The 144,179-nt window shown below is 34.7% G+C and overlaps 3 protein-coding genes across 4 annotated transcripts; 1 reads left to right on the forward strand and 2 right to left on the reverse strand.

The window, feature by feature from the left end:
• Positions 1 to 14,213: 14,213 nt before the first annotated feature.
• LOC123548775 (metabotropic glutamate receptor 3-like) lies at positions 14,214 to 81,052 on the reverse strand. 2 transcript variants are annotated; one of them, XM_045336310.2, is made up of 3 exons: positions 80,937 to 81,052; positions 17,174 to 19,309; positions 14,214 to 15,492 (listed from the first exon to the last, which is right to left on the reverse strand). In XM_045336310.2, exons 2-3 carry the CDS (start codon positions 19,301 to 19,303, stop codon positions 14,785 to 14,787), a joined length of 2,838 nt encoding a protein of 945 aa, XP_045192245.2. In that variant the 5' UTR covers positions 19,304 to 19,309; positions 80,937 to 81,052; the 3' UTR covers positions 14,214 to 14,784. The 2 variants fall into 2 exon arrangements, with proteins under 2 accessions (XP_045192245.2, XP_045192244.2); XM_045336309.2 differs by lacking the exon at positions 80,937 to 81,052 and adding an exon at positions 38,719 to 38,974.
• On the reverse strand, positions 63,573 to 67,904 carry LOC128558054 (uncharacterized). The gene is made up of 3 exons (XM_053546838.1): positions 66,073 to 67,904; positions 64,838 to 64,953; positions 63,573 to 63,814 (listed from the first exon to the last, which is right to left on the reverse strand). The coding sequence occupies exons 1-3, from the start codon at positions 67,902 to 67,904 to the stop codon at positions 63,573 to 63,575; spliced, it is 2,190 nt and encodes a 729-aa protein (XP_053402813.1).
• Positions 81,053 to 87,451: 6,399 nt separating the features above from the next.
• LOC123548776 (ganglioside-induced differentiation-associated protein 1-like) lies at positions 87,452 to 105,725 on the forward strand. The gene is made up of 5 exons (XM_045336311.2): positions 87,452 to 87,581; positions 96,978 to 97,170; positions 98,832 to 99,008; positions 99,865 to 100,071; positions 104,962 to 105,725. Exons 1-5 carry the CDS (start codon positions 87,513 to 87,515, stop codon positions 105,309 to 105,311), a joined length of 996 nt encoding a protein of 331 aa, XP_045192246.2. The 5' UTR covers positions 87,452 to 87,512; the 3' UTR covers positions 105,312 to 105,725.
• Positions 105,726 to 144,179: the final 38,454 nt, after the last annotated feature.

Consider the following 144,179-nt stretch of genomic DNA (forward strand, 5'->3'; position numbering starts at 1 on the left):
TCCTGTGCGATATGTGTTGAAATTTATTTCGGTATTTGAACCAATTAAAATGATAAAATATGTTTTTTTCTAGAAACGGGACAGGAATGTGTTTGCTGCAAAACAGATAGTAAGAGATAGCCTAATGCAAAAAATAAATAATCATTCGGTCATTTCTGTCACAGCATTTAGCTTTTGTTGAGAATATAATTTTGTGTGTAAACCTTGTTATATCCATTCAAGTCCCAAATTGGCTTTCGCGTTTACCAAAGGCATAACAAAGTTAATGTTAGCGAAATTACACGTGATTCAGATTTGACCACATGTTTTTTTTCAGTTCTTAGAGTATCAAAGCACAGGTCGGGACATAGTTAGATGGAAGTGTTTCCTGTTCAGCCTAAGTCCTTGCCATTTCTTCTTTATCTAGATCTCAAAGTATAACATTTCCTGTGTCAAGACTAAATCTTGTACGAAATACTGTTTCCAGAGTCAGGACTAAATCTTGTACGAAATACTGTTTCCAGAGTCAAGACTAAATCTTGTACGAAATACTGTTTCCGGAGTCAAGACTAAATCTTGTACGAAATATTGTTTCCGGAGTCAGGATTAAATCTTGTACGAAATACTGTTTCCAGAGTCAAGACTAAATCTTGTACGAAATATTGTTTCCAGAGTCAGGATTAAATCTTGTACGAAATACTGTTTCCAGAGTCAAGACTAAATCTTGTACGAAATCAGGACTAAATCAAGACTAAATCTTGTACGAAATCAGGACTAAATCTTGTACGAAATACTGTTTCCAGAGTCAGGACTAAATTTTGTACGAAATACTGTTTCCAGAGTCAAGACTAAATCTTGTACGAAATACTGTTTCCAGAGTCAGGATTAAATCTTGTACGAAATACTGTTTCCAGAGTCAGGACTACCAGTAAATCTTGTACGAAATACTGTTTCCAGAGTCAAGACTAAATTGTGTACGAAGTACTGTTTCCAGAGTCAAAATCTTGTACGAAATACTGTTTCCAGAGTCGGGACAAAATCTTTTACGAAATACTGTTTCCAGAGTCGGGACAAAATCTTGTACGAAATACTGTTTCAAGAGTCAGGACAAAATCTTGTACGAAATACTGATTCATTTTGGTTGTCTTCACTGAACTTAAACTGACTCTGACTGCCATTAAATAATGCAATTCTTTAGTTCTTTTTATAACTTTTCGATGGACATTCTGCAGCAGGTGTCACAAAATCAATTATACAAAATGCTATAATGAATCAAAACTGTCAATGTGATATTGTATAATTTAAATCGTCATTAATTTGCATTCCATATAATTTATGTTATTCTGTAATCAAAGGGGTCTTGCTAATTTCCTCCGAATAACCGAATCAATACAGTGCGAATGAGTATGGTAGGTAAAATCATGTAGTACGTTAGGGTGCATGGATATAGTGCCAGGCAGATAATAAAAGTGACCACCCATGTTAATCTTTGTACAAATCTATCAACTTTTAGATTGGAATATAGATACGACATGCTCACTTTTGACTAAGGTAACACAACAACTCGCGTATTTGTACATGAATTTAACCGTAACAGGACACCAAAACATCATGGAAATCTTTCTCAGTTGAATGATTTGCTATTTTGATGGTGTCATCAATACATATATTGGGATATATATATATATATACCATTTTTTCACTGGAATCTGTTTATTCTCTATCATAGTTGTACTGTGAGTAAAATTTGATACGGGTCTTCAATCGAAAAGTACAGACAAGCTTGTCATTGCTTTAACTATGAAACGGTCTGGTGGAACCACCCGTAGAGAATGCTGAAACCCATTGTTTGTCGCCGGAGGCTGTATGACTTATCTGTATCTGTGGAAATTGGAAGCATGAAACATGACCAAGCAACATAGGTGGGCCGCTAGTCTAGTGGTAAAACGCTTGACTGTCAATCCAGAGGTCCGGGTTTCGAATCTCGGTCCAGGCATGGGAAATTTCTGAGATGCTCTTGAGTGTCTCCCACCTAACTTAGAGGCCTGCACTGGTTCTTCACAGGAAAGACGGCTTCGCGTGTATCAGTGCTATACACCGGGTACGTTAAAGAACCAGACTGTCTATTCCTAAAGAGCTAGGCTAAGTTAGCCGGAGAAGTCTGTATTTAAAAAGGATTTCTCTCTATCTGTTCTGGGGGCTTTATCTCACTCTGTTCTCTGGTCAGATCGCTCTGTGTCTGTACTAGTAGAAGATGAATTTCGCGCCCTGTATGGCTGCGTTTGCTATATTTAAAACGCCTTTGAACGTGTTTATCATGAAAAGGGCGCTTTATAAATCTGGTATAATAATAATAATAATAATGATAACATAATAGCAGACTCGGTTTAACTGAGTCTGTTAATGAGAGGTAATGAAATGTACAGCACCCTTTACGTTCCCTAGCACCCATAAGCGGACTTCTATTATAATAAAAATGAATTTACTCCATGATCCCAAATGACCAGCAATTATACCGACACTGAGTCCGAGTACAGGGAGACTTTTTACAGCCGACACTGGGTGCTTAAAAACTGCCGTTTTGATAGTTAAAAATAGTCTATAAAAAGATCAATTGGAAGCTTAGAACACAACTGAGCAAGAACGTGTTCTCTTTTTTGAAATTTCGACCTAAAGGCGCGTACCATATTGATATTTTTTCAAGAGAAAATACTTTTTTTGATACTGTCACTTTGCAATCTGATAACTTACAACATAACATAAGCACAACCTCCTAGTCCTGAAGGTACATTATATGACTACAGCTCCTGAGATCGGCGTTCGAACTTTTCTGATTTTATCTGTGTTTGTACATCTCAGTATGTCCTATACAATGATAGCAATACAGACTGCATTGTTCAAAGAATCATTATGGCCAAAAATGTATATCCAAATATAACTGCCAAGAAAAATTGTTTTCACATGTTTTGTCGCCGGGTCAGCAAATTCGCTAAAGTTAAACTTTCTTAGACTATACAATTATTTTAAGACCAAAACAAGAACACACCATCCTTTGTAACAAAGTTGATTTTTAATAGGAATTCCATTATTTACTGAAATAAAGGTTTAGATTTTACCATATAAATGTCTGTTTTGAACTAATAATGACTCTTAGAATAAGACTTCAAGGATTTTTTTATGATTTCCTCTATTAACGTTTGACGTAGATGTTTAATGATAATTTCTATCACTAGTTATTTTCAGACAGCTCTGTCAGAAACATACAAATGTTCAAAGTCGTTACATTTGCTATTGCTTATCTGTCCTAATGTCGCTCTGTTTTCCATTGAAACGACATATAAATACAAAACAGTGGTAAATTAACTCTGACACTTCCATAGTTTCTGCACTTTTACAACATTGTCTAGCTGGTGTCACACTTTCTGAATTGCGCAATTTGACCATGACCTACACAAAATGTATGAAATGTTACATGCCTTTTGACAAACTGCATTTTGTTCTGGAAATATTTTGAAATGTTACAAAATATATGCATACAATGAATATTTACTTCGCCCAAAATTTGCATTAAATATTCGCAACAAAAGCTTATAAACAAAAGATTATTACACTTGCTACTGATTTTTAAATTCATCGCAGCTATTTCAAAAACCCATGGCGACATAATTTTTGGCATACGTGAAGGTAATGAAAATTCTTATAATTTGACAATGTCAGTTATCAAGACAATTAAAAATCCTTACTGAAAATTCTATTAACATGCATTTAAAAGCTACCAAATATTTACATGCGGGTACTGCACATGATACCTTTGATATTATTTACACTAAGAATACTCTGATACATGTTTTGCCGAAGGATCATTTAGGCTGATGATTCTCTTTTAAAATGTCTTTACAATGTCCAACTGTTCAAAAATGCTTTAAGAACGTTCAAACAAATGGTTTAACTATTACTGATTATCTAAATAGGAATTCCTCACTTAAACAGAGATGGCAGTATTTTTTTTTTCGTTAGCATAATTGTTGTGACCTTACTATGACTCTTTCACTACGACATCTCAAAGGATTTATTACAATTTCCTCAAGGCAGTTCATTCAGAAATATATAAATATTGAAAGTGATACACTTGATTATTGTATTTCGTTATTGCGTTTTATGTGGTTTTATACAAAAGCTGAATGTTGTTTTCATGGGTTTACAATGAATTTGAACGTTTCCTTTTGCGTGGATTTATGTGTCTTCCGTAGTTCACTCTGCCCATCATCACCGTGAGCTCGAAAACTCGTTTAGAGTGTAGAGTTATTTCATGTACGGAAACCATCCAAGTGGTTTACTTAAGGTTGTTGACTCTCTCTAGGTACCCGCACGTGCCTGAACGTAAACCTGAAGGGGAAGTAGAAACTCACCATACGTTATTATGTTTTAAAACTAAAAACAAACCGTCACCTCAATTTATGTACAGTAACAATGGTTTCCCATGAACATGAATTTGAAAATTATTTTGCTATATACAACCAGTAAACGTTATTTAGAAATACACATATTAACTTCACTAGCCAGAATGCAAAGTATAATGAAGTACGTATAAAATTGCAAGAAATGCTCGCGAAACGTGCGAAACTCTGCAACATTATGAAGTAAAATGAAATTATCAGTGTCAACTCAACTAATCAAGTCTAATGGACATCTACTGTATATCAGCGATTTCAACTGACTTTCTGTTTTAAATAAATATGGACCAGTGGTATAATTTTTATACTCTGAAACTACTTCTCCGTACGTTCTCATTGAAAATATCTAGTGTCAATTCTTGAACGGCATATTACGCGAGTTAGCAAGGCAAAACAATTTACGTTTAGAAACATTTTATTTACTTGTTTTTTTTACTGACTGAACATGAACATGTATATAAACTGAGTTTTGCATATTGAAAAGTTTTTATGCGTAAGCAAAACCGTTAATACAGAAAAACAATTTCAGTCTAATTAACTTTGGAAAACAAAATAAATAAATAATTTATAAATAAATAAATAAATAAATAAATAAGTAAATAAATAAGAAGTAATGAAAATAAATAGATAAAGATAAAATGAAACGTGTCCAACGGAATTTAATTATTAAAAATATGGACAATTATATAAGAGCGGCTGTAACCTCACATTATATTTAGTATGTTTATGATTCCAAAAACATTTTCGTGTAAGGGTAATTGAATAAATGTGAATACGAAGTTAACAAGGACAATATGTATAGTAGGCAATGCATATCAGTAGATTGTCGAGTTATTTTTAATATACTGCAAAACAGAAAAAAAGATATTAAGATTCAATAATACAAAGTACAAACTTTGTGTTTGCGGTTTATTTCTACCATTGCTATCGATTTCTTCAATCTCATACTTTCTCAATTAACATACCAGGTTGCAAACAAACACTTCTTTAATGTAACCTCTAAATTTAAATATAACAACTTTCAAGTTCCACGGAAAATATACCTTCATTAACTTACGAGAGTTTCAGAATATCGTCAGCGCAAACAGAATCCGCTGGTATACAATGACGTACATATTTACATGCAGTTATACGCATTCTGGAGAATTTTATGATATAAGTTCACTATGATTTAAGTTTGAACAAATAATGACCTGATAAGAAATAGAAAAAGTGGAAAAACCACAGGTTGCCCAGCACGACATAAACGAAATTGTTGCAAGCTCAGTTTGATTAATGGTAGTAAAAATGCAAGCTATCGTCCGCACTTTTTAGTCTCGGGTTGAGCCGACCTCAACATTTACACACGTTACTAGTACCAGAAAAAAATTAGAGACATCCGCAGATATATTCATACGGCGGTGTACATGGAACCTTCACTGATACACAAAATGGAATTCCATGAAAAGTGGCGAATGGTCCACAGTTAAAATAATGGTTTTGCCCTAAATGAGAAAACAATGAGCATAACTAATAAACAAACTTAAGTTTAGAGAGTTCAGTTTTCGCTACAATATCATGAAACAAGTATTTCATTTATAGTAACATTCAATGTAAACTTATAATGAGACTGGCCGCGAGAGGTCTTTACGTGGGAGAAAAAAACGTTTGAAAAAAAAAATTCTTTGAGACATATATATGAAATTAGAACTGTCAGAAGCAATTACTTAGACTTCCACACGATGACAATGAATCAGTGATAAACGTATTTCCAGAAATGAAAACGAAGTTAAAATGGAAAGCGATCTTACATGATGGTGTATAGCCTCCACTCACCCATTTTCAAACAATGAATATTGCGTTAATTCTTACAATCGTTAGAACAATTACATGTAATCTGATAAAAGCCCATTCCTTATATTTTTTTTTCAATTATACCTGCCCATGTAGCAAAGACATGGTACATGATTTGTATTGATTATGTCTCAAGATAAACCAGTTTCCGTCATCAAAGTTTCTAGAGTATTACGATGACGATAAAATCCATTATTTAAGTTTCTCAGAATGGTAATTAAGGCACGTTATTTACGCGACAATTATCTGTCACAAGCCTTAAAAACCAAAGACATTAATTGTTGGACTTACATATCTAAATTTATACATTTAAATTGTGTCAGAAGTTTAGGCGAATTCGACTTCAGGGTGATGCGGGGTAGGAAAAACATAAGGTATACATTATTTTAAAGAAATCAGAGTTTCATTTTCTCTATAACTTAATATGTTTTTTTACTGATTGTCGAACTCAACAATACGTTAACGATTTTGCATTTACAGAAAACCGCGTTGTGAGAATATCTGATGTTACAGAAACTATCAAGTTGGAAAAAGTTTCAAAGTTTTCAAAGTTTTCATTTTCATTACACCAGAAGGTCATAGACCCATGTGGTACATGGTACGCTATAGTGAACATTTAATTCATAACACAATAAACAAATGATTCGTATAACAATTCCAACATCTTCACCAGTTCATATATATTTATGCTTCAATCTGACAAGTCAAAGAGATTCATCAAAGATTTAAATGTTTCCGTATTAACGTATAAAGGTTATCTAATAGTAACTATACTAGATTGTGATATATATAACGGTAAAATGATCTTGATTGAAAACAAAAAGAAAACGAAATATGAAGATCATTTTCCTTTCAATACACTACATAATTTATAATATGAATGAATACATGACTAAAGCTATATCTGTATTCCACGGATGACCGTTCTTGTAAGCAAGAAAGCGAAAGGGCCTTACAAGAATCGGCTTGTGGAATCTTCGCCGAAATTGGCAAAACCATTGTAATAACACATTTGTAAAAAATTTGATTCAAATAATGATATTAATACAATGTAGTAATAATAGCGACAACTATAAGTGACAAGCACTTGCATCATTCCTACATTTCAGAAATAAAAATGGACACTTACATTTTGCTTTAACTTGTCAATTTTATAACTACACAATAACTGTACCAAAACGTTTGATGACCTTTTCTATATGGATATTTATCGGCTATTCAAAAGATTTGATCTTGTTGTAAATGCTTTTTCGATATAATTAGATAAATTCTTTACAATGCGTTGATTTTCTGAATTTACAAGTTCAATAAATTTATACATGCAGACTCTCAAGTATGGTGTATCATCGTCCTTAAACATACAATGTTAATGTATACGATGATTTTCTCCTTAACAAGTACAAACTTACTTCTTTCATTATAGGACTTACAGGCGATTCACACATTTCGATACAAGTCGATTGAATGATAAACTTAAACGCGATAACAAACAACAATTTCTTCATTATATAGCTAATTATGGCTGAAACCAAATTACATATTTGTCTATAGAATACTAATTCCTAATAAATAGATATTTAAGGCTGGGAAGCTGTATTTCGGCTTTTAAAGCGCCGCGTATTGGCTATTATGCGCTGGAAGGCCGTATAGGGCTCTGCTGGAATTGTGTAATCTTTCATTCCAATTTTGTACGAGTTTCGATTTAGTAAATCATATACAGTTGACACGCACATGCAACCACCTGTACAGTATTAAGTGACTGGTCTATTAAACGACTACTTAAAAGTCTGCTCGAACGTTTTCACTATATAAATACTTTCCACTGAACAAATTTTTATAACGCGACAAGCGACCACAGGAAACCATTACCAGCAAGTAAAATTCTCTTTTAAACCGTTTTACTTGCGGAGATGGGTTTGCACATGTATACAAATACCTTTTATAACAGTTGAGCAAACAAACAAATTCAAAAGTTAGTGGACGCAGAGAAGTCATTCACCATATTAAAACAACATTTGAACAAAGTTTATAGTTGTGTGCACATTGTTTATCAGTTGTTCAGCTTATTACTTGTTATTTTTGGTGGTCCCTTTATGTGGTCTCAATACAATATCTACTGTTTAACATTCACACGTGCAGAGGAAATGAAATCAGGAAACCGAGGTTGCGGCAAGAAAAGAACTGAGAGAAAACAGGAAAATATCGGTAAAACCAATGGATGCTCCCCGAAAAATGATAATTGCATGTTGAAAGAACAGAAGTGGAATACAATGTCTGGGCTCATGTAATTAACTAATTAAGAAAAAATGTATTCCAGCCAGTGGTTGCTGAGAAATAACTCGGAATAGGATGGCGCTACAGTTTACTAAATTAAATGTAAATGTTGAATAATTAAATGGCAATAATTCAGTTAAAAAATCCGACCGGAACATTAAGATAATATGCACATCTTCTCTTGGGAGTTAAGTTTCCTATGAAGTTTCTATAAGTTCCAGCCAGTGATTGCTCAGGAATATTTCGAACAAGAAATCTACAGTATATATACTACTGATGAATAATCAAAGGACAATTACTCAGTGAAAATACATCCGACTTAAACACGAAGACAAAATGCACATCTCCTCTTCGAATTCAAGCTTCCGATGAAGTTTTAGTGGTTGCTGAGGAATATTCCGGACTGTTGAATAATCAAAGGGCAATAACTTGGTGAAAAATCATCCGACCGAAACACGAAGACAATATGCGCATTTCTTTTTAGTTATGAAGCTTCATATGAAGTGTCGCTAAATTCCAACCAGTTCCTAAAACAATAAAATAAAATAAAATAGAAGCGACGACTATTAAGATTCCCCTGCGGGGCAGCATAATTACATGTATAATCTAAAACGCTAGAAAATTATAAAATTTTAGAAAACTTAAGAATGCAGAAAAATAAATCTGTTCAGTCCTTTCAAGCCGCGTAGCTGGAACATTTTCAATGAACGAAGCGTTCCCACTCCCTTGAAAGTTTTTAAAACAAGGACGTCAAATGGTGCATTTTGACGCTTACTGAAATAAAGATACTGAAAGAAAATCTCGTTCTTTCTGGAAGAAATTGTATACAAAATCTGTTACTAAATCTACGCGTATGCGAATATTCAAATAAACATGTAACAAATTTGCATGTAGTTCTAAGTCATGTTTTACTAGATGTAAACTTTAGTTGTTATAACTAACGATTTCCTGTCCTTTCTCCTTGCAAACACATTGATTACTTGATCTGTGTGAATAGGCATATCTATATATATATTCATGATAGTAAGACCTGTTAACTGATTGGTGGACATTGTAGCCCGGTGGTATTTTTGACTCAGTGCATGGTGCTGAAGGAATTCTCGTGGAGAGTGTCGACAGTGACATGCATAAAAATACAAGAAAGCAAATATACAATGTCATGTTGAAAATTTGTCACTGCTAATATTTCTGATGCTCCATTTGGGCTTCCATCGCCTGGCCTCAAGAACAAATCTATCCTCTGTAACAGGTATGTCTGTGTGGTATATATTGTGCATCTCAACCCTCGTACTTTCACATTTCTTGGTAAAATATATTATATAGCTAAACCATCTCGAGCTCCCAGAAGACGTGTTTTATCACCGAATGTAGGCGATCTAAGAATGGGAAATAGAGGTTGACATGATAGTAGTTAAATGAGTTCTAAACAGGAGCATTTGGTCTGTTCTGCTGTTGGTGCGGGTTCAGTAGATTTGCCGGTTGAACATCAACCTTAGAGGCCAAGTAAAGAGATTTCGCGCATAGTGCCTCCCAGACAGCTTCATTTCCGCATCCAACTGATCGATCTCGGCCTTTTATATGATTAATGAAGCAAATAGATCATAGACTTTCCTCTGCAGAAAAGATGATTGCTGGGACACAGCACCGCACGTGGTGTTCAGTTGCTACTAATGCTACTATTAAGTCAAATATTGTAATGAAGTTCAAATAGTTGCTATGAATAATGGCTATATTTTGTTTACGACGCAGTACAACATTTCAGCAATACATTATTTTGAGCTTTTCTTTTAACAGATTTGAGTAGGCGGTTAAAATAGAACACGCAATGCCCTTCATATTTACCAGCAATGAGTCGTTGTGTTGCTGTGAGGTTTCGTGTTTCAGTTTACCTAAATTGCTCCACTCATGGATTTGTCTAGAAGGCATTGTCACGGCAGTTTTCCTTAAGCACAGAATATGATCCAAGTACGAAATTCATTGTACAAACTTATAGTTATTCTTAAATCTACTAAAAGTCACATGTTTGAAAACGTGTATTGATGGACCGAATCTCATTTTGACGTCGGGAATCTTTGCTTCTCTGCTGTATCCAGGGACTACACATTATTAGTGAAGTCTTGGGTATATCACACGTATTTGTCAAAAAATTCGAGAATCTATAGGTTTTTCGGACATTTTTGAAAATTACAGACGATGTGTTTACATTGGCGTTTTTAAACCAAAGGGAAGTCACCAGGCAGATCATTAGTAACTTCGAAATGTATAATTACAGCACCAAAGTACAGACAAAATATCTACTTCAACATAAAGTATGATTACGTACAAAACCATCTATGTTGTTTAATGTTAGCTTTTTACTGTGATCCAATAGTTTTAAATCAGTTAAAAAACTTTATGTCAAAATCTGCCTTATTATGACAATGCATTTGCACACATGAGCAATATTGTACAGCAGTATTTACAGGAGCAAGAGGTCAAAAGTTTCCGAACCCTCCATATTCGCCCGACCTATTCCTCTGTGATTTTCGCTTTCCTTTGCTGAGCACCGATACAATTCCAGAAACGCCCTCGGAAACGCAGTGTTTTAGTGTCCGCATGGTATACTCGTGGATAGCCCAGATTCTGTTGAGAGTTATATTTCTGAGGGTCTGATGTAAGTAGTATGCTTTAATACAGGTTATTCTATATTTCACATTAACATTGTTCTGAATTCTTCTAGTAAATAAACAGAATTTTCGAGGTGTTCCTGTGCAAAGAACTCTTTGAATCAATAAAGGAATTAAAGCTATTTATAATATGATTCATTTAGGCCAATGATACTATAATACTGAGGAGAGTGTCTGTGAATATTTAATGAGTATGTATTTGTATGATTAATAATGAACTGTTATTTTACTTCTTGAATATCATTTACTGATAGTTACACTGTAATTTTAAAATTGCCTGTAGTTAGAAAAAATATCGATGTTTAATGACATGCTAGGAAAACTTCATTTGTACATTGTTTGCTTTCCATTGTAGACACTAATGCATTGTCTTCAGTCAATTTCCTTCGGAGCGAGCATATAATATCTGAAGAAAGCTTTTACAGTAATTGTACGAGTACAGTATTAATGGCACGCACCTGTATGTTTACCAACCAAACATTTCTGAGTTTTAACAGTCTTCCTATTCACAATTTTACTTGGCTGGAAGTATTCTTGTTCTTGGAACAATTACTCAGATGGAACAATTTACATAGGAAATGATGATACTTTTAACATATATTTACATTTTGTATAAATGCAAAATTCTCATAAGTGATTACTTTTGATCATTTTGTATAAATAAATAAATAGAAAACGTTCTATTTTTATTTTTTCTAGTACCTCATCATTCTCTAGATGATTTCATAATATGTAGTTATTAGCCAAGTGTTTCCCATTTCCCGCACAATTACAAAGAAAACTAAATTTCTCGTCAGTTCAAAAAGATTCGTTTGTTCGTCAACATGCAGAAGATGTCTCTCGAGGTTAAGGCATTGTTTATCTTCACAAAATGTTTCGTTCCCATTTAGTACATTTAACGGCATTCGAGGTATTACCGTAATCAAATTGATTTTACATCTATCAATATTCCTAGAATGGGGTACACGGTAATTTAACAGACAGCATCATCATTATTTAGAAATATATAACGTGATACGTTTTAGTGGAATTCAAGGAATTAATGATCTGTTTAATTGATGGTTTTGCTGTCATAAAAGTCCTGCATTATTCACGAAGACATAAAAAACGAGCATGAGAGTGTTGGAAAGATGCTGTGAAATAAAGTAAATACTAGAAGACGTGACTACAAGGTATCGCTAATGATCGTTTGTAAAACATGGACAGCTTTCCTATCACTCCGAGCTATGGTTGTATTGTTAACTTGACGTGTTAAGCCCGAAAGTATTTACTATGGTAGTGTGCGGATATTTTCTGGGAGAAAATTCAAATTTCCGTTTCAAGCTCTCCCCCCCCCACCAGTTGGTGTTTTGACACTAACAGTTCAAAGGCTTTACTTTATATGTTCGTTTTGTCCTCTTGTGTTTGCACTCTCTCTCTCTCTCTCTCTATGTATTCATCTTTCATCTACGTACGTTTTGTATGTGAGGTGGTCGTGTGCTCGTCCACGTGCTGTGTGTTGCAGGTCGGGGAGGCTGCGTTAGTGGATCGTGTCTTTCTCTTCTGGATGATATTCATCCTTTTTCCAAATGTCATTGGTTCCTTACGAAACTTTCGATTATCTAAGTTAACATAACGGTAGCAAACATACTTAACAGTTACTAATAAATAAAATGATGATGAATAGAGAAACACCCTTTAAGACCAAACTAAACAGATTAAACCACTAATATCAAATAACCCAGACATATTCGGTTAAAACTTTCCTAGCCGGGAGTCTTCCACCTGTTCATTCAGACAAACACGGTGTGAAGTCTCCATCTATTCATTCAGACACACTCGGCGCCGAGTCTCCATCGGTTCATTCGGACACAAGACACACTGGATGTAGAGTCTCCCACCTGTTCTTTCAGACACACTCGGTGTGGAGTCTCCCATCTGTTCATTCAGACACACTCTTGTGTCGATTCTCCCATCTGACAGAATCTAGCACTTCAATATACTCTGTTTCAAGAACATTTTTATTACCAACTTTTGAGTACAACTGACGGTTATAATGTAGTAGGAAAATTTCTAAGCACCGATGTTTTTTTCTGTACTGTTGGTTGATTCCGTTAATTTCCAGAAGACCCATTGATTCTACTCAGGACATAACTTCAGGCACAATCGGGAAATCAAGCACAACTTTCAATCTTCCTATTGCTAGCTAGATATTTCTGAACAAAACGTTTGTTTATTGCAACAAAATAGTTTATAATGAAAATGTCCAATGTATGAAAAACTTATTACCCATCAATTCCACACGCTACTTCAAGTTTTTAAACTCTTAAGATTTTCGTCTTGAATAAGATGGCTCATGAGATCGAGATATCAAAATACTGTGGTACTTTAAATTGTACAGTTCAGTGTATCTAACTACAATCATGGTAGTCAAAAACATTTTAAATCTATTGATATGTTTTAGAATGCATTGATTGTTGGTTTAAGTCAGAGCATAACATAACATTTATATAACGTCGTTATTATTTGGAAAAATATAACATTAATGGTCTGCGCCCTCGTGATATAATTCCCTTGAATTTAAACTCCAAACAATGATTTTATTCAATGACAAATCACTGTTTCAGATATATTATTTCTTAAATAACATTTTTTGTTTCTTGTCGAGGGTTTAACGTCATACCGGCACAATTATTGGCCACATGACGATATTTCCATATTTTTATCGTGAAGACTACAAATTTCCCTTCACATGGGCTGGCACCTTTGTAGACCCATCCACCTGCCATAATTCTCCTGGATGGCTTCCTTACTTGAACGAATTTTACACCCCATAGGAGAAAAGAGATTCGAAGTCGGCGGGTTTGACCAGCTGCTAAGCAGTTCTCTATTTTCTAATGTTATTGCTTAAAGACATTTGTAAAAAATCTTCTTTATCCATACAAGTAAGAACTTTGTAAGTAATTTCCTTATTTGTGTCAGGTTTTGATATAGGTCAAAATGTTTTATGTAACTTTAAAACCATATCTAAGGCAGTTCTTATGTTTATTTAAATAAAAGACATTTTATTACATGGAAATAAATAATACTCTGACATACAAAAATATATAGATTTATCTATGTTCATAAGGCCTAAATAAATCTTTGTTTCCGGTAACATGATCAAAAAATTAGGATAAGTAGGTCGGAAATGTTTTTTTTTTTATTTTTTTTTTTATTAAGGGAGACTTTTCGGAAATTATTTTAGTGTCAAAAAATGAATACAAATCAGGCAATTATGCCTTTAGAGGATCACTAAGTTGATTTTTAACATCACTGACCATGTTTAAAGCATAAAAAGTGTTGCAATTTTTTGTTAAAAAGTTAAAAAAATGTTCTCCAAGGCCATAAAAACATTTAGGCTCGGGCCAAAAATTTAGGGTAGGTTTGGATACCGGAAACGAACATTTTTTACGCCTAACTTCAATACTATTTCGTTTGGTCTTTTTTTATCAAAATACACTTTTCGTGTTTATATACTGAGAACATTCTTGTGGAGAAATATTAATGTAAACTACATTTGATTTGACAAGGATATTACAAAGACAAAGAATCGTCAATCACTCATCCAGATGAAACGAAGGCTTTTCAATTTCTGACTCCAAAACATGCATGTCTACAAGTGTTTGGCATGTTCGGATAACATCCGTTTGAGAAATCTCTTCAAGTTCTAACCCGTCTATAACAGTCATATTGTTAGCTGATGTATCACGTGACATTAACTCAGAACTACTTCTCAATCCATTTGAAATGCGTTTTTCAATGCCGGATAACGACTCCCGCGCGGTTATTTCCATATCGGGAGAATATTTCCGCTTTACAACATGTTTCACAATTCTAAAATCTTTATAATGATGTTTAGCAGTTGAACAATTCTTGAGGCTTTTGTATAACGAATGTATTCTTGGAATAAAGAGACACGTGATTGTTACAGAGGAATTTAATAATAATGACACTGCAAGAATTGTTGTTTTAGCTGCTGCAGTGGTCGTTGTGAAATATGTTGGAACAAATGTGATCCATATTAGAAGGGTGGTATCAACGCAGAATGCAATATAACGAGATTCTTTATAATTATCTGGTAGTTTCCTGGTCTTAAATGCGTAAAACGTGCAGATAAGGACTAAAATAAGATTGAACGATAGCGATGAAAGTAGTCCGGCATGGGGGAGATTACAAAATAGTTCCACAAATTTCTCTGTTCGTCGTGGCATGTGTAAAGACACTTCTGGCGGCTGTAGACTTGTTGACATAATAACTATTGCAACCTGAAATGTAACGAGACTACAATGTATAACTGCATATGCATTGGTAGTACTTTGTAATTATATAGCTGATTTATATTTTTAAGTTTGATACTTTTATTTTTACATGTTTTCAATGTCTGATACTTGAGGAACTTCATGAAACTGCTGAAAATATGTTAAGTACGAAAGTTGGAATTCATAAGATTCGCGAGACTTCATGATAAAAGTTTCGTACATGCATGTACAAAAGGTGATGACATATTTTATTTCAATTCCGTTGTTGTTGCTGAAGTCAGGTTGTAAGATGTTGTATTATGACCTAATGGGAAATTATACATACATTTAGGCGCATGATAGTTCCATCAATGATACATATTTTACGTTTTATTATCAATGTGCTATTATAATTATGAAAAATAATCTTGACAGAACATGTCTTTTTAAAGGCTATCTGATAGTAATAAGTCTCAAGTTCCGAATGACAGAAATTAAACTGCCATATCAATAAAAAATAACTAGGACGAAAATCTGCTTTATGGAAATTAAGAACAACATGTCGGGACGTCCTAATCAATTTAACCCGTTATCACATATTATCGCTAAAATAACAGGAAATAATAACATTAATAAAATACTTGAATATGGACATTCTCAAAAATAGTTTAAATGATACATGTATATTGCTTTAAAATTTATATGCGAAAAATAATTAATTGTGTCCTAAACAGTTTTGGTTTCGTAACTTTATGTACCCAAACTAGATTTATTCATGTACACCGACGAGATATGAAAACGCAACAAACATAATGCCTGGATATATATTTTCACTACAAGAAGTATCACCTTGAAATGTTCAACACATACACATCTAGATATTCTATACCCATTGTGTTTACTTTTAATCAGCACAGCAGACCGTAAAATTAACACAATAGGTATAGAGTATCGAGATGTGTTCGTGTTGAACATTTCAAGATGATGCTTTTTGTAGTAAAAATATATTCAGGCATATACTTGTTGCGTTTTCATATCTCGTAAGTGTAGATGACAATTCAACGGCTATGGGCTTAATGTCAGGACAAGCGATCTTTAGACCTTCCAACCTGTGGTTACACAAATATATAAATCGGCAAATGCGCGCTAGCATGTCTTGAAAATATTCGCGGATAATTGCTTGTAAATTGAATTTAAAAACACAAATTGACGATAAATAGTTCCATTTCGTGACACGACGTTGTTAAGCCCACGTTTTCAAAACAAATATTTGCTTGCAATTTGTAATTTGTATCATTTTTGAACTGTTTATTTCAAAAAGCTTGTTAAAATTGCCCTGCTTTCAGGATAATTTGCAATTTTGTGATATTTGATAAATGTTTATTTCTGTATTCATACAATTTATTTCTTTTTATATAGTATGGTTTCTGGGAACGTTACAGGAACGTGCTTGCAATAACTCATTAGTTAGAGATAAACTAATAGAATGAACAACTATTTACATGTTCATTTATTTCGAAGAATTATTAGTGATTTAGATTATAAAATATTCAATTATCTTCTCAAAGATTTTATTATTATATGGATCTGTTTATTGCAGTGAAAATGGTGTTTGTATTTGCACGAGAAGATTTACATATCTAATATTTAAACATGTAAATATTTAGTGTTTCTTTTATTTGGAAAGACATAACAAAGGGTGTGTTACCTGAGTAAAAATGAGGGCAAATGAGAAGACGACTTGAGAACTTGTGCTGATAAAACACGGTTTCCTTGTAGTCCTCCTTCCGGCATTGAATATTCGGTAGATTCGGTTGGTTTTCACAAGTAAAGGTGAATATATCAAGGTATAGGTAAGACTGAAGCCAACATAATTTATGTAGCATTTCCATTCGTTTGGACGAGAGAGAAAACTTGCAGCAAGTCCGTATGTGAGAAGCGTCCCCAGTAAGATGATGCCACTTAGTTCTATGCTAAAACATTTGATCACGTGTTCATCCCTGTATTTGACAAGAATGACAATGATCCAAAAACACGACAGAGCACCAGCAATTGCAAAAGCACAAAGACTAATAGATACAGCGTTCTGCAAGCCGAAATAAACCGGTTGGATTGCTAAGCATTTTGTTCTTGTCAGACTATCAGGCCAATAAAATTCCTGACATATTTCGCACCTGGTGGCGTTTGCGACAACAATTTCATTAAGTTTACACGTGACACAAACGTGGCAACATGTCTGTTTCATAAAGTAATAAATTGTTCCAATAGTGTCCGAGCACGGCTTGGGACACGATGAAGATGGAAAGGTTTCACGTGTCCAGAGTAAGTCTCTGTCATTCATTTTCAATACTTCCCCATCCATATCCCAGATTCCAACTGATCTTATTTCCGGAGGTCGGTCTAAATCCTTTGCGAAACACTGATGTACTTCGTACTGTGTCAGAATGTCACCATCTTCATTAAACTTAAGTTCTCCTTGTATCCCGTTAAAATTTATATTTTTCAATTCTTTAAATATACCTTTTGTTGACACACATTCTGCAACGTGTTCTCGCCCTATCTTGGTCGGGTTACAATCAGTTTTCACAACACTGTCTATCGCATAGGCTAATGCATATACACTGTCAATGAGAAACGCATCTACAAAGGTTGACCTTATTGACCTTACTCTCTTATCGTTATACTTATAAAAGAATTTTGGTTTACGAACTAAGAATGTAGAGTTCAAATTATCATTTGTCGGCTTTCCATAGAATTTTTGCAAATCTGCTATCCAAGGGTTCTTGCTTATTCCCGCTGAGTCCTCGGTCTGTAGTTGAGTAAGGTGGTCTGTAAAGCGTTGAGTGCTAACATTTAAGGCGTGAGGATGCATTGATATGGAACTAGGCATGTTATCACAAAGGGTAGGGTGTTCTTCTAAGATCAAACTCAAACTGTCTGTGCCAACCCATATAAACCGGTTAACAAGTCTAGCAGCTTTTACAGACTTACTTATAGCTATTGCATGCTCTATCTCAACATAGGCAACAACTACACGTGTATCCTTATAGGAGTCTAACCGTTTCAGAATATCAAGGAAATCTTTTTCAGTTGACCCATCAGCTATTTCAATCACGTCCTCAATACATACACCATTTTTCATGGCTTGGAATGTGTTCTGTAGTTCTTTGACACCGTTTCCGCCATAGTTTCCCGCTGAATAAACAATGGATACGTGACTCCAACCAAAGTGTCGTAGTAAGCTTGCTATCGCTTTAACCTGGTAACGATCTGGTGGAACCATCCTAAAGAAATATGGAAACCTACTTTTGTCGCTAAGTACATCACTAGTGGCTGTGTGGCTGATCTGAGGCAGTTGGAACAGATTGAGAACATTTGCAATTATTATACTTAATTTACTTGTATACGTTCCGATTACTCCAATTACATCATAAAATGTCCTTTCAAAATCGGTATGCCCTACCACAGAGCTATCTGTATTAGATCGAATGTCACTCGGCATGAACTGAATGGCTCTAGCAAGGGCTATGGATGGTGACTGACAGTCATCTAGAACAACAAATCCAAGAGTTAGATTTGATAAAATATTAATATCGTTGTTTATTTCCCTAACTGCGTAACTTAGGGCTTCCACATTCTGCACGTTGCGTATGTCTTCAATGTTGTCCGTACAATTAAACAAAGAATTGGAAGAATGGATGGAGAGTATAACCCCGATATTTATATCTCCTTCCTCAATCCAGCGATAATCCTTTTTATACACATCTTCAGGAAATGTAACCACTAGGACAGCTGTTAAACAATACGTTGCCAAGTTGACAAAGCACTTGTGTGTCATTTCTACCTGCAATAATAAACAAGACACTGTTATAAACAAATAACATATCTTGGGTGATCGCATAACAAAGAAAAAAAGTAGAATACAATTAAAAATGACATTATACTTGTTTTATTTACTTAATAAAAACAAACAGAAGTCATTTATTTCGACGTAATCTGCCACAAATCGTTCATGAAACGAACATCACAAATTAATTATCTATGGTGATGCAATACCAATTAAGATCTTGATAAAGTAATTAATCAAATTAAAAGGTGCTATTTTATTCCAGGATTTTTACCTAACTGGTAATACATCACGTTGCAAAGATAATATTGCTTTATTTTTCTTGGTATTATTTTAATTGATATAGGTTTCTATAGCCTAAATGTGTAGCTCAACTGTTATATTTACAGCAAGTAATACCATTTTGATACTGAACTATCTGAACGCAAACAAGATGTTATTTGCCCAACCAAATACCTGAGCTGGTAAGATTTCACAGTATGACTTGTGAGGTCGCGCTGTCGAAACTTGTCACATCTCTCTTTGATTTTTAAATTTGGTATGAACTTCTTCTTATTAATAGTAGCATGCAGAATGACAGTAACAGTCGACCGCATTGTCCTTTAATAGAATTTTTTCGGCCAAAGGTATGTTTAATTTTTACTTTCCCTTTGATTTCTGGACAAAAACATGATAAAAGATTTACCACATTGACCTCTGACCTATTTTCCCCCAAAAAGTATTAAGAGAAACAATCATTTCATCCATCAAAGATGGTTATTGGATAGGAGTTCACTATTTTACATTTTGCCAATCAAATGTCAGCTTTGACCTTTTCATGACTCTTAGAATAAAACTCCAGGGAATTTTACGATTTCCTCCAATTAGCATTTGTCTTGTATATCAAGAATATACAAAATGCCATCACAAGCCATTTTCATTTACTTACAAATAGTGTAGGCAATGCAACATGAATTTTGACAATCTGTATATATTTTGACATACAATGTAATCATGTATTTCATAAATTTTAAAGATCCGCTTTAGATATTTGCAGCTGGAAATGTTTACAACAGCTGAAAAATAAAGATATTTGTCTGTCTGTCCGTCCGTCCGTCTGTTTTTTACGACGCATTCTTATCACTGATAATGCAGCTGGAATACAAAATACTGGCCTATTGAGAAATGTTCATTTTCAATTTAAAAAAAATAAAAATAAATACAAGAAGCTTGTGAAAAAAATGTATTCTTTATCTGTTCCTTATATTTGATCATATTTATATTAAAATACATGAGTCGGATACATGAGCCGCTGTTTATAACGTTTTCAGTTATTTTCTCTGCGGCTGCTCCAGCGGAGATTAACAAATATCAAACAGGCATTTTGTGTTTCTGGACTAAAGGCGACAGACACAAATTTAACCTTTGTTATTTTAAGTCTCTTGGCAAATATGTTTTTTTTCAATTAATTTAGTTTTTACGAGTTGTTCTTCATTGCTGTTATTACTCGTAGAGTAATTAGACTAGCTATTGAAGCTGAAGACGAACAATAACATTCTTAAGAAATAGTGTTGTTTTTTTTAAAAAAAAAATAGATTGATAAAACTATATTTACTTTAGTAATTAGTTTCAATTATTTCATAGTAAAAGAATATATATTCTCTAAATTTCAAATAATTTTCCTGTATGACTATTAGCTAATAATAATATACTGAAAAATGTCAAGATTTCATTGTTCTAAAACATGTTTCACATTTCTCTCACAACTGCAATTACAGATATTTAATTACCTGTCAATGCCATACGGATGCTCCGGATTAGATTCCCCTTATTACAAGATCTAGTATCCAGATTAAGACATTGTTCAGTATAATTAAAACTTTTAAAAAGATATTCGACTTTGGTGGTGGTTTTATACATTGAAATTGTTGGATTGCAGTATAGATAAAGAAGTATAATACAGTTATTCTTTCTTTCTCGCAATGTTCTCTTTAACCAGGTGAGGTTCAATAAAATCCCTTTTTGATTCAAGGTCATGCCAATCACTTGCATTTATTAGTCTGATCAATCCGCAAGTACATTACTGGGCTGAATCTTATAATGTATATGTTGAGGCTCAAGCTGGCTTTAGATCAAACATGAGTACTATAGATAATGTGTTTGTATTGAATGGTTTAATTTCCAATTTTTTAAATCAAGGGAAGCAATTTTTCTGTCTATTTGTTGATTATAGTAAAGCATTTGATTATGTTGTTAGAGAAATCTCTGGTACAAACTTATTAGATTAGGATTACGTGGAAACATTTTAAATATAATTCAATCGATGTATGATTGTGTGAAATCAAAGGTAAAATATTGAACAACTTGAGCGAAGAGTTTACATGTTCACTCGGTGTCAGACAGGGGGAGTGCTTATCTCCCTTTTTTTTTCTATGCTGCTGAATGATCTGGAAGAAACATTTATACATAGTGGTATTGAGGGTCTTGATATTCATATGTTTAAACTTTTTCTGCTTTTGTACGCTGATGACATTGCCATTTTCGCCAATTCTGCTGAAGAATTGCAACAATGTATACATTTGTTAAATGATTATTGTAATACTTAGAAATTAAAAGTAAATGTATCCAAAACTAAAGTGATGATATTCAAAAGGGGTGGTAGATTGGCCAGGGATCTGGCGTTTTATTATAACGGAAACTTAATTGAAATTGTTAAGAAATTTACATATCTAGGTATTGTTTTTACATGTGGAGGCTCTTTTAGCACTGCGCAAACAACGTTAGCAGGACAAGCGCAGAAAGCAATTTTTAGTTAAGAGAAATACCTATATAAATTTACGTATATTAAACCTAGACATAAGATGGATTTATTTGATACTTTAATTGCCCCAGTACTGAATTATGGAAGTGAAGTTATGGGTTTTAGTTCTAATCAATCCATGGAACGTGTACATATGCAATATTGTAAAAAAGTCTTAGGTGTTAAAGAAACAACACAGAATGATTTTATATATGGAGAACTAGGTAGAATATCCTTATGTAGACACTTATTTAATGTTATTAAATACTGGATAAAAATCTTAGGTAGTAAAGAGAACAAGTATATAAGTAGAATTTATCAGGTATTGAAAAATGATTTTGAAACTAACCCAGGAAGACAGAACTGGTGTTCTCAATTAAAAGGACTTTTATGTTCTCTTGGCTTTTACGAAGTTTGGCTGCAACAAAGCGTAGGTAATGCTGATATGTTTTTAGAAATAGTTAAGCAAAGACTAAAAGATAATTTTGTACAAAATTGGCATGAAAGGTTACAAGAATCGACTCGAGCATTATTTTATAGAACTATTGCAAATTTTAAATTTCAAGATTATTTAGATTATTTCACGGTTAATAAACTTTGTCAATCTTTTGTAAGATTAAGAGTGTCATCTCATAGGTTACAAATAGAAGCAGGTCGATGGGCAAGACCAGTAAGAATCCCAGTGATTGATAGAAAATGTGTAATATGTAATAAGCTAGAAGATGAATATCATTTCATACTTGAATGTTCAATGTACTCTGATTTAAGAAAACTTTACATACATAAAAGGTATTGGAAACATCCAAATATGTTCAAATTTATTGAGTTGTTAACGCTAGAGAATACCATATATATAAGAAAACTAGGAATTTATGTATATAAAGCATTTCAAAGAAGAAACGACAGGTTATATGGTACACGTGAATAAATGTTTTTAGACATGAATAAGATTTCACTACAATCACGTTTTTGTATAAAAGAAAATAACCATCTTTAAGTCAATCATTCTGAGGCTACTTCCTTATTTTTACTTTATGTGTTTTGAAGAAATTTATCCATGGTATCTGTCTTGCATGTATGTTTTTGTAAGATTGATAAATTTGTGGATATAGTATATTGATGTTAAAATAAGTAGCCTTTTTTACTTTTCGTTTCGGTAAGATCGGTCGCTTAGCCGCAGTTAGTATTTTTGTGTGTGCATATGTATATTAATGTGTTTATCGTTTGACAATATAAATGTTATGCAACTGCATAACTGTCAATTCTCACTAAGAAATGCAGAATTTACAGATTGTGTAATTCCTGAAATTTTATCAGAATGAATGTGTCTACTATATCATTATTTTATATACAAGTGTAGTTGATACATTAAATGAAATATTGTATTAACATAATCTAAATCATTTATGTTAAATGAAAAGGTTGCAAAAAATATTTGTCAGACCTTCTCCACATTGAAGTGTATGTAATTATATATATTTATTTTATGTTTTTCGGTGGTTTATCAAAATATAACGGTGGCTGCGCCACTCGTGAAAATATCACTTTTGGTGCCCACTCGGTGAAATTATAACGTGATATTACACCGAAACCAACAATTATCCTCTATGTTTTCACTGTTCGTCATATCTGTATGTATGCTTGTTATGCCATGATGGGCTAATAGCCTTATGGAATAAATAAAATAAAACTGAAACTGAAACATGTTTCACAAATCATTACACAGCTCACTATGACCGTAACTACACTATATATAAATAGTTACACAATTTTTGAATATCTAATCAGTTATAAATTAGGAAAAACTTCAATATTACACGTACAAATATCTCCTGTCTTGCATCTCCGATATACGTCATCAGATACAGCTGTAATATTATGTTTAAATGTAATGGAACATTTTGTGAAACAGTTTAGTAATTTCAACCATGTATTCATCTATATAAAATCATACATTTTACACCGACTTTAAAGAATTATTATGAATTTAGATTTATTCGGTCATCATTCAGTAAACATTACAAAATAAAGGGCTAATTATGGAAGTAAATCTCAAAATAACAACAATTAACAGACTACACTATATCTTGGCATGAAGTTTTTAAAATGTACTAGTTGAATTAGCAGTTTGACAATTTCAATGTGCATTTCTTATACGTAGCCGCAATACCTTTTTAATTTGTTTCGTTTAGTTAAAAACCCGAAAGCTCTGGCGAATCTTAAAAGCATGCTTTTAACATAAAAAATGTTTGCTTATTTTGATAAAATTTAGCATATATCAGATTGATATCTTAACTTAAAGTTTGATTTAGCAATTTAGTAATTATACATTTACATCGACCAAAAACATAATTTCGGTAGCGTTATTTAGCTTTTATTACTTCAAAACGAAGCACTGGTTTCTGTTAGTTTGAACTTGTAAGACAATTTATGACAAATCATTCTACATCTGTAAAGATTTACAGCTTCATAGCCATAGATTCTGGAGCTGTACTTCTTAAGTAAATAGATCCAACACCATGATACTTTTTTCTGTAAAACTTTTGTTCTTGTTTTTTTTCATAGACAACAGTCTCAGACCCTCTGTTATTTGAATGAGAAAATTTCTAAGGTTATTCATTTTTCCATGTTTATGCCCCAATTCCTCCCAGAGCTAAGAGGAAATTTGCTGAGAAAGTAAAAGCAAAACAAGTAGAAATTTAGAAAAAATATTTTAGGTAAAACAATATGATATTCGTTAGCCAAACTACGGATTTACTGGTATGTAATCATTGCCTTTATCGAAACCCCTGACTAGTGGTTGAAGGTGGTGTAACGCTTCCACAGAAGATCTTTAAAAACGCTTATACTTGTGACAATTAAAAGCCGATAAAGATTTTGATAAATACAACATGTATATGCTAAATTTAAGAAAGCATTCTGAAGATATTGTTGGTTGCGAGTTTTTGAACGGCATCAACATATGATGTCTGATTTTTGTAAATTTAGTCTATGAATTGTATATGCCATAACTTATAATTGTCACACATAAAGTTTCACAAACGATACCAGAATTTTGCGTGCGATTTAATTTTTCAATAGGTTCCGTTTCGCGGCTACATTCTTCTTCATTTTTAACAGAAACTTACAAAAAAACACTTTTGTACTTTTTGAAGCTTACAGTAAATTTTAACAAACTGAATTATCGCATGATGTTATAAGAAAAAGTACCTTCGTAACGAGACATGTCATAACATCATCAAAATAAACAGAATGGTTACTTCCAGGTTAAACAGAAATTCCCGATGGTTCATACTGACGTACATATTTGCATTTAATGTCACGCATTCTGAATAATATGAAGCTGCTGTCAGCAGTTTTACATTCCATAAAATCAGAAACACGCACTTTCGAGCGTAGGTATACAAAAATGTCTGAGGTTTCAATTAACACAAGTCACAAATTTACTTATAGGTCAACTTGTTTTTGCAAGGTGTATCAAGAAATGATTATTTCACATACTTATATTAAATTATATTACGGTAGAACAGAAAACTGTTGACGGTGACTGATCATATATTTGATTGGAATGAAAACAGAGAAACCGACAAAGTTTCACAAGCAAAGGCCAAATTTGTTTCGAATTCTAGGACATCTCTTATAATTTTTTAAAATGCTATTTCGCAATAGGTTTTCAATTGTTTTCTTTAATTAAGGAAGTATCTAGTTAATACTTCATGTTGCAGAAGCGTTAATTAATCAAGCTTCTTTGTTATACTGTTAAGAACTTGAGCTAGAACTGTATAAGTCAACACAATCCTGCCCATCTCATTCTAAAACAACTAGATAACTTCTCCCATATTATTTTCTCTTTTCATAAACGACCTTGAAATTGCGTTACAGGCTAATGTATTTTCAGGTATAAATCTAGACCAGATATCCATATATCTCATACTGTTTGCTGACGATTGTATTTTATTAAGTGATACGCCCGAGGGTCTTCAGTCCCATTTGGATTTATTGTCAGAATATTGTATAAAATGGAAATTGACTGTAAACATTGTTAAGACAAAAATTGTTGTATTTAGAAAAGGCGGAAGATTAGCGCAAAATGAACACTGGACGTACTCGGCTGTAGAAATTGATGTGGTTGAACAATTCAACTACTTAGGATTTGTTGTTAGCAGTGGCGGATCTTTCAGGCGTGGCATTGACACCTTAGCCGGAAAAGCTTTAAAAGCCATGAACTCTATCTACACATTGACCAAAGGCATGGATATACCAATTAATATTCACTTAAATTTATTTGATTCATACGTTTCTTCAATACTATGTTATTCATCAGAAATATGGGGCTTTGCAACTGCCGATAAAATTGAAAGAGTCCATAGGAATTTTATAAAACGGATATTAAATGTGAAAATGTCTACCAGTAATCTAGCGATCTATGGTGAGACAGGTAGAACACCCCTTTATATAAACTGGAAAATCAGAATAATAAAATACTGGTTTAAACTTGTTAATAATAAGTCCAATTGTATTTTACAAAATGTGTATAGTAATATGCTTGTGTGCTGTGAGAATGGGGATAATAACTGGCTTTGTAAAGTCAAAAATATGTTAAACCTTTCAGGATTTGGTGAAATATGGTTATTTCCATCCTCGGTAGATGTTAAACATTTTATACCTGTGTTTAAAAGTAGGCTGATAGACACTTATATTTCTGAATGGCGGATTAGTGTTAACAATAGTCCTAGCTTGATGTTATTTAAAGAGCTGAAAGAAACTTATGAAATGTCTCAATATTTGTTAACAGTTGAAAACAAGAAACATCGGCACATTTTATCAAAGCTGAGAACGTCATCTCATTGGCTTAATATTGAATATGGTCGACATAGAGGCATAGAAAGACAAAATAGAATATGTGAACTTTGTAATAAAAGAGTAGTCGAAGACGAGTATCACTTTGTGTTGGAATGTGACGCATTTAAAGAGTTACGCATTATTCATATACCAAGATATTATCGAGTTAGACCAAGTATGGCTTAATTAGTAGACATGTTGAAAACTAATAGTAAACCATTGCTGCATAAGATTTCTGTATATTTGATCAAAGCTTTCAAGCAAAGACAAAATATATTGAATGCGACATGATTGTGTAAAATGTGTATAAAAATAATTAACTTGTGTACTAACTTTATGCAAGTAATCCTTTTAAATTTGTACTTTTTAAACATTCTCGTCAATTTAATTGTCATTATATGACTGTCATATTACTATTGTTGCCATTATTGTCATGATCATGCTATTATTTATATTTATATTGGTTTATGTCGATGTGCTGTATATGCATAAGACTTAATAAAATTTCTGTTCTGTGCTGTTCTGTTCTATTCTAAAACAACGCTGTTGGCTATCGACAAAATTCTCCACACAAATAGATAATATCAAAGCTTTAACTTCGACTTTGCAAAATAAAAGCAGACTCGGTTTGATTAAATCGGTTCATTAGAGGTGACTAAATCTGCCGCACATCTCACAAAATCTCTGACCCATCCCTTTCAAACACACACACACACATACAAAGATACAAGAGCACCGCAAAGCGGAATAATGCACGCCTTTGGTTCTAAATCAGAGGGAGAGGGAGGGAGAGAAAATGTAAAGATTTGTTTAAGTGGGGCTTTTATGCTAGGGTGGGTGGGTGTTGGGGATTGTACTGCGGCGGCGATGTATACTAAAGCACTAAAGACTACTTGGTTTTGGTGTTTTCTTGCGGGGTAAGGGTTGAAAGATATGGGTGGAGTAATGTGAATTGTTGCATTTCTCAAATCATCCCCATGGCCAAGTGGTTAAGGTCGCTGATATCAAATCACTTGCCCCTAAACTGCACCCGGAGTGTAGAATTCTCCATTTGAGGAGATCATCCAGTCAGCGGTTCTACTTTATAATATAATGATATACGCTATATGACATATAAATGTGTCGGTGCGACGATAAACCCAACAATGGTTACTGAGTTACGAAAAATGTGGGAGGAATTTGACCTTAGAGCTTCATTTGTGACTTTGACCTTTGACATATCGACCACCTTTGCATATCATTTCATAGTCACCTATTTATATGCCAAGTTTAACGTCAAAACCTTAAATAGTTATTGAAGTATGCTCCAAACACAAAATATGACGGATAGATGGTCTGCCGGACACATGCACATAATACGTCAGGTTTTCCAAAAAATGGCATACGAAAAGAACCCCATAATATTATAACACTGAAATCATACTAACAAATGCAAACGTGCGACGAACATGTTTTTGCGCATAAGAACATTTAGAATTGTATGACTTCAAGTCCTTTTTCGGCGAATGCCGTAGTAAGAATGAATTCGTGACCTGGACCGACCCATGTCACGTGACTTAAGTACTTGATAACGCATGATATATAATTTATCAAAATGAAAGATTTATGCAACACTCTGCCTGACTGGAAGAAAGTGTCAAATTTATTCACTCTGCTGACTGTGCAATACTGAGTGAAATATTAGAAAAAGCATTTATCTTTAATGACGCTGTTTACAATTTTAAAGCTACGTTTCGCTCAGTACATTTAGCAAGAATATTTATTTATTTTAAAATAAGTATGATGAGTAACTTTAATAAATATAATAAAAACCTGTTCAAATCATGACCAACATTTATCAATTTACAGGTTGTGATTAGCCGAACGATTAAGTGTTCTAGGTAGAGAATTGTCTTCCAGACCACTGCTGCCAATATTCGTCGTAGAATATACGAAACAAAATTGCACACCTATGAGATCTTTGTGACAAATCAAAAGAGAACCATTTAAATTGTTAACTGTTTCTTGTTTAAATTATGTTTTCTGTCAATAAAATATGGTGGATTCCGACTTTATAAAGGAAATGCAATTTATCTTATACGTTCCTACTTCTGAAGCTACGTGTGCTTTAAACCATACTTGTCCATATATCAGCGACTGACTACGTAATGCGTGTTCATTACATCTCAAAATAAATCAGTTTTCCTAATGAGGATTTCAAAGCTTTTACGGTTCTGGCAAACCAATTATTCTAGTCTCTCACAACGGTAATAAAGACATGTAATGTATGTGACACATGTAATAAGTCTTGCTTTAATTAAAAAAAAACTTTGAAAGAAACTTGTTAATAGCTGTGCTCATTGAAAATATTTTAGTTTATTCTAAAAAAAGCGATATATAACACTGATGGATACTCCACGACATTACTGTAGCATAAGGGGGGTTTCATTCACAAACGTTGAGAAATGTACCTGAGAGATGGGAATAAAACAAACGAAGAACATGCATTTTAGTAACAGTAGACTTGAAAATTGTTGAAGTTAGGTGACAAGATGTTGTGGGTAATGTCATTTATAAATGTCTAAAAGTATCATGACAATATTCTCGTCAGACCTTGAAGACCTTGATTAGGGTCACCAAATTAATTTAAAGCAATTTTTTTTACATAATTTGTATTAGATCGATTGTGAAGGAAGTTCTACAACTTATATTAATCACCCTCGGCACCTCATTCCTGATGAAATTAATTGCCACGATGGTATGAGAGAAGAGGCCAGTTTCCCTTTTTAATGCTGAGAAAAAAATATACACTATCAGAAAAGAAATGTTTTGTAGCAGTGTGCCGTTAATTTTAAATAAACAAATGCCATGCTTCTGTATGTGAGCATAAAATAAATGTTTTTTTTCTTCTCATGTTAAATATGACTAGGATCCTTTACAAAAGACTGAAACCTGCTACAACAGTGGAACAAAGCTAACACTAGGATTACCGTGTGTCTAGAGTTATCAGTACTTTGACAATAGTTAATCTTGTAAAATAATATAATTTATATTTCTCTTAAAATCGATAAAAAATTGTACGAAAAGCAATGGTAGTGTTAAGCTATAGTTAGGTCCAGAGACTGTAGATTTGCTTACAAATACATAATTACACAGACATTGTAATGCATCATTACCAATCCATTTGTGTTACAGGTACTTTTAAAACTGGTTCCTGAACAAAAGGCTTCAAAATTCTTTTAGATGAGAAAAGCATAAGAAATACTAATGAAATCAAAACATTAAGTTATCAAAATGATTAACTGAAATGATAAATGTAACAACAGTATATCTATAGATATTGTTACACATACGTGATACCAATTTAACTCTTGTAATTACTCAATATTTTATATACATTTTACATTTGAATATATCAAATTTCGTGTAAACAAAGTTATTATCATTGAGAACAAAAATTAACTTTAGCTAAAAAGCCTAAACTTAGATATCTGAGGTGACGCTTCTTAATGTCGTAAAAATTCTTGAAATGAATTTACATATTATTTTGCTTTAATTTTATGCACTTCTAAACTTTCTAGCAGGGTCTCTGCATAATTTGTAAAATAATCATTGTCAGTGTAAGCCATGAGAAAAGTGTACATGTTGTATATCCAATACAAAGAGTTTTAAACAAATGTAGGTCATATTTGGTCTACCTGATAAATTGTTGGGAAAAGGACCTATTTAGTTTCTCTTTCATTTTGGCCCCTTTTTTTGTAGATTTATTTTATTGGTCAATTCAGAGTTGTTCCCCTTAGATTTTCTCTCTACAATAGGGCGATTTAATGTTGGCTAACACAGACTAAATTTTGGCAACAGCAAATCTATAGAGAACATAATTCCAGCATGGACCAAATCATTACTGCAGCTATTGATATGAAATGTTTCAAAATGTTCATACCCTTCCAGTTTGGCATAGAATGTACATATTGCACTAAGAACGCTGTAGGATTTGTCTTTCTTTCTAATCGTAACCATCAATCATATTGTTGGGTGTAAGTAAACTGAATAAAAGAAAATAACGACTCGCTGTTACAGGTACTCTCTGTATAGAAAATGCATTATAGATCACATAGTTTTAAGCTTGTGGCACGTGAAACGTGTTTAACTTCCAATGCAGAGAAACTTAACTAACTGATTTTGTTACCATCATTGTATTTACAAGCAACTCTTAATATTGTAATGTGGTTTATTTTGAGATGTTATAATCAATACAGTCATTGATATATGAGCAGGTAATTTGAAACAGACATTGCCCATCCTGACGGGGGTAATTATCATAATTGTTTATCAGGTTATGAGGAAAATCGACGCAATACATGTTCTAAGGCGACTTTTTCACAGCTTTTCAGGACGGACGAAGACCTACGAGCACTGTTTAAGCTTCAGGTGTCTGAACGGCTTCTTCACATCGTCAAGCGAGGTTCGGAACATCAGTACGGGAATAGTAATTTAAAGTCACTGCTGATGAAGCGTCTAGACTATTACCAAGAAAAAATATTATATATTAACAGTGGTTTGAATCTACATTATATTTTTCAAACAGGGAAAATGACATGAAAAAGACGCCAGAAGCTATATGACCTTTAATGTAGCTTGAATAATAAAAATAATACAAATTACCGTGTCCCAATTTTGATCAAGTCATTAAATGCTAAATTAAGATTTATTATTGGCGACTGCCTAAAAGGCAGTGTTAGCTTTTGAGTATCGTATTTGTACATCAAATGGAGGGTAAACTATTAATAAAAGCGGAAAGATAAAACGCTGATCTAAGCGGCAATGCAACATATAGTAAAATATTTGTGCCATTTTTCTACCAACTTGAAGCTAAATGAACGTCTTGATTTTACAATGTATTTGCAAGGTTTTCTATTTCTACCTTACTTTTTCCTATCACTAACACATAAAGACCTCACAAGATCAGTCAACTATACGTTATACAGCAGTGACAATTTAAAAATTTAGAAAAAGCAATAATTGAAGGATAATGTATTGTTTCATATTTTGGCAAGATGTCTGCGGAACTTGACTTACATCATGAAAATGTTACTTACTCAAATTGAAATCACAAACATATTTGCATAATTATTTATATGTTACGTTCCTTCACGCCCAGAGGTTCGTGTGTCTGATTTCGCGCACGTAAATCTGCGTACATAAGCGCTTGCTACTTTAGAACGCTCGTCATTGAATTCAAATATCTACGTCATTGTATACACCCGGGAATTTCTGCTTCATTCAAAAATAACCATTCTGTTTACTCTGATAATGTTTTGAAATCTCTAGTTAATGAAGGTATTATTTTCTACCGAACTAAATCAACATATTTTGAAAAGGATAATTTGGCTAGGTAACATTCACAGAAAGCTAGACCTACAATGTACTAATACCAGTACAATAGACAAAGTGGAAACTCCACAGGTCGCACGAAAATGTTGCAGGCTCGGTTTGATTGAGCCTGTTCATGGAGGGTAGTGGACGTCCTTGCCCTCTAGCCCCGTGTTGAGCAGAACTCAACATTTACACAATGCTACAAGTACAAAAAAAACAACAGAAAAAGAGACATCCGCAGAGGTTGTTCATACAGCGGTGCACATAGAACTTTCAATGATACACACACGCTATAGCGTGTAATTACTACGACTGCCTCTATTAATTATAGAGCGAAGAAAACACTTTAATTCCACATTACAGTAAAAATATAAGCGTCCTCATAGAACAGTTACAGCATCTCTGCTTAAAGAAAACTTAGCTTCGACGCTTATATTTTGTTCAAAAATAGTCGGATTACTCGCCTTCTTATGAAACGGACTATATGTTTTTCCATGAATATTAATGAGCCTAATTCATAATACAACGATCTAGAAACTGAATCTGGCATGTTATTTGGATTTTCCCCATTTATCCGCTGTTTACATGGTCTTTTCAGGGAACTGTATCTGTTTCATTTTCAAAATTAATTAAGTGTAGTTAATACTAATACTTATATTCGAATCTTGTATTTTCTGTTTGGAGGAAGATTATCTGCTAGTATTGGGTATATCACGTAATCATTTTATTTGGGACTGCTCATGATACGTGAAAGCTCCCATGAATAGTTTTCGTGAACATACTGTTGCTCTCATTTAGTTGGTAGTACAGAAATTTGGGATGTGTTTAACTTTTACAGGCGTTTAAGACATAAGTACAAATATCTTTACTATTTCTCTTTTTTTTGCATTGACTTGGGCTGCGCAACTTAAAGATACACACATTTTATAAAGTGCCAAAGAAAATAAAACGGGATTAAGTAAGGTCAAATAAAGTACGCTGGTCAATCACCTTGATTTGAACTTTCCACGTAATCTATATTCCATTATACTAATTACTTAAGTTAAAGTGTGCTACAGTATTATCTATATATTACTATTGATGAAAGCATTTTTCTTTAATTAATTTCGTGATATTCCTAAACAATCTCATTTTTATATCGTGAATAACCTATGACCGCTGTACTACAAGAACATTTTTAATTAATCAGACCATTCAGTTCTTTAAAATAGTTGTGTTATGTATCATGTTCTTTAGTATAATTTTTATAAAGCTTTCTGTGAAGCCTATGTTATTTTAACATGGCTATACATATTGAGTAATTATGTGTTTTTGCTGTTCTGTAAAACGAGCTTTTATCAGATGTATTCGATGCTCTTGAATTCTTGAGTGGCTGGCTTTGTTCGTCACTGATGTTGCTAAACGACAGTTGGATAATGCTTTTTTTATACTCGTACAAATAGCACTGTATAATACGGTTATTATAATAGTAGCTTGATCTCGGCTAGAGTGGATGCTGCCAGATAGGATCTCAGGAGGCGCGCATGCATCCTTCTTTTCACAATCTACGAGAACCGAATACAAAATCCCAGATCTAGCTACTATTGTAATGACCCTTTTATCATATTCCTCCATTTTTTGTATGTTGTTTTGATATCGAACGAAATCCTCAATGTCTGTCGATGTTAAGGACGCTCGCTACAGTTTCGTAATATTTTTCTAAATAACAGATTTTGATGAAATGTTTTGTATTAAAAGATCATGTTATGATGTGTTGAAAAATGAAATAAAAATACTAGGTCACCAGCTTTGTTTCAATTTAATTTGCCCCTAGATATGGTGCTATTTTAAACATTTTTCAAAATTTCTGTAGTCCTAAAATATATTTCAGTTAAGTACAAAAATTTGCATAAATTTGATTATCTAAGCATTTTTATAACGGAAAACAATATATCTATTTGAAACATGCTCAGAGAAATCAAAAGAACTGATTTTGTAAAGAAAGGAATACTTGTTCAGCAGACCCACGGGCTATTTTTGCATATTTTTGTCAATTTTAAGTTGGTACTTCTGCTATTTTATCGGGTTTCACATAATAGAATTTAATCAAACTCTGCACATACCTTTGGTTATGTCTACCTAATCTATAACAAAAAGAAAATTGATAGGTCACCATATTAGATTTCGCTTAAATCAAATTTCAACGAGGTGGGGTGTGGCGGGTATTTATACAACGCAGGTTGGCACGAAATACTCATTCAGTGTTTGAGAAAATGGCTTAGAAATATATATATATAATTATCAAACGGCAGATTTCTTAATAAGCGGATTTTAAGGTGTTTCCGAAGCATTTTGATGGCATAGAACGACGAAAGTTTCCGTCCATTTTTTTAACAAAACCTATAGTTTACGAATGTACGGTACGGGATTAGAAACAGCTGTGACTCAATGCAGAGTTTGAGCGCTGGTATAAATAACAGACTCCAGTATATGTCGGATTGAATCAGTTTGAACTAAAAGTACCTTAAATGTATATATTTGGTAACCATGGTGATACTTAGCCTTACCTTTAGTCAGTATATTATACATTTTGTACATCAAATGCATGCGAACATACTATAATTTGCGAATTTTTGCCGTACGCGACATTAGATGATCACTTCCGGGCATGCGCAGAAGACCGCACCAGTACTGAAGTGAGCTACATCGAAACCAAATTGGCACGGTGTTGGGGTAAATATCGACCCGTCCGGAAAAACTGTAGCGAGTGCCTTTAAAATAGAAATGAGTTTTTGTGATGCATATTAAAGTAAATCCGGCAACATACAATACGAAATGTACAAGACGGATTTTTTTCTGCCTGTTGATATTTACTTTATGAAAGATAATATTGGACAAATTGGATAAAAACAACTTTTAGCAGCTGCAAACAGTGTTCAGTTACTTTGTAATATGTGGGTAATTTACAGGTGATTGCAGCGTTTGTAAAAGTTTTTTGGACATGTTTCTTAATTCAAGAGCAAAAGTTGTGAAAAAGATTATTTCCTGATGAAACAGAACTTTCATCCATAATTCTACCTTAAATAGACCCCAACTGGTCTTTAATTTCGATACGTAATTTTCTTCTTTCTGTATAATCGTTTTCGACTAATTAATGTAATGAAACATTATAGAGACGACGACACAGAAAAATAACTTGCTAACACTACCGCAACCAGTGGCAGTGGCAGATACGGCCACCTCCCTGACTGCTTTCTTATATGATTTTAACTTTGGTAATCGATGCTCGTAAGCAAATGATTCGATAATGAAGCATTTAAAGAAATTTGAGTACATTTTACGCATGCTTTTTATTTAATGGAAATACCTAAAAATAGTAAGGGAATCACCATATATTGTCGAAATTTGATATGTTAAAACAAAATATATGCCAGTAATTTTTTTCCGTTTATATCAATTGGTTAATTTAAGTCTCTTAAAATGTAAAATATTTATTGTCAGTCAATTCTTCTATTGCATTCGTTTTAAATACGTTTCCGAAACAGTTACACTGTCAATTCTACACTAATACTACAAACCCATTGCGACGCCCTCAGCATTGTTTACATCTGGAAAAAAAATGACTGTTCTTATTCTATTTATAGCAATCTTATCTGTTTAATTATCTAAAGGCATTATTCAACTGTCTGAGAATGCAGTATCAGACACTCAGTGTGGAAATTTAACTTGTAACTCAGCCAATTTAGACGTTAGTTTCTCAAAATATAACGGTATCATAATTTACAAGGCTGTATAATACTATGGAACATGATATATGAGCCGTGCCATGGGAAAACCAACATAGTGGGTGTGCGACCAGCATGGATCCAGACCAGCCTGCGCATCCGCGCAGTCTGGTCAGGATCCATGCTGTTCGCTTTTAAAGCCTACTGCAATTAGAGAAACCATTAGCGAACAGCATGGATCCTGACCAGACTGCGCGGATGCGCAGGCTGGTCTGGATCCATGCTGGTCGCAAACCCACTATGTTGATTTTCTCATGGCACGGCTCAATTATAACAAACTCTTAAAAGGATTAAATGGTTCGCTAGACTAAAAGCATTTGCTCTTACACTGGTAATATATGATTCTTTAGCAAATGACAATGAAAATAATTTTGCGAAGAACGCAAAAGCTGCAAGAATAGACAGCAATGCAGAGTTAATTAACTAAATTGGATACTTGAATTTCGGTTGCATCTAGATCAATGTCGCATTTTGTGACCCCAAAAACAGCTTAATCCGTAAAAGATTAATTTGAGGTGTCGTTAATGACAGCAAAAAGAAAAGGTAAAACAAAAAAAAAAAAAAAAAAAAAAAAGAGAAGAAGAAAGGTGAAACAATAAAATCCGATCATAACAAGGTATAAATCATCTTGATATGTGGTGGGATAAAGATGACATTGTACTAAATGCTAAAATTAGTATTATTCATTTTGTTTGAAGTGATAGCCTGAAAGATGATATTAATTTTTTCCAAAGCAACAGTAAATTATAATAGATAACAATTGTTGAAACTTTATATATTTAAAATAAATATTACGTTATAATATTAATTGCGTTTTCATTTTTCTTAAGAAACCGTCAAGAATATCTCAAATATTAATTTTGTTGGCGTTTCATTGAATGTTTAACAAACAATCAAGGCCTTCGAGTGGTTTATCGTCTGATTTACCACGGTTAAGAGTTCAGATGCGTAGGAATTGAACCACGAGGGCGTTAGCCCGAGTGGATAAATACTGAAGCATCTGAACGATGAACCGTCGTAAATTAGACGATAAAGCATAAGAAGGCCTTGATTATTTTCGTTCTTATACGCTCATTGAAATATTTTAATAAATATTATGCTGGACTTTATTTACCCGAGGAGTAATATATCGGACGTAATGCAGCAATTTGACGTCATAATTGACGTCATAATACTCTCTTACCGGTCCGCGCGTCAACCGTTGTTTATCGTAGATTCTAACATGGCTCGATTTGATTTCCAGTTAAACAAAGAAGAATATCAAGCTCTATATATTCTGCGATAAACAACGGTTGCCGCGCGGACCGGTAAGAGAGCCTTATGACGTCAAATATGACGTCATATTGCCGCATGACGTCCGATATATTACTCCTCGCGTAAACGAAATCCAGTATAATATCTATTAAAATATATCAATGAGCATGTCAGAATGAAAACAATCAAGGCCTTCTTGCTATTTATCGTCTACCTAACCACGGTTCATCGTTCAGATGCTTCAGTATTTAACCACTTCGCCCTCGTGGTTCAATTCTTACGCATCTGAACTCTGTACCGTGGTAAATCAGACGATAAACAACTCGAAGGCCTTGATTATTTGTTAAATATACAGAACTTGATTTCCTTCGTTGTTAAACTGGAAATCATGGAGTCATGTTAGAATTCTGTTTTACTAATACATAACAGCCATGCATATCGACACTTTATTCAAATTTTCAACTTTGCGAAAAATATGCAGAAATTTGTATCATTACATGTTGGGGCATACTTTACATGATTTTCATTATTCATGTAAAGCTGTTGTTATGAAAAAAAGTTAAAGCCCAAAACATAGGTGTTGCTTATCCTATACCAATCATATATTTTGTTTTAATGTTGTTTATCATATCTGACACTTTCCTACAGCTTAATATTGTGGTTAAAACCAGCAACAATTCTCTTTGCCAAATAGAAGTTTGCTAAATTTGATCATGTTTGTTTCATATCTTAAAAGTAAATAATAGCGGACTTCATTTATAACTCCTACCCTGCTAAATTTCTAAAATGGATTAATCTATCCTTCAATTAATTTGGACATTACCATTTATAGTTCATAGGGGTATTCATAGAAGATTTACTGACTGAACAACGAACAGTGCAGATCATGATCAGACTGCACGGATGCACGCAAAGGCAGATACAATTTCCGCTAGTATGCTAAGAGATAAACATCTTGAAAGGCAACTGTCATGTATTGCTTCGTTATTTCATCACCCATTTCAATTTCCATTTTAACCTTTAAAGTGAAAATGCATGTGTAACATATTTCCTATTTTTTTCATGATTAACTTCCTAATTTCTTAAAATAACTTTTAATGCGAAATTTAATTAAATATCATTCATCTTATTCACTGTACTGACATGCAAACACTTATTCTGCTACCGGTTTGTTTATTGGCTGTCTTCTTCGTTTCCTAAAGAAAATAGAATGCCTACTTACACGAACTCTTTGGCATAAATTTCACAATCCAGGTAACTAAACTACTTGTAACTACATTCATATGTTTAACATATACAATCTACCTTAAGTCGTGTAAAATGATTAAAATAATTCTTCATAGTATTCATTGGAACTACTTCAAACGTGCTTTCTATTCCCACCCAAAACAATGCAGCAATGCAAAACTTACTTGCTAATTCGATTTTCCAACCTGTAAATACTAAAGATTTTACTCCCTGTCGAAACTGTTTACACCAATCAAATAAATTATCACGTTTTTTTTAATATCATGCAGTCTAATCAGTCTGATAATCTTTACGGCAGTGGTTATCCATAAGATTTTTATTTACATCGATATTCCTTAGAATGCGACACTCGACGACGACTGTAGGAGAGCGCCTGCAAATAACTGATAACATCTTCCGTGTTTACTAAATAAAAAGCTTGTTTTACTGTGGCACATAAAATTTTCTAAATGGTCTAAGAGACATAAATGATCTGATAAATTCACAGATTTGTTGCGGAAGCAACCCTGCGTTATTCATGAAGGAACAAAACACAAAACATTACAGTGCAAGAAAACGTTAGGCAAACACATTTAATATAACTGTCAATCATCGAAGAAAAATGCGGCATACCTTTTCTGATGGACGCTTGATAAAGCTAAGCTTTGAAATAAAACAGACGGATTTTATTTTTATTGTTTTTATTTCTTAGATTCTAACAGATTTTTATCTGATTTTTTTCAAACTATTTTCTTCATGTTTTATGTCATAAGAATTGATAAGATTTGTTTGAGTTATATTAACCTGTGAATTATTTGCTCGTGTATTTACCTGACATTTGCTAGAAGTTATTACCAAGACAATTTTTTTTCTACTCATTCCCATAATACGCGGCTAATAAACAGAGTTACAAGGTTAACAATTTTAAAACGTAATACAGAAACGTATCAAATAAACGTTGGAAATTAAGAACATTTGAGACACACTCATTTCTATAGAAATTATAACAGGCACAACCACAAATTTTGCATGTTTTCGAACACCTCTGTGGGTTAGCAATAGCCATGATTACTGAAAGTTAGTTGGTTTGTTGTAGCTGAGTTCGGACTGGTACTATTTTAGAGTAAGCACGGAGACTCCAGGTAGAAAGGAAATTATGTCCTACATAAAGATGTGTTGTTCTCAGAATATACCACCAAAGCAGATTCTACAAGAATCTAAAACTGTTTCCAGGTGATTTCATCCATTTTAGGCCAATGTATATAGGTGGGTAAGGGTATTTGATAAGGGATAATCTAGAGACCAAGATGTACCTCGTGTAGGGCGCCCTAAAACGTCAGTATCATCTCATAACATTGCTGCTGTATCAGTTATTGTAGCAGAAGGCACAGTTTCCTAAACATTTGCATCAGTGGGCATTTCATCGGTGTGTATTCGTGGAATTCTGACTAAATACCTGGAATCATCGAAGGTGTATGAAAGGTAAAGAACGCCATCTTTAGACCAAAGCGCAAAGGGTACAATTTGGCAAAGAACTTCTAAATATTTATGAAAATGCAAATAAAAGGTTTAATAAACTTCTCACACGGGAGGAGACATGTGTGTATCATATCGAACCACAAACGCGGGTGTAACATCAAACGGCGGCTTATGAAAGGACAAGAACGACCTGTTATCGCAAAAGAACTTGCAAACGAGTTATTTTAAACAGTTTACTTCAATTCCAAACGCCCTGTTTTTCGAATATTCCGTTCACCCGTTAGATCTATTACTATAAAGCTTTACAGGGACAACATTCTTAAATCAATTAGAAAATATTACGTTAAATCTCGCCCACAAACTGGTTTACGGGGCATCTGCCTTATTCATGACCATGCATCTGCACACAAAAGCTGTGTTGTACAACAGTACTTACAGGACCAGTAGGTCAGGCAATTACCGCAACCTCCATATTCACCTGACCTTAGTCCCTCCTTTGCTTAACAAATGCTGAATGGGCGTGGCTACAATTCCCAAAGTGACACTGTTAACACAGAGTATCAATTTTCTTATCATGGAAAAGTGCACGCATTTATGTTAAGGATGAATACATTGATGGTGTAAGACATGTCGGTGCCACGTTAAATCCAACAAACAAAACAAATTGAACTGGAGGCAATACATGTCCATCCGAGTACGAAAACTGCGCTCAGGTATTGGCAAGCGTTTTGGTTTTAAAGAACAAAGCAAAGAACATCATCGAACTTACTTACTTTTTTATTCTGTTTCAAAATGTCTACTGGTTGGTTGAGTTTATATTAATAATTTTTTCAGATTATTCCCAAAAGTTGTTTTCCATGTATACTTTCATCCTTTTCGAAACTAGCCCTGGTCATAAAAACCTGATCAGATTAAAATTCTATTTTCTGTTTTATTTATTTTCGTTCAGTTTCTAGGTACTTCAGCAATAACAATGATATAAGCGTGCATTTTGTATGTTTGAAGCCAAAACTAAGGTTTAGATTTGCGACTATTGCATCGGTTGGCTTTTCAGATTATGTCAATTAATCAGTCGGAAGATTTAACTGATTTTTCCATCACAAGCGTTTCATCTAATTTCTGTGTGTATTTCTGCTTAAATGCGGATTTTCAGACACACTGTTTAATTAGCAAGTATTTTAGGGAACCAGTATTCAATAATTCGATCGCTAATTTAAAGATACGAGATAAAAATTATTCCTGTCCTTCTAATCAATTGAGTTCAATTAAACTGACACCGAATTTAGGAAAAGAAACAGTTTAATTTTCTAAGAAGAAGAGGAACAATACTAATTTAGGTATATAATAGTTTTTAGGTATATAATTAAGCCACACTGTTGTGCGCAATTTCCCCTTAAAATAGTAGAACTAAATTAGCGCTGTCTGTAACCTACTGTCTCAAGAGATGGCCTGCCAATCACGACCGACTACTATATCAAAATGCTTCCGTGTTTACGTGATATTATAAATTACCATGCGGAATATAAACTATTCGTAATCTTTTTTTCTCACTGTCTAAACGACAGGACCATTACGATGTCAGCATTCGTAGTGTGAGATATACTTATGTTCAGGCTGAAACATAATCAATCACAATTTACTGTGCAGTAACCTTTGAGCGTTCATGCTGAAAACTACTCAAGAAAACGAAAAACAGATTTCAGAGGATGCAACAGAAATTCAAAATTCGGGTATATTAAACACGCGCGGTCAACAAGAAAATGAATTGTGAAAAATCTTCACTGGAAACTAAGACATTTTATTCCGTTTTTTTAGTACGAGTATAGATATTGCAAAATAGTTTGTAAGCGTCTACAGATTATTGGCATTAAATATTCACCAAAATTATAATTATGTGGGGAGGAGGATATATCGAATTTATGCTGTTCGTTCACAATAAACACATTTCATTAACCCTAAGACTGCCAGAGGGCCACTTTTGTGGCCCGACTAATGTTCTAAAACTGCCAGAGGGCCAATTTTGTGGCTCGAAACCCGCTCAATTTTGGATCGATGTGGAACGTTTATTTCAGTATTTTATTGCTAAAAAGAAGATTAGATGAAATTTAAATAGTTGTTATTTTGCACAATTATTAACGTCATTTCCGCCGTGACGTCGACTACGTGAAATTTCGCGCCGTAAATATTCAATTACGTTGATAATTGAACTTGTCTATGTAGTTTTATCTGATACTGTATACCTATAAAAATTGCGTGAAAACGGAATTTTTGGCACATTGAGCCCTTGTTCATACTGTCTTGAGTGAAATGCATAATGGTTAACGTATGTAATTTGTATGATATATATTGTACGAAACAATTTATTTGTCCTTAGTTCTGAATGGGATTTGTGCCTTCATTGAATATAGACGGTGAAGTTTGTATAACTATGGTATGTTTTCTACCCTACAATTGTATAACACATGTGTGAACGTTTCATTTGCTGTCTTAAAGCATTTTACTTGTATGTTAGTTATTTCATATTTTTTCCATCCAGTAATATTAGGTTAATAATACACTTTGTTACAACAAACTACATGTACGTTGGTTTACTGCCTGCTTGAAATATTGAAGCGTGGGCAGAACAATTTCAGATCAGAGCTTGTTCCATACGACGACAGTATTTGGAAAAAGGAACATTTATGATAATTGAAATGTACGTGGAAAGACGTTACACACCTGTACATGTATAATATTATCAGCGTAACATTTTTCAAAATGATGAACATATGGATGGAAGTGTTTTCCGCCGGAACGAAACAGTAACATCAATGCTGCTGATGAGAGTGGCCCAAAACATATGCCAGAACATTATGCCAAGCCTACGTTTATTTGACGTTCATGTTCACAATTAACATGATGATAGAAATTGTGACAAAGACGAACAAGAGTAACAAATTGATATTAAGTTGATGACATAAAAATATGTATGTTTATACGGTACCACCTGAACCATTAATTCCACGTTTATGTTTCCAAAGTTCAGCCTGCACCCTATGAACAGCGCGTACGGTCTCTGACAATATGGGGAGGGGTGAGAGGGGGGTGGGGGCAGTATACAGCAAAACAGGTAATAGCATATCGAAATATCGGTTATTAACAACTTCTCTTTCCCCGAAATTCGCTCTTCTTTAACTTATAGATATCGCACTTCGAAATATCGAAAAAACTCTCGTTGAATAAGGAATGGCAGTTTTAGCAGATAATAAATGAGTTCTTACGTACAGTTTCTGTTTGAGTTCCGCCGACCACTACATTAAAGTTACATTTCAATCATGAATAGAGTATAAATGATGGGGAAATAAACTTTGAAATGTAGGCAAACAAAATATTTCAATAATTTTCTAACACCACATAAAAATAAGAAATCATTTCCAACACACACACAGTTACTCGTTGTGTATCAAAATATATATCAAATTTTGATAAATTTGGTTGTTAGTTTGCGCAATGATTAAAAAAGCGACACATATATAGGGCAGGCGGTTTTAAAATGTATATTGTCTAATAAAATAAGCCTTTGGACGCTTGTGATAGCATACAGTCTATACTAGTATGTGGCACAGTTCATTTGTACACATACCGAGGCTCCAGCACCGAGGCACTATTCAAAGTTCACTGGTAGAGAAAACTAATAATAATAAATGAACCGAAAGTATTTATTTTCCGTGGAACATGGGACTGATCAATAAGCCCAGGATGAACAGTACCGGCGAAAACGAGATAGACAGAGTACTTAATGGTTTAGAAATGTGTTTACCCGCACCATAATCCAAAACGTTTTAAAATATCTACATTTTGTAACCCGTTGAAAAAGACACCTTGTTTAACAGTTTTTATTATGTATATTTTGACAGTTTTTTTTTCACATCGACTATAGATTAGACTCTTAGCTTTTGAAAATAATTTTGACCGGAGCATTACGTCAAATACATGATGCCAAATGCAATCAAAAGCCTACAGCTACAAGAGAGATATGGCGCCGTTCTTTGCATGACATTCAAGGAAAATAAATTTAAAAAAAAGAGTAAAAACGTTGAGTACTTTCCACGCTGCCAGCTTAGATAATAACCAGAAACATAAGATTGTTACCAAATATAATAAATACATGGGTGGTGTGGACCTCAATGAATACGTCCCAGCATCCTCCGCTACGGACAGATCCAGCATTCTCCGCTACGGTCTATAGGCCTAAGTTGTAGAATACTTTCCCAGTAATAACTAGCCTGGCTCCCTGGCTGCATGGCTATTTTTTTCAATTAATGCAGGACACATTTTATTAGAAATTATAAGACTCTAAGAAAGCACAATTCTATCTGATGGCTGAACCATACACCTATGTTTGGAACCAGGGGCAATAAAAATATCAATGTAGAAACAAAATTCTTGAGTTACTTCCCTCTAAATGAAGAAAGCTGATATATGTAAATAAGAACAAACCTAGGGACGGGAGCCAGTCTACGTAGTAACCAGAAACACAAGATCGTAACCAAATAAAATAAATACATGGGTGATGTGGATGTCAAAGATAAGCTTTTAATTAACTTTTAATTTTGATCATCAAAAACCATCGAAAATGAGAAAAAGTTATTTTTTTTTTATCTTGTTCATAGATTTACTATTACCGCTTACATTTCATATAAACATAATAACAACCATCCATTAAATAGGCTAAAACTCATTGAAGGAGGGGTCAATTCGCTTTCTTGTGAACATCTGTGAACCAGACAGCAATTTGCTTAACGGGGTGAGGAAATGCTTGAAAGGAAGGGAAACGGGGATAAGTCATTGTTTGCCAGAGGCGTAGGGTCAAATGACGGCGCTGAACATTGTTCTCGTGCACAGTTTGTGGGGGGAAAAGCTCACTACCACAGATACGTCGAGGTTTACTATTTCGTACCACAGAAACACACTGTCACCGTCTGGATATTTACATGAGCGCGAATCAACAACATCATTAATCTATTCACTTTCATGGTCCCGATCTTATTCAGAAAAAAATAATTAAGGACACAATTTCCATAAAAGTTTAATATGAGCCAGTAAACACGGGCACGGACTGCAAAATCAAATTTAGCGTCTTTTTATCATAACAATACCGAATTAAGTTTAATTGACGCGAAGTTTATTACAGTGCTTAGAGTACTAACTAGTATGTAATGCAGGGTATTCCAGTATTTATCGTTACAGTGTTTAGGGTACTAGTATGCAATGCAGGGTACTAGTATGCAATGCAGGGTATTGCAGTATTTATCGTTACAGTGCTTAGAGTACTAGTATGCAATGCAGGGTATTGCAGTATTTATCGTTACAGTGCTTAGAGTACTAGTATGCAATGCAGGGTATTGCAGTATTTATCGTTACAGTGCTTAGAGTACTAGTATGCAATGCAGGGTATTGCAGTATTTATCGTTACAGGCTGAGCATATATGCATGCAGGGTATTGCAGATTTCGTTACATGCTTAGAGTATAGTATGCAATGCAGGGTATTGCAGTATATATATTACAGTGCTTAAGCACAGTTTCATACAGGTATGCAGTATTATTTACATTGTAGAGTCATAGCAATGCAGGGTATTGCAGTATTTATAATTTATCTTTCCCGTTTTAGGTAATCCTAGTTTACTACATACGCAAAGTTGCAATAGAAAAAAATATATCTTTCGTTTTGGTAGGGCCAAAATAAATGTTTTATAAACGAGAACTTATTTGCCCAACCTGTGTACTTTTGCCTTTTGTTTTGTGCTTTGTAGCATAACAAATTTTATGATACATGTATAGATAAACTGCTTCTATTTTTGAATGTATTTGAATCATACTTTTAAATAAAATGAATGTATGCAACCTTCATACGTAAAGCCACAATTTTTACTTTAGTAAGAGTCCCTTAAATATATGTTTTAAATTTCACATTATAATCCAAAACTAATCATGATAACATACTTCTTTTGCAAGCGTATTTGTTTACGTTTTTACATATGTTAGGGCACCGAATTCCTTTTCACTCGCGGTTCACACCGTAATTTTATGGCAATGTTGCGGTTGCGTCAATGACACTGCCGTCCGTTCCTGTATCAGCAGTTCTGGCATAGAATTTTATCATCATGTATCAACCAATTGAATGAGATTTGAAGGCATGACAGAAAAACTATGTACATACATAAACTGTATGTTTACAACAATGAAGAAAACATCACTGATTATGCGGAGTATAGCTTCCGTTCATCCGTATTCATCCGTTTTCATATTATTAAATCAAGACGTTTACTAAACATGAGGAATAAATAAACGTTTTTTATAAAAAACGTTGCTCGAGATGTGGAATGCAAAAATTCCCTTCCCTGTTTATTGTTACGTATGTTTGTATATCTGGCGACATATACATCACTGCTATCAAGTAAAACACATGTTTCAATAATAATGTAAATTTTATATTGGCTGTTTTCAACTCTGATTGTATAAAGGGGAGTGTTAGTATTAGTTTTTCAAGGAAGCGGAGTCAAAAGTGGTTCAAATAAGCTTGAACCTTTCATCACAATCGAGCTATAATAAAATAAGTATAAACTAACTCTGACCATATGTTTTGAATGAGAATCAAGCACTTGTATCTTAAAAGAATGATAAAAAGTTCAGTAAACTATAATATCTAAAAAAACGCGCCTTCTTTTACATATTTACAAACTCCCAATTACTACTCAATTAACAAAACGTCGCGCTAATATTACAAACGTCAACGTTCGAAAATGACGGTTATATTTAGATGACGTCGTGAACGTCGTTGGCAATTTTGAATTTATAGTGTGGCAGCGAAATGTAACAATACTTCAAACAAATACAATCTACAACAACAACCTTCAAATCGCACATATATGTCTTGAAACAAAATTTTCAAAGTGAGCATTTTTGGGCAATTTTTCAGGGATATGATTTTTTCTGAACATGCGCTGTGTGAGACTCTTTGCAATGGAATGATTTCGGTAAGACAAATGAAGATATCAGGTACAATCAATTGTTTTGTTGTATCAGTGGTATCTACACTAACATTAACTTGTTCCACATAGTTTCTGTCAAAACACTTTAGTCTACAGCTAAAATTACTACAGACGTCATGTCAATTTAAGGATGACTACCCGTAATAGGCCTCAATTTCACCAAAAGCGTACAAACAACTTGATAATGTAAGCTTTGAAAATGTCAAACGATAAAAATAAGGTGCATATTGACAAGTTATATAGTGACAGAAGTTCTCAAAAATTTCTTTTACATTACCTTCCCTGAAAATTTTGGTTTTTCATGAGTTATCTCCCCTGAAAACTAGAAAAAAAATAATTTTCTCCTTTTCCCTACGGGGAATTTTAGATTTCTTTTTGATATTTGTATCAGAATCATAAAATGCAGCTTCCTACAGCAAAATTTTCTCGAAACTCAAGCTCAGATTCTCATAATCAAAGAAATTATATATTTCCCATAGGCATCAATGTTAACTTCAATACCGATTATCTCCCCCAAAAATGATAAAATTCGAAAATTCTCTCGGTGGAACGTTTTTAATTTTGAATGTCTTTAAAGTGACCAAATTTCATTTAAATATTACCATCCGGTTACAAGATATGAAATATCATGTAATATTCATGTAAGATATGGCTATTACACCATGTTATCCTTAAAAGTCAAATTAGCTTTAACCGGGTGAACATCAAAAGCAATGTTTCAACGAGTGGCGAGGACACGAGTTTGGCATTAACGAATGAATAATGTTTGGATCTATGTATAAAAGCTTATAAAAGCATTACAAACATTTAAAGAATATTTTCTTTAACAATAACTCCAGACTTATAGTTTTTGTCTCAAATAACTACACATTTTGCCTCAGGTAGGTATTTTTTCAGGTACATTTCTAGTATCAATAAAGCATTTACAATGCTAGAGAGATCATAACCGAGGAAACTGAAAGAATATTTAAATATATCACGGCGTAGACATAATATGATACGTCTGTCTGTTGCATCACAGATATCTATGAACAGGTGTTAAAGTTCATCACAGGGGCTCTATGTCCAGGTGTATAAGGTCGCTGGGTCTTCGAATTATTGTCCTTTACCGCTACAAGTTCTAAAGCAAGTATGTAGTGCAGGGGTGGGTGGAGGGAGGAAGGGGTTTTGAGGGGTGCTGCACACTTCATTATCTCTCGTGAACAGATTCAGTCAAACAGATTCTGTATTTGAGTTAATGTCAAATCATAAAAATATTTTAATAAAAAAGAAGTATAATATACATTTAATTAAACTGATATGGTATGTTACTACAAATGCTTTGATCCAAATCCTCAACATATGTGTTAACATCATTTTTCATATTTATTCAAAGATCTGGCCATTCATGTGGTGTAACATAATTCTGTATTTTGTTGACTTTATACGCACTTCAAAACACGTTTCTCATTCCAATCACAACTGCAAAAAAGCTTAATCTGAATTACCTCAAAATATTACAGTAATCTGTTAACACATTAAGGACTGGTTCCACAATATATAAAGGAATATTGTTACATACGCAGGGGCAGTAGCCTTGTTTTGTTTTCCATTATCTTTCTGAGAATGTAAAATATAATGATTATCCTGCAGATTTTTTCTCTGTTGAATGGAACACGCGGCAGCCAATTTTACCATAAAGACAGTATACAGATTATAACGTTAACAATCTAAATAAATGATGCCCTGGTTGAAAGCAAACATTTGATAAGAAAGAAATAAATTTAACTAGCATAAAGTGGTACGAGATATTTTTTATCTTTTACAGATCGAAGAGTTCCAGTTTCTGGCAGAAACGCCCGTTAAGTGAATGAATATCATGTTTAAAGAACAGGAGAATTACAAGGCAAACTCCATTTTTATTCAACGTTGGAACAATTTATTTTGTCTTCATCAGGAAGTCAACAATGAAATAAACAACGTCATGAATATATAACGTCATAAAGATGACGTTACGTTACAAACATTTTGGCGTAAAAATTACACTGTAGATAGGTTACATAATGTATATATCTAAAGTACAGAAGTATATTGTGACACAAATTGGCAGTGGTTTTACTTAATACATAATATGATTATAAACATTGTTTAAATTAATATCATGAATGAAATACATGAATATCATGTTTGAAATACATATTTATGATAATATTTACAGACCAATTAATGTACTTGGTCAGGCTCTGGACTTAATCAGTCACATAACAAGCCAAAACAATATATATATATATATGACGCTGTCAAATAAAAGCATGTACCACTTTAGCTCATGTAAATGAAATCTGTAATTCGAAAACATGTTTTTTTTTTTCAAAAACAAAATACCCACTCCACTTTGATCACAGTTCATGTAAAACATTACCAGTAAACAAACTTGTATATGAATTGTAAATGTCAGCTGGTAATAAAAGGCGTATATAATTTCTCCATAAAAAGCAGCTGATGACTATAGAAGGTTTCCTGCCAATAATAATCGACTGTTTCAATAAAACAGTTCCGTTTTCAATATCATGGGATCTAAATATGGGAGAACAGTTGTACATTTCCCCTCATTGATTGACAGATCCAGTGTTACAAAGTACTTTTATTATGAAAAGAGATGAAACATGTTTGTAGTTTACTGCAAAAATACCTTTGTAATTATATTTAAGAGAAATATCAAAGCGCTAATTGCAGATAGAACAATACAGAATGCAATATTCATCCGCAGTCATAGTATAATACAAACCTATACCCATCCATAGTAAAAGTATGATACCCATCTATAGTCAAAGTATAATACCCATCTATAGTCATAGTATAATACCCGTCCATAGTCATATTATAATATCCATCTATGTCATAGTATAATACCCATCTATAGTCATATTATGATAGCCCTCCATAGTCATAGTATAATATGATCCATAGTCATAATATGATACCCATACATAGTCATAATATGATACCCATCCATAGTCATAGTATAATACCTACCCATAGCCATAGTATAATACCCATCTATAGCCATAGTATGATACCCATACATAGTCTAGTATGATACCCATCCATAGTCCTAGTATAATACCTATCCATAGCCATAGTATAATACCCATCTATAGCCATAGTATGATACCCATCTAAAGTCATAGTGTGATACCCATCCATAGTCATAGTATAATATCAATCCATAGTCATAGTATGATACCCATCCATAGTCATAGTATAATACCTATCCATAGCCATAGTATAATACCCATCTATAGCCGTAGTATGATACCCATCTAAAGTCATAGTGTGATACCTATCCATAGTCATAGTATAATACCCATCCATAGCCATAGTATAATACCTATCCATAGCCATAGTATAATATCCATCCATAGTCATAGTGTAATACCCATCTATAGTCATATTAAGATAGCCCTCCATAGTCATAGTATAATATGACCCATAGTCATAGTATGATACCCATCTATAGTCATAGTATGATACCCATCCATAGTCATAGTATAATACCCATCCATAGCCATAGTATAATACCTATCCATAGCCATAGTATAATACCCTTCCATAGTCATAGTATGATACCAATCTATAGTCATAGTATGATACCCGTCCATAGTCATAGTATAATATCCATAGTCATAGTATAATATCCATCCATAGTCATAGTATAATACCCGTCCATAGTCATAGTATGATATCCATCCATAGTCATAGTATGATACCCATTCATAGTCATAGTATGATACCCATCCATAGTCATAGTATAATATCCATCCATAGTCATAGTATAATACCCATCTATAGTCATGGTATAATACCCATCGATAGTCATAGCATGATACCCATCTAAAGTCATGGTATAATACCCATCGATACTCATAGCATGATACCCGTCATAGTATAATACCCATCCACAGTCATAGTTTAATACCCATCTATAGTCATAATATAATACCCATCTATAGTCATAGTATAATATCCATCGATAGTCATAGTATAATACCCGTCTATAGTCATAGTATAATACCCATCCATAGTCATAATATAATACCCATCTATAGTCACAGTATAATATTCATCAATAGTCATAATATAATATGCATCCGTTGTCATAGTATAATACCCGTCTATAGTCATAGTATAATACCCATCCATAGTCATAATATAATACCCATCTATAGTCACAGTATAATATTCATCAACAGTCATAATATAATATACATCCATTGTCATAGTATGATATGCATCCATTGTCATAGTATAATATGCATCCATTGTGATAGCATAATATGCACCCATAGTCATGATTTAAAATGCATACATAGTCACAGTATAATATGCACCCATTGTCATAGTATAATATGCATCCATAGTCATTGTATAAGGTGCATCCGTTGTCATAGTATAATATGCATGCGTAGTCACAGTATAGTCCCTATTCATAGTCATAGTATAATATGCATTTATAGTCATAGTATAATATGCATCCATAGTCATAGTATATCACCTATCCATTGTCTCAGTGTAGTACCCAATCCATAGTCACAGTATAATACCCATCCATAGTCATAGTATAATACCCATCTATAGTCACAATATGATATTTATCCGTAGTCACAGTATAATACCCATCCATAGTCATAGTATAATACCCATCCATAGTCATAGTATAATACCCATCCATAGTCATAGTATAATACCCATTCATAGTCATAGTATAATACCCATCTATAGTCATAACATGATATCTATCCATAGTCATAGTATAATACCCATCCATAGTCATAGTATAATACCCATTCATAGTCATAGTATAATACCCATCTATAGTCATAACATGATATCTATCCATAGTCATAGTATAATACCCATCCATAGTCATAGTATAATACCCATTCATAGTCATAGTATAATACCTTTCCATAGTCATAGTATAATACCCATCCATAGTCATAGTATAATACCCATCCATAGTCATAGTATAATACCCATTCATAGTCATAGTATAATACCCATCTATAGTCATAACATGATATCTATCCATAGTCATAGTATAATACCCATCCATAGTCATAGTATAATACCCATTCATAGTCATAGTATAATACCCATCTATAGTCATAACATGATATCTATCCATAGTCATAGTATAATACCCATCCATAGTCATAGTATAATACCCATTCATAGTCATAGTATATTACCCATCTATAGTCATAACATGATATCTATCCATAGTCGAAGTATAATACCCATCCATAGTCATAGTATAATACCCATCCATAGTCATAGTATAATACCCATCCATAGTCATAGTATAATACCCATTCATAGTCATAGTATTGTAAGGACCTACCCCCTGGGTAGTTGCACATCCTTATTAATCAGGATACCGATCTATTTAGTAATAACTGGTATTTGCACATCAACATCTACCCTTGATAAAGCATGCAAATACAAGTGTATGTTGCGATTAACACCAGATGCGTTGAAATATATACCTGGGACAACCTCTTTGGATGCGTCGATATTGGACAATCTCTGTAGATGCATCAATATATATATCATATACCTTGGGAATACCTTTTCGGTCCTATCTAGTCAGGATATCGGACCATAATGATAACCAGTATACATACATCACCATCAGTTTAGATGAAGTGCATATATACAGGTACTCCTTTCTGGTTTACATCAATACCTTCCAATTTACCACAGGAACTCGGATGAACGGTTAAAAATAGCTCTTTAATATTGCGACATCATAATAATCGTGTAACGCTTGTAAACATAACACAAAAGTACGTTCCAGAAGTTGACAATATGGCATCGTAGAAATGATATTACACCGGAGAAATAAATACATCGTCATAGATTAACAATGGAGGACCTAGGCCTATGCAATGGATCTTCTTCAGTCAAAGCAGTTATATATAGAATCTACATCAGTACAAAGCATTATAATATGTGAATATAAGTAGAATTACGGAGACCAATGCATCTCTTTGGTTCTGCCATAACGTGGTAGTTCAGACTAGGCATACTGCAAGGTTCGGTTTACATGGTTTTGTATTTACTTCATAATATTGTTGTTGTTGTTGTTGCTCTGTAAGGCTAAAAGTGCCTATTCTATGAATTTGACTTTCTGCTCTTTAAAATAAAGTTAAGACTGCCTAATAAGTGTTTCTTTTACCTTGCTAAAGAGCTTTTTATGTTTTTCTTAATAGAAAATGTATTTCTGAATAGAAATGTCTCGTCTGTGAGTTTTACTTCTCAAGGTTTTACGGTTGAGAAGAAGATACCGACTGAACGCAGACACCCGTATTTATAGCCTTTGGAGTGCCAATGGCAACGGCTTTGACCAATGAAAATCCCGGCTTAAGACTAGGTAATGTGATACGCCCAAAGCAACAATTAACAATGAGAACAATAAAAGTGCATTACATTTCAGGCTCGAGTACTACAAGCACGGCTTAAAAGAAAAGCCACATAATTATACATGATATACATTATGAAATAACATATCGACAAAAAGCCGGAGCATTATACGCTGAGCGTAGTGATACATGTAGACGAAATTTGTTACGCTAACAATATATAGTACATACATAGTAAAATGTTTAGAATTGATGTGAAATATCCGGCTTACATCAGGCTTTAAGTTATTTAAGCATAAATATGAATCCCTAAAAGTTTCATTCATAACAAAGATACATTCACGAAAAGCCGGACCCTAAAAAGGTAGAAGTAGTCCAAAGTTCCGTGTCCGCCATTTTTAAATACCGTAAATGGCACAAGGCAGCATCGTCAGAAATGTTCCAATACGTCTGTAGATAGTCTGATGTGGTAAAAATCTCTTCCTGTACGTGTCGGGGGGTAATTAATTTATTCGTTAGAAGAACCATCTGCCTCCTGTACTAATTATGACAAGAGTTACGTATCCTAATGTAGAGTACTCTCTCACAAGGAGAAATGTCAACAATGATGTCATTCTAATTAAAGAAATTATGAAGAATCTTTGTAGGAAACAGTCCATTTGAAGGAAAGTTACTTAGGTATGACGTATATAAACACTTTAAATATTGAAAACAGTCCTTGTATTAAGTTAGATTACTCTAGTTCAGCAGTTACTTGTATGCTAAATGTTTATTTGTCACATAATTTCATGACGTTCATTTTGTAAGGGAGAATTCCATTACACGCTCCCCACCTTAAAGAATTAGATACTCCTGTATCTGACAAAGTCCATAATAATACTTGATAATGTTACTACGTAATAAATTACGTCGCCTTTAAAACTTTTATTTCAGACTGAAATGTTCATATTCGAACTGGAATATGGCTCAAGCTGGCAAGGAAGTCGCGATAAGGTCCTGGCTGTGCACTGAAACTGTTTGGATATCCGGACTCGTAGATAGCGATAAGAGAAATGGATCCAGTGACGGGTTTCTTCTGAGAAATTTTCCTTACAATGGAGAAGTTTGCATGACGAAGACGGGATTCAGCTGAAGTAAGATCAGACTCCTTCGTTCCTGGAAGGGCGAGAAACTGGAAGGCATCCATGATGAAGCTTCGGTCAAAAGGCATGTCCCATTGAACAGCTAATGATGTAGAAACTGTCTGCCACATAAGAAGGCGGTTGTCGGATGAGAGGGTTCTCCAGTCGGCAGGTGGCCAAGTTCTTATTGGTCCTGGTATTGGTAAGTCGATGGATGGTGCAGTGTCCCAGTCACGTCGGGCAGGAGGGAAAAGCGGCATCTCACCAGAAAGAAGAAGAAGAGATGCTAACTCAGCAGTAGGTATCTCACCGTCGGAATCTGTGGTAGTAGGAGTGGCAGTATAAATTTCTGGTTCCTTCGTCACATCATTTGGTAGGAAAACTGAGGAAGATAATCTTGGCAGAGAGACAGTAGGAAGGAAAAGTCCTGAAGCGCTGTCCATAGAAGAAATGACTTCGGTCTTCTTGCCAGAAACAGATGATGATGAAACAGTGGAAGTTACAGACTTATGTCTAACTGATGAAGTACGGGGTGTTGTTCCAGATGATGAAGAAGAGCACACGGTTGTTGTAGTAGTAACTGTAGAAGTAGCTGTGGTCAGTAGCCCAGTAGTACCAGAAGTTGAGAAGACGGCAGATATGGATGAACAGACAGAAGGAGACGTTGTACAATAAGATGACTGAGTGGTTCCAGAGGATGATGAGGATGTAGTTGATGGAGAAGACATCGTCATACTTGAAGAAGTCGATCCTGAGAGATGCATTGGTCTCCGTAATTCTACTTATATTCACATATTATAATGCTTTGTACTGATGTAGATTCTATATATAACTGCTTTGACTGAAGAAGATCCCATTGCATAGGCCTAGGTCCTCCATTGTTAATCTATGACGATGTATTTATTTCTCCGGTGTAATATCATTTCTACGATGCCATATTGTCATCTTCTGGAACGTACTTTTGTGTTATGTTTACAAGCGTTACACGATTATTATGATGTCGCAATATTAAAGAGCTATTTTTTAACCGTTCATCCGAGTTCTGTGGTAAATTGGAAGGTATTGATGTAACAAGAAAGGAGTACCTGTATATATGCACTTCATCTAAACTGATGGTGATGTATGTATACTGGTTATCATTATGGTCCGATATCCTGACTAGATAGGACCGAAAAGGTATTCCCAAGGTATATGATATATATATTGATGCATCTACAGAGATTGTCCAATATCGACGCATCAAAGAGGTTGTCCCAGGTATATATTTCAACGCATCTGGTGTTAATCGCAAATACACTTGTATTTGCATGCTTTATCAAGGGTAGATGTTGATGTGCAAATACCAGTTATTACTAAATAGATCGGTATCCTGATTAATAAGGATGTGCAACTACCCAGGGGGTAGGTCCTTACAACTTGGTGTCAGAAGTGGGATACCTTTTCTTTTAAGGTATCCATGAGACGAACACATCCTGGTGGAATGGAGCGAATACCAGATGGTCAAGAATTGGACACGAACTCCATAGAAGTTCAAGATGTATATTAACTATACCTTTTTACTTTTAGACATATGAAGATGGCATCATATGCAGATACACTAGTTTGGCAATCGAAGACCTATGCAATGGTAGTTTTTTTTATTTTGTCTGTATCATAGGACCCTTGACACAGACTACTAATCTATTTATTCTTTTATATTTGTAAATAGCAAACATGACTGATTCGATTCGAAGTACAGTTCAATATTTTGAGGAATGGGGACGATATACCTGATCGTACACAGAATGATGACAGTGCAAATGAAGTGGACCAAGTGGCCTACTACACTATGCCGTCAGCATCAGATACAGACGTAGATGATGAGGTACAAGATTTAACTAGACAAGGAAATAGTAGTAATGTTCCGCAGGATAACAATGTCAATAGTAACAAAGCTGGAAGTGGAGATATACCAGATGATGAGCAGTACATAATACACCGACAGAGTAATGTTGAAACCGCAGAACTAGACGCAGAGTAAACTTTGACAAACATGATGACAATATTAACGATATTGACGATACAAAAACAGTTGCACTTGACAGAAGACAGAGAAGGACGTGGGACCACATCAAGGTATACAAACAAACCGACAGCAATATAGTGACTCTGACGAAAGTGAAGACGGACGATGGTCAGGCTTTACAGAGACCATGTAGAGTGAATCAACAACAGAAGGTAAGACGTGGCCCTAGTATCATTGAAGAAGGTAACTACAGAGGTTTCAATGATGGTTATGAACCAGATAGAGAAAATGATGTTCTTATCCGCAGAGAAAATTCAAAGAGAAACAGGTCACATCTTCCTGTAATTAAACCTGGAATATATGATGGTACTGAAGATTGGGAAAGTTATTTTTCACATTCTTAAATTGTGCCGACCTTGGTAAATGGTCAGATGAAGAAAAAGCACTTACTTTGGCATCTTGTTTGAAGGGTTCAGCAAGAACGTTTTATTTAGGACTGCGAACAAGAGAGCAAAGACTGTATGTAGTCTTGGTGCAGAAACTATCAGAAAGATTTGGAAGTACTAGACAACAGACCAGATATTTAACCAAATTTGAAACTAGAAGGCGTAATCTAGGAGAAACTGTCGCATCTTACGGAGATGATTTGAGACTTTTAGCACGAAGAGCTTACCCCGACCTTGGAACAGAGGCACAAGAGTCCCTTGCCCTTCATCAGTTTTACAAGAATATAAGCCCTGATCTGAAGTATAGATGTATGGACAGAAATTGCAACACAATTGAACAAGCCGTAGAAATTGTAGAAAGATATGAATCAATCTTAGGAGTTGATGACAAAAAGAGGTCAACTGTACGTAATATTACAAACACTGGCAAGCCAAGTACTTTTTCAACAACAAAGGGGGCTAATAGCAACATTACTATAGAGGGTGAGATAATGAACCAAATGCAAAACATCCTGAGTCGACTTGACAAAATGGAGACAAAGATAGAGAAGGTGGGTACGAATGAGAAAGATGACAGACGCAGGGGTGACCGTTATGAACGAAGGTTTTCTGGGTGTTTCTTATGTAAGGGTATGGACCATTATGCAAGGGATTGCCCAAAACGTGGACAGAAGTCGGAAAACTTCAGACCGCTAGCTTGAGTGGCCAATGGTTAGTGGATGATGTAAGGCCAAATGATGTAATAAATTTGTATACAGACAAAGAAAAGAGAATTGGACATTTGCTTGATTCGGGTATATGGGACAATGGTCTTTATACATGTTGTTCCGTGTTTGGTAAACAAATTAATATGTTGGTTGATAATGGTTCATCTGCTACGCTGCTTTCAAGACGTGTATACATGTCAATAGAGTCTGGAAAGAGGCCAGAGCTTAGTCAGATAAACAACACTATGCAAGGTGCAAATGGTCATGGTATTGAATTTTTTGGAAAGATTAATGCAATGCTTGAGTTAGGTCAAGGAAGGTTTCAGGCATCTATTATTATATGTGATATAGTCCCAGATGGTATTCTTGGACAAGATTTTCTTCTTCGCAATGCTTCCAATATTGATTACAGGAAATCAACTATATACACAGATCAAACGCCCATTAGCTGTTGGATAGGTGGACAAGCTGAAGCACGATGCAGAGTAATAACGTACCAAGAAGTCACAATACCACCGTCATCACTTGTCAAGGCGCTAGTGGAAATAGAGAATGCCAGTACATTAGCTGATCTAGCTATTTGTGTGCATCTAAGTCTCTGGTAAACGGGAAGTCAACTATAGCTGTTGAAGGAGTTCTACAACCCCATACTGAAAATCCAAGTGTTTTCCTGGTAAATACGAGTGACACAGAAATTAGAATACCAAAGAATGTACTGTTGGCATCTGTGAATCATACTATGAGACAAAGGAGTTACCCAAATATAACAACAGAAACATAAATCTAAGTGACAAAGAAAAGACAGGACCAGACAAAATGCCGGAGTACCTTCAAGATCTTTTTGACAGAAGTAAAACAGAACTGACAGAAGAACAGGCTGAGAAACTTGCTGACTTACTGATAAGGTACCAACATATTTTTGCAAAATCATCTGATGACTTAGGAATGAACACATCTGTACAGCATAGAATTAACACAGGTTCGGCAACGCCTATACGCCAACCACCAAGACGTCAACCATTAGGCAAAAGAGAAATAGAAAAGCAAGAAGTAAATAAAATGTTAGAAAGAGGCGTTATCGAGCCTTCGACGAGTAGCTGGTCTTCTCCAATAGTCTTAGTAACAAAGAAAGATGGTTTCAACACGCTTTTGTGTCGATTATAGAAAACTGAATGTCGTCACCGTAAAGATGCGTACCCTATACCCCGTGTTGATGAATGTTTAGATGCTCTTTCAGGTTCCAAGTGGTACAGTTGCATGGATTTGAATAGTGGTTTTTGGCAGGTTGGATTAGACCCTGATGATATGCACAAAACAGCATTTTCTACATGCCTTGGATTATACCAGTTTTCAGTTATGCCATTCGGATTAGCCAACTCGCCATCTACATTTGAGCGTCTGATGGAGAACGTTCTCAGAGGCCTTCACTGGGAGGAGTGTTTGGTATATATGGACGATATCATTGTTCCAGCAAAAACATTTGAAGAGGAATTAGAAAGGTTGGAACATGTTTTCCACAGACTGGAAGAGGCCAATTTAAAGCTTAAACCATCAAAATGCGTGTTCTTTAGAAAAAGTGTCAAGTTTCTTGGTCATGTAGTTTCAGAGAATGGTGTTGAAACAGATCCTGACAAACTTGAAGCTGTAAAGGACTGGAGTCGCCCGACAAGCAAAAAGCAAGTGAGAAGTTTTCTCGGTTTATGCTCATATTATAGACGTTTTGTTCATGACTTTGCTTCAATTGCCAGACCTTTGCACAAACTCTGTGAAAAGAATGAAAGTACCAATGGTCAGATGAGGCTGAAGAAGCATTTAGAAGACTGAAAGCAGCACTTACAACTTCTCCTGTATTAGCATATCCAAACTTGGACAACCATTTATTTTAGACACTGATTCTAGTGAATTTGCATCAGGAGCCGTGCTGTCACAAGAGTATGATGGGACCGAGCGAGTAATAGCATATATGAGCAAAAGTCTGAATGTTCATGAAAGGGCATATTGCGTAACAAGAAAGGAATTGCTGGCAGTTGTTGTAGCACTCAAGAAATTTCATACATACCTTTACGGTCAGAAGGTTCTCTTGCGTACTGACAATTCGGCTGTAAGCTGGATGAAAAACCTGAAGACACCTACAGGACAAATGGCAGGATGGATTCAAGAGCTAGGTGTTTATGACCTTACAATAGTTCACCGGAAGGGAAAGAAACATTCAAACGCCGATGCTCTATCGAGGGTACCATGCAAGGTGTGTCACAAGTATGCTGCTAAACCAGAAGACATTAAAGAGATTGAAGAGCTCGAGCAATGCTCAAATGACTCAGATTTCCATGCTTTGGCTAGCAATCATCTGAGGGTAGTCACTAGATCACAGACAGAAACAAAACATATGCCAGAATTGTTAGATGGGTGGGATTCTCAACACTACGACAGGAACAGATCAATGATGACGACATTGGTCCAATCTACAACTTAATAGAGAGTCAACAAGACAAGCCTGCCTGGCGGGACATATCAGACGCTTCACCACATACGAAAATATTATGGGCGCAATGGAACAGACTTTCAATCAATGCAGGTATGTTATACCGTACAATAGAAACTGCTCAGAGGAAATCTATACAGCTGATAGTACCTGAAAAGTATAGAAATGAAGTCATTACACTCAAACATGACATACCTACTGCAGCTCATTTAGGACAAAAGCCTACACTGAAGAGAGTACAACAAGACTTCTTTTGGCCAGAAATGAAAACCGACGTTCAAAACTATTGTCAACGCTGTGACATATGTAGTGCAAGAAAACCAAGCAGAGCATCAAACAAGGCTCTCTCGGTAAGCGCATCACAGGTGGTCCAATGGAAAAGGTGTCAATGGACATACTGGGTCCATTTGTAATATCAGAGAAAGGAAACAGGTATGTCTTGGTGATGTGTGATGAATTCACAAAATGGACAGAGGCCGTAGCCCTACCAGATCAAGAAGCTCTTACAGTAGCAAAAGCGTTTGTTAACGAATTCATATGCAGGTTTGGAACACCGTTACAACTTCATACAGACCAAGGCAGGAACTTTGAGTCCAACCTATTTAAACAGATGTGTGACCTGTTTAAAATTCATAAGAGAAGAACTACAAGCTTCAGACCGCAAGCCAATGGTACAGTCGAACGGTTCAATAGAACTCTTACAACTATGTTGGCAGCATACTGCCAGTCGAACCAAAAGCTATGGGACGTTCATCTTCCACAGGTGATGATGGCTTACCGAGCTACTGAGCATTCTACTACAAATATTTCACCAAATATGATGGTACTGGGACGCAATGTCATTTTACCCAGCCATGCTGTTATTGGGAGACCAGATATGGAAAAGATAGATGAATTAGATAGCAATGAGTATGTATCTGATCTACAGGACACACTTCGTGATTGTCACAACATAGCAAGAAGAAAACTTAAAAAACAAGCAAAATACAGGAAGAAATACTATGATTCCAAAGCCAAATCCAGGAGACTAGAAGAAAACCAGCCTGTCTGGTTGCATGATACAACTAGAAAGCCAGGTGTGTGTAACAAACTTACAAACAATTGGAAAGGTCCGTATCTAGTGGTGAGACGACTTGATGATTTGACGTACCTGATTCGCACTTCAACTAAAATGGTACCGAAGGCGGTACACATTGACAGACTTCTTCCCTACCGAGGCACAAATCTACCACGGTGGATTCGAGACTTGAAACAGATTACTTGAACAGACATGAGGCAGAAGACAAAATGATGATATTTACTGTTGCAAGCTTTAGTTGCCTTATATTTTTCTTATATATATGCTCTAAATGATATGGTTTTAACTCGCCTATGTTTCATACGCTTGGTAGCGTACGGTGATTTAAAGGCTGATGTTGGATTCGCCTTTGTGTTTCATATATTTGGAATATATGAGTAACAGAGCCCAGGGTGGGTTCTGTGTCATTTATGTATATTGGAAATATACATGTGTTAGTCTTTACTTGTTGCGCAAAAGTAAGACTGTTAACTTACCTCACGGTTGTGATAGGTTGGGTAGATGAGGTAACCATAAACTCTTAGATGATATATACAAGTCTTAACATCATTAGTTATAGCAGCGGAAATATTTTCGACGTTTATAGGCGACGCGTATTTTTCGTTTCCTGCGAAACTGCTTCGGTAGCACACTTCAGTCAATAAACGTCCAGCGAATCCATAACAATAATACCAATCTAAACCATTTGGATGACAGAGTCAGTGACCATAAAGGCCTATGCAATGTGGATCCTTTAATGAGTAAAGGATGGCCCAAGTAACAAAGTTCTTTTACCACTATATTTTCAGTATGGTACTCAACTGCTGGTCGTGTGGCCTAGGGTTTCCAAACAAGGACCGCTTGAGGAACCACTTTATGAGTAAGCCTCATCGCTTTTTGGAGGTCGTCTGTGCGTGGTGCTCTGCCAGAATTAGAAGACCGATAGATCTGCGTGCACACATTGTCTCCAAGCATCGAGCTGTGGCGAAAGAGCATGGAAATGACTTTCCATCAGTTGGAGAAGCGTTCTACGCAGCGGTTGAACCTAGGGCCTTCCGGACATGTATGAAAGGAGTCCCTGTCGAGTCTCCAAGCGTCCTGATCATGAAGGAGCAGCTTTTGAAGGGTAACGCTCGAACACCTGACGAGTGGCAGCGAGGTTGGGAGAGGCATGGTCCCCACTCTACAGTAAGATACAGCACCACTGAAGTCAGTAAGCCAGAGGCTGGATCTTACTCTCCAACAAAGCCTGAGATTTGGGACGGTCCAGTCAGTGGAAATTGGAGGCTTCGTTTCCAAGGTAGTTGCATATGGTGGAAGTGGGCTGCATCATCGTCTTACCTGGAAAGTGTGGAGCAAAGGTGCCGGGACAGACTGATGAGAGTTATGGGGAGCGATCAGGGAGATACCAAACTCCAGCCCAAGCAGTGGTCGACATCTGAAGTAACACCGGAAGTGGGCAAGATCTCAGGGCGGTTGGACTCGATGGAATGACGGTGATAAAACTGAATGTCAACCGTTGGAAGCCGGCAGACTTGAGCTCCAGCCCACCTAGAAAAAGGCTAGCGTTGTCACCTGCATTATCCTTCACATCACCAATGCTGTCTATGCCGCCTCTTCTTTCTCCTTTGCATGAGCCGGACCTGGACTACAGTTTCAGTGAGTCAGAGTCTCCTGATGCCACTACTACGACCTCTACAGCAAACCAACACTTCATCCATCACTACATCTAGTACTTTAACTACTGCTCTCACAGGAACAACTGCCACGGGTACAACAATGTCTTCTTCATCAGCTGCGTCCACATCATCGTCTGGTACCACACAGTCATCTTCTTGTGTAACGTCTTCTGTGTGTTCATCCGTCTCTACTTCAAGCACTTCAACCACTGCTCTCTCAGGATCGACTTCTTCAAGTATGACGATGTCTTCTCCATCAACTACATCCTCATCATCCTCTGGAACCACTCAGTCATCTTATTGTACAACGTCTCCTTCTGTCTGTTCATCCATATCTGCCGTCTTCTCAACTTCTGGTACTACTGGGCTACTGACCACAGCTACTTCTACAGTTACTACTACAACAACCGTGTGCTCTTCTTCATCATCTGGAACAACACCCCGTACTTCATCAGTTAGACAGAAGTCTGTAACTTCCACTGTTTCATCATCATCTGTTTCTGGCAAGAAGACCGAAGTCATTTCTTCTATGGACAGCGCTTCAGGACTTTTCCTTCCTACTGTCTCTCTGCCAAGATTATCTTCCTCAGTTTTCCTACCAAATGATGTGACGAAGGAACCAGACATTTATACTGCCACTCCTACTACCACAGATTCCGACGGTGAGATACCTACTGCTGAGTTAGCATCTCTTCTTCTTCTTTCTGGTGAGATGCCGCTTTTCCCTCCTGCCCGACGTGACTGGGACACTGCACCATCCATCGACTTACCAATACCAGGACCAATAAGAACTTGGCCACCTGCCGACTGGAGAACCCTCTCACCCGACAACCGCCTTCTTATGTGGCAGACAGTTTCTACATCATTAGCTGTTCAATGGGACATGCCTTTTGACCGAAGCTTCATCATGGATGCCTTCCAGTTTCTCGCCCTTCCAGGAACGAAGGAGTCTGATCTTACTTCAGCTGATCCCGTCTTCGTCATGCAAACTTCTCCATTGTAAGGAAAATTTCTCAGAAGAAACCGTCACTGGATCCATTTCTCTTATCGCTATCTACGAGTCCGGATATCCAAACAGTTTCAGTGCACAGCCAGGACCTTATCGCGACTTCCTTGCCAGCTTGAGCCATATTCCAGTTCGAATATGAACATTTCAGCCTGAAATAAAAGTTTTAAAGGCGACGTAATTTATTACGTAGTAACATTATCAAGTATTATTATGGACTTTGTCAGATACAGGAGTATCTAATTCTTTAAGGTGGGGAGCGTGTAATGGAATTCTCCCTTACAAAATGAACGTCATGAAATTATGTGACAAATAAACATTTAGCATACAAGTAACTGCTGAACTAGAGTAATCTAACTTAATACAAGGACTGTTTTCAATATATAAAGTGTTTATATACGTCATACCTAAGTAACTTTCCTTCAAATGGACTGTTTCCTACAAAGATTCTTCATAAAAATTAGAATGTCATCATTGTTGACATTTCTCCTTGTGAGAGAGTACTCTACATTAGGATACGTAACTCTTGTCATAATTAGTACAGGAGGCAGATGGTTCTTCTAACGAATAAATTAATTACTCCCCGACACGTACAGGAAGAGATTTTTACCACATCAGACTATCTACAGACGTATTGGAACATTTCTGACGATGCTGCCTTGTGCCATTTACGGTATTTAAAAATGGCGGACACGGAACTTTGGACTCTTCTACCTTTTTAGGGTCCGGCTTTTCGTGAATGTATCTTTGTTATGAATGAAACTTTTAGGGATTCATATTTATGCTTAAATAACTTAAAGCCTGATGTAAGCCGGATATTTCACATCAATTCTAACATTTTACTATGTATGTACTATATATTGTTAGCGTAACAAATTTCGTCTACATGTATCACTACGCTCAGCGTATAATGCTCCGGCTTTTTGTCGATATGTTATTTCATAATGTATATCATGTATAATTATGTGGCTTTTCTTTAAGCCGTGCTTGTAGTACTCGAGCCTGAAATGTAATGCACTTTTATTGTTCTCATTGTTAATTGTTGCTTTGGGCGTATCACATTACCTAGTCTTAAGCCGGGATTTTTCATTGGTCAAAGCCGTTGCCATTGCACTCCAAAGGCTATAAATACGGGTGTCTGCGTTCAGTCGGTATCTTCTTCTCAACCGTAAAACCTTGAGAAGTAAAACTCACAGACGAGACATTTCTATTCAGAAATACATTTTCTATTAAGAAAAACATAAAAAGCTCTTTAGCAAGGTAAAAGAAACACTTATTAGGCAGTCTTAACTTTATTTTAAAGAGCAGAAAGTCAAATTCATAGAATAGGCACTTTTAGCCTTACAGAGCAACAACAACAACAACAATATTATGAAGTAAATACAAAAACCATGTAAACCGAACCTTGCAGTATGCCTAGTCTGAACTACCACGTTATGGCAGAACCAAAGAGATGCATTGGTCTCCGTAATTCTACTTATATTCACATATTATAATGCTTTGTACTGATGTAGATTCTATATATAACTGCTTTGACTGAAGAAGATCCCATTGCATAGGCCTAGGTCCTCCATTGTTAATCTATGACGATGTATTTATTTCTCCGGTGTAATATCATTTCTACGATGCCATATTGTCAACTTCTGGAACGTACTTTTGTGTTATGTTTACAAGCGTTACACGATTATTATGATGTCGCAATATTAAAGAGCTATTTTTAACCGTTCATCCGAGTTCCTGTGGTAAATTGGAAGGTATTGATGTAAACCAGAAAGGAGTACCTGTATATATGCACTTCATCTAAACTGATGGTGATGTATGTATACTGGTTATCATTATGGTCCGATATCCTGACTAGATAGGACCGAAAAGGTATTCCCAAGGTATATGATATATATATTGATGCATCTACAGAGATTGTCCAATATCGACGCATCCAAAGAGGTTGTCCCAGGTATATATTTCAACGCATCTGGTGTTAATCGCAACATACACTTGTATTTGCATGCTTTATCAAGGGTAGATGTTGATGTGCAAATACCAGTTATTACTAAATAGATCGGTATCCTGATTAATAAGGATGTGCAACTACCCAGGGGGTAGGTCCTTACAGTATTATACCCATCCATAGTCATAGTATAATACCCATCCATAGTCATAGTATAATACCCATCCATTGTCATAGTATAATACCCATCTATAGTCATAACATGATATCTATCCATAGTCATAGTATAATACCTTTCCATAGTCATAGCATAATACCCATCCATAGTCATAGTATAATACCCATCTAAAGTCATAATATGATATCTATCCACAGTCACAGTATAATACTCATCCATAGTCATAGTATTATACCCAATCATAGTCATAGTATAATACCCATCCATAGTCATAGTATAATACCCATCCAAAGTCATAGTATAATACCCATCTATAGTCATAACATGATATCTATCCATTGTCATAGTATAATACCCAATCATAGTCATAGTATAATACCCATCCATAATCATAGTATAATACCCATCCAAAGTCATAGTATAATACCCATCTATAGTCATAACATGATATCTATCCATTGTCATAGTATAATACCCAATCATAGTCATAGTATAATACCCATCCATAATCATAGTATAATACCCATCCATTGTCATAGTATAATACCCATCTATAGTCATAACATGATATCTATCCATAGTCATAGTATAATACCCATCCATAGTCACAGTATAATACTCATCCATAGTCATAGTATTATACCCAATCATAGTCATAGTATAATACTCATCCATAGTCATAGTATAATACCCAATCATAGTCATAGTATAATACCCATCCAAAGTCATAGTATAATACCCATCTATAGTCATAACATGATATCTATCCATTGTCATAGTATAATACCCAATCATAGTCATAGTATAATACCCATCCATAATCATAGTATAATACCCATCCATTGTCATAGTATAATACCCATCTATAGTCATAACATGATATCTATCCATAGTCATAGTATAATACCCATCCATAGTCACAGTATAATACTCATCCATAGTCATAGTATTATACCCAATCATAGTCATAGTATAATACTCATCCATAGTCATAGTATAATACCCAATCATAGTCATAGTATAATACCCATCCAAAGTCATAGTATAATACCCATCTATAGTCATAACATGATATCTATCCATTGTCATAGTATAATACCCAATCATAGTCATAGTATAATACCCATCCATAATCATAGTATAATACCCATCCATTGTCATAGTATAATACCCATCTATAGTCATAACATGATATCTATCCATAGTCATAGTATAATACCCATCCATAGTCACAGTATAATACTCATCCATAGTCATAGTATTATACCCAATCATAGTCATAGTATAATACTCATCCATAGTCATAGTATAATACCCAATCATAGTCATAGTATAATACCCATCCAAAGTCATAGTATAATACCCATCTATAGTCATAACATGATATCTATCCATTGTCATAGTATAATACCCAATCATAGTCATAGTATAATACCCATCCATAATCATAGTATAATACCCATCCATTGTCATAGTATAATACCCATCTATAGTCATAACATGATATCTATCCATAGTCATAGTATAATACCCATCCATAGTCATAGTATAATACCCATCCATAGTCATAGTATAATACCCATCTATAGTCATAACATGATATCTATCCATTGTCATAGTATAATACCTTTCCATAGTCATAGTATAATACCCATCCATTGTCATAGTATAATACCCATCTATAGTCATAACATGATATCTATCCATAGTCATAGTATAATACCTTTCCATAGTCATAGCATAATACCCATCCATAGTCATAGTATAATACCCATCTAAAGTCATAATATGATATCTATCCACAGTCACAGTATAATACTCATCCATAGTCATAAGCTAATACCAATCCACAGTCGATGTATAATACCCATCCATAGTCGCAGTATAATATGTATCTATAGTCACATTATGATTCCCATCCATAATTATAGTTCAACCATAGTCACTATATAATGTCCATACATAGTTATAGGATAGTACCCGTCCATAGTCATAGTATAATACCTGTCAATAGTCAGACAGATATCTTTATTTTCTATCAGTATACACACATGAAAATTACATAGTATGACAACATGATATACAAATACATGGTATGATTAATATAAAAATTTAAATATTATACATAAATACTGTCTTTTTCTGAAAATGTATATTAACATGAATAACATTTTTTGTCATAGGATAATAGCTGTCCATATTCATAATATGTTACCTGTTCATAATCCCGATAGTGTAATAGTGTAATGTCGATCCATAGTCATAGAAATGTTATGTGTGTTTTTGTTGTATGTGAATCGTGATTTATCATTTCTATGGTGTTTTCATCGGGATAAAAACGCATCTTGTTGCAATGATTGTGCTTAAACCTCCCATTTCAGTGTCAACTTGCGATATTTTGGCTTTCTGGGTGTGGCACTGGTGGAATAAAAACATCTGCTTTGTCTCTGCCAACAAAAATCGAGGATCATTTTTAAAGATATAAAATATTACTAGTGGTGTATAACCACCCCCTCCCCCACCCCTCCAAAAAGAAAATTCAAACAGCATCGAATTTGGGAAAAACTGAAATTGTATTGTGTTAAGCATGCTAAGACCATCAAGTTTTTCTATATGTATTAAAATTATAATACCAGGTTCTTTATCAATACTAATTTTACTGTTGTATTTATAAACACTGAAAATGTTTTAACAGATTAATTTGATAACCAGAAAAATCCTAAACTTTTCCATGATTGTCGTGAACTTCCAAACGCGCTCTTCTTTGTTCTCTACAAAAATTAAAATACATGTATACACTTTGCAATCCTTTATTATGTTTACTGTTTCTGAGAATCTAAAAGTGATTATTCGATTATATTTATTATATACCTATATAAGTTCTGTTAAAAATACAGGTTTGCATTTACAATGAAATACGAACAGGCTGAAAAAAATCCCGTATTGTACCTCCCGTATTGTATGTTGCTGGACTACTTTTATAAATATGCAAGAGCTGACACAGTTATAAAAATAGCGCACCAGATTCGGTTCTCGTGAATTTTGCAAGGACGGATTACACACGGCGCATGCGCGCCTCGTGAGGTCCGATTTGGCAAAATCCACGAGAGCCGAATACAGCATCCCAGATCGAACTACTGTTATAATAACCCTATTACATTTAACATTTTTCACTGTGAAAATATCTGAAATAGTTACTATCAGAACCGAAAATAATATAATTAAACACAATTGAGCGTATTAGTTATGAACAGGTGAGCAATCTGTATCAGAAATTTCCACAGTGTACCATCCGGGAGATTTTTAGTCTAAAGCATTTTATTTCCTGTCAATCATGAAGTTCGTATAATTATCAATAATTATGTACAGTAGTTACTCTTTCTATTTCTAGCAAGGTAGTGATCGTTGTGTAAAGGGTTATAATAACATTTTCTAAATTCCAGGATGATTCTGATAGCACACAAAACACAAATGAACATTAACACTTTTTCTTCATTCAAGTGGTGTATAATTTCTACATAAATAACAAAAAAATAAAAATAAAAAATAAAAATACATGTCGCACAAGGTATAGTGTGTTAGTAATCACACATTGTTTGGATTAAACAGTTCTCTTTCAGTATCATGGAATCATTATGGGGGACATAAATCAAACAAACATAAAACAACAAAATTTACATTTACAGTAACTATAGAGAGTTGTTGACATTTTTATAAGTTCGGCGTATTTAATGTTTGCCACAGCTACATGGATTCATGTTTAAGACAACCATAACTGTCGGGAATTTGTACCTTCAATGGCCTTCGGTAATTCATTTAGTTATCACTTCTCTGTTGGACAGTCAGTTCGAATTTAATATCATTTCATATAGATGCAGAAAAATACACTTACACATAATGTATAGATTCTTTCTATCCATCGCGTGAAAGTCTCGAAATGACATCGTGCAAAGTTGAAGCGTTTTGCAGTACTGCACGTGCAGCTATATTTATGAAATGGAGCTGTATGACTCATAACCGTGGATATCACTGATAGGGAACAAAAAATTATCAGGTGAAATCAATTGTTTTCCTGTATCTATGTTATCTACGCCTGTATCAACTTGTTTGAAAGGGTTTAAGCTGATACATTTTTTTAATGAATACAAGGTTAATTCATTCTCTCAGAGTAAAAGCAGAACAGCTTCCATCGAGAGAACAGCAGAATTGTAATATTTTCATAAGCGACGATTACTTTCAAATTATGTACCAGTCCGAAAGATCTATTCCGTGCTAAAGCTGCTTCAAGGAACCGTTCAGATTAAAAATAATCAAGACAAAGTGCATGTAACTCTCTCAGTGTCAAGAAGAACAGAATGAATACAGTCTCCAACTCTGCTGGTACCAAATCTTGCACCAAAACAAAAATGACTAAACCGAACCAGGGAAGTAACAGAGTAACTAAGGTGTGGAAAGCGCGTCAGTTATTCGCCAGACAAAGACAATCGGGAACCGGATACTTTAATTGCTTCATTCGTCCTAAATGACATTTACCTAAAATGGCTGTTAAGAAACGTCAACAAATACTCACGAAGCAGTGCCACCATCGCCTAAATCAACAGAAGAGTTCAGAGTTCAAGTTTGATTTGAGTCTCATCTTTGTGTACATTTATATAATACATACATATAAGATCTATATTAACAATGTACCACAAAGCCAATCTGTAAAGATTTGCAAGAGACTATAATATACAGTTGTTAAAAACATTTTATAATATTTTACATTTTACAGTTAATCTACAATATCTATTTGCTATTAAAAATCATTGTGTTACAATAAAACTTTAATGTTTTACAATATTCACAGTAAGACCATAAAACATTTGTCAAACCTATGGTTAGAGAATATTATTTCTCAACTGTAGAACCAAGTAACAGGTTTTGGCTATACATTTTACCATATCATTGTTGGAGAATAAAAACACTATTTTCTCATCATCTGTAAGGTTATTAAAATTTGGTTCAACTTCTACAGCAGTAAATAAAAAATATATGAGCCGTGCCATGAGAAAACCAACATAGTGGGTTTGCGACCAGCATGGATCCAGACCAGCCTGCGCATCCGCGCAGTCTGGTCAGGCTCCATGCTGTTCGCTTTTAAAGCCTACTGGAATTGGAGAAACTCTTAGCGAACAGCATGGATCCTGACCAGACTGCGCGGATGCGCAGGCTGGTCTGGATCCATGCTGGTCGCAAACCCACTATGTTGTTTTTCTCATGGCACGGCTCATATCTTAACTCTGTGTAATTACCACGATTCATAAGTATTGTTTTGTTGTTTTAATGAGGGATAGTCCACCGAGATTTTTTAAAGCACGAAAATGTTGAATTTTGTAAACGAAGTATACATATGAGGATGGCACGTAGGTCCTCCACATAGATATTTTTAAAACATCCCGCATAAATATAAATGGTGAATTATGTGCGTGTTTTAGGGGTCTTAGATAGATAGTTCCGGATTTTTTCTCTTTAAAAGTGAGAGGTTTCGAAAGTCCACCACAGATACCTTTGCAACACAACGTAAAAGAATGGTAAAATATCTCTCGATGTATGTCAGTTAGCGTTGCATTGACCTCTCTCACCGTGTGTTCCAATGGTTCTGCTTGACTGAATCTAGGGCCGTTATGTTTTTAAGGTCAAAAGGTCAAGGTCGGATGAGCGACTAAGTTCCATCGTCACAAAGTATTCTTTTTGTAAGTCATGAGAGTTATTAATACCATTTTGCATTGGATATGTACATATCCAACACATTTTGGTACTACATTTTTATAAACTACCAAATTGCTTTGAGTGTAAATTCGGCCGAATTTTGGTAGTGACTACCAAAATGCGTTGCTACCATTTTGACGTGCAACACGGCTTTTTATGTCTAAGGTAGATTACAATGTATAAAAATGAACGTAAACTGCTTTTTAAATTTTTAATAAATAAATTCATTTTCACAACTGAGAAACATGCAAGACGACCTTACATCGCTAACACTGCTTTCACTCCAGAATGAAAGGTGTTATTAATTATGCCTATGTAAGGCGGTGCCCTGTTTCCTTTATAATTTTATCGTAATTGTCATTTGTGATACGAGAATATTGTCAACAATAAACAGACTTCACGTACATCATTATACATAATGTCTTTCTATTACGACTCTGCAAATAATTAAAGTATAATTTATTGATCGAAGTTTGATTAGTTTAAAAGTCGAACTTCTCACAAAATATAAAGTCATTAGGACGATTTTATGATAAAAGAGCGGCAAACTAAATACAATAACAGCTTGTTCAGAATAATTGTACGCAAAACGCGCACTTTATATTCCGTAACAATTATCGGCATTGTTAAAGTTCTTTTCTTGTGTATTGATTGACATTTACATCCTAATCGTTGTGTCTTGGAGTGACAGGTTGTTATTATCGGATGCGGGTATTTGTATTTTTTTTAATAAACAATTTTCCTTGTAAGTATTTGTTCAATGTTTCAGTCTGGAATTTCATCCTTTTTAGACAATTTGCCCTAAAAACCTGCATACGTTTTGTTATTAGTGTGAAACTCTTCATATATCTTAATGTAGAATATATCTCTCATAACTTAAAAAATAACGGTGTCGGCCACTCAGTCCAGGGGTCGTGGGTTCGAGCCCCACTGGGGTCACGACAATGACTTCTCATATGACACCAGTACTGGTTTTTCCAGGAAGCGGTCTCGAGAGTGATTAAGCTTGAAGCTTTCATCACAATCGAGCTAAAACAATTAGTATGAACTAATAACTCATTATTGTCAAACATACATAACCGTCAAAGTGTCCCGATATGAGTTATCCCCACTCTCTTTCGAAATATTTTGACCTTAACGGGCAAAAATTGCGGAAGTTTGTGTCAGAATAATTATTTTCATATGCCATTTTCACAAATGCAGTTTCAAACATGTTTCAGATAACTCAGTTTTACCATATAGTTTTATGGTCATCTATTAATGCGTTTCTCAGAAGGGGTTTAAGCATTACAGTAAATAAAATCATGCGAATATATAATTCGATTTTGAAGTAACGTTCACATACTTTTCAAAATGAGTTTCTTAACGTATGTTTCATTTTTGTAATTTGAAGACTTAAAAAGAATAAAAAGCAGATTCTTTACAATATACATATTATACAGGGGTGAAATGTATATAAATAAATATATTCATAAAACTGTTGATTGTTTTCACATTTGCTCTGGACAACTTAGCATCTAATTTATTAATTATGAAGAGAAATAGTTTAAGAAGTATATATTTTACCAAATGAAGACTCGCCTAAGGGTTGGGGGTGGGGAAGGGTAAGCAACGATCTCAGATACATTGTATGCCTTTCTTTAGTCTTTTACATTAAGCGAGTGAAACACTGAAACGAACTGTCTGTAACAATATAATTTTATCACTAATTGCATCATTAATGAAATTTGCAATAATACACAATATCAGTAGGGGAAACTTCCCGTTCGGGAAATCATTTATGGGTTTTTCCCTACTTCCTGAACGGGAAACTTGTTACTTTTTATAGTAACATGCTTCCCGTTCGGGAAGCAATATCGAGCGTTTAAGACCCATTTCATTCAAAATAGCCGGTGCATAAGAATATACACAAGATCTGCAAATTGAATATGCCACATTAAACTTGAATGATATATCTAAATTTCTACCGTTCAAAATTTTTTTAAATGTCTTATTGAATTTTTTATTTGACAGTGAAATTGACCATTTTCTTCAGAAATTGCTTAAAATCAGAGTTTCCCGAATTGGAAACCTAACTTCCCGATCGGGAAACCTAGCCTTTTAGTTACTTCACAATCGGGAAACTGAAAGCATTCAGAAAATTTATTCTTTTATTTTGTTATAAAAAGCAATTATTTCAAATTTCAAGTTTTCAGGGAGTTGTGATCCTATAATTTGATGTGTCTGGTGCCCCAGGATTTTAACAGACTCATATGAGTTTGGGTTCAAAGGCAGTGGGTCAGTTATTTGAATATTTACTTTAGACACATTCCAAGATTTTGTCTTGTGTGACTCCAGCATAGTTTCTGACGTAAATGTATTTCTTTCTCCTTTTAGGTCGTCTGATTTTTAAAACAAAAAAACATCTATGAGGTATTGTCGTCACTTGATCGTTGGCGTATGTGTCTGCGTTTGTTAAATATTTAGTTTAGGTGCACTTTTTCTCAAACATTGTAAGGGTAACAGCTTAAAAACTTTGCACATTAGGGGACTATGTATGCCTAGAACCACAACTCTGATATGCATTTTGATAAAATAATTGCCCTTTACTGTACTTGGAAAATTTTGGTTTCTTGGTTAAATTTTTTGTTTAGGTCAAAAACTGTAAGAGCTACAGTTTTGAAACTTTGCACACTTGTTTATCATCGATCATTCGGGACTATATAGTTCAAGAACCATAACTCTAATCAGCATTTTGTCAGAATACGGCCATTTTTGTAGTCTTAGAAAATCCCAACTATATCTTTTTAAGATCTCTTGTATGTGTTACAAATGTACTACATAATGCTCAACTTTTGTCAGTGCTTGACTCTGAATTAGAGCTTTGCAAGTACAAATTTTAACAGTAAAATTCAAATCAGAGTTATAAGGATTGTTTCCTCTAGTGAAGACTTTGATAGTAAATAACTGTTTTAGTTTTCAAGTCAAAATCTTTGATAGTAACAGAGATATTTGACTTCATCAAAAACTTTTTCCAAAAAAAAAGAGTCTAAGTTAAAAAGTGGCATAACTCTGTCAAAATTCAAATCAGTGTTATGGGGATTGTTTCTCCTGGTGTAGACTTAAATAGTAAAAAACTATTTTAATCTTTGATAGTAATAGAGATATTTGACTTTATCAAACATTTCTACACTACAAAATCAAAGTTAAAAAGGGGCCTAACTCTGGTAAATATCAAGTTATGAGGATTGTTTTCTGGTGTAGACTTTGACAGTAAATACCTATTGTAAGTTTTAAGTCAAAAACTTTGATAGTTGCAGAGATATTTGACTTTATCAAAAACTTTAACAAAAAATCTAAGTTAAAAAGGAGAATAATTATATCATAAGTCAAAGCAGAGTTACGTGGATTGGTGTAGACTTTGATAGTAAATAACATTTTTTAAGACTGAAGTCATATTTTTGTTTACTTCTCTTTTTAGGTTTAAAACAGTCTGAAAGAGCATTTGTCGCCTTTGCATTTGGGTGTGCAGAAAAGGAAGACATATTAAGAGATTGTAATCTGTATCAGCTATTAATAGAGACATAGAATCCTTGATTAACTTGAATTTTGATAAATATAAAAGTGAAAGAAACAAAGTAGTTACATCTTTTCTTGAAGGTATCACATCTGACACAGTGAATATAAAACACAAAATACTGTAAGAGCATGTGCTGCATTTGAACAGATTTACAGTTTCAGGTAGATGCATCTTATGGCCCCAATTTTCTTTATGATTAATGTTTTACAATATCCAGCTTCCTTTATGTTTAATGTTTTACAATATCAAGCAGCACAAGGTTAATTGTCTGTCAGTATTGGTTTTAATCTTTAGCTCGATTTTTAAAAGAAAAAAGTAGAGCTGGCGATGGCGTCACCCTTGATTAAAGTTTTTTAAAAGTCAAATATCTCTGTTCCTATCAAAGCATAAACTAGTATTCCAAAACAATATATACTCTGAAACCAAATCATGAGCTTATAGGGACTTGTCACTGCTTTATTTCTATGTCATTATAAGTAAACCCCTTTCATATTTTATCGTTATGTTTTGTAATACTGTTATATTATCATGTATAATAAGTTACCTAAAGAACAGAAAAAAATTAATAATATTTCTGGTTCTAGCATATGACAGTATACTACTAAAGCTACTGTTTCGAATTTCTTAAGTTTGTCCAAAAATTTTCAATTTGAAATATACATTTGGTATCACCTTGACAATTGATTTTTTTGTAAAATATTCATGTGAAGAATATAAACAATCTGGAAAAGCATTATGTATCCCTCGTGAACAAAATCAGAATTTTACATTGAAAAACATCTAGCATCAAAAATTGTCCTGCTTTTGGTATTTCTCAATATCACTTTGTATCAAACTAGATACTGTGAATTTATTACTGAAAAAAAAAAAGATTTGGCATCAAATAAGGTAAAAATTGTACCTACAGAAATATGTTTAATAGTATCGGTCTGTGTTGCTTGATCTACTTTCTTTGCATTCTGTATAATAGTTTTAAAGTTTTCAACGTAGTTGACACAGCCTTTGCAATATGACACTAGTTTGTGATTTTCATATTTATGTAGTTTATCAAGTTTTTTCAGATCTTCCTTTGAAATGTTTCTTCTGGTTCTTATGACTTCGTCTGGCTTGATATTCCATTTAGTATGATAAAAAGATGTGCCACGCAAATAAGAAGAATTTCCTGATTGGGAAGTTAGGTTTCCAAATCGGGAAACTCTGCTTTTTTGCAGTTCATTCAGAAAAAGGGCAGATTCAATGTGAAATTAAAAAAATACTAAGACATTTAAGAAAATTCTGAACGGTAGAAATTTAGATATGTCTTTTAATTTCAATATGGCATATTCAATTTTGAGATCTCATGTATAGTCTTATGCACCGGGCATTTTTAATGAATCTACATAAAATATAGTGGTTTTACTTCCCGAATGGGAAGCATGTTACTATAATAAGTAACAAGTTTCCTGTTCGGGAAGTAGGGAAAAACCCATAAATAATTTCCCGATCAGGAAGTTTCCCCTACTGAATATGAAAATGTTAGTTGAGTACATAAATGTGACAGGCTAATACATTGTGGAATTCACATTAGATCGTATCGATATTAAGACATTCACGGTATACATAACATTATTCATATATGTATATTACATAAAACAGAGACGCCTAAGCTTAAGAACTTGAGAGCTGTATATAGAGGTACGACGGTTTAGGTGTAAATATTTTGCAAATTTTCGTGCATGACTATCTACAAAGTTTCTGTTAGTTCTTGTCAGTCAAAATTTAGCAACGTTCAATAATATTGCACTACGAATATCATCATAGTGAGAACATTATAAAAGAAAGTGCACAGTTTTCAGTACGAAATGTATACAGTCTATTGTCGGGAGCCGGCCAGTTTCAATACGTGTTGGCTAAATACCGTATCTAAATTGTGACAATACAGAGCGTATTCTTATATTTAAAACGGACGAATTCTGTAGTCCCAAACCGCGTTTGAAAATTCGGTTAGTCCTCAATTTTGCGACATTCTGTACTTAGTGTAACCATAACTGCTTATAATACAGTGAAACTATACTTGTTTCGGCTATTTTATCATCTACATGCAAGTTATTGTTAGTCCAGTATCAGTTATAACCGATTTGATATCGGAACATCAGTTATTTTTATTCCTGAGCTGGTCAAAGTTACACAGAAAAACGCCATTTGGTAGCTTGTTATTTTCTAGAGACACTAGTTTCTTTCCAAAGACAACTCGCCAGAATAACAGTGCATTTTTCAACATTTATAAGTGTGCATGCACTAAAACTTCACATAAAACTGAATTCGTTTAAATCGACTTTATTGAGTTGTTAATTATACCATCTATACCGCACAACAACAACTTGTAGAGTAACATGCCCCTGTCCACAAATTCAAATGCTTTTTTTCAATATACGCTGTAAAAATGTTATTGTTATTTCTAATTATGCTATCGTATATTGAAATACAGCAAAATATCACTTGTTTGGAGGAATGCTGAGAGACAACTATTTATAAACCCTGTTTATACGTTGTAAACACATAATAGCAAGCTGATACCACTATAAGTTCGGTGAACAAACGGCGGTTTCAATATCGGGCATATAACATACTTTCTCCATGCTATCAAATACAAGTAAGGACAAACTGCACTGATATAAAAATAGAAACTAGATGTGTGTCCATAGGACACAGGTGTCCCCCATCCTGCCACTGTAACATGGTTTAATGACCCAGGTTAAACAATTTTAAGCTGTTTGCAAGACAAACTTTTAAAAGCCTTATGTGTATTTTTCACTTAGTTGGCCATAACTCTGGCCTAGCTGAGTAAAATCCTAAAGAGAACACTTCATAAGCTATAAAACAATCCTCTGTTTTATGATTCTAGGTCAAGAACATTTTAACATACATGTTTCACATTTTTTTTAATAAGTCTGGACAAAAAGTCTGGTATTGTGTAGTGAAATAATGACTGTAGGTAAAATATTTTCAGAGCTACGCGCGACAAAACATTAAAATGACAATTTTTTTTCTAGGCCAAGGGCCATAACTCCTACAATACTGAATGAATCCGGATGCCATACCCCTGGTGCACAACTGCACATGCTGACCAACATTCCTGTAAACTTTGAGCGCCGTAACGTATCAAAACGTATTAGCGTCTGATGCCAACACTTCATTACACGAAATTCATTTTGAAAATATTTCTGTAATGTCTAAGTCTGCAGCTCTCATAAAACGGAAATATCTTACATCCAAGGCATGTAACAACACTTTCAGACATCAAAAAGGACCTTTTGAACGATTTGACGAGGTCCTTAAAATCTCCATATATGCCCACCCTTGCTCCGTTACGGACCCCTGTGGGATTTGTGTTTATTCCGAGTTCAAATATTTTTTCGTAGATGAAAAGCTGACATAATGTGCTAAAGCCTATGTATATTCAAATCGTTTGGGACTGCTAAAATTGACTCCCAATTAGCGAAAAAAAAAAAGTCCATGCGCATAAATTAAGACGGAATGACCCCTGCGCCTGACCCCTGACTATAGACCAATACAAATGCGACTTTCGTTTTCAAGTTAAGCCAGTTTTACTTCTAGAAAAAGCTGAAGGTCGTCTGACGTCATTTTCTGTGTTGTAAAAAAGATACGTATGCCTGGCGAGACTGCATAAAATTGTGCTAGGATATGGTATATCATGCTCGCTAGCAGATTTTTTCATAATTACTGATGAAATTTCTTCTTTTGAAATAGTATAATTCAACTCATCATTTGATGTATATAACTGATCGGCAGTGTTCGTTTCCAGGAGTCGCTTGTGTATATTTATGTATGTTTATAAGATCAGTTTGCTTTTGTTTTTGTGTTTATCACCGTTTTTCAAAACAATAGTTCAGTTATGTACACAGGGCAGTTAACCGAGTTCTCTTGGATTTTGTACCCCAGTACAAACCTGTTCTCGATCAGTCACTGCCAACTACCTCACAAGAAACAGAGATGTCGGTATGTTTCAATCTAATTTCTCGCAGAATTCATATAAATCTTGAAAGCTCTTCACTACGTTCGTACTCATCCGTACTCTAAATGTGTTCGTACTCGAAATAATCCGAATGTAAAGTTATTATTCCTGTTTACCAAATTTGTAAGTAATTTGCAAAATTATGAGTAATGTCATGTTTGTAATATTGGAAAAATAAAAAAAAAATCTTTCAAAAACCTTATATGCTTTTGGTAGTGTTGTTGATTAGTGGGCCTCGGCCGTGGATATTTAAAACTCGTTTACCGTTTCTAAGAACTACAGAATAGTAAATAAAAATAGTATCAGAATCGTTAAGTCGTCACATTTGAAAACAATAAATTAAGTCGTCGTGGTATGCTTTTTATGAAAGAATAGCGACAATACACGTTTGTTTTATGTGTATTAACGTCTGCATCTACATTTTGTACGAATTTATGTTTTTGCGAGGGACTGAAATTTAATCTTAGATTTTAAGTTTTATAAAGGACACATGTTGCTTTATAAAATATATGAACAATATTTCTTCCCCGTAATATAGCATACAGAAAATTTTGGTCGATAATTTCGCGATATTATGGCTTAAATTTCGACTTTTCGTTCTAGGGTAAGGGTTAGGGTTAGGGTAACTTAGTTTAGTTTAGGGTTAGGGTTAGGGTTAGTTAGTTAGTCCTAGCACGAAAAGTCGAAATTTAAGCGATAATATCGCGAAATTATCTGCACGACAATCCTCGGGTCAAAAACTTCAAAATTTCTACTTTTCGCGGGACATCTTTGCGCGAGAAGTTGAAGTTAAGACTTTTAAATTTCTACTTTTCGCGTTTGATTCCAGATCGAGAAGTTGACGTTTGAACGACAACTGCCGTGTTAAAAACTTCAAGTTCAACTTCAGTACATTTTTAGCGCGAAAAGTTGAAATTAGATGCTTAATTTCAAGTTTTCGCGTATCTGTTCGTTCGAAAAGTCGATGGCGGAAACAGGATTCCGTACTGTCGTATTTTATATAGGTTTTATTCTATAGACCTTTCTGACAGCTAACCAAACTTTGCAATTTTCTGTTTTAGTGACTAGCCTCACAAGGTGTTGTCATCCCAGATGAAAAATTTGCTTTTCATCAACTAAAAATGATTTTTACGGCTTAGAACGGACTATGACAAACAAATAATGGACATTTGTTTTCTTTTTTAAACAATTATATTATATTCTATAAACATAATCATGTATCTTTCTGCGAAAAGTGTTATCTACTTGCAAAGCCCTTTGTTTTTAGAAATAAGGACCTTTAAATGGTCTACACTTCTGAACATTTCAACATATGTTCGAAGAACTGTAAAACACAACACATTCCTTTTGATGTATTTACAATTATATTGTACGAGTGTTGAGTTGAACAAAACAACCGCAGCATTTGCTCATTTTTAAATATCTGGCAAGTCATGTGATGATTGCAAAATAATTCAATTATTTTTGTTACATTTACACTCATTTCGAAACAAGTTTCTCATCTGCAGCAGAAATGTAAAAGCTAAAATTGAATTACCTGTACATTCCACACTAATCCGTTACATATTTAACATTGTTTTCAGGGCAGAAAACGAATCTCCACAAAGAATTGAACACAAACCAAAACAACTGTTTTATCAGTCAGAGTATCTGAAAGGTAATGATTATCCTACAGATTTTATCTCTATTGATGTTTCTTTGAATATGACACACCGTAATCCATAATTCCGTTGCTGCTGTAAATCCGAGTATTAAAATAAATCATTATTTAAAAGATCAGTAGGTCAATAATTTCAGACGGGTTTCACAGACACGTTAATCTCTATTTTCCATTTGTAACTCTTAAGCATTTTTGGTTCTTTTTCGTCGTTTTTATGTTGTACGTAAGAAATAAAAAAATCTGTTCCTATATTTTATCTGTTAATAAATTATGTTCAGGAGTTCGGAAGCGTAATAATTAAATCACGAGTGCGTAGCACGAGTGGTTTAATTATTGGCATCCGAATGAATGCTCATATTTTATTAACTGATAAAATTTTGGACATATTTATTATTTCGCTTCTAACAACGCAAACAATTCGCATTTTACAGTACTACATTTACAGCGTAATGCGTCATTCGGATCATATGCAGTTACAGTTTACCCCCATGGTTAGAGATTGTTGCATAGCCAGTGGAATGTATAGATATTTGTTCCTTTTTTTATTAGAATTTTGAGGAGTATTTATAAACAAGTTATCTAACACAATCATGTAACAGCTCGCAAATTATTTATGAACAGAATAATCAAAATAGGATAGTTGATTACAAGCTTAACTTTTATATGACGTCACATCACGTCATACTTTATGTCATACATTTATGACGTCACCGCTGAATCATGATTGAGCTAATTGAATTCGCTCGTAGAGATCAAAACGTGTTTTACGGTCCTACACATACGTCAGTATGACCTTTTATCATAATTATGTTTTTGAAATGTTGTTTTAAACTGTTTTGGCCCTGAAATAATTTGTATGTAATGGAACAGAAGTAGAATCTTTTAGGTCACAATCGTAGGGAGTGAAATGTAACAGCGGTCTCTGCGGGAAATAAAAAGTTTAAAGGAATTTTAAAACATTTACTGCAAAACATTTACAGTATTCAATTCATATTAAAAGCACACTAGAGATTGAAATTATTTAAATTGTAATGAATGTGCACGTTTCTCTGAAAAAGTTTATTTTTGTGGACAGCGAAGCGTGACCACAGATTTACCATACCACAAATTTACGGTAAAAATTCTTATCCGAAACCGAAGAACAAGTAGTTCCATGTCCTCCATAAATTATACGTAATTCAAGTCTGTTTTTCTTTCAGAAAGCTTCTGAGATTCAACTTTATCAAAAAATGCACTGCTTAAGTACAAGTTTGTCGTAATCTATATTTTATAACAAAATTCTAACACGATCCGATTCATTTTCCTATTAAACAAAGAAGGCAGAAAACAGTGAATTATTATACAACAAATCACTGTTCTGACGTCACAATTATTACGTCATGGCGTCAAACGGCATAGCTGCGCGCTGGAAAAGAAACCGATTGAAAACGGGCAAATATTTGATTAATGTCGTCAAGGATGTACTTAAAAATCCTTGGTAACATGTTAGAATCGAAATAATATATCTCATTTAGTGATTTGCTCTTGAATAAATCATTGATTGTCGTTCAGATGCGTATTATTATATCACTCGGGCTGCGCCCTCGTGATATAATTCCTTCGCATCTGAACTCCAAACAATGATTTATTCAACGACAAATCACTGGATGAGATATATTATTTCTTAAACAACGCGTATGAAAATGAGCATGCTTGCTTTGATCACATGACTAAAACAATTCTTCGTCACGTGACCAAAATAAACTGTAGATAACCTACAAAAATACTATAGTATATTCAGCACCATCCGCGTAGATCTATAATCGGTATTAAAACCTGGAACAACTGACACGTATTAGACCTTCCTGTTAAAACCAAGTTACGTCTTTTGTAAACGTTTTAAATTAAAACTCATTTCCTGTTAGAAAAGTTAATCGAAATTTTATTATTATAACAACACCAAAGAGCTTGTTTTGGTCACATCTAACTAGCACGGCGTGCGTTCTATTTTCGGATAAAATTGCACCTGTGTATCCGTTGAACTTTGTAGTATAGAAATGGGTTCATGGAAAGATATATTGCATGAAATCAACAGAAGAGGTGTTATCCTATTTATTTTTTCGTAGAGAAAGATACGACTCTTTCATAATATTTACGTAAATAATTTTTATTTGCACGACTTAGGAAAATAATTGCAGCGTAACGGAGGGGGCGAAAAATTCGTACCTGTTTCCCCAAAATACGAACGTATGCACTTCAGTTTGATTTAATATTACATTCCAGCTGGTATTTGTGATTGAAATATCATTGAAGGGTATAATTAATTCGAAAGAAACATTATTTTATTTATTTTATAACAAATTCGCCTTTTAATCACCGGTAGATTTGCGGTGTTTTCGTCCCCAAATATTCACGTTCTGGCGTATGATATCTTCTCGGATAATTATACAATAGCGGAATTCGGAAGACTGCAATGAAATAATTTGAGATCATTCAAACTATGTTAGAAGAATTTCAGTTTTCAATATTTGAATTTGAACAATAATATTAAAAAAAAAGATCCTTTGGAAGCATAGAATGCAGCCAAGAAGACTAATGGCAGACTCGGTTTGATTGAGTCTGCTCATGAGAGGTAACGAAATGTGCTCTCTAGCGCCGGTGTAATGAAGTATTTCGACCCCCATAGAATTACGACCCCCCGGTTACACCGGCTTAAGCAGAACTCTATTACACATATGTTGAATGGACTCCATGTACCCAAAGGACCAGAAATTTAACAACACTAAAACATGCATATTGTCATGATTATGAGGCATATTATATTAATCTACAGCTGAAAATGACTGAATGCAAACCGAAGATCATGATGTGTGCTGATATTGGAGATAGTAGTAGTTGTTTTAAAATTGAATGAAACATTTAATTTCATTGTAAATATTCTTTTATGGTTGTTCTTAGTTTAAGAACTATTCAGAAGTGTCTTTTATATATGTCATTTATGTATAATATATTCATAGTCTGCTATTACCAAGATGAGATCTCATTTGAAAAAAAAAAAAAACAATAAAAAAAATCACCTGTCAATGTCACAGGGGCCTGAACATGGAAACCCGTTTCTGATCAATAACTTGAACACCACTTGACCCAGAATGTTGAAACTTCATAGGATGATTGGACATGTTGAGTAGATGACCCCTATTGATTTTTGAATCACTTGATCAAAAGTTAAGGTTACAGGAACCAGAACTTTGAAAACGGTTTCCAACCAATAACTTTAGAATCATTTGACCCAGAACCTTCAATCACGATGATAGGAATTACAAAGTCAATGACCCTTAATGTTCTGGGGTAACTTGACTTAAGGGAAAAGTCACAGAGGCATGAAGATGGAAAAACTCTTTCTGGATCAATAACTTGAGAATCAGTTGACCCAGAATAATGAAACTTCATGGGATTATTGGACATTAAGAGTAGATGATCCCTCTTGATTTTGGACTCACTCGATCAAAGATCAAGGTCACAGGGGCCTGAACATGGAACACGGTTTACTTGGGAACCATTTGACCCAGAATTTTGTAACTTCATAGGGTGATTTGACATGACAAGTAGATGATCTCTATTGCAGCCAAACATAAGTGTCTCTTTGTCTTTCGCTCCTATCCTCTATCGACTTCTTGCCTATTATGACTATGCACTGGGGGACTAGGGAGACATGGGCATCTTCTTATTTGAAATCAAGTTGCCCTCATTCGAAGGAGGAGGGGTATATTGTAAATATTAATGTTTGATGATGGATGTTGGTCGGTCTGTAGACAAATCAGTTTCCGGATGATAACTGGAGAACGCTTGGGCCTAGGATCATGAGATCGGGAGATTTGTCATGACCAGCAAATGACCCCTATTGGTTTTGAGTTCAGTAGGTCAAAGGTCAATGTCACATTGACAATAGAACTTTTTTGACAGAAAACTAGATTATGCTTTGATCTAAGATCACATTTGATACGGAGGTCATTTAAGACTGGTAAATGACCTATGATTATTGATTTAAGGTCAATACGTTAAATGTCCAGTAGGCAGTGACCAAATAATTTCTGTTTCTTGTCAGTTAATTCATGCAAGTGTTCTACAAGCTCTTGTTATAACTAGAACCTCCAAACAATACATTATTTACAATAAATCCATGACCTTTGCTGTTAATCCCCTTGTTCCAGTAGAAGCAGCGTGTTTTCGATTGATTTGTTGAAAAGCAATGCTTATAATTCAAAAAAAATGTTGAGCAAAATTAACCAAACCTCACAAAATTTTCAATAAGCACACGAGCTTTGTTCATATATTATTTTATCTCCTTTGACAGAGTAAAAGCAGAGTTTTACTCATTGATTTGGTGAAAGAAGGTTGAAAATGCTTATTAATCAAAAGTAGTTTAACTACAATCACCAAACTTAAGCTATCTGTTCATGCCCATTACCAGAAGCTGTCAACCGCTGCCCACATCAGTCCTCTCAGTGCTTTGATAAGATAATAGCTTTAAATGTAGAAAACCCTCAACAAATGAATTCAGCCTGACTAAATTGTGTTTGTAGAGCTATATTCACAAGTGTAAGTCATAAATATCAGTCATTTGTTAAAAAAAAAAAAAACAGTTTCGTTTTTAGTGCTAGTAATATGAAACTGGTCAAACAAAGGTATTCCGATTACAGCCGAATAACCCTTTACTGTGTCTGCACGTCATTTGGTAGTCTGGGAAGTCGTTGATAGTTCGTACTTTGTCAAAAGAAACCATGCCTTATATCTATGCATTAAAGATCCCCTTAATTTTCGCGGATTAGTATTAATTGACGTTCATCGAGTTTCTGATATTGTCAATTTGTAGATGAAAAAAAAGTTAGAAATTGTCAGACTGGATTCCCAAGCTATTGATTTCGTCAAACAGGGGTATTCCGGTTACAGCTGTATAACCCTTTATTTTTTCTCTCTCGTCATTTGGTCACACAGGGGTATTCCGGTTACAGCTGTGTAACCCTTTACTGTGATTTGGTCAAACAGAGGTATTCCGGTTACAACTGTATAACCATTTACTGTGTTTTCGCATCATTTCGTCAAACAGGGCTATTCCGGTTACAGCTGTATAACCTTTTACTGTGTTTTCGCGTCATTTGATCAAACAGAGGTATTCCGGTTACAGCTGTATAACCCTTTACTATGTTTTCGCGTCATTTGGTCAAACAGAGGTATTTTGGTTACAGCTGTATTACACTTTACTGCGTTTGCACGTCATTTGATCAAACGGAGGTATTCTGATTACAGCTGTATTACACTTTACTGCGTTTGCACGTCATTTAATCAAACGGAGGTATTCCGGTTACAGCTGCATGACCCTTTACCGTATTTTCACGTGACTGTCTCGTTACCTTCAGTTATTCTTCACCTGCTATGTATTATTCTTCTATAGTTATATACCTCTTCACAAGTGTCAACATATTCGTGTCATTACTAACGGGATATCTCCAGTTATTATCCACCGCCCAGTAAAAAAACCTTTACTTCTATAGTCTTCTTCTTCTTCACAAATCTCAGTCACTCCCGCATTATCTCTAGTCAGTCATTTCTCTACCTCCCTGTCACCCGTCTTCTGTATATCCTGTCAACTCTCAGAGGTTGCCTGATGTTATTCTTCTCACACCCGATAATCATTGTCTGCTATAGTCATCCACCTCCTCAAAAGTCTCAGACTATTCATGCTACGATAATCAGGCTATATCGCAATATTCCTTTACCACCAAGTTATCCTTCCATCCGTCCACCTCTTCAAAAGTCTCGGTCAATCCCTGTTTGCACTATCATACTACACTTACTGTGCATTGAATGTAAAGGTTGTGTAGAATACTTGTTCCTGTTATGGAAATATCTAAATATAACTTTTACCGGCTAGAAATGATTACAAACAGAATTCCATTAGTCGTGATTGTGTCTTAAATCTATATAAGATAAGATTAATATATAACTTACGGTGAACGTTTGCCTTTTTTTCTTGCAATGATGTAGAAAATGGTGATGCATGTACTCTTATGAGGTTGGCATGTTGCAGACTTTACAACACAACATCGCTGTGTTACAACCTACTTCGTTAGGTGTTTTATTTCACGTATCAGAGTTAAGCTTTAATTAGTGCACAAACATATTTTGAGGATCTAACATTAATGTTACAGTTATGACCAATGAATAAATTTTCAACACGTGTGAAGTTGTAAATGCAATGAACCGGACTAAATGGTATTTCCTTTTAAAATGCTTTTATATTTTGTAAATTCAACTAAATATTTGAATGATAGTTAATCGGTGTTACGATTGCAAATATCTGTCACTGTTGGACACTGTGTAAACACACGGTTGTAAACACACGGTTGGACACGGTGGGTTTAAAATATAGGACTGTAGGTCTTATTGATCACGTTAATCATTATTTACCTTTAAATGGACAGGATGGCATTAACAAAAGAAATCAAATTATATTACTTTCCCAGTTCGTATTATTCACTTAAGGTAAGTTCAAAATTACATTTTATTCTTGCATAAAAACTACTTTTTCCACTGGATCCGCCCATGTATTAACGGGAGAAAAATCGTGTGCAAACAAGGCAATTCACGTGCTGTTAATACCCGATTTTTATTTTTGAAATGGTTTCCCAGGGACGTATATGTAATTCTGCGCAGATTGACATCTGGTATCTGCGTCTTTTTTCTTTCATAAAAACCTCTTCTTGAAGCATTAAAGATGCAATCTAAACCATAGAATGTTTTACTGTATCAGTAACTAACGCCAAATGCGCTGCCCCCAACATTATTCGTACTCGTTTCTTCCCTTGTTTACTCCCCTTTTAGAACTCTGCGTCAATTCAGATTTTGTAGACAACCGTGAATATTAAAGAATCGCGTGTTTACCTGTGTGATTCTTTGTTTTTAGGTATCATATTTATGATTTTGGTAAGTATCTGTCAGTATGTTTTTATCTAATTTCTCGAAGAATTTATATAAACAGCTTGGAAACTTGACACTACGTTCGTACTCATCCGTACTCCAACTGCGTGTCCGTACTCAATATAACTCGAATGTAAAGTTATTATTCTTGAAATTGTGATCGAGTCTACCAAATTGTGAAATGATATGAACAATTATTGGTAATTTTATGTTTGTAATAATGAGAGATAAAAAAAAATCGCTTAAAAACCTCCAGGATGTGCTTTTGATAGTGTTGTTTATTTCCGGGCCCTGGATACGGATATTTAAAACATGTTTACCGTTTCCAAGAACAACTGGAATGGTAAATAAAAAATGTACCGGAATCGTCAAGTCATCACATATGAAAACAACACATAAATCGTCGTGAAATATATTTTTATACAAGAATAGCGACAATACACGTTTGTTTTGTGTATTAACGTCTGCAGAAGCCCTTGGGATATGTTTGTGACCTCGACCTTCGGTCTCGGTCACAAACAATCCCGCGGGCTAATACACACAAAAAAAAACGTGTATTATCCCTACATTCTGATTTTTGTCTGATCGATAACTGAATAAATAATAATGTCTTGTATTACGGTGCAGATTTTAAAACTGTTATTTACGTTTTTAGTGCAAACAATTACAATAATAATAACAATAAGAAGAAGAAGAAGAAGAATTGATATAATTACTGATATTACGATGATGATTATAATGAGTCGCCTAGCTATTACGATGATGATTATAATGAGTCGCCTATATGGAACGCCGCAGCTGTCTTATGTCGGGACATTTCATGTTATCATGTCAAAGTGTGGTCTTAACTTGTCAAAACAGTGTCTTATTATGTTAAAAAACTATGTTATCATGTCAAAGTATTGTGTTAACTTGTCAAAACAGTGTCTTATTATGTCGAAAAGCTATGTTAATATGTCAAAGTATGGTGTTAACTTGTCAAAACAGTGTCTTATTATGTCAAAAAGCGTATTATTATGTCAAAGTGTGGTGTTAACTTGTCCAAATAGTGTCTTATTATGTCAAACAGCTATGTTAATATGTCAAAGTACAGTGCGATCTTGTCTACAGAGCGTATTATTATGTTAAAAACGCTAGACAAGATTAAATGATACTTTAAGAAGATAACATAGCTGTGTGACATAATACGACACTGTTTTGACAAGTTAACACCACATTTTGACATAATAACATGACTAATAACATAATACGATACTATTTGGACAAGTTAACATCACTCTTTGACATGATAACATAGCATATTAACATTATAAGACACAGTTTTGACAAGTTAACACAACACTTTGACAAGATAACATGACTAGTTAACATGATAAGATACTATTTGGACAAGTTAACATCACTCTTCGACATGATAACATAGCATATTAACATAATAAGACACAGTTTTGACAAGTTAACACAACACTTTGGCAAGATAACATAGCTTTTTAACATAATAGCACGCTGGTTAGACAATATCACATGGTATTTTGACATAATAACATGACTAATAACATAATACGATACTATTTGGACAAGTTAACATCACTCTTTGACATGATAACATAGCATATTAACATTATAAGACACAGTTTTGACAAGTTAACACAACACTTTGACAAGATAACATGACTAGTTAACATGATAAGATACTATTTGGACAAGTTAACATCACTCTTCGACATGATAACATAGCATATTAACATAATAAGACACAGTTTTGACAAGTTAACACAACACTTTGGCAAGATAACATAGCTTTTTAACATAATAGCACGCTGGTTAGACAATATCACATGGTATTTTGACATAATAACATAGCATTTAACATAATAAGACACTGTTTTGACAAGTTAACATCACACTTTGACATAATAATATAACGTATTAACATGATAAAATACTATTTTGACAAGTTAACACCACACTTGGACAAGATAACATAGCTTTTTAACATAATAGCACGCTCGGTAGACAAGATCACACGGTACTTTGACATGATATCATAACGTTTTAACATAATAACACGCTCTGTAGACAACATCACATGGTACTTTGACATAATAACATAGCACTTAACATAATAAGACACCATTTCGACAAGTTAACACCACATTTTGACATGATAACATCGCACTTTGACATGATAACATAACATTTTAACATAATAAGACAATGTTTTGACAAGTTAACACAACACTTTGACAAGAAAGCATAGCTTTTTTACATAATAGCACGCTCGGTAAACAAAATCACACGATACTTTGACAAGATATCATAGCTTTTTAACATAGTAACACACTCTGCCAACAAGATCATACTTTGACATGTTAACATAGCTTTTCAACATAATAAGACACTATTTTGACAAGTTAACACCGCACTTCGACATAATAACATAGCTTTTTGACATAATAAGACACTGTTTCGACAAGTTAACACCACACTTTGACATAATAACATAGCTTTTTGACATAATAAGACACTGTTTCGACAAGTTAACACCACACTTTGACACATTAAGATAGCTTTTTGACATAATAAGACACTGTGTCGACAAGTTAACACCACACTTTGACATAATAACATAGCTTTTAAACATAATAGCACGCTCAGTAGACACTATAACAAGATAACATAGCGTTTTAACATAATAAGACACTGTTTAGACAAGTTAACACCACAGTTTGACAAGATAACATAGCAATTTTACATAATAGCAAGCTCAGTAGACAAAATCACACGACACTTTAACAAGATAACATAGCGTTTTAACATAATAAGACACTGTTTTGACAAGTTAACACCACATCTTGACATAATAACATAGCTTTTAAACATAATAAGACACTGTTTTGACAAATTAACATCACGCTTTGACATGATAACATGAAATGTCCCGACATAAGACAGCTGCGGCGTTCCATACGCCTAGCTATTTCGATGATGATTGTGACGCAAGAAAGTAATATGAATGTTAAAATCGTGCTTTTAGCAGTTTATTATTCACATAATACATGTAGACTGTAGTATAATTATACTTTCCCTCAACGAAGGACAACATTTAGGAAACTGCATGTATGATGTGATGAAAAAATAAAATGGAATTGAAAATTAAAAATAACAAAATGAACACGGCCTCTTCGTAATGAAATATGCATTCCTTGGTAACGAGACTAGTATCCGAAAATCAATTATTTGGCATATAGAAACAGAAGTATTTACATAAAAGCTTTAAATAACTTTGTACATTTCATCACGTTTTTCATATTAAAGCTACCCATTCAGTTAAGGTTTCGATGGAGGCCTTGAGAAACAAAAATCAAACAACACCAAATCATAGAAAGAAAGAGTTGTTTGACATGAAAATTGAAAAGCATGTAAAACATGTATATTACTTTACGAAACAAGTGTCAGTATACCGATATAAACATTGAATTCTGGAAAAGGGCTGCCTAAAGGGGCTCCACTTCCGGACAGTTAAACGCCTTTAAAAACTCACCATTTTCAAAGAACTGTTACACATGTTTGTTTTGATGCATTTGCAATAGCGTGCGAGTGGTGAAATTTCACGTAACAAGGTGGAACATAGTTTTCAGCAATTGTTTATTTTTTTTTCTTTACAAATGGCATTCATTTTCAAAGGGAAACAACTTTTTCTCAAAGATTACTTAAAATAATCGGAAAAAGTTGTTTCCCTTTGAAAATGAATGCCATTTGTACTTAAAATAATCGGGAACAGTTGTCTCCCTTTGAAAATGAATGCCATTTGTAAAGAAATAAAGATAAACAATTGCTGAAAACTGTGTTCCACCTTGTTATGCGAAATTTCACCACTCGCACGCTATTGCAAATGCATCAAAACGAACATGTGTAACTGTTCTTTGAAAATGGTGAGTTTTTAAAGGCGTTTAACTGTCCGGAAGTGGAGCCCCTTTAGGCAGCCCTTTTCCGGAATTCAATGTTTATATCAGTATACTGACACTTGTTTCGTAAAGTAATATATATGTTTTACATGCTGTTCAATTTTCATGTCAAACAGCTCTTTCTTCCTATGATTTGGTGTTGTTTGATTTTTGTTTCTCAAGGCCTCCATCGAAACCTTAAGTCAACCAAATCTTTTGTAATTCAAAAAGACACAGTTACAGTGTAAAGCACATTAGACACCTTTAGAATGATCGGAATAGTCAACCATTTTGTTTTCTTTTTCTATAGCATTGTCAAATATTCAGATGTGTAATGAATATGTTCAGTTGCCGACACTTGCAACTGCACGGGTCGCGAAAGCAGTTAAAAAGACAACGACTGTGACCGTATCCCCATTATTATAAATAGAGAACGATAACGAAAACATTATCGGAAAAGTCGACTATGTATTTATTGGTAATTCAGGTTTACTTCATGGTAAATCAGGGTTTTCTTTATAGTTTCAAAAGTAGTACAACTATTTTGTCACGGATAATGGTTTCACTACCCGATTCCCCTTTTCTCACACTAACATGTTATTGTTACAAATACCCTGCGAGAGTAGTACAGTTTGTTTTCGTAAACATCATGTTTGTAAACATTAAAGATTGCGTTTTGTAACCTAAACTCAGGGTTCCCTATTTTAATGTGTCTTGTATAAGAAAAACGTGAGCTCAAGCTAAAACAAAACATAATCAAAAAGTAGAATTTTTTTCAGATATCTTGTTTTTTAGATATCTTGAAATAAATGCTATATTTCTTAAGAAGGCTTTAAAACTTAATTACAAACAAACTTTATGTTACGGAAACATGGGAATTTGCTGTTTTTACTACTTTTTGCGATGAAAATCGAAAAGCGTTTGTCACGTTTTTACTCCAGGTAAACTAATAATAATTAAAACATTGTCATGACGTCACTCCTTTGTTCTCGCTGTACTGTATTTTTAATATTGGACTGCTTTCAATGGGACTTAGTACAGTATTTTCCACGTGGAGTCCAATATTATTTTAATATTGGACTGTGTATTTAATATTGGACTGCACGAGGAAAACGATTTATATACAGAATTAATGTCTTCGTGTAGTCCAGTATTTATCAATACATGTAGTGTAATTCCATATAGAAATATTGTAATCAAATGAAAGCAGTCCAATATAATCAGCTGATAATAACACAGTACTGATAATAAAAAGGAAAATTAATATCAAAACTAAGTTTTATGTATAGATCTAGATGCATAATATATATGGACAAAATCGCAAAATGTTAAAAATAGCACTATACATATTTTGCATGCATCAACGTAGTCTTACTCCCTAAACGACAACTCACTAGAGCAACAATTTCCTCAGTATTGTTCATGTTTCCAGTTTTAAAAATTGTGCAAGGATTTATTGCTTTCTGTTTAAAAACCAGTTTTATTAGACCAATCATGATAGTTCTTTGAGGCCGTACTGTCAATGGCCTTTATGATTTTGTGAAGTTTAAATGAAATGTCATAATACTTTTCAAGTAATGCACCAGACAAGCCTTATTTTGTATAATAAAGGGAGACAATTCAAAAGCTAGGTAAGGTAGAGTTATGGTCCTCTGATACTGCTCTTTGTCTCAATGGCCTCTATGATTATGTGAAATTTTAATAAAATGCCGTTAATACGTTTCAAGTTATACTACGGACGGACGGACGGAAGGACGGACAAACTATATGCTCACCCTTGGGAAGCATAAAAATAATAGTAATTATAATTTACGATTTACGAAGGTTAAGCGAAGCATTGCATCCTCGTATACATAGCTCATTTTTTGTTATGTTACAATCCACTTTTTCCGAATTTATCCGTACATCTGTACATAGAAAAAACTAAACAAATGCTTATACTTTTCTGAATGTTCATGTAAACCCCTGAAAATGATATGAGCCGCGCCGTGAGAAAACCACACAGGGCGTTTGCGGCCAGCATAGATCAACAACCAGCCTGCGCATCCGCGTAGTCAGGATTCATACTTAGTTCAATAACATTAAACTTGCACAGGGCGTCTTTTAATATTTGGACGTTCAACATGTCCCTGTGTCAAGTTTAATCGAATGTCAGCCATTTGCATAGCACAGATTACAACTTTATTTTATTGAAGTGTAATGTAGGAAAACTCTCAAACAGTGAAACATTGGTTTACCGTAACTAAAACTGCACCACCAATCACTTCCCCGACGCATTTCACAGAAACTTCTAGCATAATTTATTGAAATATCACGAACAATACAACACCGAATAAATATATAGAATCAATTACACATGCTTAGACGAAAACAATTACGTTTAGCCTACGACACATGTAAAAAATCTGCGGCCATTATTTAACGCATGGGTACCGCCGAACGCACGTGTACTAGCCTTTTAAACTGCTTTGATAGGACTTTACAATTAATTTAAGTAACTTTTAATAAAATCACAGCCAGTAAATGCTGATTACACCCATCGATTATAAACATATGCATACTACATAGACTATAGGTTAGTAACGGGCCGCATTTTTTTTTCAAATCCGACCGTGATAATATTTTTTTGTCTAAAATTAATCTTTATAATAAAGAAGATTTGACAGTTGGTGTTGTGTTGTGAAAGTGAATGGATGTAAATTTCATTTTCAAAGTGCGGACTGATCTTCAATATCTTCAGTAAGACAGTATGTTCAATGGATGTATAAATTAGGTTTCTTTGTCCGTTGTTGGTATTTAGCTATCGCTTTCAAGTCACTTCTACTGTGAACTTGTAAAACCTTCCGCAAGAACTTTTGCGGAAAGCTCTACCGGGAAATTTATACTTTCGATAAAACGTCGGACTATATGAAATGTCAAAATCGTAAAATATTGAAGTCCGACTTTTATTTATAGAACTAGATTCATACTGTTCGATAACAGTTTGTCTAATTGCAGTAGGCTTTGACAGCGAACAGCATGGATCCTGACCAGACTGCGCAGGCTGGTCTGGATCCATGCTGGTCGCAAAACCAATACGTTGGTATCACATGGTGCAGCTCATATTTTTGTTGTGGGTATTGATCGTTACAGTTTATGTTTATTTGAGTATTACATCCGTATTAAAAAAAAACATGAAAAAAACAGGATGTTCCTTTCAAAATATAAACGTTTATAGCACCCTAAGTAGAACAAATTGCCTTCATTTCTTGTGTTTGAAGCCAGTGTGAAGCATTTGCTCACATTTGTTCAGTCTGTGAGTCTGCCTTTTGGAAAAGAAAAACAACTGCAATTAAGGGACACGCGTATTTACACGAACCTTAGTTTTGCCGAAATATCTTTTAATTTTGTATTCGTATAGTCTATTTCATTTTATTCTATTTATTATGAAATACGCAGATTTTAGTGAAAATAAATCTAATAAATTCAAAGTGAATGATATCAAATATATTTTGCAGTATTCCAGTTAGGACTACATTAAACATCCATTGTGATAATAACTTAAATAAGAATAGCTTCGAGTGCATAAATAAAATTCATATTGAAAGCAAGTTTTCCTTAGTTTTCAACTTCCGCCTGGCCGTTATGCGCCGTATATTAACCAGTTAAAAGGAACGAAAATAATATCACACGTTAGAATGGTTTTGACTTACCAGTAGCTGTATCCGATAATCAGATAATATATTAAAAATGTCTGTTCTGTAAGTCTTCTTGCACTAAATTTTGAAGATTTTCGGGCAAATTCATGTACAACCCAACAAAAACTGTCATTGAACTAATAAATCACAACAGTATATTGCCAGGCGTGTAAACAAACAACCCATTTTCTCATTTAGTGCACATGCAGCAGTCATTTTCTCCAGCTGTCCGATTCCAACTGTCCAACTACGCTTTCAGTGAAACATTATCCTAATCCGCCATACCCTTGTAAATTTTAATTTGACAAAGAAAGTTTCCTTGTTCACACTTAAATAAAAAGAACATAATCACGTTACCCTTGCCATGAATTAAAATAAATCCACTTTTTTGTTTCTGAAATGTCACAAAATTTCTTTCCTCCCGCCGCCACTCGTGATAATACTACTGCTTATTCCGTACATGTGTAAACACAATTAATAGCATCACGAGAATCCCGGGCTAAAGAAAGTCCAATATTACGAAAGCGAGAAACCCGAGAAAAACAAAGTCGTGCATTATGAGAAAAACGTGCGTGAAATAGTCATGAGGATCTACAGAGTATTTCATAATCATATAGCAACAGTTATTAAATGCGGTAAAGTGAATAAAATCCGAATAATTTAAGAATATTTAACGTCAATGGTTTATACGTAATTTTTTATTGGTTATGTCATAAAAACAATGTTTTAAGAAAGATATAAGACGAAAACGATCCAATATGTAAAATACTGGACTGTCCGAAGCGCGTTATTATTTTACATATTGGATCGTTTTCGTCTTATATCCTATACATATCTATATTTTGAAGTCATTATTCACTGCTTCAGCTATAGCACTATTGGTTACGGCGACGGGAAAATGTCTTTATTGCTGCGGCGGTCGGGTTCGATTCCCGACGCGGTCATCTTTATTTTTTATTTGGAACTTTTAAAATATGTTAGAAACAAAAATTCATATTCTAATGTTCATAATATGACCAAACTTCAATTTGAAAGAAAGATTATTTTTCAGCCAAATCTGGAGGCATGCTGCTTTAATAACAGTCTCGGGTGATCGAGTTCAGTTTTGAAAGCAACATAATCTTAAGACTAACCAGTGGCAAAGTCACACTCCGAGACTTGTAAACCGGATTTAATTTTATATACATTAATATAATTATAGTTTGAATAAATGTTCCTGTAAAGGAGATGTCCATTTTAACAATGTTATTTCGCTTCCAGCGCTTTCGCATTATCTGTAGCAATCAGTGATAAAAGCGCTTCAAAATGACATACATGTAGATCTATCTTATTTTTAGGCTTTGCTAACATTATATGAAAAGGATGTGCAATTCGAAGAACAAGTGGTCAACATCGCAACGGGAGAACAACATCAGGATTGGTACTTGGCCATCAACAAAAATGGGGAAGTTCCAGTTTTGAAAATAGACGGGAAATATATCGCAGAGTCCGAAACTATCATAGACATCGTCGATGAAACATTTCCTTCCGGTAATTCATTTGTCCTTCTCTTTTCACGGTTAACTGAACTTTGTTTTGCCAAGATGGTTGATGATAATGGAAAATTGGCCAAGTTTAATCACTTAATATTTTAACTGTGATTTAACTGTTGTGGCATCAAACTGTCTCTAGATAGTCAACGGGTACGGCGTGGTTTAACTATATCTCAACTCGAGGGTGAGAGTGTTTCTTTTTAAAATGGTGGAGAAAGGTTAGAAAGTGTTGACGGGGCTGTGAAATTACAACATATTTTGTAGACATTGTTCTTAGCCATTAAACTTTTGAAGAGTATATCTGGATGTTAATGCGGCCTGTTCAATCAGCAAAAATATGATAAAAAGAAAGTGTTAGTGAAGTTGTTTTTACGGGCGTCGCCATATTTTGTATAGATATTTCTTCACCTCCAGACTAGAGAGCAGTATACTCTACTATAGAACAATGTAAGAACTAAAGTATATTCGACTACTCATTTACAGAAACATTCTCTGATCAAATTAGGCCTACATGTGTGCTGCCATGTTAGCATATCAACATCATATTTAGAATTGACAGTTATTTTTGTGATTTTCTGTTACAAAGTAAGTAAATGTCAAAAATATTGATATGTATTGTATATGTTCAAATACAGAAAATTTTACGAAAATCAGATTATCGAAAACCTGATTAAAAAAATATAGTATGCCTCTTTTTAACGTGGCGCTCTTGTGTTGTTGACACTGTATTTTCGGATATATATGCAAGAATAGACATACTGCCTTTTTAAAGGTTTCATACTGATTTAGTATGAAACCCGTCCGATGATTATAGAAACGTGCATATGGTTTTTCCCAGTGAATTCCTGAAATATCAGCGTGAAACACAGCACAATGTTTATCTGATATTTTTGCAGTCATCAAGTTGGTTTTCGGCTGGATTGGAACTACTAAATAGATACAAATCGGCTAAATCATTAAAAAAGGGGGAAAAATCTTTCGTTTATAAATTATATGAAATAGCTCGAGAACATTCGAACTTACATACTTCTGTCTTACACTGAAACAAACAAATTTCTCTATACATTTATTTGTTATAGTCTGGCATCATTGAGTCAATAAAATTAGTTCTTACCTAAATGACGTTAGAGTCTAAATCTAATGCTGTATTCATTAATCTATTGATGCCATGTTAATTTGGTGTCATGATAATTGCTGTTGAATGAAAAATGCAACTTTCTAGTATGAGATTTTCCTGATTATTCCACCGACTAAATGATAAAGACGTTGGAAGGTTTGCTCGTAAGTTGACGGTTTTCTTGTTTCAGAGACATGTAATTTAGAAATATACAACACTTGATTTATTAAAAAAAAATGTGAAAAGAAGAGAAAGCTAAACAATTTTAATATATACGTAAATCGCTGTTTAACCATTTCATTTTTTGGGGGTATGAATTTAAAGTACCCTGAGTGAGTTTCAGCTTCCGCACACTTTAAGCACGCCCATGTATTTCATACCAAAAACACGCCCATGTATTTCCTACCAAAAACACGCTCTTATATTTCATACCAAAATACCCCCATGTTTTTCATTCCAAAAAGAAAACTACTTTATATCTGCATTTTTAAGCATCTTGTTGAGATATTGAAACCTAATAGTATCTTAATTGTTACGTATAGGTTCAAACCTGGTACCAGATCTGGAAACTAGATATGGAAGTGACGTCAGAGAGTTCCGGAAACTGCTTCATGACATACCTGTAGATATAATTTCGCAAGGAATTTTATGTAACCGTCATTTAAAACATAAAGATGGAGTCATCGAAGTACCAGACATTTTCTCACGTGAAAATGCAGGCAAGTGTGTAGAAAGATCTAAAACGTTGTTTGTTTATAGTAACTTACCTAGCCTAACCCCAGCCCTAGAGATTCTTTCCATTTTGGTTGCGAAATTATCATAAATTAGCATACAAAAAAAGAAAGAAAAAAAGGAGTTTTGATGTGGAATTAATGCATAGGGATACTTATTTGTCCATAAAATCTCTTGTTTTCTATTTATTAATTAAAATACTGAAAATTCTGAGTTCTAACCCAATATAACATTGACATTTCTGATGTCGATTTATTTACCTTACCATAAGTTTTTAGAGTCTATTATCATAATCTCCTAAACGAACTGGAATTTTAGGTCTTACTCTTCAAATGTGGGCAACCGTAACACGAGTGATTAAGATTGATGCCCCCCCCCCCCCCCCCCCCCCCCCAAATAAAAAATAATTCTTACATCATAATCTTAGAAAGCCACGCAGTTTGCTTATGTGAACCGTAAGTACTGTAATCGCGGCATGACTATCGATAGGATTTTTATCTAAACGCAACAAAAAAAAAAAAAACAACAACAGAGCTTTCGAATCCCATGAATGCTTTTGTTACCTTGCCTTGAATTCCGTCTGAGCAATTGCAAATGCAACGTCAAGCTGAAACCTAGCTATTGCAATATATATTACCCAAATAACTCCCTATAATTAAATGAAAGTTGCTTCCTTCAATGGTATACCAGTATATGTGCTTTACAAATTTTCCACCTCAGTTATGTTGAACATATGGATAATTAACAGACTGCTGACTGGGTTTTTCAAACAGCTAACCTTGTAAAAACATTACAGAGGAAAAGTGAATTAGATCTCAATATGCTTCTATGTTGCCTTTCTAGATAAAATGTTTACTGAAGATATAAACAAGCTGCGCAGGAAACGAGAAAATAGTCCACCGGAAGTTCAAGATGCCATTGACCAGAAGATTGACAAGATATCATCGAGGCTTTCAACTGTGATGAACGAAACCAAGATCATTAAATGCTTAGATGACCTTGAACCCATATTTGATAAAATTGAAGAAAGGCTGGAAAAGTCACAACTAGGTATATTTTATTATACAATTGTAAAATCATTTCAAAAATGAAGAATAACAAATTTGTTTTTCGTGCTTTGTATCATTTACGTGACATCTTTCCGGGTTTCTGAACAGGAAATACTATTCCTATATCAAAGGTGATCCCATTCTCGCATAAAAGAAAATACCGTGGTTCCCTGTTTGTCACGGGGACTATGTCGAACCTCTTATTAGTGAGAATAACAGAAAATATATAAATAAAATCTATAAATCTATAAAATTTATTAGCTTGCTGATGGCAATTGTTGCTGCCTTTGCGACCAGTGCAGATCAAGATCAGTCTGCACATCCATGCATGCTGATCATGGTCTGCACTGTTCGCTATTCAGTCAGTAAATTCTCGGTGAACATCCTTTCGAATAATAAATGATAATACCCAAATTGAATGATGTACCAGTCTATTTTAGAAATTTAGCAGGGTAAAGGTTAAAAGATCGTTACAGTCTGGAGACAATAACTGTGGTCAAAACATACGAGTTAGGTACATTTGTATTACGGTTTTATTCCGGTTCTAATAAGGTTAATTAAGGTTCTCTTACGATTGTTTTAGACATTTATAACGTTACAAAGTCGCAAAACCATGTTTTTTACACATCCGGAGCAATCCGGGGATGGGAATCCGGAACTCATCCGCATGTCCGTCCGATACAGTGTGATTCTAGCTTAAAGCAGCAACGAAACTAATCTTACTGCGTTAGCGAATTGTCACTTGTGAAATATGCACAAATTTGTACTGCTAGGCGCTTTGTCGTAATTGTCTGGTTTATTGCGGTGGTAACTGGTTCGTACAAATTCACTAAGTTTATATAATAATTCATAATAGATCTACAATCAGTTAAAAAGACTAAAATGTCACTGCTATTTCTAAACGTTGCCATTTCGTTTTGTACAACCGTGACGATAAAATTTATGATGATTACGTCACAGCGTAAGTGCAGTTTTCGTGGAGCTTGAATCTCAAAGGAATAAGAAGTAGTCTGCCTATATATCCAAAAAAGAAGCCTAGAAATTGCCTTTGATGGCATTTTTTGTTAATGCCCGACAGCCATGTTCATTGTTAACTTCATAAAAATTAGAAACATTTCAGGGAGGCTGTCGCCTTCTTAGGGTCATAGTAATGTCACAGCACAAGGTCAAAGGTCAATAAGTGCATTTTTATTGTAAACTTAAGATTTTCGCAATTTTGTTACATTCTAATACAAATTTGTGTTTTTTTTTGGTGATAATTATGAATCTGAGAAGTAAAATAGATTTCTTCAAATAGATTTATTGCATTTGAGACTGGCAAAATTCAAAACGACTAAAGTTATTTCCATAGTATAAGCTTAACTTTTCGAACGCTCTGATATTTTGTTCATTTATGAGAATAATATTTCGCATGTTTCTAAAATTTCCGTTTTCAGGCTAAAAACTTTCCATAAAGGCTGGTTGGTTACTGTATGATTGTGTGTATGAACAGTGCATGCGGGAAAAATCTATTGCGCGTATTTTATAAAGACTAGTACAGTCAAACTTCGTTTGCTCGAATTCGGATTATCCAATTACTTCCTTTGGCTCGAACTCAGCGTCAGGTCTATATTATGTATACTTCACGTTAGCTTGTACTTTTGATATCTCGAACACATTTTGCTTGTCCCGTCGAGCTCTAGCGAATATAGTTTGACTGTACTAACTGTTGACAGATCTAAAGATTCCTTCGGAAGCAAAGAACTCAAGGACTTACGGTTTGATTGTCTGTTTGTGACATTGTATGAAATGTGCAACTTCTCTCAAGCATTATCTAAAATGTCTGTGCTGTAAATCAAAACTCTATTTCAGTGGTTTACGCATGTGCTGTGGCAATTTCATAAATGTGTGGGCGTTTAGAAATACTAGCTATGTATAAAAATCAAGCGATATCAAAGTGTAAATATAAATATTATATAACCGCAAATATTCTGTTTTGTGCGTGTGTGTCTTTTGTGTTTTCTTTTCTTTTTTACATTCCATCATAGCATGAAAATGGTACTCATCATATTTCAATCAGCTAAAAAATATTTCTTTGCACATTAACATTAGGCTATTAAAAGAACTGGTAACCGCTCTTCAAGAGTTTTCAGTCTACAATATTGTAACTATTTGTTTATATTGGTTCTATGGATGTAATAAATCCAAAACTGCTTGATAATAGTCAGTGAATTTGATAGTATATCAAATGTTATTAGTATGATCTTTATGAATGAGTATAAGGGTAAAGCATGTTTGTTTTCCTGTAACAACACCTGTAGGTATCTGAGTGACTGGTTTGTGATAGAACTGGGTAGAGCAAACTTATCTGGTCTGATTCGTTTTCAACTTTGTTTTGAACAGGAAGAGAGAGTGTAGATGCAAAGCCAAAGATAATAAGGATCGAAACAGAAATAACGTGCTAATTTTTCAGAATAAAATGATGCAAATATCGCATTAAGAGCTTTGGTAATAGAAAATTTAGATCTTGAAATGTGCTACTTAATTGCAAATACATAAACTATGATGATAACTGCCTGACCAATTATAAAAAAGAACTAAATTACAACAAATTAAGGGAACAGTGATTAGATTAACCAGTTGAAATCCTACAGATCTTCTCTGTTTAGATTATTATTATACAAGTAGTGTACTGTGTACACATACATTGTGACCAATATTTCAGTTATTCTTCTAAAATGGTCCTATTTAACCATCACCGCGTGGACAAATTAACATAGATATATATCATATAATGAATAATCACTAGATTTGAAATCCTTTCTTTACGGGCTGGATTCCACATAATATCATATATGTTCTTTTCAACAGTATTTCAGTCATTTAACGGCGTTCAGTTAACATGAACAGTGTTCTGACCCCCTGTTCACAAAACATTTATCGGTCTCAGCTGAGTTGGTGTTTGAAATTTCAATAACAATTTTACTGAAACTTCAAGGTTGAATACCACCTGACATTGACCATCAATACTGAATAGACATTTCAAAATTGTTAATAACTTAAAATTAAGTTTAGAACATGCCTTTTAGATGAAAATGACAAATAAAAATTCCTTATCAAACTCAGCTGAGACTGAAAATGTTTTTGAACACGGGACTTCGAGTAGAAGTAGAAGCCCTTTCCCGGCAAGTAACTGCCAACTTCTCCATATGATTCAGACGTGGAGGACGAAATTACTCCTGACAATGTCTATTATTAAATCGACATTCACCTCTCCCGGGGATTGAACTCTACTGATTGAGCTAAAAAAACTTGTTTGTATACCTGACAGTAAAGTGATTTTAACTATTTACGTGAGAATTTTATACATTTATATGTAATTCATTTTCCGCTGTAGTCTTCTTCTTCAAAACCTATCATATTTTCTGTTTCGCACCCATTTCTCAAAGATGTACAATATGTAAATATGCTCTATATGGTCAGTTCAAAGCTTTAATTCAAATTTCATTGCTGCCTGAAATGCATTTTATAACCATTTGCTCAACAAGTTTTCTAATTCCACACCTGACTTTTGTTTATATCTCTGCCAAATTTTGACTGATTTGAATTAAAATTCGACACATTGCTTAATGTCCTGTTCAATTAAATAAAATCGATATCACTTGTACGTACATTTGTTGTGCCATGACAGTTCAAATAAGGTATCCCCCTCGCCCCTTCTAGGAAAATGTCACAGAATGAATGCAACTTGGTGCTGGTCTGTATGCGGCAAGTACTGCCATCTGCGGGATTAAACAATTTTGTCATTAATGACGCCACAAACCTGATAAAAAATTAACATATTCATATTGAAAATATTGACGGATGTTCCATTACAATCAGGGTTGAACTTTCAGAATATAATAATTTGAATTTCATTGAATTAATAGGATCAAAGTGTTCTACTGTGATTTGGAATTTACTAATTATGTGACTTTTAATTTTAGGGTTACCTTATTGTTACCCATACAGTTAAACGAATTTACATCTTTTTATGTTATATTATGACATTACATTACATTATGATATTATAATCATTTAACATTGTGTAAAACATTCATTCAAATCTGTCAAAATTTGGCGATGACGGAAAACACAGGTGTGGAATTAGAAATGTTGTTGAGTTTATTATTAATATACGCACCATTTTGCTACCTTTAATAACTTAGAAGTCATTTTTAAAAGTTCAATTTTGACTTGGCATATCTGTGACCTTGAAATTACATTGAAATAATCCTTATATACGACAGTTCTTAAAATGTTTCTCCAGTTCGTCCACATGATAGATAAGCAAACATGTCAAGTAAAACACACTTTGCCATCATATGCCACTTTTCCAAGATATATATTATTCTATATAATATTATATATATTATATATACATTGTATATCATATATATGTTATCATTTGTTTTATTTTACAAAATACTAAAGGGCATTGAGACACAATATTTAAACCAATTTTGATGGTATATGAAAATAAAACGACAGCACAGCGGTATAGTTTATTTGTAAATGCACTTATTTGACCTTTGACCCCATTATACTGTAATGAGGAACCCTAGAAGGCGACAGCCTCTTTTAAATTTCATGTTCGATCCTAAGGAACACTTTTATACTAATATCCGAGCATTAACAAAAAATGCCATCAGAAGTCACATTTTCCCAAAATATTGGCAGACTAAAGAAAAGAACTGTCAAAATTAAACAATTGTTGTCTGACATTAAAACGAATTAAATAATATAAATAAATTGTTTCTTGCAACAACATCCTCAGAATCTCCCAGGCACTAACCAAACCCTCGGCATTCTGCATATGTTGTTACTCGAAACAAACGTTCGTTAAACCGACATTTATATATATTTTTTTCAGATCACAAAGGGAGTCCAAATATCTGGTTGTTTGGTCCAGCTTTCACTGCGGCAGATATTACGGCGGCAACGTTATTCCTCCGTCTGAAGTTGATTGGGCTCGATACTCGATATTTCTCGACCACAACAAGACCTTTAGTATACGAGTACTATACGAGATTAATGAAAAGACCTTCAGTTGTTAAAATGAAGACAAAATTGGGCAGTTTGAAAGGCGTTGTGGCAAAAATGAAGCTTAAAACATACGGAATAAAAGCCTTAAAAGTAGGTCTGGTCGTGGGACTTATCGGTCTTGGATATTTTGGTTTTAAAGAGTACTTCAAGAACGCAAAGATACTTCAGAAAACCTAATCCATTACCTCTTACAAAATGTTACAGAACTATTTTTCATAATTTCTTAATTTGACAAAAAACTCTTTAATGCTAGTATCTTATAAGGGCAGTTTAGTTTTCTTTTTTTTTAAAAGATATCATACATGTAAACATTCTGATAGAAGAATCTGTTAAACGTTTTTTTTTCATTACTATTAGTAAAATATTTCATTCGGGGTAATATAGCTCAAAATTTGTGTACATTGTTTTATTGAACTTTGATTAAGTTCTCTGCTTTTTGACCACTTTAAAAATTCCAAATTTACATATTATGTAGTATTATTTTATAAACAGTCTTTGAGAAAAATAAAATCACTTTTAGGGGTGAACTTTATGAATTATACATCTTTTACTCATTGAAGAACTTCTGAGTACGCGTGTCGGAAGTTGGCATATGGGTAGAACCAGTGACCTTCTGCATTACAACTTGATGGGGTCCCTGCTCCGTGGTGGGGGCCCGAACTATGGTTAATGACGGCAAAGGTTCGAAATCGGCCCGAAATGTATATAAAACCACACAGAATTGGAATTAGATAAAACAGGCCATTGACATTGATTCAAGACTCGAAGGTACTAATCTGAGTCAATAACATGAGACCAGAATTGCCACTGGTCAGTTTCAAAGTTATTTGTGGAAGATCAAATAATAAAATTTTAAGGCTGGTTCCAAAATTCAGTTTTATAACTCAAGTCCATGTACAAGACCCATTTAACGGAATCTGGTTTGTACTGAATTAGCAACCGAATTACATAGCAAAATATATCCGTGCCCCTAACGGAGTATATCTTGTTTCTCAATGCTTCACACAGACGAACAAGATGGTCATTTCTGTTCGTTGGCCAATACAGTTAATACTATTGTATTGGCGAACGAACAGAACTTGTATTGGCGAACGAACAGAAATGACCATCTTGTTGAGGACAATCATATTTTGCCACGATTTCTCCTGATTTGTCAAAGGGGGCGTTTCACAGGTCTGGGATGTCGCGATTGGTTGCCCTACTCTAGAAATTGAGATCCCGTTTCGTCCCATATGCACAAAATGTAAAATGTCGTTTCTTGCGGGTCATGTGTGTCATTACATCCTGTACGAACCACATAGCCGATCGATAGTCTTTTGTCTAAATGGCTTAAATAGTTACATAACGATGCAGCTTCTTGGAGAGAAAAAATTACAATGAAGTTCTAAGGCTTAATACACCAGAGCGAAACTCAAATGTACAAATGTGCATTTAATTCATTTTCAATGTGATTTGTTGCCCGTGGTTGTTACAAAAAAGCAAGGCAATCTGAATTTAAGTTTACCTTATGTGTTTTTACAAATATTACCAGAAGATCCATATTAGTAAATTATTCACAAAAGAAATATTCTGTATTTCGTATCAGTTTTTCTTTGTCCAAAATATGCCAGTAGTTCTGAATTTTCACGATTTTGCATTAAACATAAAATAACTGGTGCCAGCAGAGAGATTGCAATAAGTTTAACGTGTATCTCGCTATTACGTACTAGCAGGTATGACTTACTAAATGTGTTGGACATAAAAACACGACGTACACCTTACTCAACCGAACGTAAGAATTAACAAACTGTGTATTTGTACACAACTTTTAAACCAATGAAATGTATTCAGTAAAGGCTAACGTACATCCGTATTCTGCGGTCTTCTAATTCTGGTGCTCTTTGCTGGCACGGAGGGGGCGGGGACTAAAGGGGTCTTCTAATTCTGGTGCTCTGTGCTGGCACGGAGGGGGCGGGGACTAAAGGGCTGTCGTACATTTCGTTACGTCTCACGTATAGACTGATCAAACGTAAACACTTCACTGATAAGATTTCACCATAATACAAAAATATGAAATGCATTGTGCTATTCGTTTAAGTAAGTGATTTAATTGATTAATACATTTTTAATGTATAAATCATAGTTAATCATATTTTACATCAGCTAAATGTACAATGTACAGTTTCATATAACAAACAATCGTTTATATCTGGCATTGTAAGCATCCATCAATTAGATCCTTCATTTGTATTCTCGGAATGAACCAGTTCAGTGCTGACTTCAAACTTTCACGGCGAAGCGTCGCCGTCATTGCTCAATGTAGCTCGTGCGAAATTCAGTTTGAAATTCCCGAAATCGTTTTCAACTTGTGCACAGTCTTGTAATCTGCGCCCAAAACTTTATATCATTTCTGTGGTCGTATTTTACGTTACAACTAAAGCAAGTAGACTCGTTTTCGGTTATTTTCTGTTTCCAATCGGCGTTGAAAAACAAGACATACACGCTGTATTTCAGACAGAAAATAAAGCTGTTTTTAATTTTATTTATCATCTTTTCATCTATATTATGAGTTTCCTGTTTATAGAAATGATTAAACGCAATACCGGTAGATCAAAGCTAGATTGCAAGATAAACTATTTTAGTTGGACATACTGTGGTTGCTTATAACTAATAGATATTTACCCTCTGTTAACTATTTTAGAAATAATGTAGAGAAAAACCGTGTTTAAACGTTATTAATTCACGAAAAGAGGTTATGCGTCCGCGGAATAAATTCACGAGGGCGTAGCCCGAGTGAATAATAATGCCGACGTATAATCGATTTTGAGTGTATTAATTTAAGTAAAACACGATTTTTTGTACATTATTTCGATTCGAATATGCTCTTTATGTAAAACAGTAGTCAAAATATAGTAGTGCTCTTTCTCTTTTTTGTACCGAGGGAACGACACAATCTGCCTGCTTAATGCAGATAGCTGCTTAAGATAAGTTGAATATTTTATGTAACAAAAAGACAAACTGACAGTTGGCTGACTAGTTGCTTATAGCAAGTGCCTCTGAGGCAGGTTCAAATGTGTGTTCCCAAGTGTCCAAAGACTTCTGTACAAAATGTACCAGAATAATATGCAGATACAATGTCATATTCTCAATTTGTTTTTCATTAAAGTAAAAAAGGTACGTCTTTATACAACTGGATAGTGTGCTACATCTCAAAAATCATTTTCAAGACATCACAATTAAATCATTATTCCAAAGTTTCTTAACGTGGTAATTTAGTCTCATTTTCTGTTCAGTTATCTTCTTTATCCTTAATGAATGCTGCAAATGGAAATTACTTTGCAAATTAGGTTGTTTACCCGAGTTTTACATCAGTTTCCCTGAGATAATGTGACAGTATTAGCTTTTAATGTAGTATTTCCGAAATTAATCATAGCTACCGTATTTAACTTTTTTACTCTGCGTTTTGTCATATCTTCAGCTTGAGAGACGAATATTTTTGAGAGGAATTTCCTTGTATTTTTATCTCACCTGGGTACCAAGTTCTGAGCTTTTCCCATCAGCAAATGTTTGCCGTCCGTCAACAACGACCATCTTCTAGGAGCGATACATGTTAACATTATTTCTACAGTAGAAAAGTTTTTTTTTATCGTTTTGTAAACTTATCATGAATGTTGATATGGTAGTGAGACAGGTCGGAAATATTCATTTCTGTACCTTTAATGAAGGGAAGATATGTACCTTATCTCGATCATTGAAGTTTTATGACTTTTCAGCTCCTCAGTATGAGAAACTGTGTCTGAGGATTAGCAAACAAAATCTCCGTACTTCTCCGAACGTATGAAACACTGAAACTTTAAATAGAATAATAACGGTAGTAGAAAACATGGCCACCAGATGGCGTTGTCACGTTTCCTTATATGTATATCATGGAACGTTTCAGAACGCTGTTAGCCATATTTTAAAATAACTTCACACATATATTTCTTGAACAACCATTAACCGAGTTTATGCTAATTATTATTTTTTCAGTTTGAGGCAGGATGGTCAGGCAAATTGTATTGATTACGTCTCACAGATGTCGTGATTTAGATATCAAGTGTTAACGTAACAATGAAAATAAAACCCACTTTTTAGTTTCTTTATCAAGTTAATTTAGGCTTTTTTGCCCAAAGAATGAATAATTGCCATTGCTTTTAATTTAACTTCAGGCCGTATATGGAATTTGTCAGACAAAACATAACAGTCAGAAGTGCTCCGTTTACTTTAGATTTTCACAAATTTTATTTTCCGCGGGGTAGTATGCTCAACACATCAATATTATGCAAAATGCATATGTACATTTGACGACGGTGGCATGCAAATTTTGTGCTGAAATCTAGCGAGAAAGCTTCCTGTTAAATGCAACAGCTCACTCCTCCGCTCCGTTATACAATAACAAATGAGACAGATGTTCCCATATACGTAACTTAAGTATGGTCAGACATTTCTGTTGCTTAATACACACGACAAATCATGACTTTAATGATTAAAAACGCATCTTTTTCAGTCAGTCAACATGGTAGTTTAGTCTTTGTTCATATTCTTTTGACTACCCAGATATTTCTGCACATACTCCAAGTTATTATTATTATTATACCAGATTTATATAGAGTCCCTTTCATAATAAACACGATCAAAGGCACTTTACATATAGCAAATGCAGCCACAAAGGGCGCGAACTCATCCCCTACTAGTACAGACACGATCTGACCAGAGGGACAGAGTGAGATAAAGCCCCGAGAACAGATAGAGAGAAATCCATTTTAGATACAGGCCTCAGCCCTGTCCGGCAAACTTAGCCTAGCTCTTTGTGAATAGACAGTCCGTTTTTTTAATGTACCCGGTGTATAGCAACGATTCATGCGAAGCCGTCTTTCCTTGGAAGAACCAGTACAGGCCTCTTAGTTAGGCGGGAAACACTCAGGAGCATCTCGAAAATTTCCAATGCCTGGACTAGAATTCGAACCCCGGACCTCCGGATTGTCAGTCAAGCGTGTTACTACCAGACCACTGGCCCATCTAATGATAATGCGAAGTGACATCGCGACAGTGCGATACGGCAAATGACAATGCCAAATGATGCTCGATAATTTGAATGAATAATGCCGCGATGACATATTGTATTGTCGCGTGACATTAGCACGGTATATCGCAAAGCCATTTCGCGATGTCACAGTCAGTCAGTCAGTCAGCCAGTCAGTTTAAGTTTAATTACGGTCCATCCGCCCTTTCAGATACAATGAAGCATATAAATGCAACGTAGAGTATAGACCGCGAACATGTCCCTTTTCATGCTCTTAAAGTGTGATTTTGGTTCGAATGTAGGGATATTGATTACCTCTCTGCAATTTCCAGAGAGTTTCGTCCAAAGAGTATGAATTTAGTTGCCAAAATGCGACTGTAAGTACAGCGGCCAATGAGACCTAAACGTACTCAAGTCCGATGTCACTTCGCATTGTCGCGAGCCGTTCTCTGTCTTTTTCGTGACCGCGACACACGACAGTGCAACACGACTTCAAGACAACTGGACAACGCCGCGAAGGGACATCGCGACAATGTAGGGATTATACAGGGCTTCTGCAGACGTTAATACACAGAACAAACGTGTATTGTCGCTATTTTTGAATAAAAAACATTTCACGACGACTGAATGTATTGTTTTCATATGCGATGACTTTACGATTCCGGTACATTTTTTAATTACCATTCTGTTGTTCTTGAAAACGGTAAACATGTTTTAAATATCCATAACCAGTGCTATGATATCAGCAACACTGCAAAAAGCATGTAATGAAGGTTTCTAAACGATGTTTTTCTGTCATTATTACAAACATGATATTACCCATAATTTTGCATACTAGTATTACTTAAAACTTTGGTAAATAGGAACACAATTTTAAGAATGATAATTTTGCAATCGATTTTTTTTGATACGAGCGTACTGGCAAGCTTTCAAATTTTTTATCCAAATTCTTCGCGAAACTAGAGAAAAACATCCCGACTGATACTTACCAAAATCATTGATATGACTCCTAGAAACAAACACAAGGGAGAAGCGAGTACGAACATTTTTTGGTGTAGCGCGTTTGGCGTTGGTATCTGATAGAGTAAAACATTCTATGGATTAGATTGCATCTCTTATGCTACAAGAAGAAGTTATATTGGAAGAATCAAGACCCAGGTATCAGATGTCAGTCTGCGCAGAAATACATATACGTCCCTGGGAAAGCATTTCAAAAATAAAAATCATGTATTAACAGCATGTGAATTGCCCTGTTTGCATACGATTTTTCTCCCGTTAATACATGGGCGGATCCAGTTAAAAAGTAGTTTTTATGCAAGAATGCGATACGACGCACGACAACGCGAAGTGACATTATGATATATCGTGCTATTGACTTGCGACAATACAATATGACATCGCAACATTATCCATTCACATTTTCCTTCGTCGTTTGACATTGTCGAGCGTCGTTTGGCATTGTTGTGTGTCGTATTGCATTGTCGCGATGTCACTTCGCATTGTCCTGTGTCGCCCTGTATGTGCGACGGACGACATTACAACTGGCACGTACAGGATTCCGTAGTAAGCCATATTATTTGGTTTACATACAAATGATGACTATTGAAATGTTGAATAATTATGAAACAAAACTCATTTTTAAACACTCCCATGTGAATTCGCTTATGCATTCACATACTCGTACTTTAATTCTGCACGCATTACTCCATGCCATCAACAAAAGGTATGCTTCGTTTCTTATTCAGTATTGAAACTGATAACGTTAGATAACAACTGGAAGCCAAATTATGTCAATTATAGCATTAATAACCTTGATCGAATTTCTGCCATTAAATACTTGACTTCCGCTCCTGTATAATTCTGTAAACAACAATTCAACAAATAGCAGTGTCTCTTCTTATCAAACCAAAAGCTGATTCCTGACAGTGTAAAGGCATTTCTAAAACATGTCATTTAATCAATTACGGTGCCAATCATACGGAATTGTTTCGTAAATATAAATAACGATAACACGACAAAAGCAAAATTAATGCTGCTGAAAATGACCTTTTTCAGTATAAAAGATAGAAGAGGTTCGGAGTGGGAAATAAATGATAGGAAAAAGGTTCAGTATTAATGATATAACAGCATTCTCATCCATCAGAGGTTCGTCAAAATCCCGAGACGAACCACGGGGACCTCTGGTATGCGAGAATGTATAACAGTAGCACGCGTATAGCATTTGTTGGTAAGAAACAACGATACAGACTTCGCTCACAAAGTGACAATAACTTTAACATCCCTAGACGGCGAACAAAATTAGCAGACAGATCTATGGCAGTCGTTGGTCCCAAATGGTTGAACGATCTACCTACCTATCTGAAAAACATTCAGTCTGAAGCCAGCCTTAGGTCCAAACTAAAACACAAGTTATAGGTCACTCAAAATAAGCTCATAAGATTTGTATTAAAGGGAATTCCTATAGTTTTTTATGCGCATCTTTCTGCGCAGCCGACACTTTCTGTTGAAAACTGAACTGAAGTCAACATTTGTTGAAACATATTACAGACAATCTTAAATATGAGGAATTTTGAATGAAATAACAATTTTGGTAAGTTATATCGGTAATCAAATGTTGATACTGGTATATGTTGTATTGACAAGTATCATGCCTGACAGGTATCTTGCTATTTTTGTGTTTTTTTTTGTTTTTGTTTTTTGTTTTTTGTTGAGGCCCCATATGGGTAACCCCGTTTATTCCTTTACATACATGAAAACTGTAACATACACACAATACTATAATCCAGTATACAAAAGCAATGCAATAAAATGCAAACAACACAATGAATAAATATAAGTTTCAGTTTTTCAATCATATTTATCAAATATGTATCGATTCAATTATAATATTCCATATGTATGTAAAGGGAAAGTTTTTTTTTTTAAAAGGAAGATGTGATGCTGATTGATGAAAAAGGAAGGGGATAGATAAGAGAAGAAAAAACTGGGATCGTTTCCATTTAAATTGAAAAACTATATTAGATTTATGCTAAAAAAGAATAAAATTTTTGGGGTGGCTAAATTTCAGTTAGAAAAGACCATTTGGATTCATGTTTATCTAATCTATCTTTCATTAAAGCTATTTCTTTTTCCAGGGATATACGCAAATATAGATATTCAAGAAATTGTTTAAAAATTGGGATTGTCTTCCTGTATTTTATTCTAAAAATGACAAACTTACATAATATAATAACAAAATTTATTGCGCTTTTCATTTTAGTATTTCCTATACAACCAAAACAGACATCTTCAAAATTGACTGTATAGGGGATATTTTTAGTTTCGAAAAAATTGTTAAGTCTATTCCATAAAGCCTGCACGTGCTGGCACTCCCAATACAGATGCTCAGTTGTTTCAATATTCATGTTGCAGAAATCACATAGATTACTGGAGACCAGTTTACATGTATATAAATATTTGTTTGTGGGTAACAAACGCATTAAGAATCTATACTGAAAACTTCGAAGTGCTGTATCATGGGTAGTTGTAAGCGGTACTGTATATATACGCTTCCAGTTAATGTCGAGATTTTCAAAAACATCGTTCCATTTGTTTTCTGCTTTTATGTCTTCAATGGGCATACATTTTATTTGAATTTTATATAGTAATTGATTAGGTTTATCAATGTTTTTTATTTTATTAATTAATGTATTGTCCCTATTATTATTTAAGAAATTTTGGGTCATATATTTTATGCTGCTTTTTGGAATATTCTTTATTAATTTAAAATAGTTAAGGTAATCATGTTCCTCTAAGTCTAACATTTGTTTCGCTTCATTAAATCTGTAAAAACATTTTTGCCGAAAGTCGAACAACTGGTCTATATATTTTATATTTTTATTATACCAATTATTCCAGAAAATTGTTTTGTTTTGCATTCGTATTTCCGAGTTATTCCATATAACATGGTTTATATCTTCTCTTATTTGGTTGTATTCATGGTTAATCTTAAACCAAGCAATTAGAATATCTTTTAAGAATATATTCCTATTGCAGATAAGATCTATGTCATCTTTATTTAAGTTACATTCAAAAACTTATTGAGCACCAAAGTTTTCAAGAGCATTTACGTAAAATAATTTCCAGGGACCTTTATTCTCGTCACATATTATTCGTTTTACCCAACAGGCTTTTATGGAATGCAAAAATAACCTAATATCTGTTAATTTTAACCCTCCTAGTTCGTAGTCTTTAGTTAAAACCTTACGTTTTATTTTCTCGGATTTATTATCCCATATAAAACTGAAGACCGTTCGGATAATATCTGTTATAATGTTTTCTGATGGATTCGGCAAGACAGTAAAGGGGTATATGAGTTTTGGCAGAGCAAACGTTTTTACTACAGTCACTTTACCTAAAAGAGTGAGTTTTCGGTGTTGCCATTGTTTTAAATAGTTTTTGAATTTTTGTAATTTCGGCTCAAAGTTTAATTTTATATTTGATTCCCTGTCATTATAAAATGTCATACCAAGAGTTTTTGCGCTTTTTGATGTCCAAATGAAATCTTTATTTGTTGCGTATTTCACATTTGAGTTTTTTAATGATCCTACTCTAAGTATTATTGTTTTTGTTATATTAAGAGTAAGTCCCGAAACATTGCCAAAATCAGTTATAACATCTATTAATCTCTCAAACGATTCTTTATTACCGTTGTTAATATATGTTGCATCATCTGCAAAAAGTGTTTGTTTTATTTCAGTATTTCCTATATTGATTCCTTTGATGTGTTCATCTTTTCTTATAGTATTAGTTAATAATTCCATGCAAACGATAAACAGCGAAGAAGAAAGAGGACAGCCTTGTCGAACCCCACGTTCAATTTGAACACTCTCTGATAAAAAACCATTGTTAATAATCAGACTGGTGATATCACTATAAAAGAGCTTTACCCATTTTATGAAAGATTGTCCAAAATTGAAGTGCTTTAAACTAAGCATTATAAAATCATGGCTTAAACTATCAAATGCCTTTTCATAATCTGAAAACAAAAGAAGACCAGGTAAATTTTGTTGATTGAGATATTCTATAATTTCAAAAATAAGGCGCACATTTTCTCCTATATATCTTCCTTTCATGAATCCAGTTTGCTCGTAACTTATAATATGTGGTAAAACGTTTTTAAGTCCCGCTGGTTGTGTTTTCACATCGCATTTTAGTACAAAGACAGTGTTGCTCATATAATGTAAGATAATTGACTTAGTACTGATAAGACAATATCACCTTTCAGATTATTTAGTATTCAATTATAGAAAGAATTAAGAATTTTTAAAACTTTGTTTTTTAACTTTTAGCAGACATACATGCAACCAATTTGGCCAGGTTCGCGCCATTTCCGTCCGAACAGGTGTTGTATTCTAGCGGTCTTAACATAAAATTTAGCCTGGTGACCCATACATTTTAGCCACTTTTATGCTCACAATACAATTATCTATACACAAGAAGAAAAAGAAAAAATTCTATGAAAGAGTTTTTTCAAAATAAAAAAAAATCTTCACTATGGGTATTTTTCATTGAAAAAAGTTCACAAAAGTAAATATGAAACAATATTTTTTTTCATTTGTACCCATTATTGTAAGGATAGAGTATTACAAATATGACTATGATATCAAATAAGTATATAATAAAATCTGTAAAAAGAAAAAACCGTATTGTGCTGCCTGGATGTATATTTTGGTTGGTATTTATAAAAAAGCAGAAAATTATGAAAATGTTGAAAAATCGTTGGCAGTTTCAGCAACAGTGGGTGTGTTCAAAACAATTTTTCACAAAAACAAGCCTGTTGACCTATTGTTTTTATTTGTTCATTGTTTTCAGCACAAATTTTCCTATCATATATGTGAATTTAAAAAAATTCTATGAAAGGAAAAAATCTATAGGAATTCTCTTTAAGTTTACACCCTAGGTCTCATATAGGTAAAGAGCATTTTCTCAAATATTAACTGGTTACCTGTTGCAGATAGAGAACCAAATTACTCTTTATCATGTTTTCAAAATGACTTCAAACATTGCTCCCTCATATATGAGTGATAATTTTACCCCTGTCAGTGCTGTCCATAATTACTCTACTAGGTTCAGTGTAAAGGTTGGTTCCAACTCTGACAGTCTATGTGATATAGTGCCAGATAGCAAGAGATATGCTATTCCTATTATCAAAGGCTTTGGCAAAAAGTCTTTTGCCTATATGGGGTGCACCCTTGGAACAGTTTGCCTTAATATATCAGGGATTCTAGAACTACCTCTTCTTTTAAATTCAGGATCAAGGAACAATTTTTAAATTCTATTTAATTTTTACAACATGTGCTATAATTTGTTCAGATAGATAGTCATTTAAATGTTTTGTTTTTTTACATTTGCTTTAAACATTTTTAATATAGTCTAGTCATAGCCTAGTCTTTTTAATGTTTCACGGCAATTCAGAATAATTCTCATTTATTGATTCTTCCTATGTCATACAACACTACATCTCAAGGACCACAATGGAAATAAGAGTTTATTAAACCTCTTTTTTGTGTTATCCTTGACATATAATGTGGATTGACATTGCTATATCAATTCATAAATTGTTTATTGTATATATTGATGTCATACTTGCCATGTAATTGGACATTTTATGTTGAAATAAATCTATCTGTCTATAAGTAACACAATCTCCGTTATCCGGTGGAGTGATACGTTTATAAGTAACACGATCCCCGTCATCCCGCGGAGTGATACGTTTATAAGTAAAACGATCCCCGTTATGCCGTGGAGTGATACGTTTATGACGTTGCGTACGTTGTTGGCGAACATCGGAATTTTTTCAGTTTCGTTCACTTCAATGTTTCATGAAATTCGTTTTAGAAATACGGTTGTTTATCTTCTTATATCACAAGAAAGGCAAAACATTCTCCCTGTTAGTAAATATGATCGCATTTACGTTTAACAATTAGTAAAAATTTAATTCGACATAGAATCATAGAAAACAACACAAAAACGTCATGTAAGATGTAACAGAATTCACCAATGCGCATTATTTAACGGCTTGGTAAATTCATAAAACTATTTTTTTCCGTCAAATAAGAAGACTCGGTGTCGTGACGTTAACTATATTTGACGTCATTGCAGTCATTTGCTGTTCAATACTTCCTGTAACAAACAGGAAGCAAAAGACAGATCCAACTTAAAACGTAAGATTTTATGTCTTCCCTCGACAGGATTTGTTAAAATTTCTGTATTTTCTTTAACTATTTTATGCTTTCTATATCTATTTTGACAAAAAGTACATAAATTCTACTTTTGAATTAATAAGTTTTTGTCGTATTTTGACTTTGATAATGGCGTTTAATATATGTATACTTTAATCTAGCCGCGATGTCACACGTGTCAAAAAATGCAAAAAATAAAATTACGAAGTTTTTGCGTGCCGAAATATTTAAAACTGAAGTATGTATTTGTTTACAAAACAGCGACTACAGTCTGAAAGTACATACAATTGTCTGCAAATTGATATGCAAAAGTCTTACGTTGAATATGAATTAAATTTAACACATGAAATTGCAAAATCTAGCCGAGATGTCACAGCCATGAAATTAATGTAACGTCGACGTTACGTTTGAAAACTAAATAATGTATATGTATTACAACTGTATCTGAACACCGCAATATAATTCACTGTCTGATAAATAATTTGATTGAATAAATATTATATAGTACATCTATATCAAATATTTCCTTAAATATCGAAACAACATGATTTATGAAAACTGTAGTCCAACCACCCCAAGTAATCTCTGTAACGTCTAAACGGCTTAAAACGATGATATCGTCAGTTACGCTAATGTACGCCAACAATGAGCGTGACGTCTTATAAGTAACACAATCCCGGTCATCCCGTGGAGTGATACGTTTATAAGTAACACGATCCCCGTCATCCCGTGGAGTGAAACGTTTATAAGTAACACAATCCCAGTTATTCTGTGGCGTGATACGTTTATAAGTAACACGATCCCCGTTATCCTGTGAAGTGATACGTTTATAAGTAACACGATCCCCGTCATTCCGTGGAGTGATACGTTTATAAGTAACACGATCCCCGTCATCCCGTGGAGTGATACGTTTATAAGTAACACAATCCCCATTATCCTGTAGACTGATACATTTATAAGTAAAACAATCCCCGTTATACTGTGGAGTAATACGTTTATAAGTAACACAATCCCCGTTATTCCGTGGAGTGATGCGTTTATAAGTAACACAATCCCCGTCATCCCGTGGAATGATACGTTTATAAGTAACACGATCCCCGTCATCCCGTGGAGTGATACGTCTATAAGTAACACGATCCCCGTGGAGTGATACGCTTATTAGTAACACAATCCCCGTTATACGGTGGAGTGATGCGTTTATAAGTAACACAATCCCCGTCATCCCATGGAGTGATACGTTTATAAGTAACACAATCCCCGTTATCCCGTGGAGTGATACGTTTATAAGTAACACGATCCCTGGTATCATGTGGAGTGATACGTCTATAAGTAACACGATCCCTGGTATCCTGTGGAGTGATACGTCTATAAGTAACACGATCCCTGGTATCCTGTGGAGTGATACGTTTATAAGTAACACGATCCCTGGTATCCTGTGGAGTGATACGTTTATAAGTAACACGATCCCTGGTATCCTGTGGAGTGATACGTTTACAAGTAACACAATCCCCGTTATCCCGGGTATCCTGTGGAGTGATACGTCTATAAGTAACACGATCCCCGTTATCCTGTGGAGTGATACGTCTATAAGTAACACGATCCCCGTTATCCTGTGGAGTGATACGTCTATAAGTAACACGATCCCCGGTATCCCGTGGAGTGATACGTCTATAAGTAACACGATCCCCGGTATCCCGTGGAGTGATACGTCTATAAGTAACACGATCCCTGGTATCCCGTGGAGTGATACGTCTATAAGTAACACGATCCCTGGTATCCCGTGGAGTGATACGTCTATAAGTAACACGATCCCTGGTATCCTGTGGAGTGATACGTTTATAAGTAACACAATTCCCGTCATCCTTTGGAGTGATACGTTTATAAGTAACACAATCCCCGTTATACTGTGGAGTGATACGTTTATAAGTAACACGATCCCCGTTATACTGTGGAGTGATACGTTTATAAGTAACACGATCCCTGGTATCCTGTGGAGAGCTGTATGAACGGTTAAGTTCTTATAAGACTTGTTCTGTTGATTTTTTGTCTTTTTTATAGGACATGTCTACATCGATTTTGATTTAATGTTATTGTTGATCTGATACGTCCCATTACCAAAAACTTTTATTAAAAAACGTTATGACACTATTGTGTTTAGATACGCAGAATGTTGGGTGTTCAGCCCTTTTACATTTGTACGCTACTAGTTCCTTTTTATAATCTGGAGGGTTCCATGACAGACAGTAAATCACTAAATGCCTCAGGTGCTTTAAAATTTGTCTTCTAGCCTGTTTTTTGGACCTAAATGTTCCTCTAATGGCTTTGCTTTTTTTGTAACAAACGCATCTAGCACATGTATATACAGGTCTTCAATTTTTCTTTTATATAAGTTTTTACACGAGCATTTTTGTGTTTTGTGGCTTTTGTAATAAAATAATACATACGTAAGGAATTCACACGGCGGGGATAACTTTCACTGTCATGCAATTTTGGAACATAGTTGGGATTAATAGTTACGGTTTGCGTGCAATTAAACAGTTTATGCTCCCCAATAGTGTTTTGCCATTGACCATTCCAAGGCGGTGCCCCATTAATGTTCCTTATTGTGTTTGGTTCGACACCATTGTCACTGCTGTCATATTTTGTTTTAGGACGCTTTTTTTCTTGGAAAGTAATTAGTAGTCTCTACTGGTTGAAAATCAGTTTCGGGGACTATAGGATTGCACTTTTCCGTCCGTCAGTCATTCCGTTCGTCCGTCCGCAATTTCGTGTCCGGTACATAACTCTGTTATTCATCAAGGGATTTTAATATTGCTTGGCACAAATGGTCCCCATGATAAGACAACGTGCTTGTGCAAAACCAGGACCCCTAGCTCAAAGGGCAAGGTCACTTCTGGAGGTCAAAGGTCAACATAACATTTTTCCTGGTCTGTATCTCAAAAATCCATAAAGGGATTTTAATATTACTTGGCACACATGTTCCCCATAATACGACAATGTGTCTTGTACTATTTCCAGACCCCTAGCTTAATAATCAAGGTCACAGTTGGCAGTCAAATGTCAACATTGCCTGACGGGGTTTGTTTCTTTTCCGGTTCAGACCTCTGTGCGCAATACCCAGACCCTTAGCTCAAGGGTCAAGGTCATATTTGAAGGTCAAAAGTCAGCACTGCTCTTTTCCTGTCCAGTCTGTAAAATATTTTAATATAAGCTCATGTATCATATGGACCTAGTTAAAAAATATATGTTGGTGTATTTCTATTCAGAATTACTTCCCGTTAATATGAAAATTGCATACATTATTTCTCATTTTATCCCACTAATTTCAAAACGAAATATTTGTTTTGTTTTATTTTCGTTTGGTTTAACGTCACACCGACACAATTATAGGTTATATGGCGACTTCCAGTTTTTGATTTAGACTAAAGACCCAAGTGCCTCTGTGTTGTGGTGGGTTTATAGCACTGTCGTGGACTTTGTCAGTTGCAACAAAATCACATTTACGAAAAACGTAAAAATATTACAGAACCATTTCTCATCTGTATAATATTATATTATTTTCATCAAAATTGCTAGTTTGCTTTAAAAATTAATTTTATTAATAAATTGTCGTTATAAAACCTATTGCAAGGGTTGCTAAGATGTTTTATAAATTAAGTCATATGTATAAACAATTTTGATATAGCAAAAGATTTAGTTTAAAATGTGACTGAGGACATCCTGATACACTAAGTCTTTACTGTGAACTGTTTTTATAAGAAATTTCTCTCTTTTGATAATAATATCATCTCAAATTTCGAGAATATAAAAGTGAAATATTTCTTAGGCGTTCCTTTGAATTGCAATACAGGAACAAGTTTTTATTTGCAGTCCCATCTGGCTTGTCTTACATTATTTCATTAATCTAAAAAGCAAACTATTTTCCAACTGCCAGACAATGTAATGGCTCTCATTAAAGTATTATCTTTTTGAACTGCTAAGAAAAATTGGATTTCAGTCGATATCAATTCGTTCTTAGAAAGATTTCTCTGAAGCCAATTAATTGAAAATAAATTCATTTGAAGCAGACAAATTTCCTACTTCCATGCGAAATAAAGAACAAAACTGAGGGACATAATACAGTTTGCCTTATCAAGTTGTTGACGAAATAAAATTTCGCCGGACTTCTTTTTGACCTAGTTTATATAGTTATTCAGTCCCCGAAATCGAAATGACGCCTTATTGCTTTGATTTGTAAAATAGCTATAAAAGATATATTTATGCAACAGGAGATCATAGGAATGCCACCTGTCTTTTCATCAGGTATGTCTGACTCTACGTCTGTATGACCGTTATTCCGTGATAACTAAAAATATTAAAGGTTTCTTTAAATGAAACTTGGTATGGTAAGAACTTACCGCATGAGACTGCAAAATGTGTTTTACTTTCAAAGTAGAGACGCAGTTTTGGTTGTTGTGGAAGCAACACGTTTACACAAGGTGCATTCTATTAGTTTTATAGATATGCATCTATTGCAAAAGATTTTACCATCCTTTGAAACAATCCAAAATATGTGAAAAAAATGCATGTGCTAAAAAGTGTGAAATATTTATCACTAAAACATAGTTGATGAGAACAAAACAATAAGGAAATAATGACTGTTACAGTAGTTAATTCACCTGTCTACCCGTACATTTTCCGTGTTTAAAACATAAATAATGTGACAACTAAGATATTTGGGTGGGTCGGTGGTCTAGTGGTAACACGCTTGACTGTCAGTCCAGAGGTCTCGGGTGTCTTGAGTGTCTCTCACCTAACCACCTAAATAAGAGGCTTGAACTGGTTCTTCCCAAAAGACGGCTTCGCGTGTATCGGTAATATACACCGGGCACGTAACAGAAGCAGACTGTCTATTCGTAAAAAGTTAGGCTAAGTCAGCCGGCCTGTATCTACAAAAGATTTCTCTCTATCTTTTCTGGTTTTTTTTATCTCACTCTGTCACGCTGATTAGCCCGCCCGCTTAGCTCAGTAGGGAGAGCGTTGGTCTACGGATCGCGGGTTCGCGAGTTCGATCCCCGGGCGGGGCGTATGTTCTCCGTGACAATTTGATAAAAGACATTGTGTCTGAAATCAATCGTCCTCCACCTCTGATAATTCGTGCGGGGAAGTTGGCAGATGCTTGCGGAGAACAGGTTTGGACAGGTACAGAATCCAGGAACACTGGTTAGGTTAACTGCCCGCCGTTACATGACTGAAATACTGTTGAAATACGGCATGAAGCCCTCAAAAACAAAACAAACCGTCCCGCTGATAATTTCGCGCTCTGTGTGGCATGTAAAGGACATTTGAACGTGTTTATTACGAAAAGGGCGCTATACAAATCTGGTATATTAATAATAATAATTTTTTTACTGATACCTGGTATATTGATACTAGATAATAAAGGAACTATTCATGTCAGCGGGTTTACTACAATTTTGATGTTTTGAATTAGTATTGTGTTAGTGTTCTTAATTAGTAATAGGTAATTTTAGCATGTCGACTTATTTCATGTGCAGCTCCAGCTAAGCTTTTAATACAAGCTATACTCAGAAAACCATTCTTCTACAAATTGGAAAAGACGTTATGCATGAAGTTCAGACAATTTGTATTGATTAGGTCACACAAACCTCGTGATTAACAATCAAGTACTTAAGTTACCATGATAAAGAAATCTATTTCAGCTTCTCAACTGGGTAATTTAGGTTCATTGTCTATATGATAATTAGCATTGCTTTTAACTTTAATGGAAGTCTTATAAGGAAATTTCTAGGCAAATTTAAACGAAAGTCAGCGGTGGTAAGTTTATTTAACATACTAATTTCACATTCCTTGAATTGGTATTTTGACTGCAAACTACATATCTGCATTAATTTTCTTTGGCTTGATAATTGTTCCGCGCGTATGATATTCAAATATGCGAAAGAATTGAGCCAGAAGTTATTACAATATCATCGGGGACCATTCCTTAAAATGACTTTAGCATAAACAACACGGTTAAGTATTATTAATTAACATTGACATAATGAGTTTGAAGATAATGTGACTTGTACGGAGATCCTTGAGAAGAATAGAATCAAAATAATAGAATGCAAAATAGAGAGTTCCTGTTAATGATAGATAACGGAATGTGCTATATCCAATTCGCTCCTATATCACAGGTTTAGGTGGAACCACTACGCCCCTATATAGCAGGTGTAGGTGGAACCACTACGCCCCTATATAGCAGGTGCAGGTGGAACCACTACGCCCCTATATGACAGGTGTAGGTGGAACCACTACGCCCCTATATAGCAGGTGCAGGTGGAACCACTACGCCCCTATATGACAGGTGTAGGTGGAACCACTACGCCCCTATATAGCAGGTGTAGGTGGAACCACTACGCTCCTATATAAGAGGTGTAGGTGGAACCACTACGCCCCTATATAACAGGTGGAGGTGGAACCACTACGCCCCTATATAGCAGGTGCAGGTGGAACCACTACGCCCCTATATGACAGGTGCAGGTGGAACCACTACGCCCCTATATAGCAGGTGTAGGTGGAACCACTACGCTCCTATATAAGAGGTGTAGGTGGAACCACTACGCCCCTATATAACAGGTGTAGGTGGAACCACTACGCCCCTATATCACAAGAGTAGGTGGAACTATGTTATTCAGAAACAATCATTGAGCTCAACAAAGACGAGACGAGTACACTGAGAGTTGATAGGATCATTCGTCTCAGACATGCTTGTAGTTTATTCTGAGCTTACTTCAGCAATGTCCCACATACTCTCATCTCTGTTAGCGAATAAATGACATATGATCCGCTCCATGAGAAAACCAACATAGTGCATTTGCGCAGTTTGGTCAGGATCCATGCTCTTTGCTAACGGTTTCTCTAATTGCAATAGGCTGGTCTGGGTCCATGCTGGTCGTAAATGCACTATGTTGGTTTTCTCGTGGTGCGGCTCATATAATTTATCAATAAACAGATAAAAAAATGAAACAAATATAAACAAGGGATACTTGATTCTAAAACGTCCGTATAAAAATATCTGGGGTGGAACAAAAATATTTCCTGATGATAAATTGAGAAATAGGAGACACTGCAGTAAACTGTTGTGACAGAAAAGAAACATAAACCTTGTATAGCGTTACATTAAGTTGTCCTTGGTGTTTTACTAAATGACGTTTACGACTGGCTTTTAGTGCCGCTTGAATGAATCAAAACACATGTTAGGACGGCTTAGAAAGACTTGGAAACATCAACTGAATTCATTTTCAGAGAATTAATTGGCTGTGTACTTAACAGTATTCACAATATACGTGTTCGAATAGTAATGCTGTGTAATGCTACAATGTATAGCAAAAGTAGGAGTTAAGCGAAGCGTAATCTATTTTACGCATTGAAAAATCATTTGAATCCCTCGCTGAAGGGGAAGGGATATACTTTAGGCGTTGTCCGTCCGCTTGTCCAGACACATATCTAGGAAATGGTTTGGAATGTTTAGATAAAACTTCATATACATGTTCAACGCTATAGGGAAATGCGGCCCGTCCAGTTTCAGTCAGATTGCCCAAGTAACACCAGAGTTATTGCCCTAAGTAGTTTCTAGTGTTAACTATGTAGGGTACTATAAATATGGCAATTTCTGCTTCATTACTTGTGACATATTTGACCTAAAACTATGAAACTTTAATTTAATTTTAGATCACCATAATGTGGTAGAGTACACACAATTTCGTTAGGATCTCTTCAGTAACTTCAGAGTTATTGCCCATTTGAGTGTTTAAAAATTGACATATTAGTACATAACAAACTAACCAAATGGTAGAATTTAGTTAAACTTCCTTCATGTTTTTGAACACTTATTATTAACATGTGAAGTTGTGTACCCACACCATCTGGTCACCCCTACCGTACTGGTCAAACATCCTCCCCACCCCAAACCCACAATTTACTTTTTCATTTTTTATTTTTTTCTTAAACCTTTAACTTGCCATGAATATTAATCAAATTAATGTACCCTCCCCCATCTCGCTTATCCACCCCGCCACAACATTTTTTTTCTTCATTTTTTTTATTTCCATCAATACTTATCATCAACATGTGAAGTGTTGTACCCTCACCCGGTCACCCACCATTCCCCACCCCCCCCCCTCCCCCCTCCACAAAAAAAAATCATCCTTATTTTATTTTTTTCAAACCTTTCATGAATATTTATTAACTTTTAAAGTTATAACCACTCCCCCACTCAATCCCGCCCGAAGAACACCGAATCGCCTAACGAGAATAAACACGGAAATTAAGTACAAAACAAACGAAATTTCTGTTTGATCTATTTGCCGTCACACAATTTATGGAAAAAATAAGAGAATTAAAACGGGTTCGTGGTAGAATTGCGTTGTTCTTTATTAGATTACGCTAGATTTCTTTTCACCGTTGCAGGTCGTGTGTACTTTGATGATAAATTGAAGAAATCTCACAAAAAAGCTTGCTGAATATCATTTATCATAAAAACGAGACGAATAATGTGTTATGTACATGCCATTCCCCATTATGCTATACTTTATCATTTCTTTTTATTTATTTTGAATACTGTTCACTCATGCTTACTATAAAGCCTGTCCTAGGTTTGAGACATCGTGTATACCAATGAGGTATTTATATTCTATGGTTCTCCAGAAGGTTCCATCACAGATGCTGATTAACAAGGCGTTAACATTATTTTAACAACTGTCATGAGAAAACCAACATAGTGCATATGCGACCAGCGTTGATCCAGACCAGCGCGGATCCATGCTGTTCGCTTTCAAATCCTATTGCAATTAGAGATGTGCATGGTTGTCCTAGATCAGGTAGACCAAGTCAGAGCAACTAGCCAACGGGACGATCATGCCATCGTCCTGACGCATTTGCGAAACAGGTTCAGACCTGTGACGTTGGGAGTATAATGTTTGTTCACAAATTATACGTAATCGATTTCGTGCACAAAATCACCCGATTAGAGCGCGCCGTTCATAATACCGGCGGCATAATGACTTTACGCCATCGCCAGGCACATTTACATTTAGGCGTCGCGGAGATTGAAACACATTTCTTTCTGTTTTCAGACGCGAATCGGAGGCGGCGGTGTTAAAGGGTGGGTGGGATAATAGGGGGACAAAAGACCAGACTCATCATCCTTTGAGGCTATTTGAATGCCCAGAGGTACATCAACGATGTTTTAAATGCTGAAACCATTCTATTTAAGTGAAGGAATGCTCCTGCTATTGTTCAAAATGACAATGCCCGTCCGCATGTAGCCAGAGTAACTCGTGCTCACTAAGCCGCCGCCAACGTTAACGTTATGCAATGGCCAGCAATGTCCCGGACATGAATCCACTGAAGCACATCTGAGACCAGCTTTTAAGACGCATTCGCGTAACATCAATGAGCTGACTTATGTCCTTGTGAGGGAATGGAACAACTTGCTTAATAATCTGATATAACGTGAGAAGACGTGTAGAGACACTCATTAGAATAGCCAGAGGTGGTCGAAACCGATATTAATTTAAAAAAAAAACGCTAAAACGATTAGACAGAATTTCGAGCAAAATTAAGTATCCGATCTCAAAAAGTCGCAAGGCCACTGACATGTAAGTGGTAACAATCAATTTAATCCCAAGTTTAAAAACGACATCTTACAACGACACAAATGCCTGAGAAAGAAAGATCAAAATAGAAATAGTTGTTAGAAAAACGTTAGACTTTAGGCAGTGTTGCACTTTCCATTACTGCTCATGAACAGACTCAATCAAACCGAGTCTGCAATTTTCACTGTTTGCCTTGTTCTCGGTGCTTCCGAGGGATCTACTTTCCAGATTTTATCTAAAGGATTGAAGGTTCCATGTGCACCGCCATATGAACACATCTGCGGATGTCTCTAAATTGTTTTTTTTGTACTTTTAGCATGTGTAAATGTTGAGTTCTGCTCAACCCGGGGCTAGAGGGCGTGGACGGTAGCATGCATTTTAACTATCGTCCATGGACATGCTCAATCAAACCGAGCCTGCAACGTTTTCGTTTTTGTTGTGTTGAGCGACTTGTGGAGTTTCCACTTTTTCTATATTATTTTATTGTCCAACCGTTGTATATTGTATCTTGATCTGCTTCCCGGAAAATTGATAAATTAAACAGTATCAGGTTTCTTTTTACAGCGGAGTATACATATAGGGGGAAGTGACCACGCCCCTGGTTACAATGGTATTCACTAACTCGAAATAATTTGAACAAAATTCGTAGAGGATCACACAAGAAATATTTGTGTGAAATTATTTCAAAACGTGTGAGCCTTTGTATCATCAAAAGATGTCTCACTTCATTTGCTTTACTATGATGCATTATGTTCATTACAAGAGAAACGGTAAGAAAAACAAAGACAAATATCAAACAGGGAATGCCACGTACCAAAATCACAGCCTCCCCAAAACGAAACCTACAGCACGCAGACGTGCACATCACACACACACACACACACACACACACACACACACACAGCCAACACATGAGGACAAAACGAACAAAGGAACACACAATCATACACGCGCACACACACAAAGCCCACACAAGAGGACAAAACGAACAAACAAAGGAACACTCAACAGTTGTTATACAGATAACAAGAAGAAGTAATATTTTTAATATCACATTGCATTAAATCATCTTATTATTTTTTTTAGCAATATCTCGTTCTTCACCTAGGTTTTCCCACAGGGTCTTAACTACCTAATTAATTTGACATCTATGGAAAGTCATGTACCAGAGTAGGTCGCCAGACATAATAAATGTTATATAAATCTTATAGGTTACAACTTCATTGGCAATTAGATGGACGAAAGAGGAGAGTCAAACATCAATATTTGTAATAAGCTTTACCCTATTCGGGAACATATATCAGTGTCCACGTTTACATTAATTGCATTACATTCTACCCATCCACATTCTCATTTAAATTCTTAAGTATCAACTGAAAGCCGCACTTAGCAAGTTAAAGCATTAATGGACTTGATCGAATTTTTCCTGCCATACAAAATGTCTGATGATGTAAACTTGAATCAACTCAGCAGTCAATCGGTTACGGTGACGAAGCATTTCTAAACACATAAGTGTTCTGTAAATACTAATTTTGCTAAAAAGAAACAATACAGATATTTGTATCATACAAAATATAAATACCAATCAAATTACAGCAAACAAAAATAAAAGGATGACAAACAGTGGAAAAATATTGAAAACCAAGTTCAACTTAAGGAAATAATAGATAATAAAAGTCGTATAAACATTGACTGAACCGTTGCAGTATACGAAGCTCATGTGGTTTCCGTTCATTTGTTAAATGAATATATAAGTACAGCTGCGGTAAATTATGACCTGTATTATTCTCTTTTAATATCTCGAAATAATTTAGATCTACTACTACTGCTACGAACAACGAGAAAAAGTGGATGCTAAGTACTGGTTATTTTCCCTCAAATGGTAGATCAAAAGCTTAATACAAACAGATATGTTTTCAATGCCAGATAAAGATAAAATCTTAGAACTACTTAGGCTTGTAATGTCGCGTGAGGTCCTTATTTGCGTTTTTGGGCTACTGTGGCTTATGTGTTTGTCCCTCTATCTCACTGAAGATTAAAATTTGAATCTACAATTTGAGTGGTTTCATTGCCGATTCGGTTCATTGGTTAGGGCAGGCCGATGGTATCAATTTGGAGTAAAATATATAGTACTAGGTGTTTTCATTCAGCTTTCACAAAACCTATCTGTATAGGACTCAGTGCGAATGAGGACCTAACACGATATTACAAGCCTTAGTAATTCGAGCTACTATGACCTAAGTTAATGTCCTTATCCGGCAGTGAAAACATATCTATGTGTATTAAGCTTTTGATCTACCATTTGAGGGGCTTTACTGCCGAATCGGTTCAGTGTTTAGGGAGGATGACGGTATCAATGTGGAGTAACAAATTGATATTTACAGAACAATTGTTACTATAGGTTGCATATGAAATATATATTTTAGTAGTTTGTTTTCAGCTTTCACAAAACGCACCCGTATACGACTCAACGCACGTAGGAAAATCAAACTGTGTTTGTAGCCAAATGTCGGGACTATTTTCATTGTAAGAAATTCCCGAGCAAAGAACATACGATTTATGGTGCTATTGATGTACTTTCTACTGAGTTTAATGAAATAAAGTGATAAATTACTCGAGGAACTTATTTGGACTAATGTCCTTCTAATCATATTTGGCAACACTCTAAAATTTGGAAACTGTCCCGACTCATTATCAATCAAACTACGAAATGTTTCATGAGCTGTAGCATGTCGATAGCTTAAAATGCTTTCAAGAATCGGGCTTCTATATTAAGCCTTGTGTAAGGTATAAATAAGAAAAACAGAAACGAGAGTCCATTGTAAGCTATTTATACTAAGTAGGTTTATTAAACAGTCTTTCGTTCTTCCCTTCGGGTGGTTTTACTGATATGGGTCAGGAACATTGAGACTATGATAATGAAAAACTGATTATATTTGTTTGATAGTGTAAGAAATCTAATATTGCCTGGTAACCTGTATTTCATCTTGTAGGACTTAAACGCAACTGTAGTTCTTGGAATACGTATTAAAGGCATTCTTTTAATATACATCTTTAAACCAGTTAGTTGATTTCTAACATCACTGACCATGTTTAAAGCCTTAAAAGTGCAGTTTTGCAACTTTTTGTTAAAAAGTTGAAAAAATATTCTCCACGGCCATAAGAAACATTTAGGGTCGGGCCAAAAATTTAGGGTAGGTCGTGATACCGGAAACAAACAATTTTTTACGCCTATTGGTAATTTCTGTCTTAAGTGTTTATTGAATTGTCTGTATGGCAGAAGGGAGATGATGAATAACTAACTTGACTTGAAAGTAATTGTTTTTATTATCTCCTCTTACAGCAAACAATACAAAACGTTAGAGGACGATAGCGATTGTTTTATTTTTGGATCATGGACAGTCTATTGATGCTTTTTATACCATACAGATCATTATTAATGACCAAACAAATGTGCCGAATGCCTATGTTTAAACCATTGTCATATGCCTTGACGTTTTGGTTGCATTCAATTGATGTTTTATTAGTATTGCATTATTTCATTGGTATGTCATTTTGCACTATGTACAGAATTAAAACAGCGATTACATAATACATATCAAACAATTATCTTAGTCGCACTTGAGTGAGCCTCTAATAAAAACTTTTAAACAGCAAATCGTTAAGAAATACGTTCGGCATTTTGTATGTAGAAAACTAAATGATATCTTTACTTTTAACACTTAGCCTGCTGGCGGCAAGTGATTCTGCCTTTGCGACCAGTGCAGACCAAGATCAGCCTGCACATCCGTGCAGTCTGATCATGGTCTGCACTGTTCGCTATTCAGTCAGTATCTTTTTGGCAAGGACCCCTTTTAACAGTTAATGGAACTGTCCGATTGAAAGATGGACCAGTTCATTATAGAAATTTAGCAGGGTAAGGGTTAATACTAAACTAAGTTCATATGTAAACAGTATATCATATGGAATTAACTCAAGTTAGCTCTAGGACTTAGGATGGTTTAGTAATTTAGGAATTAGGTATATATTTAAGAAAACACGACACACTGAATGTTTCCTTTCGCTTTATTAATTTTCAATTTTATTGCTACAATTTCCGTTCATTGTCATCAGCTCGGTTGCCTCTACAACTTGATCGAGTCAGCGACTATTAACGAATTAAGAATATCACTTGAATTAGAGCTGTGTTTTAAGGTGGTGCTGGGGGCTTGATGGGGTGTTGCATAGTTCAGTATTACCTGTTTTTTTTTTTTTTTTTGCTATTATGTTTTGTTGCGTCCCATGCTTTCATAGGATCTTGTTTCTGATTTTCTTATCTGTTTACTAAAGGCTTACTATAGAAGTCCGATTACTGAAAGCATATAAGCTACCGGCATGCTGAAGCACATGAAACATTTCGTAGTTTGATTGATAATGAGTCGGGACAGTTTCCAAAGTAAATAAGACGAATAGCATAAATGTCTGAAGTGTTGCCAAATATGATTAGACGGACACAGGTCCCAATGCGTTCCTTGAGTAATTTATTACCTTATTTACTTAAATTCATTAGAAGGTCCATCAATAGCGCCATAAATCATATGTTCTTTACTCGGGAAGTTCTGACAATGTAAATAATCCCGACACTTGGCTACAAACACAGTTTCATTCAATAGATTTTACAGTAATCTTGTCTGCTTTATCGATACATGGGGCAATTACAAGTGTTTTTTAATTTCTTTAAAACATTATATTCTTAGGAATTACAACTTGATATCAACGTACTTTCATCTGCAGATCGATATTGTGTGAAATATAATGTCTTTCTTATTACCATACGTTAACATATGTTACGTATTATCAAATTGATAATGATAGCGTATTAATTTATTATCAATAATGTATATGTAGATTTGTGCGCTGCACAACAAGATGAAATTACTGTACGTGTTTGGGAAAGAAACAATTTTAAAGAAAAGAAAAAGAATGGGTTATATTTATAAGTGTATACCTTGTCATGCAAACTATATTATCATTGAATACAAATATGAATCAGTATCATGAATATTTGTCAAAATGGCTGTTTCCAACATAGTCAGTCAGAGAGAAAAAAATGACGATGCTGGGGGTCCTTTTTCTGGCCCTTTCAATTATTACAAATTATCCCTTCGAAGTTAAAGCGTGGCCTGCATTTAATTCCTATTTCATTTGAAAAAATAGCCACGCCAGTGCGGTTAACTTCTCATATGAAATATAGTATACAGTCTTTACCATAAATCCCAATTTAGAGGTTACATTACAACAGCTATAAGCAAATTAGTTAATCTGTGTTCAATAAAATATACAAAACAGAATTTTTAATTACTCTGAAAATTTCAAGTCTAGCGGCCTGGCGGCCTGGCATAACCATATATTTCTTGTAAAAGAATGATTCGTATGATAGATAAGTAAAACGAAAACTATGAATACAAACATTAAAACTCAATTAAGCATAAAAGAGAATATTAGTACCTTAGTAGAAATTTCTAGCGCCCTGAAGTCTGTTGTTAATTTGTCTGTAAGCTAAAATTATATTTACATGTATTTTACAATGTTCGTCGTATAGAATCGGTCAACAGACTGTGTAAATGTAATAAACTAGTCGTGACCAGTCTAAATTCATATAAGAAAATCAACAACTTGAACGAGTCAAATGGCTGTTTAAGAATTAAGAATATCACTTGAATTAGGGCTGTGTTGTAAGGCGGTGCTACTTGTTTAGGGGCTCAATAAGGTTTTGCATAGTTCAGTTTTACTTGTGAACAAGCGTTTGCTATTATCATGCTTACCTGCGCACCATGCTTCCATCCGATCTCGTTTCAAATTTTTTATTTACATCTTACTAAAGGTTAACTAAATACGCCCAATAATGAAAAGCATATAAGCTACCGACATGCTGAAGCACATTAAACAATTTGTAGTTTGATTGATAATGAGTCGAGACATTTTCCAAAGTAAATAAGTCGAATAGCATAAATGCCTATGCCGGTGTTGCCAAATACAGATCGAAGGGCACAAGCCCAAATAATTTCTCGTTTATTTTTCATGGATTCAGTGTTTATATATTTTTAGGTCTTTGGGATCACGGAGTCCACTAAATGTTCATGGGTAATAGAGTTCCACTTGAGCCGGTGCTAGGGGGCGTGAGGGGTGTTGCACTTAACACAACCTCTCATGAACAGACTCAATTAAACCGTGTCTGCTATTATTTTGCTTGGTTGTATTCTATGCTTCCAAAGGGATCTTCTTTCAGATTTTTTATTAACTATCACAACAGCAATCTTTAAGTGTCGTGTGGCGGCCGTAAAAAGTCTCCCCGTACTTGGAATCAGTGTTGTTATATTTCCGGTCTACGCAATGTTCACGGTTAATAGAGTTTCGCTTAAGCCGGCGCCGGGGCTAGGGAATGTGAGGGCTGTTGCACTTTCCACTTCCTCTCATGAACAGATTCAGTTAAACCGAGTCTGGTATTAATTTGCTTGGTTACATTCTATGCTTCCAACGGATCTTCTTTCAGATTTTATTATAGCTATATTTACTTTCATCCATTAGAAGGACAACAATAGCACCATAAACCTGAAGGAGGTTCCGACAATGAAACTACTTCCGACATTTGACTACAAACGCAATTACATTCAATTGATTTTACAGAAATTCTGTCCGCTTTATAGAGACGGAGACACTTAAAAGTGATCTTTACTTCTTTAGAACATCATATTCTTAGGTCTACAGAATATTAATTACAACAAAATAGCAAAATAATTTCATCTGGAGACCGATATCGTGTTCAATAAAATGTAATGTTATACATTAGGTATTATAAATTGATAACCACATTGCATGTCCTATTAACGTTTGTAAAGTCAGCGACTTGTATACTTTGGGGATGTAGTTTTTTAAAATTTGGAAAATAAAACACAATGCTTATATCAATCAAATATTTGTAAAACGTGTAAAAAGATTTATCAAAAGAGAATAAAAGAGAATACAATGCGAAAATCGTTAAGCACTGTGCATGTTTGGTGACTGACCCCTCTACTGTTAGTCGCTACGCGTTGGTGCTATGACTAAACACAGTGAAAGACACCTTACTGCTTTTCTCCGAAATCCTACACAAACGCATGAATTAAGATAATCGTGGAACCTGTTTGATAAAGAGAACGTTTTCGTTAAGAATCGTTATTTAAAGCGGATTGCCTCCAAAACAAAATAAAGGATTAAACTATTCAAGTTTTAAAGAAGGAATAATGTTAGAGCCGTATTTGCTCTCCCTCAAAAAGTCTGAATACAATTATCTCGTTTGATTTAGGACTGGAAATTACTTTTTCCGTTGTGAAACTGGTAGATGGGATAATATTCATTTTGAACAAAGAACTTGTTTTCTATACAATATGTTGGATGTAGCAGACGAATTTCATTATCTTCTAAAGTGTCCCTTTTTTGCAGATGAAAGAAAAAAATATTTTAAAAAGTATTACTTTACTAGGCCAAATGTCCTTAAATACAAACAGCTTCTTACAACAAATTCCAAACATCAACTATCACAATTCTGTAAATTTGTGAAAATTTTACTGACTCTGGTTAGAAATAGATATTATTTATTATGTATCATTCTAGTGTTTTATTGTTGTAATCTACAATCAGATTGCCTCCAAAACAAAATAAGACCCCGTCCAGTTCTTCTCATTGTTTACATTGGATATATATATATGTGCTTTGTCATCCGAACTATCCAGTCAGACAGAAAAAATAAGATTTTGCCAGGTCTTGTTTCTGGCCGTTTCGATTATTACCAATTACCCCTTTGGAAGTTATAGCATGACCTTTGTCATATAATTCCCATTTAGTTTGAAAAATCACAACCATACCTGTGCTATAAACTTCTAAAGATTGAAAATAGTGTCACAGTCTTTACCGTAAATACAATTTTACAAGTTACAATGAAGCATGTGTCTGAATTTTCTCCCGTTGAAATTTACACATATATCATAATTTTCTTATTCCAACTCGACCCCCGCCCGCTTAGTTCATGAGAGCGCAGAGGTCGTGAGTTCGATACGTTCGAAGCGTATGTTCTCCGTGACGATTTGACATTGTGTCTGAAATTATTCGTCCCCCACCTCTGATTCATATAGGGAAGTTGTCAGTTACCTTCGGAGAACATGGTATGTACTGGTACAGAATCTAGGAACATTGGTTAGGTTAACTGTCCGTCGTTACGTAACTGAAATAGTGTTGTAAAACGGCGTTAAACTCTAAACAAACAAACAAACAAACAAACAAACAAACTATATTCCGACTCGTCTCGACAAGTCGATGTTTCGACAAGATGACTCCCATGCTGGCCTCATACCTTTCTCAGCAAGGAATTGCAGACAAAAGATACTCTTTCTAAATGAAAGATATTTCCTTTTGCGTAACGACTCGGTGGTTTACCAGTATAAGAACTTCGCAAATCCTTTAGTCTCAGTTATGTTCCATATTAGCATAATAAACGGGTAGCGGACTAGTCTTTACAAAACCTAAATTTGCTTAGAAGCCACAGCCAGGTCTGCTATAAATATCTATTCTAAGATAGAAGTTATAGCTTGTTGAAGTCGTAAATTCCCGCTTTGGAAGCTGTAGCAATGCAGACAATTTTATAGAATTAGTCACCTACAAGAAATAAAAGCCTTCGAAGCTACAGTATAAAAACGACAGAACTACTTTACATAGGTCGACCGATTTCTTCATGAAAATGTTTAAAACAGGGAATAGCTGCTAAATAATTGAAATGCTCTTCTTAACGCACAAGTTAACGTTAAAATGTCCCATGCGCACTACCACGCGGTCAAGCACCATGCCTCTTGTAACACACTACAGGTCAAATATGTGGATTAGAAAACAGAATATATGTGAGGAGACTCTAAGTATATACTATCTAGCAAGGTATCTTTGACTTATTCTAAACGAAATGATAATGGGATTCAAACCCCATGTATAAAACTTCTAAATACCTCCTTTAACCGAATCTTGAAACTCTTTGCTGAAGACATCAACGAGCAAACATAAAACAGACTGCATGGTAATATTAGATGCCGATCATTAATGAATTAATGAACCATGATCCAGTCAGAAAAACAGCGATTCAATTGCTTCATACACGTTCGTCATTCAACAGTGCGACAGCAATTCGGAAATCAATCGGTATAAATTGCATTATTCATGAACTTACTGCTGGTTCTTTTTTAAATTTTATTAATGGTAATTTCTAACTGAATCTTCAAACCCTTTGCTGTGGATATCAAAGTTAAATCAACACAGACTGAATGGTAATATTAGATGCCCGATCATCCATGAATTCACGAAGAATAATACACTCAGAAAAAACAACAATCAATAACTTCATACATATTCACCATTCCACACTGTGACAGCAATATCGAACATCATCCGGTATAAATCGCATTATTCATGATTTTATTCATGGTAACTTTATTCAAACATTTCATGAAAATCTCCTTTAAGAACTCAAAGAAATATATAACATCTTGCATTTAAAAGTATTTGTTGTGTAGGGATAAGTTATGACAAACATATATCCTTTTTGTATATCTGATATTTTGTAAATGTCATGCCTAAAAACTCAAAACGTGATAGAAGGGATGTTCTTTCTAAATGTAGAATATTTTATTTTGAAGCGATTCATGAAATATTCACTAAAGTTGTAAAAAGTATTCTACTCTAAAATTGTGTGAAATATTATTCCCTTTTACTATATTTAGAAAGAATATTAAACCCACACATTTTCTAAAGCTTTTTTGATCTCAAATATTGATAACAGTCAAGCCATATGTTCTTTTGTGATATTTGTCCGATCTTTTAGATTTAACATAGTGATCTTAAATGCCTAGACCTACATGATCCATCTATGATGTTAAGGAAATATCGAAGTTAATTAAAACATATTGAAGAGATGACGTTTTCTTGTGACATTTTTTCCAGATCGAGAATGTAATCTCTGACCCTGAATTATTCCGGTACAGTTATTATAGATTGATAAGCGATCATGTTATCCAGAATACTGTTAGAATTAAGCTCCTTTTGGGTCTAAACATCTTTCAGTTTTGACTTAAATAGATGCTTTTTGTCATATTCTAAAGACGGCTTCAGTAAGGAATGCGATATTCATTAAAATAGCATCTAGGTAACATTTACATTGAACTGTTGTTTTGAAACAAAGAAGTATGTAAAGAAATGAATGCATTTGCACCGAAATTCTTAACACTACTTAAAGATAATCTCTGACACTTCAGAAATACTTATCAGTATATCTTTAACAAGAGCTGTCACTATTAATGACAAATGCCCCCGAAGCGTGCCCAAGAATGCTACAGTTCACACCTTCTCAATATGGTTATCATTTGTTTCAAATCCCTTGGTAAATTGCAGAGTTTTGGACCAGACAAGAAAAATATCATGTTAACCTTCTACTTCTAGGTGTGACATTGACCATTGTGCTAGGAGTCTGGGTCTTGCGCATGACATGCCACCTCATTATAGAGAACATTTATGCCAAGTAATTTTAAATCCCTTCATTGATGGCAAAGTTAAGGATCGGACAAGAAACAAAACATGTTAACCTTTAAATTCTAAGCGTGACATTGACCTTAGATCTTGCACATGACACGTCGACTCTTTATGGGGAACATTTATGCCAAGTAATTTCAAAATCCCTCGATTAATGGCAGAGTTAAAAACCGGATATCTGTTAACCTTTGACTTCTAACTGTGACCTTGACCTTAGAGCTAGGAGTCTGAATCTTGCACATGTCACGTCGTCTCTTTATGGGGAAAATTTGTGCCAAGTAATTTCAAAATCCTTCGATAAGTGGCAGAGTTAAAAACCGGACATCTGTTAACCTTTGATTTCTAAGTGTGACCTTGACCTTAGAGCTAGATTTTTCTGGTCTTGCGCATGACACAGCGTCTCATTATGGTAAACCTTTATGCCAAGTTATTGCGAAATTCCTTCATGGATGGCAGAGTTATGGACCGGACACGAAACAGACCAACATTTGACCTCTAAGTGTGACTTTGACCTTGGAGCTAGGGGTCTGGGTCTTCCGCATGACATGTCGTCTCATTATGGTGAACATTTATGCCAAGTATTTTCAAAATCTTTTCAAGGATGGCAGAGTTACAGCCCGGGCAAGAATTCGGACGCACGGACACCTTCGGGGGTATAAAAATATCGACAGACTTATAGATGGATGACGGTATCAGCTGTTAAATTACTTTCACTTATAACTGACATCTGGATTCAAGTCATTAGTAGAAGCAAGGAATAAGGAATGGCATTCAATTAGATAGAAATGTACAGAATCAAACATGTAATTTCGAATCAAGCTAATTAACCGAACAAGATAAAAAGGTCGATGACATTTTCACACTTTTCATACAAATGTTTATTTTTCTCTCAAATAACACATATTATATGGTGTCTAACTAAAATATTCCCCATTATATACTTCACTTTATTTTATTTTTTTATGACTCATAATCATTGTTTACTGTAAAGCCTGTCCTGTTTTTTAGACATTATGTTTATTAGCAAACTATTTATATTCTATAGTTATCCAGAAGGTTCCATCCCATCATAAATGCTGACAAACAGGGTGTTAATTTAAAAGTTATTGTAGAGTCTGGGTTTCCAGAACCTCCTTTTATTCTCGTTGATATATGAAAGTGCTGGAATCTTCCATGATGTTTTAGTTAAGTCTGTTTGAGCGCAAAACGAAAGAATCAGTAAGAAATATCTCATTGGATCTCTTAATAACAAAATATTACCGTTTTTTTAACTTTTAACATTTAATGTTTAATTCTTTGGATATAATCAATTCAGTTTTGACTTTTGACGTATCACTTTGGAATTTTCAGTAAAATATATAGATGATATGGATGTCCTGGCCGATTGAACTAACATGATTCACAATCATGATACAGCCGCGTCATATAACTTGAAGATGTGTACGATTGCTAGAATTAAATCCATTAACATAATAGTAAGTGTTCGCTGTGTTTAATTTCTATCAGTCATTATTGAACGTTTGATACATGAAGAATACATAAGTGCAGCAATACATAATTATACAAATACTTAAAACAGTATGCATTAAAAGAATCATCGTTAATAATACAAAATAAATGCTTTTCTTGAATATTCATAAGAAACGTGATAAAAAGCACAAAACCGTTATATTACCACAAAAATATGTATACATTAAGTCCAAATTATATGTTCTGTTTGTATTATACTAATGGAAACAAAGCGTTTTATTTTATGGATCCAATAAGTATTTCTTAACAGAGAGAAATTGTGCCATATGATACAATTCAAGTTTAAAAGTGTTGAATAACACAATATGGACGTCATTGATATGAATCACTGGTTTGAAATCGAAAACCCTACGAATGCCATTGTCTGAAATACCGTTCATTAAATATCAATTTAGCAATATTGTTTCTGAAGAGATGTAACTGTACATTGTGTGTTAAAATCATTTCACCATTATATAGCACTCTTTCCTCCTTGTATGTATAACTGAGAATTGTCTTGCCTGTAATAACTTCACCGCCAGGCGTAGAGCGGCAAAATAGTGCGACAAAACACAATCCAATTCACTGCCAGGCGTAGAGCGGCAAAATGGTGCGACCAAACACAATCCACTTCACTAACAGGCGTAGAGCGGAAAAATAGTGCGACCAAACACACTCCACTTCACTGCCAGGCGTAGAGTGGCAAAACAGTGCGACCAAACACAATCCACTTCACTGCCAGGCAAAGAGCGGCAAAATAGTGCGACCAAACACAATCCACTTCACTGCCAGGCGTAGAGCGGCAAAATAGTGCGACCTAACACAATCCACTTCACCGCCAGGCGTAGAGCGGCAAAAAAGTGCGACCTAACACAATCCACTTCACCGCCAGGCGTAGAGCGGCAAACAAGTGCGACCCAACACAATCCACTCGAGCCGAGATCACGCTGCTATTATAATTACATATATAGAAATGTTCGTTAGCTAATGTAGCATTCAAATCCGTTTGATGTCATAGTCTGTCCGATCCCATCATTTCCTCAACATTTCATGACTCTACTTTTCACACTTTGTGAAAAGTTACTTTAAAAGGGACACAATGCCTTTTAGTAAAACTTACTTACCGATAATGAAGCGTCGGACATGCTATAAATATGATAGACAAACACGATAGGAAATATCTATATAAACAGTCTTTCGTCACTCTACAAGCCAGTTCTGAAATGATAAAATATCCTGGTAAAATACAATTGAATTTTAATTTGGTATAGAGCAGACTCAACCAAACGAGTAGCCTAGCGGTACCTGTTCAGGAGGTCGTGGGTTCGCTCCCTGACCACATCACACCAAAGACGTAAAAAATGGTACTAACTAATAGCTTCCTTGCTTGGCGCTCAGCATTCAGAGGATAGTACTAGGACTGGTCCGCCCGGTGTTAGTATAATGTGACTGGGTGGGATATAATTTCATTGAGGTAGCACAATAGAAGTTGAGCATTGCGCTCATGCTACATTAAGACACCGTCATTTCTTTGACAAAGATGTTGCAAAAGACGCTAAACCCGAACACACTCTAGTCTGCCAATATAATTTTGCTTCATTGCATGCTACGCTTCCAAAGAATCTTCTTTTACATTGTATATGATATCCCAACAATAATTGTTAATACCCCAGTCACAAATACGGCGCGGATAGCTAGTCTAGCCACGGATAGACACGTAGTAATCCGTATCGATCCGTACCTGAGCCGTACGGATTGGTACGGATTGATACGGATCACTACTTTAAGGTATGGCTCATGTACGAATCGATATGGATTACTACGTTTCTACCCGTGGCTAGACGTAGCTATCCGCGCCGTATGTGTGACTGGGGTATTAGCGCTTTGCGACTTTGCTATTGTATTAATCAAGCAATAAATACATTTAAGCTTATAACGGAGCGCGATTAATATATGGTGATACTTTCATGGTTTATTTATTACTATTTATTGTGCTGTTGAGGCCCGTGCCTATTATGGTTTGCATGCATGTTACTCCTCCCATTAAAATCATTCACCAAAATTACGAATGTTTAAACTAAACTATAAAAAGTATAAATGTTGTAATATAAGCGTCATTTATTGAATAATTTATAGTAGTTCGAAAATTTACATGTCTCTACAAGGACAAAATTTGGCTTTGAAAACCAAAAGTTATAAATCTACTAAAATTATATATAAGCATATATAAAAATTGTATTTTTTTTTAAATAAAAATTATATACATACCTGTATACTTCTAGACTGAATTCAAGAGACATAAAATACCATAAATTATAATTATTGCATAATAATGAGGTTATGAACCTGACCTAAGTGACATTAACATGAATATTCAACGATATCATCATGCATTAACCATTTTATTATTTGACTACACTGAAATTAAAACCGTTTGGTTTGTATTTAATAAACAATTAAAAATGATATATTTAGGATAGCAAGGGAATTGTTTGAGAAAATAGGTAATAAGGCACAGTTACCTGCCCTAAGGCACAGTTACCTGCCCTTCGTTACCCAACTAAAGGAAGTGTATCCGAGAGAAAAAAGGTCCATAATTTCATGATGAATTCGACTGAACTTCTGAAAGTAACCATATTTTATAGAACCGATGTAAATGAAGAGGAAGGGGTAAACATTTCTGGAAAATCATGATTTCTTTTGCAAATTACTGTCTGCGGATTTGTACAAAAAGTAGGCTGGACTGTTTCACTCTGTTTAAATGCAATACACTATTCATGCTGACAGTTGTGAGGAGAAAAGTAGCAGGTCAACAGGTGTTTCTCTCAGATAGATTTCCAAAGAGAATGTATTTGCTTTTGTCTTCAGAACATTGTGTCAATGCCTTGCATTGATATATTTGTATGTAACTCTATGGGAAATTAATTGTACTTTTGGGCCAGGAATATCATTTTCCATGGACTTCCATGTGATCAGTTATCGACCAGCGAAATTTATGAGTCATTAAATAATTGATTATAGAATGAACGCAATGTTATTTATTTCAACACAGTAGAACAATTAATATTGAAATTTGCATCTTCAAGTAATAATTATAGGTTATTAGCTTTGTATCAGGAAATATGCACGAGTTCTTCAGCGGAAAGATCTGAAGTGAGTCCGTATGACCTAAAATTTAACCTACCAAACTATTTATTGTTGTTCTTAACAGCGTACAAGTGTCACCATTAGGAGACCAGCGTAATCATAAAAAGTGTCTGCTATGCTTGTTTGCAAAATGCTTATTATACAAGGCGGAATAAACGTGAACCGTCTTCATTCATGCGAGGAGGTATCAGGGTAATTCAGAAAAAATGGGACTAAGAATTTAACTGTTTGGTACTACTTTGATTCTTCCCCATCAAAAGGCACTGTGTAAGGGATTTAATAAGGCAGAATCTAGAGTCCAAGATCTACCTCGTGTAGGGCGACCTAAAACGTCTGCATCCCCCCATAACTGCTGCCGTAGCAGTCATTGTACCAGGAGGCTCGAGATAAACAGTTTCCCAAACAGCTGCTATAGGAGAGATCGTGTTTGTACACAAATCCGTTGTATATTCTATTTTTAGAACTGATAAGACAAAGATCGGGTGGGCAGACGCCGAGCGTCCATGTTTTTTTGTTAACAGTGATGTTTTTCTAACGGCTTAAACTTTCTTAAAATACAAATAATATCAATAATTTTTTGATCAATGGAAAGGATATAAAACAAGCAATTTATTGATAACTTTTGATCATTATTTCGAAATGAAATGGATTAATTATGAACGCTTAACTTACAGTGTTTTTTATAAAAGTTTGGAGCATCGCTACGCCGCTATTAAAATCATATGTCATTTTAAACTGTTATTCTTTTTCAAAAGATATTTGAATAAGAAAATATGAAAATCGTAAGTATTTCAAAACTTTTTGAATTTTTAAAATCAATAAATGAACGAAGAAGTTATTAAAAATTGAAAATTTCGATCCCATACACAAACGACGTAAAACTATTTTGTTTTACCCACCAGCAGATAAACAGGTGTTGATGCGTGACGTCAGGGCGATCTCTCCTATAAGTAGGCATTTCAGTGTCCATGAAATTCTGACTACTAGTTAACGCTTATCGAAATTATTGAAGGTCTGTGCAAGGTGCCCCATCTTTTGACCAAAGAGCAAAACCCTCCAAAGCTTGCAATGTTGCCAAATCTTCTATAAATCTATAAATATATAGATACACGGAGGTTTAATGAACTTCTCACAGGTGATGAGACATATGTTTATTAGGCGAAATAACAACAAACAGTGTCCCAGGAAAGGACAAGAACGACCAGTTATCGCAAAAATAACCCAAGTTTGCAAACGTATTCTTTACACATTGTTTTCAATTCCAAAGGCCCTGTTTCATTAACAACTTCAAGGAGGAAAAGCGATAGTAGGTTACTACAATCCATCGTCATCTGACATCAATCTTCCTGTTCCGTCAGACAGAGTGTTAAACGATTTCAGACCAAACGTGTGCAACCACTTCACGTCCTGCCCCTTGTAAATACAAATTGTTTCTATATTTTATATGAACATTGTCAGTGAATTCATTTTGTTTACATGTATTTGATAACAAAGTGTTCCCCCTTATGTCGATGTTTGTGTCATCCTAGCTAAATAAACGAATAAGGTGAGCGATAATAATGCCACTGGAGGAGTCAAATACAACATGTGCTTTGAAAAATAACATTTCAACGAATGTCCGTTGTACATCAATACGACATTCACCACGTAAACATGACAGCTGCTTATGAAATAACATACTTCTCAATTATTAAATCTCTTTCCAAACAATGTATACATGTGATATGTGGCTGCAAAATAGGTAATTTGCTGTTGATTATAAAATTTGAAAACACACCAACAATATCTAGTTTTCGGGAATAACCGCCACAACAACTGCCAACAAGAAGAAAAATGTAATAAGTTCGATATTAGCAAGAAGTTATGGCAAAGCATTTACGTCATATATATTATGTTTCAC

This window comes from Mercenaria mercenaria, chromosome 6, assembly GCF_021730395.1.
Source record: "Mercenaria mercenaria strain notata chromosome 6, MADL_Memer_1, whole genome shotgun sequence".
NCBI classification, from domain to species: domain Eukaryota; kingdom Metazoa; phylum Mollusca; class Bivalvia; order Venerida; family Veneridae; genus Mercenaria; species Mercenaria mercenaria.

Coding starts and splice junctions, on each gene's coding strand:
- LOC123548775 (XM_045336310.2), bottom strand. CDS start 19,303: ATGACACACAAGTGCTTTGTCAACTTGGCAACGTATTGTTTAACAGCT. Junction 15,493..17,173: donor TTGCCCTCATTTTTACTCAG/GTAACACACCCT, acceptor GTTACATTTCAG/GTTGCAATAGTTATTATGTC.
- LOC128558054 (XM_053546838.1), bottom strand. CDS start 67,904: ATGGATGAGTATTATACTGTGACTGTGGATAGATATCATATTATGACT. Junction 64,954..66,072: donor TATACTATGACTATGGATGG/GTATAATACTGT, acceptor ATTACATTTCAG/GCTCGAGTACTACAAGCACG. Junction 63,815..64,837: donor CGCTGAGCGTAGTGATACAT/GTAGACGAAATT, acceptor CCCATTGAACAG/CTAATGATGTAGAAACTGTC.
- LOC123548776 (XM_045336311.2), top strand. CDS start 87,513: ATGGACAGGATGGCATTAACAAAAGAAATCAAATTATATTACTTTCCC. Junction 97,171..98,831: donor CGATGAAACATTTCCTTCCG/GTAATTCATTTG, acceptor TGTTACGTATAG/GTTCAAACCTGGTACCAGAT. Junction 100,072..104,961: donor GCTGGAAAAGTCACAACTAG/GTATATTTTATT, acceptor TATTTTTTTCAG/ATCACAAAGGGAGTCCAAAT.